Below are 136,421 nucleotides of genomic sequence, written 5' to 3' on the forward strand. Positions count from 1 at the left end.
GTGTTGGTGTAAAAGACCACTCTGATGCTTAGAAGTCCATACTCCCACCAACTAGTTTAAAACTGAATAATCCTTTCAGATGAGAGATGAAACGTCTTCAAGAACCAAGAAGAAGAAGAAGTTGCCCTTATTCAGACTCTTACCCACAAAGTGTCACCGTGAGGAGCCCCCTTTCCAATCAGTAAACCTTCTTCTAAAAAAGTAGCCCTGAACAGCTGCCTCCAGCTCCTCTGAGGGACACACCTGCTGAACTGGTCATTGACATTAAAATAAAAAGGCTGCAGACAGACCAAAGCTGCTGCTTTGGAGATGAACCCTCTGTGTAATGCTTCTCACAGTTCATGAAAGAATATTATAAAATAACAATGATTTTAACCATCTGTAATTATACTGGGGCAGCTGCTTATCTGAAGTGTTGCATATGTCACTGTGATCTATGTTATTAATGTCCAAAGACATGTGAGCTGTGTTTAGATTTAGCCAAAAGCTGAAGTGGAGAAGAAGATCTTGGAATAAAGAAAGAGGAAAGGATGATGCACAGTTTTTACAGTAATGAATGACACACAGTGGTTCTAACGGCGCCCTGGAGCTGTTCACATCTGGTCTTAACATGATCAGAAAAGTGAACTAAGTACATCTGTGAACACGTTCAACAACGATTCAGCAGCTCCTTTCTCCACCTCTCAGCCAAACTCAGTAGTTCTTGTGATGAGAGATTTCAACTCGTGTAACCTCTCCCAGGAACTGACGAGCTCCAAACAGCTGGTGACATGCGCCATGCAGGACAGCAACACACTGGACCACTTCTACTCCACCATAAAACCCTCATACCGCTCCATCCCCCACGCTGCCCTTGGACACTCCGACCACTGCATCATACAGATGGTCCCCACATACAGGCAGCAACTGAGAAGGGCCAAACCATCCAGGACTACAGTAAGGAGGTGGACTCCAGAGGCAAGGGACAGGCTTCAGGACTGCATGGAGTCTACTGACTGGGAGTCACTGAGGGGCCCTGAGGATGACAACGGCAGCTTTTCTGACACTGTATGTTCCTGCATCAGCTTCTGTGAGCAGGTCTGCCTCCCAACCAAAACCATCACAAGGCACAATAACCAAAAGCCCTGGTTCTCCAAGCAGCTCAGAGAGCTCAGGCGCCGGAAAGAGCAGGCGTACAGAGAGGGTGACATGGACACATTCAGACAGGGCCTCAAGAAGGCCATCAAAAATGCTAAAGAGGACTATAGAGCCAGACTGGAGAGTGATTCAGGCACCAACGACCCTGCAGTTGTTGGAGCCCCCTCAGAACCATCAGACACTACAAAGGTAGAAGCCCTGTGGTCGCCCCCTCCCCCGGACTAGCTGACGATCTCAACACCTTCTACATCAGGTTTGAGAGACCCCCTGCTGCTTTATTGTCTCCAACCCCCCCCCCCCCCCTTCTCTCTCTCTCTCACAGACACTGAGAGCTCACCGCCACCCATTTCTCATCCCCTTATCACATATGTGTATGATGAAATAGTTTTTAACGTATTCTGTGTGTAAATTCTCCCAGAAAGGTAGCATCATATGATATGGCAGGTTGTGTGTGTTTTTCTGTCACTTTACTCAAAGAAAGTTAAGGCCTTAGCATGCATGAGGTGTTCTTATTGTACCCCAACTCCTTTGAACACAGTAAACACCTCACCTATGAATACAATAAGAAACAGTGAAAATACAGTTCTTGATCAGCAAACCTAATGCATCTGATATATGTTAGATCAAGCTTTACTTTAATAGCACATATCAAATCAAACACGGGGGAAATCTTCCTCTTCCTAAGTGGCTCCATCCTCTTACCTATCCTTCTCTCCTCACTCTCCCTAATCTCAAAACTATCTCTCTCTCTCACTTAACTCCCCAAACTATCTCCAAATTACATTAACGCGATCCAAACTCGAGTATCCAAACTATCAAAACTCAAAAAGTGAACTGACCGCAACTCTCCATAAAAAAAAAACACATTTTAAATGGAGATTGAGGGGTTTCTATGCTTAATACTCGGGCATATAAATCTGACAAAATCTGAAGCATTTACGGAAGCAGTCACGTGGTTGGGACGGGTAGTGAGGTTGTGGACGTCATCATTTTCGGCTCCTCCCCTAAATTAAGTAAACCGTCTCCTCCATTACTCCAAACACGCTTCGAAATCTGGGCACATTTCAGAACATCACTACAGGAAGCTGCATGCAGGTGAGTCCGGAAAAGAATACATGTAGCGGTCAAACATTTGCAGAAATGTCTTCAAAGTGCTTTGTGTCATTGGTTTGATTCCTGCAGCTGGACACGGGCAGTCAGAACATGTACTAAAGAGTAAAAAAGTTCAAATAACCTGGCTGCTATACACAGTTAGCATGTCCTGCTAATGCTAATGCTAACGCTCTGCTAACCGTTGTATTCAAAGCAGAAACCAGAAACACAACATCGACTATAGATTTCAATAAGCCGGTCAGATGGACAAATAAAATGGAGCTTTATCCTTTTAGCTGTGTGTTAAACACATTTTCCACTAAAGCTGCAGTTTTCTAAACTTTTTTCTGTAGTTTTAAAAAATTTTAAAAAATTTGATAATCAATGTAAAATTTAGAGTTGTTCTTTCCGGGCTTATCTGGGTATCATTTGGCTTTTTGATAAAACTGTGAAGTGAAAACATGTGATATGATGTGTTTAATGTGTTTTAGTGTTTAAAATCTTAAAATGGGATTTAATTATGGTCGATATAAATGCTTCAATTACATTTAGAGTTTATGTTGTTTGAAGAGGAGTTATAGCATTATAATATAGATTTGTCAGTGATCCAGGAAAGTATCACAGGAGCAGTAGAAATATACAGTTCAGTATCAGTGTCTGATTTCTCAGATTTACACTCAGAAGCCCATTAAAAGACAGTCTGACTGTCCTCTTCAAAAGTGTCTCATGAAAGCTTCATTATTCAGTTTCCTTTACATATCCAATATTTTCTTTTATCCACGTATCAACAAGGACTGACCGCATGATAAAAAGGTTGTACATGTCTTTACTCATAAAGTCCACCTGCCAACATCTGGAGTTAAAATGGAGCTAAAATGATCTTTATTAGGAGGATCTGTGCAACTTTTAGGAGCTGATACTCTGATCTGACCACAACACAAGATCACTTTTTACTCTTCAACTGGACACATAAGTTTACCAGGTAAGATAATTTCAGAATCAAAATAAAGGAGATTGTAGGTTATTAAAACACTCCTTTATATTTAAATGATGGCCTCAAAATGGTCGACTTCATGTTGTTCTTCAGAGTGTCTCAGATCAGTCAGACAGCTCCTGCTGACGTGCTGTTAGCCACACAGAACTAGATCATTCCCCCACTGAAACATCACATCTTCTCAGTTTCAAGCCTCAGTCCAGACTGAAGCTCCCTGAGTGCTGAACCGTGGGCTTCAGAGTTTAACCTGTGACAAATCTGAGATTACTCTGTTACTTTCCTGGATCCATGACAGCTTCTGGAAATGAGAACAAATTTAGAAACGGAGAAAATCTGAACTTCAGGCTTTGGGATGATATTGGGACCCTTTCCTCAAACAGTATCATTGTCTTAATGTGGTAAAATGATTTAAGTTGATCATGTTACACTGACTCAGATGAGATTTATGGGCTATTGCACACAATGGGTGTCATTCTACAGAGTATATTATACATTTATTATAAAAAAATTTCTGAATTTGATCAAAAAGCTCCAAATATTTTGAACTGTGACCTTAGTGGGTCTTTAAAGAACCAGTTTAAAGTTCACAGGAATTTAAATTAAAACCACGGTAATAAGTTTAATTAAATGTGACTAGATGGTTAAAAACTGTCCACAAAGGTTTTCAAGAGAAGAAGAAAAGTAGGTGTGCTTTAACATGCTGCACGCCACAGCTGGATCTTATTGTATGTACTGACAGTTTCAGACAGAGTCCATCAGTCGGAGGACCAGGACCAGAATGGAGCAGCAGAACCAGGATCCAAACACCTCCACTAAGAACAGAGCCGGTTCATCCTCTGGTTCCACCGGGCTACAGGTCAGTGTGGAGGACATTAAAGACACGAGGACGAGTGTCGAGGCTCTGTGTATCGTCCGCTTGTTCTGCTTTTCCATGAAATGTTGAAAAGGTGTTAGCAAAGTATTTCCTGGTTTCATCTACCCTCTCTAATACAGATGTGCTTAGACTGAAAATATGCTGCAGGCTGAATGATCTGCTGGAAGAAACTCAGTGGCCAGATTGTTGTTGTGGAACATTTTCTGGCTCTCAGTCTTCAGATTTGAGAGGTTCAGGAGCTTATATTCATTGTTTGTGTTTAAAGTCTCTGGATTACATGAATTAAACCTGGTGGTGGTAATACTTCTGGGTCTTTAATGGTTAGATGACAGGTTTGTAGATCTCTCTACCTCAGGGTAAAGAGTTGTTTTAGAGAGAAACAAAGGTTGAGTTAAAACTGTTTCCCTGATAGCTGTTGAGCTCAATGGCTGCAGACCTCTGGGTTGTAAGCTGGAACAAAGGGATAGTGTAATGAATTTCATGTATTACCACCACTGTTACTTTTATTCGTTTAAACCAGTGATCATCAACCTTTTTCAGTCCAACCTCTACATGGTGTTTAACTGAACAACTTGGACAAGACTGTGCTTCATTCTATCATTTAGAAATATTGTAGCACAAGTTCCTTTTCAGAATTTCATCATGACAAAAAATAATTAGTGAAAGAGCAAAAAGCAAGAGTTTACTGCTTAAAAACCTGAACGTGTGTAGAACACACCAGAGCACAGTGCTGACAGCTGAGGGCACTTATAAACACACTCTCAGCATTCATGTTTGATCTGAGATATTGAGACCTGTGGCTCGGTCTATACACGTCCAGTTAGAATATGTTGGTTAGCTTAGAGAAATCTTTTGTGTGAACTTCAAAAGGATCTAATCCTTCTTCCTCTCTGTCATTGCAGAAACATATAGCCCAAGAGAGCTACAGATGTCACTCTTGTAAACACTGTGGGAAAGTTTTCAAAAGCTCATCACATCTGAGGTGTCATCGGAGGCTTCACACTGGAAAGAAACCATATAGCTGTGGTCAGTGTGGGGCAGGTTTTGCTCGATTATCCAGTCTAAAGACACACCAACATATTCACACAGGAGAGAAACCTTACAACTGTGGTCAGTGTGGGGCAGCTTTCACTACATCGTCCTATTTTAAGACTCACCAACGTATTCACACAGGAGAGAAACCTTACAACTGTGGTCAGTGTGGAGCAGCTTTCACTAATTCTTCCGATCTTAAGACACACCAACGTATTCACACAGGAGAGAAACCATACAGCTGTGGTCAGTGTGGAGCAGCTTTCACTAAATTATATGGTCTAAAGACACACCAACGTATTCACACGGGAGAGAAACCATACAGCTGTAGTCAGTGTGGAGCAGCATTCACAACATCTTCCTATCTTAAGATACACCAACGTATTCACACAGGAGAGAAACCTTACAGCTGTAGTCAGTGTGGAGCAGCATTCACTGCATCTGCCTATCTTAAGATACACCAACGTATTCACACAGGAGAGAAACCTTACAGCTGTGGTCAGTGTGGAGCAGGTTTTGCTCGATTATCCAGTCTAAAGACACATCAACGTACTCACACAGGAGAGAAACCCTATAGCTGTGGTCAGTGTGGAACAGCTTTCACTCAATTATCTCACCTAAAGACTCACCAACGTATTCACACTGCGGATAAATTATTGGTTTAAATCAACAATATATTTTACGGCAGATAAGAAAACATTCACCTGGGAGCAGCAACAGGAACTACCAATCAGAAGAATTTCCCTTGTTCAGATTAAAAATCTTCTTTTTGGATTACCACCTTCTCTTGTCAGGACTTTTGTTCTGAATGTTCTGTGGGTAGCACATGTTTGAAGAATCATTGAAAGTGCTTTATAATTTGTTGGGATAGTTTTAACTGTGGACAGATCTCCCACCGTTCAAGATAAATATGGCATCAGTTGTGAATTGATATACAGAACAATATCAGTGCCTTGAGATGACATTGTTTTAATTTGGCGCTATATGAATAAAACTGAATTGAATTGCAAATGCAATCTTTTTAAAAGTAGATACACATTTTATTCTATTATACTGAACATATATGTTTTGTTTAAAGTTAAAATTCACAAAGTAGCTGTGCACCAGCTGTGGGTATGTTTGTAAACATACAACATCTTTAGAAGCAATATATCATTTCAGTTTGATGTAAAGTCTAGCTTTACACTTGTTTGTATTTCATTGTTCTGCATTTTATTAAAGGTTAGATGTCAACATTTCTCATGAGTTTCATGTTCTTGCTACAGAGATATTTTTAAAAAATGTGTGTTTGGTTCTAATCTTTGTGCTAATCTTTCCCAAAGACTTAGAAATTTTTAACGCAGTCTGAAAAAGTTTTGGAGTTGTTCCCTGTACTTTCCAGACAGCTGTTTGATTGTCATGACTAAAGCTGAAAGTTAAGGCTGTTCCAACACTAAAAGGGCACGAGGCTCAACTTCAAGCTGTGAAACTATGTCAAATGTCTGTTGTGTTGGTGTCAAGAAAATTCTCTCAAAATGAGGCTCAGAGTCGCTGGAGACAATTAATACAAAACATTTATTCTCACAGCAAGGAGTCTGCATGACATATCAAGAAGCTGACACAGATTTGTCTGAGTTTTAAAAAAAAAACAATGATGCTATCGCTATTTAGTTTCCACTTTGTTTATTCTGTACATTTTTGTATATAGCTCAGTATATAACAGTGCTGAGCTTGAGTGAGATGGAGATTTCAATTTCCCAGAGGCAACCTCCCAAAGGGATTAATAAAGTCATCCATCCATCCTACGAGATCACTGGCCACACAAGGTTATGTGACATTCAGTCAAACAAGGATTAGACAGAAGTTGAAATAAGATAGATAAGAGGACTCTCAGCACACAGTGTCTCTTGACCCTGCAGCATCTCACACATGGTACTTCCTTTTTGTCATAATATAACTTCATGATTTTTTTTTAACATATCTCTCCTGTTTATAATAGAAAATAGGGTGTAAATTCACAGTAGAGTCATATATACACATGCATTTTTTTGTATATCTTCTACGTCATTGTCATTGTTAAACAGTTTGTTATGTTGACCTCTGTTTGTTCTTGGCTCTCAGTCTCCATGTTGCTGATCCTGGATCTGCTGAGATGTCCCAGGTACTTGTTGGCTTTGATCCTCATACATTTCTTTTTGTCCTGAGAAAGAAGAAGTTCCAAAAAGGGAAACAGGGACTGCTTTTGAATTTGACACAGCCTATATCATGTCAACGTTCATTTGGGTCTGCCGTTTTTCATTTAGTTTCAGACTTGTTATTGGATTCAAATGTTGATGAGTTTCTGTGACAGATAGGCTCCAGTCCCCCTGAAACCATGTAAAGCAAATGGAAGGATGGATAGTTTGTGGCACCTTTATTAATTAATTCCACTTCGGTATTGAAATATTTTTGTTCCATTCAATGTAAAGTTATCCTGAAGATAACAGGCAGGATTTGAACCAGCTCTTGCACCACTGGCAAGTTATCGGTCACCTTGAGACTCTCTCTCTAAAACCTTATAATCAGGTTAGAAATATAGGGGTAATATTGAACTCAGACCTGAACTTTAACAGCCACATTAAATCAATAACATCAGCAGCTTTTTACCATCTAAAAAACATCACCAGAATCAAAGGAATAGTGTCTAAACCAGACTTAGAAAGACTAATCCATGCATTTGTCTCCAGCAGGTTGGACTACTGTAACGGCCTGCTCACTGGGCTCTAAACAGGCTGTAAGACAGCTGCAGTACATCCAGAACTCTGCTACTCGAGTCCTGACTAGAACCAGGAAATACGACCATATTAGTCCGGTGCTCAGGTCTCTGCACTGGCTTCCTGTCGCTCAGAGAATAGACTTTAAAACAGTTCTGCTCATTTACAAGTCTCTTCAAGGTCTAGTGCCAAAGTACATCTCTGACATGTTAGAGCCATATGAACCAACTTGAACTCTGAGAACCTCAGGGAGGGGTTTCCTGCTGGTGCCCAGAGTCAGGACTAAACAAGGTGAGGCTGCGTTTCAGGTTTATGCTTCTAAAATCTGGAACAGTCTTCCAGGAGATGTGAGACAGGTCTCAACTCTGACAATGTTTAAATCCAGGCTGAAAACAGTTCTATTTAGCTGTGTATATGACTCTCTTCACTTTTCATTCAATTGATTAATGATTATTTTTTGTTTTATGGAATTATTTTATTTGCCTTCTTGTGATTTTATGTAGCTGTAAAGCACTTTAAATTGCCTTGTGTACAAATTGTGCTCTAAAAATAAACTTGCCTTGCCACATGAAACACAATCGATGTCATTTATTCACTTGCTACTGTACTGTTTGCTACCAACAATCAATAAAGTATAATTAATTTGATTTAAAGCATATTTGTGAGAGTGATCTTTTTTTTTCAATGCCATTTATGCTTTTTACAGAACAATTGATATATTTAAGGATGGTTGAAGGCTGGTTAAAAGTAGTTAAATATTTCTGAAGCCGATTCTGATCTGTTTACATGTCCAAAATGATGTAATATTGTTTTACATGCGCTTAGTTGGAGAAAGTTGGAGAGCAAACTCCAACAAAACAACATGAGGAAGGTGTGGAGTTTTTTCATCGGTGGCCATGAAAAAAAGAGTGGCCAGGGAATGGAAGGGGGCCACTGAGTTAAACTTGTTCTTTAACCCCTCTAACTCCTGATCCCTTACCATCTACCTCAACCTTATCTTACCTTATGTCTGCATCTGTGTTCCAAATCTTCAACAATCACAAAAACATTAAATTATAATACAGAACTCATGCTTCATGCTTATAGCAGCAGTTTTATTGAACAAAGTGCATGAAATTGGGAACTTTAAAATAAACTACAGTGTAATACAAAGTGTCATTAAACCTGGCTAAGAAGGAAAATTCAAACGTTTTATTATACTAAGCTGCTGACATCAAAGCACTACAATTTAAAACTTGATTCAAATCTTTGTGTATAAAATGTAAAACGATTTCAATCAACTGAAGTGAACCACAACACAGCAGTAAGTCAAATAGGATATTTTACACAGCAGTAAAGTTGTTTTGAACATGAAAAAAATCACATTTATAAAAATATAAAACTATTTACAATTACTATGTACATATCATTTCTATATGTACAGTGAGTTATTCCAGAATATTTACAGATTGTTAAGGCATATTTACATCTCAGTCTACAGCTGAGGTGAAGTCTTCATAGCATAAACTCTGTTGTTCAGACCTTTTGATGAGGACATCATCTTTACGGGGCAGAATGTCTTTCTCTTGTATCTTCTGTGTCCCTGTGTTAGTCGGTTGGTTGTTTTTAACTTCTTTAACAGATAAACTGTCGAAGTTGTTGGTAAAAACAATGTCCAAATTTCGCTCGCACCGTCTCTTCGCTTTCTCTGACATATGATTGGCTGCCTGCCTGGTGAGTCCGGCGAAGCTATTGGTAGTCTACGGTCAAAGGTCAGTGGGCCACCTGATTGTTCGGTGAACAGAGCAATTCAATTGGTTTTCTACGGTCGCTTTGCACGACCGTAGACGGAGCCCTGCGAACTCCCCAAATGTGGGAATCTCAGCTGCATAATTTCTGGTAGTGGGGGACTGCGTTCGCGCTCTCCTCTGATAAACTTGTTTAAAGAAAAATATCAATTCTGAGAGCTTAACGACTGGAGCAGGGAAAAGCTCCAGTGGAAACAGCATCCTGGGAAGAGATGAATTCACTGCAGAGATCAGTCAGTCCTCAGGTAACACAGAAGCTCCACTCTGCTTTGGGATTTTAGCTTTTAACTGCAGAACTGTTCATATACAAGCTGAACCAGAGGAAAGTGGAGTTGAAAGATGAGACTATTGTGCAAATTAGTTCTTCACGTGTGTTTTTAAAATGTGTTCAACTGTCGACAGCCGGCTTTATGACTTTATATTTATGCATTTAGCTTTTATCCAAAGCAACTTACTAATGAGGATATAATGATGCAGCTAACAATAAGCTACATAGAAGGAACACCATTAGCCAGGCTCTGTCAGAGGTGACAGTGTAGAAATGGAGTGCAGGCATAGAGGGAAGCACAGGTTAAGTGGCAGATTAAATTTATACACCTGAACAGGGACTTGAACCCTGGATCCTCAAATTAGACGTCTGATGCTCTGCCAACTGAGCTGAAGCAGGGGAGCAATAGCCTGTATTAGAGGCGGAAGAAGAGGGAAAAGGGGGAAGGAGAAAAATTAAGGAAAATAAGACATTTTGAGAAAATGAGTGGAAAAAATGGAAGGAACTTGTAGTTATTTGTGTTTCTGCTGTCCATTTCAAGTGAAAGCACACAGTCTGGTGTATTCATTTGAGAAATCTAAACTAACTTGACACTGCTGTAGAATAGTGCAGGAGGCTCTTGATCCAAAGCTCGCCGGTTCGATTCCATCATTGGACATGAGACAAACTTTTACCAAGTGTTATCAAATGTAACTAAATGTACTTTTATAGTATTTTTTACATTTATGAATTGAGTACTGCAACAATGTAGTCGTCTTCTATGAATGAGTTGAAAAAAACTGAAGACACTCACTGAAATGTAACAAATTTATTACTAATTTCACACACACAAACACTCAGAAACACGTGTGAAATTAAACCTGAAGCAATAAAAACAGGAATAAATTAAATTCAAAATAGAAAAAATAAAGATAAATAACAAATAAAGTAAAAGCAATAAATGAACAAATATAGAAAATAATTAAATTTAGGAAACATTACAACAAGAGCAACAAGAGTACAATAATAACAATAAAATAGAATGAATAAATAAATGATAAATACCAAAATAAAATACATACAATAAATAAACAAAAAATGGAAAATATTTAAAGTTATTAATTTCTTTCTTTATTAAGTCATTTAGAACAAGAAACAATATAAAATAGAATAAAAAGATAACTAAAACAAAACAAAATAAGTACAATAAATTAACAAAAGAAACTAATTAGAACAGTAAATTAAGACATTTTTTTTCTTTTAAAACTATTTACATGCATATTGACATGTAAAGAATGATCTGAAACACTTTTTTTTTCCTCCCTCTTTCTCCTGATCTCCTGCATCCATTCTTCCAGAGACATTCTGTTATTTTTGGGACAGAATATATTCCCATAATACTGCCCATGACCATTTTCTTTTATGCGCGGCAGGTGGCACTGACGGCATTAGTTTTTTTCCACTGTGCGGGTGCACTTACGCTCTCCGGGTTGGCGGAGGTGAGGGCAGGGGACCAGACGGCACAATCTGTTTGTTTCCAGTTGGGATGACAAACACAACTGGCACAATGAAGGGGCTTAAAAGTACAGGAGCTGGAGGTGGTGGCTGACTGAACACCTGCCTCTGAGCTGCTGACTTCTGCTTATCCACTGCCTGTCCAGCTGTACTCTGGGGAGTCAGGCAGGTTGACCTTCAAAAAGCCTCAGAATGCAACATTTTTACCTCAAATTTCAAGAGCTCTGCAGCACCCTCAAGGTTTTTTAAGATTTCTGACACATCTGAAAACATGATGTTGAAATGGAGTATTGTTTTAATTTCTATCAGTTTAGTATTTGACTGTGTTTATAGATTCAAGAGTTTTATTTGTCACATACATAATCATACATAGTACAATGTGCAGTGAAATTTTCTTTTTACCTGCTACCAAGAATTAAGGATAAGAATTTAAATATAAATATGTCGAATAAAAAAAAAACCTTGGCACAATAAGTCCACACAAAATAAGAAAATAAGAAAAATGCTTCAGTAAAAAAGTGTTGAGTGTAGGGTATTAAAATATAAGTGTAAAAATGTACAATATTAACAATATTATTGACGTTAGCATTAAGGTTTTTTATATTCTTCACTAAAGGGAAAACAGGACAGGGAGGAAAAGGCTGAGCCAAACCAAGCTCATCTTTGGGCCAAGCAGCAAGAAGAGGAGCAGTGATAGAGGGAGAGCAGGTACTATAAAAGGAAGAGACTATGCCAGACCTGTGTACGTTTTAAAAGTCAGATGTATAATGCACGATAATTGAAGTATCGTATAAGATTATAATAGAAATGTGTTCAAAAGCTGGTTTTCCTTAACAAGAGGAAAAAGATTCGACACTATCATCAACATGATAGTGTAATAGGGCTTGGGTATCTATTTTAAATACTGAAGGAAATTTGAAGCATTTGTATATATTATCCCTCTGTCCCAGGACAGTTGATTCCTTTTTATTCCTAATCCATGACTTGATGAAATTCATTCTCCAGTTTTACATTGTAACTCATTTGCAAATCATTTAGGATGAGGCTGATGTTCTCTGATAACAAACAAAACAAATAAACCTAAAAGTCATTCTGATGTTGTTTTTGTTCCTTTAGAACTCTGAAAATGGCCAGATTTAAATAATGGAATTAAATAAATTTTCAGGGGAGCCCCTGAACCCGACTAGAAGTTCTGACTCATGACCTCAGTATTTTTTGGGCCTCTGCATCTAAAACCTCACTCAGGCAAAAGAATCAAAGTGTCATCAGCAACATTTACTAACACTTCCACCAGTAAAAGTATTTATTCTGCAGAGCAGCTCTCAGCGTTTGCTGTTAGATATAAAGTTGCCTGTTTGACAGTTTAAAGTGGCTGCACGTGCACTTTTTCTATCTGGCCTCAGTAAATCTCTGTAATTTATTCATTTGTGTTTGTAAAACATTGGAAACTTTATTTCTGAGCCCACATCAGTGGGTTCTGGTTGTTAACACATAGATGAGGAGACAGTTCAGTGTGTGAGGATAAAAGAAGAGGAGAACCTGGGACATCTGAGCAGATCTGGGATCAGCACCTTGGATATCAGCAGGGATTCTTAGGAAGGAAGGAAATGGGATGAACCTGCAGACTGCAGGAAGATCTGTTAACAGTCTGCAGACTAATGTGAGACAATAATATCTGTGTGTGTTTGGTATCCAGAAGAATTCAGACAGATGAAGTCACTGTGAGCTGAGCAGTGCTGGAAGATGATATGACAGAATGACCTAAATGAGGTTTATGTGTGCGCTCATTTCCAGTCTTTGACAAAGATTGAAAAGTGAATTTATTTGAGTGATTTCCTTCCTGATGTGAAGTATGTCATGAAGCTGTCCGTGTTGAGTGAGCAGCAGCGCCTCCTGCAGGTGTAAAAAGCTTACAGCACCTGGTATTCCCAGTCGGTCTCCTATCCAAGTACTAACCAGGCCCGACCCTGCTTAGCTTCCGAGATCGGGCGTGTTCAGGGTGGTATGGCCGTAAGCGAGAGAATCAGTGACAAATCAGCTTTATATAGATGCTGAAACAACATCTATCACTGTGTTCTGACTTCTAAAATATAATGTAACTGTTTAAAAATGAGCAATTTGTGATGATTTCATCTAACTAAGCAGCCTCAGTCTCTCTGTGTGACGCTGAACACAAAACTACACACAGGGAACAGAAGAGGTCGACAGACACTAAGTTATCTGAGAGTCTCACTTTCAGCTGCAGAGAACCAACACGAGAGAGAAGAACATGTGCACGATCAGCATCAGCCTCTCAAGCCAATTAGGTGAAAAACTAAAAGAAACATATGGTTCAAGCAGCTATATAATAGATATTTGTTACGGTGACTTTTGCTTACGGCCACACCACCCTGAACATCCCGATCTCGAAAGCTAAGCAGGGGGCCTGGTTAGTATTTGGATGGGAGACCGGCTGGGAATAACAGGTGCTGTAAGCTTTTTCTCTTCTCTCTACAACCTGCAGGGGGCGCTGAAACACTTCACATCCACAATCAAATCAATTCACCAGAAAGCTTCTTTTTTTAAACAAATTCTCTAGAAACTGGAAGTGATCATTGCTGGATCATCACTGGAATCACACAGTCTTAAAGTGGTGCTTCTTCTTCTTATGTTTCTATGCAGCTGAACACTCACATCATGATGATGACTGACGTGTGTAGAAATCCTGCTCTTCAGCACATTTCATTTCTCATCCAACGATGTTTAAAGTTCCCATTTTTCAGCTTTGATGCTGCTTCCACATCTCTTATTGTCTGTAATGCAGCTTCAGCTGTTATTTGATGTCTTTTGTTGAAACATGTGATCACCTCATGACACATCAGGAAGTTGATCAGCTTCAGCTGCTGCTGATTTGTTGGCAGACGCCTCAGTTTCTCTTTGGCTCTCAGTTTGCTGGTTCCTGGATTTCCTGGATCTGTTGACATGTCCCAGGTACTTGTTGTGTTTGATCCTCATACATTTAACTTTGTCCTTAGAAAGGATGAGTTCCAAAAAGGGAAACAGGGACTGCTTTTGCATTTGACACAGCCTATATCATGCCAATGTTCATTTGGGGCTGCAGTTTTTGCTTTAGTTTCAGACTTGTTATTAGACTGGAATGTTGAGGAGTTTCTGTGACAGATAGGCTCCACTCCCCCTGAAACCATGAATTAAAGAAAGTGGAAGGATGGAAAGTTTTGGGGACATTTATTCATTCATTCCACTTCAGCATTTCTGTTTCAGGGAAGATTCCAACTTTAATGACATTTTTTTTTTAAATCAGATTTAATGTGAAGTTATCCTGAAGAAAATGAATATGACCACTTACAAAACAATAATGGACTTTTAAATCAGTTTTTCAAAGAGGTAAGTTATGGTTGAAATTTCTTATGGGTTTGATTTAGATTCAATTTGATGGTCAGTTCACCCCCAGACGATGCAACTTACCCCCTGACCCGGATCAGCTTAGCCCTAACCTGGGGCAAAGAGGAAGCCTTTAGCTTATAATTCACTTAAAAAAGCTGATTATGAACTTCTTTCAATTTGATTAGTGTTGATTTTGAGTCAGGTGACAGTGGTGTAGATCCTTTACAAGCACTGATGCCACACTGAGAAATATTCAACTCCCAGTAAAAGTTCTGAATCTAAAACCTCACTCAGGCAAAAGAATCAAAGTGTCATCAGCAACATTTACTAACACTTCCACCAGTAAAAGTATTTATTCTGCAGAGCAGCTCTCAGTGTTTGCTGTTAGATATAAAGTTGCCTGTTTGACAGTTTAAAGTGGCTGCACGTGCACTTTTTCTAGCTGGCCTCAGTAAATCTCTGTAATTTATTCATTTGTGTTTGGAAAACAATGGAAACTTTATTTCTGAGCCCACATCAGTGGGTTCTGGTTGTTAACACATAGATGAGGAGACAGTTCAGTGTGTGAGGATAAAAGCAGAGGAGAACCTGGGACATCTGAGCAGATCTGGGATCAGCACCTTGGATATCAGCAGGGTTTCTTAGGAAGGAAGGAAATGGGATGAATCTGCAGACTGTGCAGCTCAGGCTTTCTGAGAGACCACACTGAAAATGCTCAGATTGTAAATGTTCTCTCAGAGAAACAGACCTGAACAATGTTCATCTCCTAAAGCTGCTGCTGATTCTTCACACTGACTCCATATTTATGAAACCTGGTGGTGGAAAATCTACCCGGTAACATGATGGAAACATTGTTTTATTTTACCGCAGAAAGACCAGTTTCTTTTTACAGGTGAAGCAGAGATTCTTTGATCTTTGGGTAAACTTGAGAAAGTTCTGCTGTTCAGCATCTTATTGGCAGCTTTAAATACTTCTGACTGTGTCTCTGTGGGCTCCTCTCAGGAACTGCACCAACTCCTGAAGCTGTGGACAGGTTGGAGTATACCTCCCCAGCACCTGTATGCAGGAGTTCCTCCTGAAATGACCACGCCTGTAGCCTCAGCCTGCAGGACCTGCTGAAACTGCCTCTGAAGAGCCAAAGCTAGCAGACATTCAGAGAAAAGCTCCAAGCGTCTGTTAGAAGTACAGACTTTGGCTTTGGAATGATCTGATGTGAATAATGTGAGAAACTGAGCGTCTTTAAGTTGAACATTTCAAAGTTGTAGCAGTTAGTCTGTTCCTCTGTTTCATGCTGCTCATTGAAGGCTGTGGAGCAGTGAGCCATGTTAAGGCTTTACCTCATTAACTGGAAGTGTGTGAGGTTGGGAACAGTTCAGGAGAACTGAGAACAAACATTTCAGTCTGAAGTTTTATTTACAAATGTTAAAGTTTGGTTAATAAAGACGATTGAACATGAAGTGTTTGGTGCACTTTTCCATCCAGCAGTGTGTGAACGTTGGTGAACTCGTCCAGTTCTGCTGTGGCTGCATCAGCTGCTGTGGTGCGGCTGCATAGATGTGGAGTGCATCCATGAAGGGAACATCGGGGTCAGGTGACCTGGCCATGTTCTCGCTCAGGTGTCCTTCAAGCTGCACTTGGGCTCCTTCAACTCGGTCCGTTTCACCTCCGAGGTCATCAGAGCCGTGTGGTCCATCCCAGTCAGTCCCACAGTCTGCCTCCACCTGAACACAAATAAAACACCATCACAGCTTTAAGCTTATTCAATATTTTGCAGGTTTTCTTGAGACTTAAACAAAAGCTTTGGCATCTTCAGATGTTTCACTGAAACATTTTTAGTCCCCTCACCGCCGTTGTTAACTCACCATTAACCGCAACCAGGGTTTCAAAAAAATTATGGTTGTGCCAAGCAAACTTAGAAAATCGGTTCTGCGCAAAAGCACAAAGTAACAGTTCTCTACTGGTAGCAGAAATTGTTAGAACCCCGGCATGGTGAACTGCAGAGCAATGTGTTCCCTCGATGCAGATCTTTAAATAATGAATGAAGACGGATGGAAGAGTATAAATGTAGCTTAAGTGTGTTCTTCATCTGATTCATGACATCCAACCATCTTCACACTGTCACATCACTCATTGATCAAAGTGAACAGATGATAGATCAATAACTGCAGCTGGATTGTGTTTGTTCTCTCCATCAGATTCCTGTCAACTCACAATCGACACAAACACAGTGAACAGAAAACTGGAACTGTCTGACAACAGCAGGAAGGTGACACATGTGGAGGAGGTTCAGTCATATCCTGATCATCCAGACAGGTTTTATTACAAGTGTCCTCAGCTTCTGTGGAGAAATGTTCTGACTGGTCGCTGTTACTGGGAGGTCGAGTGGAGAGGAGGAGTTTATATAGCAGTGAGTTACAGAGGAATCAGCAGGAGAGGAGGCAGAGATAACTGTGCGTTTGGAAGGAATGATCAATCCTGGAGACTGAGGTGCTCTGTTGGAGGTTACTCTGTCTGGCACAATGAGAGAGAAACATATTCTTCCTCCTCCTCCTCCATCTCCTCCTCCTCCTCCTCCTCCTCTGTCTCTCACAGAGCAGCAGTGTATGTGGACCGTCCTGCTGGCACTCTGTCCTTCTACAGAGTCTCCTCTGACACACTGATCCACCTCCACACCTTCAACACCACATTCACTGAAGAACCTCTGCATCCTGGATTTGGGTTCTGGTCCAGGCCACCTGGTTCCTCAGTGTCTCTGTGTTGAGTATAAAGAGTTTCCTCCCGAGAATCACTGTTGAAAAGATAGTTCAGTCTGTACATGTCTGTCTCTTTCACTCAGAAACACCTTTTCAGATTCATGGATTCAGTCAGTATCTATTTAAAACTCTTCTAAATGATTCCTTGGAAACTTCTTCCTCTTCCAGTCCTTTAAAGATGGAAGCTGCCATTCTTCCAGGATGTTGTTTTTCTGTGTGTTTCCAGTCAAAGCTTCACACTGAATATCAGTATGTTGTGTTTCTCTGAAGCTCACTTCAACTGAGACCATTCAGTTGATGTCAGCTGCAGTTAGTTTGCTGCACATGTGACAAACTGTGATATCAGAGAGGAATCACTGAGCTGCAATCAGCCAAGATGAATTTCCAACCTGCTGACAGATCTTCACTGATTCTGCTCCAATGAGCAGAAGTTCGGTGAGCAGCCAGGGTTCATCCTGATGTTTCTCCGATTCACTTCCTGTGAGATGATGAAAGGACAACTGGACTGGAACTAGATTCTGATGGCAGAAAGTTGCTAAATGTTGTTGTTGAACGCTCACAAAGAGGACTGAAATGATCCTTTATACACAATATTTGGACTTTAACAGTTGAAAATATTTAAGATAAAATCAATTAAATAAAAAATTCTAACATTTTATCACCACAATAATAATTGATGTAAAATGAAGTCAAACATGTTTGTATTTGAGGTGAAAACCTTCAGAATTTAATGCTTTATTTTTTGCTCTTTTGATATTATTGATGTTTTTATTCCTTTATCTTGTACTGGAGAATCATCTAAATAATGGACTGAAACTTTTGAAAGATGATGCGCATGTGTGGAGGGACACAACTCTCAGTGAATCAAACATTTTGATCGTCAGAACAAGAATTGTGTATCAAAAGCAAAATAAATGGGTCAAAAACTGACTTTAACTGTTACATGTACATGTATGTTCCTCATTGAGAAGCTGGTGTGATCTTTGTCTTTTTAGGGGCTGTATTTTCAATATTCTGCACCCACTTCTCTCAGGACAAGTTTAATTTACACAAGAAATGTGTGTTTTAGTGTGTTGTGCATTTATTATTTTCAGTTTGATGGGAAGGTCAGAAAATGTCCAGAAATTCAACAAATCACATTCAGCGCTCAGATCTGTGCAGTTTGAGAGCAGAAGCTTGTTAATGAGGCGGTTCCTGCAGAACAAATCACATATTGTTTTAATCTCAACACTCACACCTGATATATTTGTGAATATATTAATATTTCCATCACGTTGTGAAGCAGCTTCAGCAGTATTTGTTCAGTTTTTCTATGTGTTCTAATCCACATTTCTTACTGACAACATCTGGATTCAGACATCAAAGTTCAGGATCAGGTACGACATCCTTTTCTGGTTGGGTGAGGTCCCCATCTTCTAAGTTCTTCACCCTCTGGTCCTGAAAGTCCCTGTCTGCAGAGTGTCATATTTTTATCTGACACATACAGATGTCCAGTTTGGAGGCTCAGCAGTTCACCTCCATCTTAAGGTGAAGGGACACTCTTTTGAGGACAGTAACGTCCACATTCTGGACAAAGAAAACAGATGGTTTGGACTGAGGTGTGTCAGTGTGACCGTACAGACCTGCCAAGTGTGAATAGTCTCTAAGCTGCTGATCAGCTGACAGTCACCAACTAGTTAAAGCTGAAGACATCTTTCAGATGAGAAGTGAAATATCCAGAAAGTCCAGTTGCTCATTATTACAGTTATAAGAGCTAAAGTATTCAGTCGTTTAAAAACACTCCCAATCTGACATGATGCTATTTATATTTTCACCGCCAGAGGGCGACATATTCCCATCAATAAAGACTCCACTTCCTCACAGTTAAAGGAGATTTTATTGACATTAAAGACTGAACATGTTTCAACAATCAATAATTACCCAAGGTCGGGTCGCCTAGGCAACAGGTCCAGGAGTGAAGACTCCAAAGAGTCTGCGTTGAATTTCTCATGTCTGTGCATTATTAACTGCTCACTGATATAGAATATTAAACATGAAGCCATTTTAAAAGATACAGCACAGTCCACAACAGAGTACAAATATACAACAGATTGCTGTATGTGTGTATTGAACATCATGTGTGATTACAATGAAAACCTGTTCATCTGCACCTGTATTTGATCCGTTACAGCTTTAACGTTTCACAGAAATATTCCTTCTCTGTTCATGATGTCACATGTGTCTGCGTGCTGTCTGTGTTCCTGAGAGGAAGTCACACACCACAGAAACCAGGAGAAACAGCTTTAACACTCTGCTATATACTATATCCAAGTAGTATTTATAAAAGAAGTAAACTAATATTAAGGAATAACTTGTGCTTGTAAATGTATGATCTCATTCATTCTGGGGACTAAACTATATGGGGTCCATCATTTAATCTATTAAAATATTTCTTAAAGCCACCTTCTGTGCATGAGCAGCAAACTTTAAAGACACAGCAAGTGAATCTATATGTCTTTGAATTGACTGTTTCTCAACCTCTTTTTAGTTGATGAAAGTAGACTTTAAATATAATATGAGACTTTATGCAGTAACTCCAGTACAAGACATGTTGACCGATCTGTTTGAGGGAAGTTACTTAATATCACTAAAGTTTCCTGAATTTATCAGGAAAAGATCAGTTTTCTTGGTATTATTTCGATAGAATACTTTTTATACATTTTTTAACTTCTCAGAATTCAGACAGATGAAGTCATTGTGAGCTGAGCACTGCTGGAAACTGTTAGAACAGATTGACTTAAATGAGATGCCATGATTTGTGTGTGCTCTCATTCACAGTCTTTGGAGAAAAATGGGAAAGTTGTTGAGATAATTTCCAACTTAATATGAAGTTCAATGGGACAGCAGCTTCCTCTTTGGTTTTTGTAGAGAAGCAAAAGAGCTTTCAGCACCTGTTGTTCCCAGGCAGTCTCCCATCTAAGTGACCAGGCCCAATCCTGGTTAGATTCTGAGCTCAAATGAGGTCAGGTGTGTTCAGGGCAGTACGGCCATAAGCGAGAGAAGTGATCACTTATCTCTCTTAACTCACTTAGGAGTGAGTGTGAGCGTGCATGGTTGTTTGTCTCGTTTGCCTCTATGTGGCCCTATCCAGGTGACTGCTGGGATAGGCCCCAGCCCACCCGCTACCCAATTGACAGTATAGAAAATGGATGGATGGATGTCTCTCTGTGTGACGATGAACACAAAACTACACACAGGGAACAGAAGAGGTCGACAGACACTAAGTTATCTGAAAGTCTCATTTTCAGCTGAAGACAACCAACACGACAGAGAAGAACAAGCCACCCATCAACATCAGCCTCTCAAATAAACTTAGAGAAAATAGAGAAAACATGGTTCCAGCACCTATATAATACATATTTGCTTACAGCCACACCTGATCTTGGAAGCCAAGCAGGGTCCAGCCTGGTCCTCTGGGCAGTCAGAACCACCCAGAGCTGAACCCGCTCAACACTGTGGAGATGACAGTGGACTTTCGGAGGAAACCCCTCACTCTTCCCTTCTCACCATCCTCAACAATACAGAGAATTGAGAAGGTGAGAGAATAAAATTTGTGTTTGTTTTCCAGAAGAATTCAGACAGATGAAGTCTGTGAGCTGAGCAGTGCTGGAAGCTGTTAGAACAGACTGACTTAAATGAGGTGCCACGAATACAGCAGCTGGTATTCAAGGCGGTCTCTACGGTGGCCCTGAAGTGTCAAAGAATACAAAAGCAACACAACAAGCCACGACTCAATTGGGCAGTTTTCAGGTTTTAATGGATAAAGAGAGGGAAATTAGGAAAGGTTTGAGAAGGAAGTGAGACACTGATGCTGGATAATGTTTATTAACTGTGCTGTTATCACTGTTTTATCAGTGAGATGAGTATTAGTTTCTCAACTTTACACAGCAAATTACCATCATGTGTAAGCTAAAAGTCCTTTCCCCTTTGTATTTTACCAGATGATGTTTTGTCCATTTTGTGGAATAAATCTTCAGCCTGTCCTGTCACACTGTGGCTCATGCTGCAGAAATCTTCAATAGGAAGTTATATTTTGATCATCTTCTTAAAGATTATGGATTTCTTCATTGTACCGTGAATTATCACTGAGATTACCACCCAGGTATGGCTGAAACTCAAAACATGCAAACTATGTTAAATGCAACAGATGAAGAATAATACATTCAGAAAAACAGAGTGGCACCCTCAAAATAAAATGTCAAATTCCACTACTTCGGGTGACATTTTGCAAGGTTTCCAACTCTACTGCGTTTTAGTCACTGGGATGAACACTAAATGTATGAGAATCTAAGTGAATGGTTAACAATATTCAGTTTCTTACTTTCTTAATCAATAATTGTTTAAAACTTGACACCAAAGAGTATAAATGCAGTGGATCTACTTTTTCTCATGTGGTGTTTTCATATATTCATCCATCAGGTCCTGAAGCAGCCGTGGTGGATGAACTTATCCACAAGTATTTCACTGAGGACCCTGCCTCTGAAATCATGCTGGACTTACTGGCAGCCAAGCACAACATTTCAGTGAGTGTCAGCACTTTCAAAAGAAGACTACAAAATGCAGACCTGACCGAGAGGACGAACTACGCTCCAGTTGCTGCTGTGCAGGCAGCTTTTTCTGAGGAACCTCAGGGATCAGGCAGCTTTTAGGTTACAGAGCGATGTGGCAGCCTCTGAAACAAAAGTACTCTTTTACAGTCAGAAGATGTGATGTGATGAACACAATAAGAGAACCTGACACATCTGGAATAGAGTATTGTTCAGTGTGGCATGTTGGTGGGAACGACAAACTGAAACCTTTTGGGATTGCCTGAAGTGGCCGTATCGATGGCTTCTCAACAAAAATGATGTGGCTCACATGTGGAAAGTCCAACAATGATCCTGGTGTCGGTGCTCAAAATGACATCGAGTGTGTCGCTGAGCTTTGAGTTTTTCCAATGCGGCGCCGCACAGACTGTGGCAGAAAATGGACTGATGGCAGCACTTCATCGTTCCTTAAGATCAGCGCACAGAGATGCATTTGCAGGAGCCAGAAGTCACATGTATGGCACTTCAGCATCTGAGCAGTGAACTGAAAGCTGGCGGTCCTGCTTTGGCAAACAAAGGTTTTTATCTCGTATTCATTCTTCACTGATTATCTACTTCACATCACACTTTGGATTTACTGTAGATGACTGTGCTGATGAAGGCAATGCTCGCTTTTACTTGGTGTTTTTTTAAATGTTGAAACAATTCAGTTCCTGCTTAAGATTTTAAATGTCTTCTACATAATAAACTACTTAAAACACAACAGGCAGCAATTCAGCTGTATTTTACAGGAGGAAGGTGATATATTTCCTTAGAATAAAATGTGTGTTTGCATACTCACGCACACTTTTGGATGGATCTGTTTGGTGACTTGAGGGAGAAGCATCTGTTCAAAAGCAGCTACGAACACACAAGGCTGCTGCGATACAGCCGTCTGGGAGCACCACAGAAAGAACTGGACGAATACAAACACCACTGGAACGCTCACGTTATCCGTGCTGTTCGGCAGTCTAACTGAACATCTGGATGAGCAGAGGTGATGTATCATTTGTCTCACAGGTGAACACTGCAAACCATGTTAAAGCAAAAACAACAGGATGAACTTTTATTACATCTACATGAAGCATTCACAGGAAAATCATGGTTACATGAGTTTAACCTGAGGTTGAACTGAGGCTGTAAAAGCTCAGAAAACAGTATATGTACCAGAGAGCTTTTTTTAAATTATATATATATATAAAAAGAAAATAGTTTCTTCCTTGAAGCTGTCACTTTAAAATCAGTCATTATATGTGAGAATTTAACACTCATGCTTCAGTCAGCATCACTTTAGTTCTAATATTTATTTGATGGTGTATTTGAGCTTTTATCATGTCGTCTTGTGGTGTCTCTGCATACGAGTCTTGTTAACTAAATCTGGCCAATCACTGGCAGGGAACGCCAACAACATTTAAACTTGGAGTTTGAGAGAAAACAAAGTAAATCGTGTTGTTTTTCTGTATTTTCTTCCCAGATTCAATGGGATGAACTGTGGATTCTCAGCATCTTCACAGACCCTGAGCAGCACCACCACTTACTGTTGGGGACGATGACCTGCATCCCTTTGAAGAACCACAGAGACAAAGTGGTCTGACACCATCTCTTCAGTGGCAGTCTGCTGTAGAGAACTACATCACTCTGAACAACATGGCTGAACTTTATCTTCATTTCACATTTAGACGAATAAACTGGGATGGCAAAACATTTTATTCTTATGCATTACCCTCCGGCACAGAGGAACACCGGCACCTTGTAGATTTTAAAAAGAGAAGACAGAACAGAGGTTTAAACAGGAGTTTAAAGCTGAGTGTTTAACATCTCCAACCTGAACAAAACCTTTTTCTTTTGGGACATTTCAGGTGTTCATAGTTCAGTGTGTTTAAAAGCATCCAAAGCAGGAATTCTTAATTCCAAAGTTCATGTTGGCTTTAAAGCTGTTGCAGTTATCAGAGACAGGCGGCTTTAATGTGTCGGCACATGTATTTGCCATGGGGTAGTTTGAACTGGTGAGGAGCTGAAGGGACGCTCCAGGATCCGTGCCAGCAGGAGGTTTGCCTGCTACACCTGTGGCAAGCATGAAGATCTCCTCCAGGGTCACTGAAGTGTCTCCTTCTAAAAGTAGAAAGCATTTGGACTAATTTACTGAAAATGTCAATCTAAAACAAGACTTGGGATGATATTTTATGTTGATAAAGATTAAAGTGACTAACCTTCGCAGTCAGAAGGCAGTCTGCCCACAAACTTCTTGTTTTCCTCTTGTTACTTCAGGCAGGACTAAGCTGGGGTTGGAATAAGTTTTCCGTGTCTGTGGCAGATAACTTTTCACTTGAGTGACAGAACAGGGGTCAGGACTGTAGGATACTGCTGCAGTGCTGTGACAAACTGCAAGCTGCCAAGTCCATCTTTGAAGCTATAATGCAATAATACAGAGGATTTTAACTAACAGTCAGTCACATGTTTAACTCTGTCTGGGCAAGAGTAATAAAATAAACTACCTTTCAACTGCTGTGTAGTTCTTATCAATTAAATACCACTGAAGGTAATCATTGATAACTGAATGCTTTTCCTCCATTGACCCAACACGTTTAAAACACCCTGCAGTCTGCAGCATGGTGCTGCTGTGTACGATCAGGTCCTGCAGGCTCTCCAATGACCAAGCATTCTCAATCTAAAAATGGGACCTCTGGAATTCTAAATAGAAATGGTATCAGAAAGCTGTCATGACACAAAGTTTGAAGTGGACCAAATTGCTGGCTTTCCCAACCTTTCACCTTTGCCAAAGTGGAACATTTTCAGAGGTGTTTTATTCTTTTGGAAGTGTGATTGCCTCTGCTTCTCTTTTAAACTCCCAGAGTTGTGTAATGACTCCACTGCACATCTTACTGTGCTTCCTGATTCACAGTGTAATCAGATTTCATTAAGAGAGTCAGTGGATCAATGATAATCTTGTTGTTCAGAGATCATGTATTCAGATGAATGTGTAGTTATACTGTGAAGTCCAATTTAAAATGTCTTTTAAACATAGCCTTCAGTTGTCTTATCAGGACTCAATAATCTGATGTCCTTGCCACATGAACTGATTCAAGGCTGAATCCACAAGAAGGACAAAACATTATCCTATGGAATAAAACAAATAAAGTATTATTAAGCAGTTGGCCAGAACAGTTGACCTTTAAAAGAGATGTGTATTTAATGGGTTAAAGCTGTTAAACATGATCTAGCATCAGTGTTTCACTTACTTCTCACATATCTCCCAATTCTATATGTGCTGGAACCACATGTTTCCTCTATTTTACCACAGAATTGCCTTGAGAGGCTGATGTTGATCCCGACCATGTTTCCATGGAGCATGGAGGTGCTGGGGTGACGCATGCACGTCCAACCTCACCTGCACACGTGACCAATCATGTCACTGATTGACCCCTATTTTGGGGATATTCGTTTGACGTTTGCAGATTTCCATTTATGGAATGTTCTGTGAGTTCTTTTTTTCCATATATGGTAAAAACCGGGGCAACAGTGACGGTGTCTACTGGTCATGTGATCATATTTCGAACGTAGAAATCATATAAATAGGGCCAGTAGGACCACTGAAAGTTTAATCCTACAGTTCCCTCGAGGAGCCGTGAAGGGTCGCCTCTCTATCAGACTCCTTCCAGGGTCTCTGCAGTGGGCTTTGCCCCTCCTGCAGTGATACAGGTGGTAGTTATGGAGTCTGATAGACTGTCCTGGCCTGGAGCGTGCTGGGTGGGACATCGGCCGGCTCTTCGGTCCAGGACCGACGCCGAAGCCTCCCTGGGCGGCTTCCGTCGGTCCTGGATCGAGGCGGCTGGCCGGTGTCTCGCTCCTCTCCTCTGGGTGAAGTGGCCGGTAGGATGCCCTGACAGATGGGGAAGACATTAAGCCACCACCTGGAGTCCAGAGCTTACAGCTTTGGGACTCCATTTTTTAATCTTACAACAGCCCCGAGGCTCGGGGTGCATTAACTTTGAGCAGGTGTTCCTCCTGGGCTCCACAAAAATCTCTACAGTACAGCAACTTATATCACTGATGTGATGTCCAATGTTCATACAAGCAGACACATCTGTGCTTTTGTGGGCATCTGTTGCGTCCCTTTGAATGCCTTTGAACTCATCTGTTAACCAACTGACTTTGTGTCAAGTGAGACCAACTCTGCTTCAAAATTCTTTAAGAACATATCAACACTTTCCTTTAACACCTTTTTATCAATTCATACTTGGATTTAGGCAAAAAAAATCACCTGGTCAGAGTCACAAAACAAATGCAGTATAGCCTAAAACGCATGTTTAAATAACGCGACTCTCCCCCGCACGGACGCCATTTTGTTGGTTGCCATGGTTACACGTAAACAAACAAGTTCACTTCAAACATTGTCCCTTTCCGGTTGGTTTTAGAAAATAGCTTCACTAGGTTAAATGATTAGTTATACGAAAAAACTATTATTATAAAACAAGCGTGGTTACGAATAAAAAAATAATAAGTAGTTATGTCATGGCCAGCATTTTTCTTTTAACGTGCAGTTATTCTAACAACCACTAGATGTCGCAAATTTTTTAACCTCAGTATGGGCTGCATCTGTGTCTCTGCCTGTCATGAACACCCCATGGACACGTTATGTGAAGAGGCAAAGTATCTTCAAAGCGACGCTTGTGTTTCTGAATGAAAGAGGCAGGTATGTGCAGAGTGAACTTTCTGCTCAACAGTGAGTGTTTCTCAGACAGAAAGACACTTTCTATAAAGATACAGAGGAATGAACTGAGCAGAGTGCAGGATGCAGAGGTTCTTCAGTGAATGTGGTGCTGAAGGTGTGGAGGTGGATCAATGTGTCAGAGGAGTTTATCTTCATGGGATCAGGCAGGAGGAGAAGACCTTGTCATCAGTGAGTTAAACTGCAGTTTAACTCTGCTGTGAACAGCCTGAACAACACTGCTGCAGCTGTAGTTTGTTCAGTGAGTTAAGGGCTCGTAGCTGTGAACCAGTTGATGATTTTAGCTCAGAAAGGCAGTTCATACAGGTCAGTGGATCCACTGCTGGGAAAGACTGCCAGACCTGTTAGGCCCAAGTGCATTGTGGGAATGTTTGGCAGCGATGTCTGTCCATGAGATCTACATGAAATCACGTCTGTCTTAGTGTGGAATTCTAACCTGAGCGACCTTAAGACTCCCCGGGTGGAGTTCCTGGGGTTTAGGGCGGACATGTTGTTCTGACTGAGTGACGCAGAGCTGGATGCCGTCTTTGCAGAAATCCAACTAAGTCCCCCAAACACAGGACACAGAATGATGAAATCATTCCTTCATGCCAGGGGACTGCTGCTGCAAAGTGAGTCTGATATAAAGTGGATCCTTATGTGAAAGTCCTCTGTAAGCTGCATCAGTGCAGTCTCTCTGCTTTGTGTCAAAGAAGCTGTGAATGAACCTTCTTCACATTTAGATCTGATGCATTATATCTTCTTTTTCTTTGTCCTTCACGCTGGAATAGATGCTTCAGCCGTTTAACTGTTCATCTGTCTGCTGCAACAAACAATGGAGCATCTCCAGTGCTGGAGAGCTTCCTTGGTGCCATCAACACGTCTGGTTTGCCATCACCTGTGCGCTCTGACAGGCTGCTGAGAATACTGAGGTCGCCCATTTCATGGTGGAACAGCGAGGAGAGAACCCAGACTCGCACGTTACCGGAAGGAGTGTCCGTAACCAACGGTGAGGTTTCCATAGCGATGTATTATGAGAAAAGCTCTGCAGGAGAGCACATAACGAGTGTTATTATTCCCCAACGTTCATCCTGCTGTTCCTCTGCAGGACTCTCACTGGCCTCATTCACAAACTCTGCTTTGTCCTCCATTACTGACAGAAAACACTGAACAAAGCATGAATGACATCTGTCATCTGCTTCAGAGCCTGTTGTTTTTTCATATTTCCTAAATGTAAAGTATATTTGAGGGGGAAAGATCTTCAGACATGTTTTCCTTCTTCTTATTTCTTGTGTTGGAACTGTTTGTATTTGCAGCAGCATCAAACATTTTCAGACTTAGTTTTTCAGGCGAGTGCTCCACCAAGACCAGATTAGGCTGGACACACATTTCTAAAGCCATCACTGAACTTATGAGCATCAGTTTCCTCATTGTAGAGTCATAACATCCAGCAGCTAGAAGTTCTAATTCAGAGCAGAAACATCTTCTCTTCCTGCTTGGAATGTTTCTCTGAATCATGTCTCTTGTTCTTCCAGGATAGAACGCTGATGGACAGATGTTTCCATTCCAGTCCTTGACCCATTCCATACTCTGTTTCTCAGCCTGGAGAGAGAAGGGCTTTTGACCCCTGATGATGAGTCATCTCTTTGCTCTCCACTGGGCTTTTCTGCCTCAGCTGCAGAGGCAACTTGCCTTCTTCATGGATGCTTGGAAGCATCACGGCCTGAGAGCAGCAGGCAGCCAGTCTCCCCACCAGCTTTGGACATCATTCAGACACCTTCAGGATCCTGATCAGGTGTGTTAAAACAGCTGAGTGCATCATATCAGGAGCCATTATTTAAATGATACATTTAAAAGGCCTAAAATGATTTGGCGAGATTACAGAACTTAATATTTATACTGAGGAGAACTGATTTCATAGCTTCAGTTTAAAACTGCAACTGAAAATGTTTCAGTGAAACATCTGAAGATGCCAAAGCTTTTGTTTAAGTCTCCAGAAAACCTACAAACTATTGAATAAGCTTAAAACTGTGATGGTGTTTTATTTGTGTTCAGGTGGAGGCAGACTGTGGGACTGACTGGGATGGACCACACGGCTCTGATGACCTCGGAGGTGAAACGGACCGAGTTGAAGGAGCCCAAGTGCAGCTTGAAGGACACCTGAGCGAGAACATGGCCAGGTCACCTGACCCCGATGTTCCCTTCATGGATGCACTCCACATCTATGCAGCCACAGCAGAACTGGACGAGTTCACCAACGTTCACACACTGCTGGATGGAAAAGTGCACCAAACACTTCATGTTCAATCGTCTTTATTAACCAAACTTTAACATTTGTAACTAAAACTTCAGACTGAAATGTTTGTTCTCAGTTCTCCTGAACTGTTACCAACCTCACACACTTCCAGTTAATGAGGTAAAGCCTTAACATGGCTCACTGCTCCACAGCCTTCAATGAGCAGCATGAAACAGAGGAACAGACTAACTGCTACAACTTTGAAATGTTCATCTTAAAGACGCTCAGTTTCTCACATTATTCACATCAGATCATTCCAAAGCCAAAGTCTGTACTTCTAACAGACGCTTGGAGCTTTTCTCTGAATGTCTGCTAGCTTTGGCTCTTCAGAGGCAGTTTCAGCAGGTCCTGCAGGCTGAGGCTACAGGCGTGGTCATTTCAGGAGGAACTCCTGCATACAGGTGCTGGGGAGGTATACTCCAACCTGTCCACAGCTTCAGGAGTTGGTGCAGTTCCTGAGAGGAGCCCACAGAGACACAGTCAGAAGTATTTAAAGCTGCCAATAAGATGCTGAACAGCAGAACTTTCTCAAGTTTACCCAAAGATCAAATAATCTCTGCTTCACCTGGAAAAAGAAACTGGTCTTTCTGCGGTAAAATAAAACAATGTTTCCATCATGTTACCGGGTAGATTTTCCACCACCAGGTTTCAGAAATATGGAGTCAGTGTGAAGAATCAGCAGCAGCTTTAGGAGATGAACATTGTTCAGGTCTGTTTCTCAGAGAGAACATTTACAATCTGAGCATTTTCAGTGTGGTCTCTCAGAAAGCCTGAGCTGCACGTCTCCTCCAGGCTGCTGTGCTCATCCTCACTATCTGGCATCGGCCTCATGATCCTTTTCAGGATGCTCTGAGAAGTAAAAACAGCCTCAGAGGCTGTAAACTGAAAGGGTTTATTAACAGAACAGAGCAGCACTTTTATAAAAGCACAGGCAGAAAAAGCAGGGGGAGAGAGGAGGAAACAAGCAGCAAAGTGCTGCTTTAAGTTAAATTAAGCTGTCGATAAAGCAGCATTCAAAAGCTACAGCACAAAAATGTCTGTGACAGTCTGTAGGAAACACGTGTCGCTGCATTATCTGACAGAGCAGCAAACAAGTTACTGACTGGAGAAACAATCCACAGCTGTGACAGAGAGCAGCAACAGAAGCTCTACAGGGGTTGTAGGCTGTACTTCTATCACATCGGATGTACTGTAGATTTCTTGGGACGATCCATCTGAGTTCAGCTGAGGCGAGTTGGACCCACGAGGGATGTTCCTGACCAACAATTTGCTCGACGATTAGTCTAAAATGTAAATTTAGACAAAGTAAAAATATGTCTCAAGATTTAGTCGAGGCCTCAGGACACAGATGCAGGGTCGAGTTCAAAGTCAAGACTGTTTATTCATATAAACAACAGGTTGATGATCTGCTCACAGAGCAAAGAAAGGAGCTGTGAAACTCCTGAGCACTCTCCTCAATAACTATGGAGGAGGAGAGTGCAGCTGTGAAAATGATCAAACCAAAAGCCTCTCCACTCCAGGAGGAAAACAAAGAGCTATTAAAGATAAGAAACTCGCAGCTCTCCTAACGAAGCGGACTTAAACAAAAGAAGCTCTCTCAGAAACAGAGGCACTATGAAACCTTAACAGTTATCTATCAGCACACCTATAACGGCGGCGCAAAGATCCTCCAAGAGCAAAACACAAAATCACTCCACTAACGGAGGGCTATGAAACTAAAACAATTAACCAACGCAAAAGCTCCGCTAACAGAGATGATTAAAAGATTACAACAAAGATCACTCCAAAAAAAACAGAGGAACAAAACCAGGCTGTGAAACTGAGCGTAATAAAACTAAAGCTATGGATAAAGAATAAATTACAACAAAGGATACGCTCGACCGCAGGCTGAAGGAAGCTGTGGCTGTGGAACAAAGAGGCGAGGGTGAGGCTCATGGTGGAAACAACACACTGGCACAAGACAAGGGAGACACAGACTATTAGAGCACAAGAGGAGCCAAGGAGAACAGCTGGAAACACTTTGGAATCAGGGCAGACAATCAGACGCAGACACAGGAGGAAGGGCAAGGTACCTGAAAGGAGAGGGACGTTAGTGATTTCAAAATAAAACAGGAAATGACGAAACAAGACATGAATCAAAACTTAAATCGTCACAGATTTCTTTTTAAAAAAAATCAGAGGTTTAAAAATACTTTTGACAATAAAATTGCACATTGGAAAACAACTTAGACCCCAAAAAGTGACCAAAGTCCGACTGTGTTTGAAGTACTTGAGGGAACTGAAAAAATTACATTAACATTAACTATCATGGCACAAGAAGCTCTGACAATGAACACATTTTCTTAAAGTCCATGTGTGTGAAATGTTGGGATAATCTGTGTTTATATTTGAGTCACCTTCAAATGAAGAGAAGTTACAACATGAACAAGGGAACCCAGAGAAGGATGCAAGATTTGGATAGCAAGCATTTCCCAGCTGGTTGGCTGTTGTCGTGCTTCCTGAGCGATTTACACAAGTCAAACAAATTCCCAACATCTGACACTGAAACACATGTTTGGTCCTACAGTAAACCTGGAGATTCAGAGGGGTTTCCCCTTTTTTATCCTTTCAAAATAAAGAATGAGCAGATTTCTCACTCATTTTGGTCACAGGCCCATTATACGTGACTTACAGTTTATCATAGAGGGAGAAGGACAAGGAGAGGAGCCGTTCATCCCTGCACTCTGTGGGGCTACAGACCGGTGCGCAGCCGCAGCTTCTGGGCTTCGGACGTCATCATTTTCGGCTCCTCCCCTAAATGAAGTAAGCCGTCTCCTCCATTACTCCACACACGCTTCGAAATCTGGGCACATTTTGGAACATCACTACAGGAAGCTGCATGCAGGTGAGTCCAGAAAAGAATACATGTAGCGGTCAAACATTTGCAGAAATGTCTTCAAAGTGCTTTGTATCATTGGTTTGATTCCTGCACCTGGACACGAGCAGTCAGAACATGTACTAAAGAGTAAAAAAGTTCAAATAACCTGGCTGCTATTCACAGTTAGCATGTCCTGCTAATGCTAATGCTAATGGTCTGCTAACCGTTGTACTCAAAGCAGAAACCAGAAACACATCAACTATAGATTTCAATAAGCCGGCCAGATGGACAAATAAAATGGAGCTTTATCCTTTTAGCTGTGTGTTACACATACTTCTGGGCCCTTTTGTTACTCTTTTCTAACCTTTTTGAACAGTTTTTGACACATTTTCCACTAAAGCTGCAGTTTGCTAAACTTCTTTCTGTAGTTTTGCTGAAATCTTTTGTCATTTAAAAAACTTGATGATCAATGTAAAATTTAGAATTGTTCGTTCCTGCCTTATCTGGGTATCATTGGGCTTTTTGATAAAAATGTGGAGAAAGAACATGTGATTTGATGTGTTTAATGTACACATTATGCCATAGTTCATGATTATATTTTTAAATGGGATTTAATTATGATCACTATAAATACTTTAATTACATTAAGAGTTTATGTTGTTTGAAGAGGAGTCATAGCATTATAATATAGATTTGTCAGTGATCCAGGAAAGTATCACAGGAGCAGTAGAAATATACAGTTCAGTATCAGTGTCTGATTTCTCAGATTTACACTCAGAAGCCCATTAAAAGACAGTCTGACTGTCCTCTTCAGAAGTGTCTCATGGAAGCTTCATTTTTCAGTTTCCTTTACAAATCCATCATTTTCTTTTATCCACGAATCAACGAGGAATGACCACATGATAAAAAGGTTGTACATGTCTTTACTCATAAAGTCCACCTACCCACATCTGGAGTTAAAATGGAGCTAAAATTATCTTTATTAGGAGGATCTGTGTAACTTTTAGGAGCTGATACTCTGATCTGACCACAACACAAGATCACTTTTTACTGATTGACACACAAGTTTACCAGTTAAGATAATTTCAGAATCAAATAAAGGAGACTGTAGGTTATTTGGTTTGAAAAACATTTCAGAGTTTTAAGGGTCTGAGAGTTTCCTTCATCTCAAACTTTAAGTTTCACTAAAGCAGCTTTCAGGAATGAATCACTGGTCGAGCACTTCTGATGCCAGAAAAACACTCCTTTATATTTAAATGATGGCCTCAGAATGGTCCACTTCATGTTGTTCTTCAGAGTGTCTCAGATCAGTCAGACAGCTCCTGCTGACGTGTTGTTAGCCACACAGAACTAGATCATTCCCCCACTGAAACATCACATCTTCTCAGTTTCAAGCCTCAGTCCAGACTGAAGCTCCCTGAGGGCTGAACCGTGGGCTTCAGAGTTTAACCTGTGACAAATCTGAGATTACTCTGTTACTTTTCTGGATCCATGAGAGTTTCTGGAAATGAGAACAAATTTAGAAATAGAGAAAATCTGAACTTCAGTCTTTGGGATGATATTGGGACCCTTTCCTCAAACAGTATAATTGTCTTAATGTAGTAAAAGGATTTAAGTTGATCATGTTACACTGACTCAGATGAGATTCATGGGATATTGCACACAGTGGGTGTCATTCTACAGAGTATATTATTAAATTTTTTCTGAATTTGATCAAAAAGCTCCAAATATTTTGAACTGTGACCTTAGTGGGTCTTTTAAGAACCATTTTAAAGTTCTCAGGGATTTAAATAAAAACCACAGTAATAAGTTTAATGAAATGTGACTAGATTGTTAAAAACTGTCCAGAAAGGTTATCAAGAGAAGAAGAAAAGTGGGTGTGCTTTAACATGCCACAGCTGGATCTTATTGTATGTACTGACAGTTGCAGACAGAGTCCATCAGTCGGAGGACCAGGACCAGAATGGAGCGGCAGAACCAGGATCCAAACCCCTCCTCCAAGAACAGAGCTGGTTCATCCTCTGGTTCCACCGGGCTACAGGTCAGTGTGGAGGACATTAAAGACACGAGGACGAGTGTCGAGGCTCCGCGTATCGTCCGCTTGTTCTGCTTTTCCATGAAATGTTGAAAAGGTGTTAGCAAAGTGTTTCCTGGTTGCATCTCCTCTCACTGATACAAATGTGCTTAGACCAGGGGTGGGAAATTCATTTTTACAAGGGGCCACATGAGAAATTGTGTCAGATGGCCACACCAACAATAACTTGAACTTGATTCTGCTCAACTTTCTCCCACTGTAAAATGTGCAAAATTATATTATTTGAATAGCTAGTACCACTTCAAATGTGGAAATAGTGTTTCTTGGTTTCATCTCCTCTCTCTGATACAGATGTGCTTAGACTGAAAATGTGCTGCAGGCTGAATGATCTGCTGGAAGAAACTCAGTGGCCAGATTGTTGTTGTGGGACATTTTCTGGCTCTCAGTCTTCAGATTTGAGAGGTTCAGGAGCTAATCTTCATTATTTGTGTTTAAAGTCTCTGGATTACATGAATTAAACCTGGTGGTGGTAATCCTTCTGGGTCTTTAATGGTTAGATGACAGGTTTGTAGCTCTCTCTACCTCAGGGTAAAGAGTTGTTTTAGAGAGAAACGAAGGTTGAGTTAAAACTGTTTCCCTGACAGCTGTTGAGCTGAATGGCTGCAGACCTCTGGGTTGTAAGCTGGAACAAAGGGTTAGTGTCAAGAATGTCATGTATTACCACCACTGTTACTTTCATTAATTTAAACCAGTGGTCAACCTTTTTCAGTCCAACCTCTACAAGTTGTTTAATTGAACAACTTGGACAAGACTGTGCTTCCTTCTATCATTTAGAAATATTGTAGCAAGAGTTCCTTTTCAGAATTTCATCATGACAAAAAATAATTAGTGAAAGATCAAAAAGCAAGAGTTTACTACTCAAAAACCTGAACGTGTGCAGAACACATCAGAGCACAGTGCTGACAGCTGAGGGCACTTATAAACACACTCAGCATTCATGTTTGATCTGAGATATTGAGACCTGTGGCTCGGTCTATACACATCCAGTTAGAATATGTTGGTTAGCTTAGAGAAATCTTTTGTGTGAACTTCAAAAGGATCTAATCCTTCTTCCTTTCTGTGATTGCAGAAACATATAGCCCAAGAGGGATCCAGATGTCATTCCTGTAAACACTGTGGGAAAGTTTTCAAAAGATCATCACATCGGAGGTATCATCAGAGGCTTCACACTGGAAAGAAACCATATAGCTGTGGTCAGTGTGGGGCAGCTTTCACTACATCTTCCCATTTTAAGAAACACCAACGTATTCACACAGGAGAGAAACCATACAGCTGTCGTCAGTGTGGAGCAGCTTTCAGTCAATCATCCAGTCTAAAGAGACACCAACGTATTCACACAGGAGAGAAACCTTACAGCTGTAGTCAGTGTGGAGCAGCGTTCACTACATCTTCTGGTTTTAAGACACACCAACGTATTCACAATGGAGAGAAACCATACAGCTGTGGTCAGTGTGGCGCAGCTTTCACTCAATCATCTAGTTTAAAGACACACCAACGTACTCACACTGCGGATAAATTATTGTTTTAAATCAACAATATATTTTACGGCAGATAAGAAAACATTCCCCTGGGAGCAGCAACAGGAACTACCAATCAGAAGAATTTCCCCTGTTTAGATTAAAAATCTTCTTTCTGGATTACCACCTTCTCTTGTCAGGACTTTTGTTCTGAATGTTCTGTGGGTAGCACATGTTTGAAGAATCATTGAATATGCTTTATAATTTGTTGGGATAGTTGGGAACTATGGACAGATCTCCCACCGTTCAAGATAAATATAGCATCAGTTCTGAGTTGATAGACAGAACAATATCAGTGCCTTGAGATGACATTGTTTTAATTTGGCGCTATATGAATAAAACTGAATTGAATTGAATATGCAATCTGTTTGAAAGTATATACATGTTTTATTCTATTATACTGAACATATATGTTTTGTTTAAAGTTAAAATTCACAAAGTAGCTGTGCACCAGCTGTGGGTATGTTTGTAAACATACATCTTTCGAAGCAATATATCATTTCAGTTTGATGTAAAGTCTAGCTTTACACTTGTTTGTATTTCATTGTTCTGCATTTTATTAAAGGTTAGATGTCAACATTTCTCATGGGTTTCATGTTCTTGCTACAGAGATATTTTAAAAAAATGTGTGTTTGGTTCTAATCTTTGTGCTAATATTTCCCAAAGACATAAACATTTTTAACGCAGTCTGAAAAAGGTTTGGAGTGGTTCCCTGTACTTTCCAGACAGCGGTTTGATTGTCATGACTAAAGCTGAAAGTTAAGGCTGTTCCAACACTAAAAGGGCATGAGGCTCAACTTCAAGCTGTGAAACTATGTCAAATGTTTGTTGTGTTGGTGTCAAGAAATTTCTCTCAAAATGAGGCTCAGAGTCGCTGGAGACAATTAATACCAAACATTTATTCTCACAGCAAGGAGTCTGCATGACATATCAAGAAGCTGACACAGATTTGTCTGAGTTAAAAAAAACAAACATTGATACTATCGTTATTTAGTTTCCACTTTGTTTATTCTGTACATTTCTGTATATAACAGTGCTGAGCCTGAGTGAGATGGAGATTTCAATTTCCCAGAAGCAACCTCCCAAAGGGATTAATGAAGTCATCCATCCATCCTATGAGATCACTGGCCACACAGGGTTATGCGACATTCAGTCAAACAAGGATTAGACTGAAGTTAAAATAAGATAGATAGGAGGACTCTCAGTACACAGTGTCTCTTGACCCTGCAGCATCTCACACATGGTACTTGCTTTTTGTCATAGTATAACTTCATGACATTTCCCTCCTGTTTATAATAGAAAAGAGGGTGTAAATTCACAGTAGATTCATATATACACATGCATTTATTTGTATATCTTCTACATCATTGTCATTGTTAAACAGTTTGTTATGTTGACCTCTGTTTGTTCTTGGCTTTCAGTCTCCATGTTGCTGATCCTGGATCTGCTGAGATGTCCCAGGTCATTGTTGGCTTTGATCCTCATACATTTATCTTTGTCCTGAGAAAGAAGTTCCAAACAGGGACTGCTTTTGGATTTGACATAGCCTATATCATGTCAACATTCATTTGGGTCTGCCGTTTTTCATTTAGTTTCAGACTTGTTATTGGATTAAAATGTTGATGAGTTTCTGTGACAGATAGGCTCCAGTCCCCCTGAAACCATGTAAAACAAATGGAAGGATGGATAGTTTGTGGGACATTTATTCATTTATTCATTCCACTTTGGTATTGAAATATTTTTGTTCCATTCAATGTAAAGTTATCCTGAAGATAACAGGCAGAATTTGAACCAGCTGTTGCACCACTGGCAAGTTATGGTCTCTGTTAAACTCACCAAGCCACCTTCCCACTTGAAGATGTTTTTGGAGTGCTTTTCAATTTGTATTTTTAGTGTTGGAGCTGAAACTTCACTGACTCATAAGTTTTGATCCCAGAACATCTGACGTTTAAAACATTCACCAAACAGTCTGAGCTATTCCACTGAACCCTTTGCTCTGACTGTTGCACAGGCAGCAGTTTCATAATGAATCAGTCGGGTGTTTGAAGGAATGTTTCCATGACATCGAACTCAAGAGCCGTCTCCATTAACCTCAACAGTAAATATCATCTTCCCCCGTCCACACAAGCTCTGTGAAGAATGTTTGCTGCAATTCTTCATTCACCATCCTGTCTCCTGTGTTACTAAGAACAGTAGTACTCTGAAAGTAGTTCTCTGAAAAGTAGATCATACACCAAATGAAGTTTGATTTATTCAAGCCTGCTCTTTAAAGTACAGAGCGATGTCACCTCCCAAACCCAACCCTGTCCCTGGTTCTGAAGGAGAGGAGGATGTTAGCTTAGAGTCCTGCTTCAGTAAACTACAGCAACCAAGTAAACCTGCGACACTTCTGCTGGGATCAAATTGATCTATGAGTGCTTGAAGATTCAATAAAGAAAAACATTCAGCTATTTCCAGCTCTATTAGCATGAAGAGAATCCCCTTTTCTCCCAAAAAGATCCCAGGTGTTGCTCTTGAGGTGTTTTTGTAAGTTTATCACACCAGGTGGTGAAATGATATGAGTCACTCTACAGTTGTTGTAGATTTCAGCTGAGATTCAAACTAAAAGACACATTTTGTGTCTGAAACAGTGAGAGACTATTCAAGTCGGACTGAAAGCAGATTCAGAGGGTTGTGATGTATGTTTTCTCCACCCAAATGAACTGTCAGACATGCAGCAGTGCTGTGAAATCCACTTTAGAAGCTACAGTTATTGGACACAGTGAAAGCTGACCATCTTTGTGGCTGAGATGGAGGTGATCTTTGTGATGGTGGATGGTCGTCTTGTTGCCTTCATGTTGACAAGCCGCTCTTGGTGTTGGATGAAGTCCCGCACGGTCTTGACGTTTATTTTAGGTAGGGGAATGCCAGCTTTGCAGAGAACAGGGTCATCCACTAAAATTGGGTGCTGGACCCGCTCGTATGCCTCCAGGATGGTCGTCTTCTCCAGACTGGTGCGTGACCCATGAGGACAATGCAGCCACAAAAGTTTCACCAGTGTGTACATTAGCCTGTTGTGCTGAGCACTTATGTTTTGTTGTGCTGGTGCGTAGCGTTTGGCCATCTTTACTTTCTGTATCACAGCAGCATCAACAAGGTTGTCTCTTTTAGTGCGGCAGTACAGAGTGTTGCCCCAGTGCGTCCTGTACACCTGATTGAACTGCTGAGGCTGCTTGTCGTGCTCCTCCACGGCATTCCAGGCTTCCAGGATATTGTTCCTCTGCTCGGTGGTGAGTGACAGCTTGTCCTCTGTCAGGCCAATGTCCAACAGAAGAGAGCAGAACTTTTCCAGCTGCTGAAAGCCAGGAAGAGGAGTTGGACTGCAGACATCCTCCTGTGCAAAGAGTGACACACAAATGTTATGCCTGTTGCAGGTGTGATTTATCTAGTCTTATTTGCTCTTCATCTGCTTCTGTCTCTTGTGACTGCAAGTTTTTTAGATTTTGTAACGTTATGTTGACTTTGCACACTACCACATTCACTTGTTAAGCTTTTTCCTCAGTGATTGTTTCCTTCTTCTGCACAAGCTTTAAATACTTTAATACTGTTTTCACTGTTGTTTTAATGTCTAATTTAACTCCTGGCAAAGTGGCAATATTTGAAAACTCGTCTAACACTGGCTCATACGTAGCAGTTGAATGGCTTTAACTCCTGGAATAAAATGTACATCCACATCAACAAACAAACAGCTACTCACAAAGACTGGAAGGTGAGCACTAGCAATTTCATTGCTGGAGAGCCGGATGTGGGGCAGCTCAGCACTCAGCGCATTGTCACATCGTTCACGATGTCTGCGAGAGAAAAAGGGCCCGATTCTCCTGTACTCTGACTAAACAGGTATTCCAACCCGAGCAGCTCATTAGAGGGGACATCAGTGGGAGCCTGGAAGTTTCCCTCCACAGTCTCTCCGAACAGCTGCAGACAGCGGGTGTTGAGGCGGTCGATAAGTGGTGCAGAGTAGATTCTGTGGTGCCGTCCTTTTCCCCCAAACACTGCATCAGAGCGGCGGTCAGAATTCCACCTGATAGGACCTGAACATCCCAATAAAACACATGAGATGACTCAGAGTGACACGTGTGACATTTTATAAATATCCACACTACACCTGTGTACCTGGGAGCATGTTGGGCAAAGTTTTGTGGAATCCTTCCAGGCTGTTGTTGCCACGCAGACATTTGTAGTAGGGCACATCCACTTTGTTGATGGTCGCTGTACGCGCCACCCTATACATGTAGATGTCTGGAGGATCCTGGATGCACTCCAGGTGTCGCCGCTGCGCCGCCCACATCTCATCAATGGCAGCTGCAAATACAAATGACGTACAGACACACAAACCGATTGTTGTGTAGACTTTTTTATGCCACACAACTAGTATTAATGTTGTAACTTTGAGTGTCAGGTCTTTATACCAGGTGTCTTGAAGAGGCTGACTCCACTCTCATCCAGCCCCGCGGGACCTTTCAGTTCCTCAATGGCCAGGTTGATGAGCCTAAACGTTTCCTGCGCCCCTTGTGTGACCCGTCGCACGTCATGTTTCAGCTGCTCCCTGGAAATAAAAAGGCGAATGACGTCCTCATCTGTCACAGCCTTCAGAGCTGTCGGGTCCTTGGCTCTGACAGCCTTGATGAGTAGCTCCATGTCTGCTCGGCTGTACGCCAGCACCGCCCCAGCAAGAGCAGACTTGAACACTGCGTACTTGGAGTGAGACTCTGTGCGGACGGCTGCATCGAAACGGTGAATCCAGTGAAAGATGTACAGACGCACAACCATTCCACTGTCCACCCAAGACTGGAACAAAGTCTCCACAGCTGTTGGGCCCTGTACACGGCAACAGCCACGGTCCAACCTGGCCAACCAACCTGTCCGCTGGGGACAGGTTGGTTGGCCAGCCGAAACCTCTCCATTACTCCACGGCACATAGGTCCCAGCTTCTCTGTGGACTCCTCACAGGTCAGCACAAAAGTCACTATCTGGGAGTATTCATTTCCAATGCTGGTGAACCTGAGCCGTGACCCTCACCAGACAGCTTCTTCACTACCTAAAAAACATTTGGAGTTTGCATCCCAACTTAGTTGCTTGTTCTTCTATAATTTAACAGTGCATGACAATATGTTTATAATAGGAAATGTGTTCTGTATGCCACAATCTATGATTGCGTTTTGATTTACATACTTTCTTGGTGGAATCCATCTTTAGCACAGTGCCAAAAGTGGAGAGGATCTGGCTCCTGTCGTCCTGCACGTTGTCGGCCTCTGCCAGCAGGAAGGCGTGGCGCAGGAGCCGTGCAGACCAGAGATCTCTTGGAGGAGGCGGAGCCTGAAATGTGTGACCTACTGCAGAAACAATCCCTCCAGGTTTCACTAAGCTCATAAGGAGTGTGGTGTACAGGTCTTTGCACTGAAGGTGCTTCTCTGTGTGGTTTTCCTGTATCTGACGCCACACCTGGACCATAGTGTTCCCTTCGGTTCGGTCCCTCAGAAGACGCACAGCATTCTTGTCCACACCACGCCTGTTAGTGGAGAAAAAATTGGTAACTTTAGGTCGGTTCGAATAACTTCTTTAAAGACTGACACGTGCACACACGATGCTGAGTGAACTCAGGCAGGGAACACAGCTTGATGTGCCTCGCTCAGTTGTGTTATAATAACGGGATCCCATGCAAGCCACCGACCTATTGTGCCACCTTCTCCACCCCTGGCTGACTTTGTGCAAGGCCCACAGCACAGGACCTCCGTCAGCATCGTGTACCAGTTGGATACGTCACAAATGTGACATACCTGGAGTACAGATCAGCGAACAAAATTGTTGGTACCCCTCAGTTAAAGAAGGAAAAACCCACAATTCTCACTGAAAGCACTTGAAACCTACAAAAGTAACAATAAATAAAAATTCATTGAAAATTGAATAATCAAAATCAGCCATTACTTTTGAAATGTTGATTAACATAATTATTTAAAAAAAAAAACTAATGAAATAGGGCTGGACAAAAATTATGGTACCTCTATAAAAGATTGAAAACTATTTGACCAGAGTGACATGATTAACTCAGGTGTGTCCTTTAACTGACATCACAGGTGTTTCCAAACTCATAATCAGTCAGTCTGCCTATTTAAAGGGAGACAAGTAGTCACTCTGCTGTTTGGTGAAAAGGTGTGTACCACACTGAACATGGACAACAGAAAGCGGAGGAGAGAATTGTCCCAGGACATCTGAAAAAAATTTATAGACAAACATCTTAAAGGTGCAGACTATAAGACCATCTCTAAACAGCTTGAAGTTCCTGTGACAACAGTGGCTCATATTATTCAGAAGTTCAAGACCCACGGGACAGTAGCCAACCTCCCTGGACGTGGCCGCAAGAGGAAAATTGATGACAGATTGAAGAGACAGATCGTTCGAATTGTATCCAAAGAGCCCAGGACAACCTCCAAAGAAATTAAAGGTGAACTCCAAGGCCAAGGTACATCAGTGTCAGATCGCACCATTCGACGTTGTTTGAACCAAAGTGGACTTCATGGGAGACGACCAAGGAGGACACCACTGCTGAAAAAAATCATGTTGACAAGCCACAAAGCTTCTGGGAGACTGTCCTTTGGACAGATGAGAGCAAACTGGAGCTTTTTGGTAAGGCACATCAACTCCATGTTCATAGACTCAAAAACCAAGCATACGAAGAAAAGAACACTGTCCCTACGGTGAAACATGGAGGAGGCTCAGCAATGTTTTGGGGATGCTTTGCTGCATCTGGCACAGGGTGTCTTGAATGTGTGCAAGGTAAAATGAAATCTGACGACTATCAAGGCATTCTGGAGAGAAATGTGCTGCCTAGTGTCAGAAAGCTTGGTCTCAGCCGCAGGTCATGGGTCTTCCAACAGGACAACGATCCAAAACACACAGCCAAAAACACCCAAGAATGGCTGAGAGAAAAGCGTTGGACTATTCTAAAGTGGCCTTCCATGAGCCCAGATCTGAATCCCATTGAACATCTGTGGAAGGAGCTGAAACATGCCATTTGGAGAAGACACCCATCAAACCCGAGACAACTGGAGCAGTTTGCTCATGAGGAGTGGGCCAAAATACCTGTTGATAGCTGCAGAACGCTCTTTGACAAATACAGAAATCGTTTAATTGCAGTGATTGCCTCAAAAGGTTGTGCAACAAAATATTAAGTTATGGGTACCATCATTTTTGTCCAGCCCTATTTCATTATTTTTTTTTTAATAATTATGTTAATCAACAATTCAAAAGTAATGGCTGATTTTGATTATTTAATTTAATTTTCAATAAATTTTCATTTATTGTTACTTTTGTAGGTTTCAAGTGCTTTCAGTGAGAATTGTGGGTTTTTCCTTCTTTAACTGAGGGGTACCAACAATTTTGTCCACGTGTGTATATAATAACAATAATGATAATAACATATAACAATATATCATCAAATCCAGATGATTTTCAAGGAACTTTTCCTTTTACATGTTTAGATACAATGTAATCATTATTCAGCCATGATGCTTTTACTCTAACACAGCTGAATTGAGTTATACCCGGTGGTGGTAGCCAGACTTGTACAGGTACACATTACGACCCTTTCCAACACACTCATCGCCACAAGGACACTTCAGGGAACATCTCCAGACTCCTACAGGGCGCCACGCAAAGACACGGCTGTGGAAAAACAGGTGTGGTACAGGCAGAGCACCTCCGATGAAGCCTGGAGGTTCTGGAGCCATGAGATGTCAGCTGCTGGAATGCCATTTGGGTTTTCCCAAAGACGTACCCAGCCCTCTAACTCCACCTGTAACACGCACAACACGTACAAAGCAAAGTTGTTTTTATTATTTGCAACATGCAATGATACACATGGAGCACAGTTTAAAGAAGCGTCTCACACTTATGTTTGCATTCACTGTAAATGTTACTTACAGGTGAGTCACTTAGAGGTGGTTTCAGTGGATAATCCTGGCCTTGGGATGCGGACGGGGCTTCAGTTGGCTGTGCAGCAGATTCCGGCTGATTGGGCGGGATCCTGGATATGCGCTTCTTGTGTGGCAGCTTGGGTGGTGCGGTGGACTCAGGCAGCTTGGGTGGTGCGGTGGACTCAGGCAGCTTGGGTGGTGCGGTGGACTCTGGCTGCTTGAATGGTGCGGTGGACTCAGGCAGCTTGAATGGTGCGGTGGACTCAGGCAGCTTGGGTGGTGCGGTGGACTCAGGCAGCTTGGGTGGTGCGGTGGACTCTGGCTGCTTGAGTGGTGCGGTGGACTCAGGCAGCTTGGGTGGTGCGGTGGACTCTGGCAGCTTGGGCAGTGAAGAGGGGTGAAAAAGCCTTTGGAAAACACTGGAGTCTGGCAGCTTTACCTTGTCTCTGGAACCAGAATCTTGAGTCTTAGACTCCTGGGACTGGGTAGAGTCTAAAAATGTATCAAATTTTTCTTATTTTCTTATATTATGACTTATTTACATAAAACGACTTCATATAAATTGACTGATGTGTCTTACTTACGTTCCACAGCCTCGCATGCAGCTACCATCTCAGCTTCATCACCGGGCCATAATGAAGGACTATACTTAGAGGTGCTTTCCTGCAGTTGCTGGACAATAAGGCAGTGTAACAATCAGAATGTATGATATACCACGTTTCACTTACCAAAGACAAACAAGCATACTTACAACACTAAACACTCAACACTTAGTTGATGAAATACCACCTATTTGAGTATTTGTTATTTTCTGTGTAATTCTAACCTTTCTCTTTCTGAACACTTACTTTCTCCTTCTCATAAATATACTTTCTGAACCTCTTCATCGTCACACTTGTGATGTGGGTCACCGGTGTGTTCAACCACCTCCTCACTGAGCTGTAGGCCTTCTGTGCTCTGTCTCTCTCGCTGTCAGTGAACTGCTCTGGCTTCTTCTTTAATCTTCCATGCTGACTGTAGAGCTCCCACATCTCCTGAAAGCTGCTGTCCTCGAAGCCTTTCTGACCATAGATGCACCTGTCGATGTTTGCCTCAAGGACAATGGAGACTTGTGGGAAGCTCTCTGCATACTCAGCGAGGAAGTCTTTCACCCACTGGTTCACTGCCTCTCCTCTCTTTTGTGTGCTTGACTTCTCTACCCTGTGCTTGTCAATTATGCTGGAATGATATATATTACCTTAATTCAAACAAGCATCATTTATATCATCAGACTGTGACAAACAGATTAGTAATTGAACCAAGAATGAAACAGATGTGTAAACATGCCACCAAATTTGTCTTAAATCTAAAATGCTTACTACTTCATGTAGCCCACATCGTTTGCCACAAGCCAGTGGAACGGTGCATTTTTGTATTGACCAAACGGCACTGGCAGCTTTCCCAGGCACTGCTGACGGGATGGAGCAGTGATAGCCTCCGCTTGAAGGAGCTTTTCTGCGTGGGCCAGGGCAGTGGCTTGGTTCAGCAGCTCCGGGGGAGGCGAAGGGAAGACCAGCCTTTTATCCCGATAAAGACGGGCCTCTTTGCTCGCCATCAGAATGGCCTGTTGCCGATTTTCAGGAGCATCTGGGTTGGCAATGCAGATTGTGGGGTTTGCCATCTAGATAGTTAAACAATGTTATTCTCCAAAGGGAAATTTATTGGGGCAGCAATTCATATTAGCAGTAAAGTGGCATTACATCTTGGTATTAAATGTCTGTATGCCTATCGAGATAAGAACTTTATTAATCTATTAATTTATCAGCGCTATTGAGAGGTTGTATTGCACCAGATAATGAATGTAATTGTACAAGGTAGTAATAATAATGATAACACTGAATAGTGAAAATAATGAAAAGTGAAATAATATTGCACATACAGTTAAAATATTGCACATCGTACATTGCACATGATATTGAATGTCTATATATCTGTTATACACACACATGTATAGCTGATATGTGGGCTATATATAGATATATGTATATTCCTGTATAAATATATGGAGAGGGAGATGTGTATGCACACACGTGCGTACAAAAACATACATGCATACAAGCATACATACAATACATATATGTGTTTTGGTTGACCCATTTAACGCGATACAACGACTATAAACGGACTTTTCGGTAATATGAGTGTAAGAAAGAAAATGTTTATGTTTAAAAAGAGTCTTCAGTTAAAATTTACGACGACTTTTTACCGAGTGGGAGAAGCTTCTTATACTTACCTTTCAATGAAAAGATTATCACAGAAAAACACTACGGTTAACTCCGTCAAATTTGTAGCAAATTATCTTTCTGTTTTTAACTTCTTTAACAGATAAACTGTCAAAGTCATTGGCAAAAACAATGTCCAAATTTCGCTCGCACCGTCTCTTCGCTTTCTCTGACATGTGATTAGCTGCCTGGTGAGTCCGGCGAAGCTATTGGTAGTCTACGGTCAAAGGTCAGTGAGCCACCTGATTGGTCAGTGAACAGAGCGATTCAATTGGTTTTCTGTGGTAGCTTTGCACGACCGTGGAAATGTGGGAATCTCGACTGCATAATTTGTGGTAGTGGGGGACTGCGTTCGCACTGTCCCATGATCAACTTGTTCAAAGAAAAATATCAATCCTGAGAGTTTAATGTAGTAACAGTTACATGGAACAGTTTTTCACATCAGTTTACATCAAATCGATCTTGATTCTTAACTTTTTTCTCTCTCTCTCTCTCTCATATATATATATATATATGTATATATATATTATGGCATGCCGTTCAGGAAATTAATCTTTGAATATATGGAATGAAACTTTGAATATATTGAATGAAACTCTGAATATATTGAATGAACCTTGAATATATTGAATGCAACTCTGAATATATTGAATGAAACTCTGAATATATTGAATGAACCTTGAATATATTGAATGAAACTCTGAATATATTGAATGAACCTTGAATATATTGAATGAAACTCTGAATATATTGAATAAACCTTGAATATATGGAATGAAACTTTGAATATATTGAATTGAATTCAATTCAATTCAATTTTATTTATATAGCGCCAGATTACAACAATTGTCATCTCAAGGCACTTAAGTAATATAGTCCAATTCAAGCCAATTGGAATTCAATTCATTGTAATCATAATCCAATTAATTCATATAGAGCTAATTCAAAAAATTAATATCCTAGCTAAGGAAACCAACAGATTGCACCGAAATGTGTCTTCAGTCCAATCTCCCGTCCTGAGCGTGCCTGTGGCAACTGTGGAAAGGAACGACTCCCTTTTAACAGGAAGAAACCTCTGGCAGAACCAGACTCAGGAAGGGTGGCCATCCGCTTCGACCAGCTGGGGTTTGAGAAGACAGAAAAGAGGGAAAAGAGGGGGGAAAAACACCATAACGCCATTCAAAGGATATCTGTTGGAACAGGGAAACATAGGTTAATAACCACAATAATGTCACATGTACATAAAATCAATTTTGAAATTAAACAGGGGAAAAAAGAGAGCAAAGTGAGGAAAGGTGTGACAGATGAGGTCCCCCAGCAGTCTAAGCCTATAGCAGCTTAACTATGGGATGTTTCAGGATTACCTGAGCCATCCCTAACTATAAGCTTTATCGAAAAGAAAAGTTTTAAGCCTAATCTTAAAAGTGGAAAGGGTGTCTGCTTCCCGGACATTTACTGGCAGCTTATTCCACAAGAGAGGGGCCTGATAACTGAAGGCTCTACCTCCCATTCTACTTTTAGAAACTCTGGGAACAACAAGTAAACCTGCAGTTTGGGAGCGAAGTGCTCTGTTAGGAAAATATCTTACAATTAAATCTTTAAGATATGATGGAGCTCGGTCATTAAGAACTTTATATGTGAGAAGAAGAATCTTAAATTCTATTCTGAATTTAACAGGGAGCCAATGAAGAGAAGCTAAAACTGGAGAAACATGATCTCTCCTGTTAGTTCTCATCAGAACTCTGGCTGCAGCATTTTGGATCAGCTGGAGGCTTTTCAGAGAATATGTGGGACAGCCCAATAATAAGGAATTACAGTAGTCCAATCTTGAAGTAACAAATGCATGAACTAGTTTCTCTGCATCACCTTGAGACAGGATGTTCCTGATTTTTAGCAATATTACGAAGGTGAAAGAAGGCAGTCCTAGAAACCAGTTTTATATGTGCGTCAAATGATAAATTCTGGTCAAAAATAACTCCAAGGTTCCCCACTGTAGAACCAGAAGCCAAGGAAATACCATCCAGAGCAACTATATAACTAGACAATTTCTCCCTGAAGCGCTCAGGTCCAAAGAGAACAACCTCAGTTTTGAATGAATGAAACTCTGAATATATTGAATGAAACTTGACTGACGTCAGACTTCACGGAAGTGCCTGCAGCCATCTTGTCTAAGGTGTGGATACTGTGGCGAAAAGCGAATGACAATTTGTCAGTCCGCTCGTAATTTGCAGGATGAATATTAAAGTATGAGGACATCATTAACACACTGGCGAATGCATGTACGGGCCAAAATTCTCCCGATAACCCTGCCCGTTCTTCTAACGAAGAAGTCGTGGCAGACTTATATATCCTGAGCGTGCCTGAGGCGACTGTGGAAAGGAACGACTCCCATTTAACAGGAAGGAACCAGACTCAGGAAGGGTGGCCATCTGCCTCGACCAAGTGTTTTTTGTTTTTACCCCCAAAAAAACCCCACTTTGCTTTAAACCTTTATATTGTCAAGCATTTAGATGACTAAGAGCATAGTTTGCCTGTGGAAGGGGTTCCATGGTGTGAAGGTCAGCACTCTGGACTTTGAATCCAGTGATCCGAGTTCAAATCTCGGTGGAACCTTCAGTTGTGCGCTGTCATGGTTGTGTTCTGGAAAGAAAATGAGTGGATGAGGTTAGTCAGTTGTCAAGTCACACCAGAGTGTGTTATTGACCAATTCCAAAGAGAGGGCTTAAATTGGTTAATGTTGAAAAAGTGAAACATTCAGCTGAGAGGGTCTGTGCTATTTACCTTCTCACCTCTGTGTCACTAATTGAATCTATTTGATTTCTTCTTCCATATCAATTTGTAATGCATATATTTTTCCATGCTCTCCATTTGGAATTTGGACACAGAAGCCAAAGGAGAAGGAAACAGGAAAAACAATCCCATGGTATCAATCAGCGACAAGGAGAACTACTCAAAAGCCTGCACAATTAACCCGGTGCCCAACCATGGGCCAACCAATCATCCAATCAAGCAGCAGCAATTTCTGCCTGCCGGGATCTGAGCGTCAACTCCATGCGGTGCGCACAAGTTGGTGCTGATTTAGGAAAAAGAGGATTGTACAATTTTACTCCTTGGTATGGATACTCTTTCAAAAAAGTCCAAAAAATGAAATATGTGGTTGATAAAACTGTGTGACTCAGTCCTTCAACACAAAAGGCAGGCAAAGGAAAATCAGCTGTCCTCTCCATCTAATCATGGGAGGATGGCCTGACTACGATCAGGGACCTGAGCAGCAAAGAATAGATAGACATGATAAATAGTTATATATATGTACACACTAGTCTCCAATACTACTATGATAAAAAGAGATCCAATGCACAGGTCCAAGTTGTACAGGAATGTGTTGTAGAAATTTGTTCTATATTTTTGTTGTAAATCCACAACAGGTTTCATCATCTGCTAATCCTGGAGGAGACACTAGTTGTAAAGGAATTTATCAATACATAAAGATGCTTATATTATAAGACTGAAACACCCTTGAACAGCAGATCACTGTAAAGACATACATATAATATTGTGATTATGTCAGTGGAAATGTAAAGTCAACAATATTGTTGACTTTACATTTCTTTTAACATCTTGTAAAAATATAACAATGTAAACATAAAAACAGCAACCTCAAAACAAAACATAGCATGTTACCTGGATGGAAAACCATGCGTCTCTACAGTCTGAAGGAAGAAATCTTGGGCTGTTGATGCCTTGTTGTTATTGGCAGCGTGTCGGTACATGATCTTTGTGAGCATTTGGAAAACATAAAAACCACATAAAAAACACATTAAACATTAACTACAATACTATAAGAATAATAAATGAATGAAATATTGTTCCATGTGTGATGTTAGACTTAAAGCTATACTTACCTTTCTGGCATGTAGCACAGCACTTCGTAAAAATTTAAACATGAACAACTCCCCCTCCCTCCAAAGTCTCCCCCTCTTCCCCCTGCCTGACCTGTGACGCTCCCCTCCTCCCTGACGTGTGAGGTGAGAAAGTGATGGTGCGTTCCATCTCCCCCGGATGTCGGAGCGGAGAATGTTGTCAAGTTATCAGCGGTCCAGTTACCACGTCCATCAAGGCTATTCTTGTGCTTGCCGTGTCCGAATATAAACAACTTGTGATCTACCAGGCTAATGTTAGCACGGCCTGCGTTGTAGTTCGCGTGTAGTTTCAACACCTGGTGGCTTGCTTTTACATTTTAGTGCGCCATAAGCTTATTAGGAGCATTTTAAGATTACAAAAGGAAAGTGTAGAATTGCCAGAAAGAAAAGTATAGCTTTAACAAAATTAAGTTGAATATTATATCACACACTATAATCTCCATGGCGACACTGACCTTTCTTAAAGAAACATCTATTCCAAACATTACCACACCATATCTGTGAAATAAAAATGTATCAATTGTTTAATGCAGCTACATCGTGGTCCATTACACCAGATTCCAGAAATCTGCAGAATGTATGCCATAGACCATTTTTTAAATTAATATATAAATATATAATGTCCATGTGATGTCCTTTGCTGTCAGCTTACCTGATCAACTTGTGGTTGGTATCTATATGTACGAGTGACAGAGGATCATTGTAGGTCCTTCTCACAACACATCCGAGGCTTGTCATTCTCTGTAGTATTCTTAGACTATCAACCCGGTGCATCGAATCCCACACTCTGTCCACTGAACTCTGTGGCCTAAAGCCCTAAGACGACCTTTTACCATTCTGTGACCTGTAGAAAAAGAAGTGAAAACCACTTTTATTTAAGATATATTGATTGATAATCATGTGAACAAACAATTTAGGCATTTCACTTTTTCTCAGGTATACATGCTATGATGACCGTTGTTATGATAATGTCCAGGACTCTCCACTAAGGCACAGACTAGAAAATTGAAAAAATAATATTGATAGCCTTTAGGCTATAAAAATAGCAGTCATTAAAGTAGCCGGCCCTCAGCTAGACTTAGTTGTGGAGGCTATATGGCCGGCAGCCGGTGCCTGTGGAAAGCCCTGTCATTTCAAATGTTACTATTATGACACAAATCTTTTTATAATGCTATGGACAAGTGCATGATATAATTCAAAGAAAAACTTTCTGTAAAAAGCACCAACCAAAATTCTGGGAGTCTTGCTTGATGGCAGAGACCAAGCTGTCAAGTTCATCATCTGTCATTTTACTGTAGCCTTCCCTTTTTGAGAGGCCCCACTGTCGCATTCTGCGTTTCAGTGTTCTCACTGATACACCAGCAGTGTGGAAATACAGGGGACAGAGAGGTCAATTTCAATCAAATGCTGGACGTGGTCTTTGGAAAAAAACATATGCCGGCTTGTTCACAGATACGAGACTTGTGTTCTTTTCACTGATTTTTACTGTGGTCTTCATCGTCGGCTTTCACCACAAGTACACCGTAGAACTGATAAAACACAAATGATGTACAAATATTACATTACACAAGTCTCAACTAAAAGAAAATACATTATTTACAAACATAAACTTACATACCACTTCGGCCTGCAAGTGGACAAACCGGTAAACTTAAAACCGCTTATGGTCTTCGTTGATTGCTTTCTTAATTGGATCCATATCAATGATACCAGTTTACCGGACCGCTTTTTAAAACCGGAAGTGACATCACGGTCACCTTAAACTAAACTTATCAAGTTTTAACTTTTACCTAACACCAAATGTTATTAACTATATCCTTTAAACATTGCTAAACAATAAATATAAACATCAAAACACTTAAAACAAACGTGTTATACGGACTTCCTCTATGGCCATAAAATCATAGCTGCATCTAGTGGAGAAACATAAATATAACTGCCGTTAAATTGCCTATTTGACAGTTTAAAGTGGCTGCACGTGCACTTTTTCTATCTGGCCTCAATACATTTCTGAAATGTATTCATTTGTGTTTGGAAAACATTGGAAAGTTTATTTCTGAGCCCACATCAGTGGGTTCTGGTTGTTAACACATAGATGAGGAGACAGTTCAGTGTGTGAGGATAAAAGAAGAGGAGAACCTGGGACATCTGAGCAGATCTGGGATCAGCACCTTGGATATCAGCAGGGATTCTTAGGAAGGAAGGAAATGGGATGAATCTGCAGACTGCAGGAAGATCTGTTAACAGTCTGCAGACTAACGTGAGACAATAATATTTGTGTGTGTTTGGTATCCAGAAGAATTCCGACAGATGAAGTCACTGTGAGCTGAGCAGTGCTGGAAGATGATATGAATGAGTGACCTAAATGAGGTTTATGTGTGCGCTCATTTCCAGTGTTTGACAAAGATTGAAAAGTGAATTTATTTGACTGATTCCTTCCCAATGTGATGTATGTCAAGAAGCTGTCTGTGTTGAGTGAGCAGCAGCGCCTCCTGCAGGTGTAAAAATCTTACAGCACCTCGTATTCCCAGGCGGTCTCCCATCCAAGTACTGTCCCGGTTCGACCCTGCTTAGCTTCCAAGATCGGACGAGATCAGGCGTGTTCAGGGTGGTATGGCCGTAAGCGAGATAATCAGTCTGAAATCAGCTTTTTATAGATGCTGAAACAACATCTATTACTGTGTTCTGACTTCTAAAATATAATGTAACTGTTTAAAAATGAGCAATTTGTGATGATTTCATCTAACTAAGCAGCCTCGGTCTCTCTGTGTGACGCTGAACACAAAACTACACACAGGGAACAGAAGAGGTCGACAGACACAAAGTTATCTGAGAGTCTCACTTTCAGCTGCAGAGAACCAACACAAGAGAAGAACATGTGCAGGATCAACATCAGCCTCGCAAGCCAATTATGTGAAAAACTAGAAGAAACATATGGTTCCAGCAGCTATATAATAGATATTTGTCACGGTGACTTTTGCTTACAGCCAAACCACCCTGAACACGTCCGATCTTGGACACATGAGGAAATTGGTCATCTTCAGCTTCTGCTGCTTTGTTGGCAGACATGAAGTGATCTGAGAGTCTCAGTTTCAACTGCAGGTAATAATCACATCAGGGATGAAGATGGGCCCACTACATATCAGCCTTTCTCAGCAATTATCTGGTTACATAGAGGAACTGTATGATTCCAGTACCTATATAATGCACATTTGTCACAGACATTGTTGCTTACGGCCACACCACCCTGGAAATACCCGACCTCGTCTGATCTCGGAAGCCAAGCAGGGTTGGGCCTGGTTAGTACTTGGATGGGAGACTGCTTGGGAATACCAGGTGCTGTAAGCTTTTTCTCTTCTCTCTACCCCCTGCATGTCTTTTGTTGCAACGTCTGATCACCCTGTGACACATGAGGAAGTTGGTCATCTTCAGCTGCTGCTGCTTTGTTGGCAGACACGAAGTGATCTGAGAGTCTCAGTTTCAACTACAGATAATAATCACGACAGGGAAGAAGATGTGCCCACTACGCATCAGCCTTTCTCGGCAATTATCTGGTTACATAGAGGAACTGTATGATTCTAGTACCTATATAATGCACATTTGTCACAGACATTGTTGCTTACGGCCACACCACCCTGAACATCCCTGACCTCGTCTGATCTAGGAATCCAAGCAGGGTTGGGCCTGGTTAGTACTTGGATGGGAGACCGCTTGGGAAAACCAGGTGCTGTAAGCTTTTTCTCTTCTCTCTACCACCTGCATGTCTTTTGTTGCAACGTCTGATCACCCTGTGACACATGAGGAAGTTGGTCATCTTCAGCTTCTGCTGCTTTGTTGGCAGACACGAAGTGATCTGAGAGTCTCAGTTTCCGCTGGAGAGAATAATCACGACAGGGAAGAAGATGTGCCCAATACGCATCAGCCTTTCTCGGCAATTATCTGGTTACATAGAGGAACTGTATGATTCTAGTAGCTATATAATGCACATTTGTGACAGACATTGTTACTTACGGCCACACCACCCTGAATATGCCAGACCTCGTCTGATATTGGAAGCCAAGCAGGGTTGGGCCTGGTTAGTACTTGGATGGGAGACTGCTTGGGAATACCAGGTGCTGTAAGATTTTTCTCTTCTCTCTACCACCTGCATGTCTCTTGTTGCAACGTCTGATCACCCTGTGACACATGAGGAAGTTGGTCATCTTCAGCTGCTGCTGCTTTGTTGGCAGACACGAAGTGATCTGAGAGTCTCAGTTTCAACTGCAGTTAATAATCACATCAGGGATGAAGATGTGCCCACTACATATCAGCCTTTCTCGGCAATTATCTGGTTACAAAGAATAACCGTATGATTCGAGTACCTATATAATGCACATTGGTGACAGCCATTGTTGCTTACGGCCACACCACCCTGAATATGCCCGACCTCGTCTGATCTAGGAAGCCAAGCAGGGTTGGGCCTGGTTAGTACTTGGATGGGAGACCGCTTAGGAATACCAGGTGCTGTAAGCTTTTTCTCTTCTCTCTACCACCTGCATGTCTTTTGTTGCAACGTCTGATCACCCTGTGACACATGAGGAAGTTGGTCATCTTCAGCTGCTGCTGCTTTGTTGGCAGACACGAAGTGATCTGAGAGTCTCAGTTTCAACTGCAGTTCATAATCACATCAGGGATGAAGATGTGCCCACTACATATCAGCCTTTCTCGGCAATTATCTGGTTACAAAGAATAACCGTATGATTCCAGTACCTATATAATGCACATTGTTCACAGATATTGTTGCTTACGGCCACACCACACTGAATATACCCGACCTCGTCTGATCCCTGTAAGCCAAGCAGGGTTGGACCTGATTAGTACTTGGATGGGAGACTGCTTGGGAATACCAGGTGCTGTAAGCTTTTTCTCTTCTCTCTACCACCTGCATGTCTTTTGTTGCAACATCTGATCACCCTGTGACACATGAGGAAGTTGGTCATCTTCAGCTGCTGCTGCTTTGTTGGCAGACACGAAGTGATCTGAGAGTCTCAGTTTCAACTGCAGGTAATAATCACATCAGGGATTAAGATGTGCCCACTACATATCAGCCTTTCTCGGCAATTATCTGGTTACAAAGAGTAACCGTATGATTCCAGTACCTATATAATGCACATTGTTCACAGATATTGTTGCTTACGGCCACACCAGCCTGAATATACCCGACCTCATCTGATCCCAGAAGCCAAGCAGGGTTGGGCCTGGTTAGTACTTGGGTGGGAGACTGCTTGGGAATACCAGGTGCTGTAAGCTTTTTCTCTTCTCTCTACCACCTGCATGTCTTTTGTTGCAACGTCTGATCACCCTGTGACACATGAGGAAGTTGGTCATCTTCAGCTGCTGCTGCTTTGTTGGCAGACACGAAGTGATCTGAGAGTCTCAGTTTCAACTGCAGGTAATAATCACATCAGGGATGAAGATGTGCCCACTACATATCAGCCTTTCTCGGCAATTATCTGGTTACAAAGAGTAACCGTATGATTCCAGTACCTATATAATGCACATTGGTGACAGCCATTGTTGCTTACGGCCACACCACCCTGAATATGCCTGACCACGTCTGATCTCGGAAGCCAAGCAGGGTTGGGCCTGGTTAGTACTTGGATGGGAGACAGCTTGGGAATACCAGGTCCTGTAAGCTTTTTCTCTTCTCTCTACCACTTGCATGTCTTTTGTTGCAACGTCTGATCACCCTGTGACACATGAGGAAGTTGGTCATCTTCAGCTGCTGCTGCTTTGTTGGCAGACACGAAGTGATCTGAGAGTCTCAGTTTCCACTGGAGAGAATAATCACGACAGGGAAGAAGATGTGCCCAATAACTATCAGCCTTTCTTGGCAATTATCTGGTTACATAGAGTAACCGTATGATTCCAGTACCTATATAATGCACATTTGTGACAGACATTGTTGCTTACGGCCACACCACCCTGAATATGCCTGACCTTGTCTGATCTAGGAAGCCAAGCAGGTTTGGGCCTGGTTAGTACTTGGATGGGAGACCGCTTGCGAATACCAGGTGCTGTAAGCTTTTTCTCTTCTCTCTACCACCTGCAAGTCTTTTGTTGCAACGTCTGATCACCCTGTGACACATGAGGAAGTTGGTCATCTTCAGCTGCTGCTGCTTTGTTGGCAGACACGAAGTGATCTGAGAGTCTCAGTTTCAACTGCAGGTAATAATCACATCAGGGATGAAGATGTGCCCACTACATATCAGCCTTTCTCGGCAATTATCTGGTTACAAAGAATAACCGTATGATTCCAGTACCTATATAATGCACATTGTTCACAGATATTGTTGCTTACGGCCACACCACCCTGAATATACCTGACCTCGTCTGATCCCTGTAAGCCAAGCAGGCTTGGACCTGGTTATTACTTGGATGGGAGACTGCTTGGGAATACCAGGTGTTGTAAGCTTTTTCTCTTCTCACTACCCCCTGCATGTTTTTTGTTGCAACGTCTGATCACCCTGTGACACATGAGGAAGTTGGTCATCTTCAGCTGCTGCTGCTTTGTTGGCAGACACGAAGTGATCTGAGAGTCTCAGTTTCCGCTGGAGAGAATAATCACGACAGGGAAGAAGATGTGCCCAATACGCATCAGCCTTTCTCGGCAATTATCTGGTTACATAGAGGAACTGTATGATTCCAGTACCTATATAATGCACATTGGTGACAGCCATTGTTGCTTACGGCCACACCACCCTGAATATGCCTGACCTCGTCTGATCTCGGAAGCCAAGCAGGGTTGGGCCTGGTTAGTACTTGGATGGGAAACTGCTTGCAAATACCAGGTGCTGTAAGCTTTTTCTCTTCTCTCTACCATCTGCATGTCTTTTGTTGCAACGTCTGATCACCCTGTGACACATGAGGAAGTTGGTCATCTTCAGCTGCTGCTGCTTTGTTGGCAGACACGAAGTGATCTGAGAGTCTCAGTTTCAACTGCAGGTAATAATCACATCAAGGATGAAGATATAATCACTACATATCAGCCTTTCTTTGCAATTATCTGGTTACATAGAGGAACTGTATGATTCCAGTACCTATATAATGCACATTTGTCACAGACATTGTCGCTTACGGCCACACCACCCTGAATATGCCCGACCTCGTCTGATCTCGGAAACCAAGCAGGGTTGGGACTGGTTAGTACTTGGATGGGAGACTGTTTGGGAATACCAGGTGCTGTAAGCTTTTTCTCTTCTCTCTAGCACCTGCATGTCTTTTGTTGCAACGTCTGATGACCCTGTGACACATGACGAAGTTGGTCATCTTCAGCTGCTGCTGCTTTGTTGGCAGACACGAAGTGATCTGAGAGTCTCAGTTTCAACTACAGATAATAATCACATCAGGGATGAAGATGTGCCCACTACAATTTAGCCTTTCTCGGCAATTATCTGGTTACATCGAGGAACTCTATGATTCCAGTACCTATATAATGCACATTTGTCAAAGACATTGTTGCTTACGGCCACACCACCCTGAAAATACCCGACCTCATCTGATCTCGGAATCCAAGCAGAGTTGGGCCTGGTTAGTACTTGGATGGGAGACTGCTTGGGAATACCAGGTGCTGTAAGCTTTTTCTCTTCTCTCTACCACCTGCATGTCTTTTGTTGCAACGTCTGATCACCCTGTGACACATGAGGAAGTTGGTCATCTTCAGCTGCTGCTGCTTTGTTGGCAGACACGAAGTGATCTGAGAGTCTCAGTTTCAACTGCAGGTAATAATCACATCAAGGATGAAGATATAATCACTACATATCAGCCTTTCTTTGCAATTATCTGGTTACATAGAGTAACCGTATGATTCCAGTACCTATATAATGCACATTTGTCACAGACATTGTTGCTTACGGCCACACCACCCTGAATATGCCCGACCTCGTCTGATCTCGGAAGCCAAGCAGGGTTGGGCCTGGGTAGTACTTGGATGGGAGACTGCTTGGGAATGCCAGGTGCTGTAAGCTTTTTCTCTTCTCACTACCCCCTGCATGTTTTTTGTTGCAACGTCTGATCACCCTGTGACACATGAGGAAGTTGGTCATCTTCAGCTGCTGCTGCTTTGTTGGCAGACACGAAGTGATCTGAGAGTCTCAGTTTCAACTGCAGGTAATAATCACATCAGGGATGAAGATGTGCCCACTACATATCAGCCTTTCTCGGCAATTATCTGGTTACAAAGAATAACCGTATGATTCGAGTACCTATATAATGCACATTGGTGACAGCCATTGTTGCTTACGGCCACACCACCCTGAATATGCCCGACCTCGTCTGATCTCGGAAGCCAAGCAGGGTTGGCCCTGATTAGTACTTGGATGGGAGACTGCTTGGGAATACCAGGTGCTGTAAGCTTTTTCTCTTCTCTCTACCACCTGCATGTCTTTTGTTGCAACGTCTGATCACCCTGTGACACATGAGGAAGTTGGTCATCTTCAGCTGCTGCTGCTTTGTTGGCAGACACGAAGTGATCTGAGAGTCTCAGTTTCAACTGCAGGTAATAATCACATCAGGGATGAAGATGTGCCCACTACATATCAGCCTTTCTTTGCAATTATCTGGTTACATAGAGTAACCGTATGATTCCAGTACCTATATAATGCACATTTGTGACAGACATTATCGCTTACGGCCACACCACCCTGAATATGCCCGACCTCGTCTGATCTCGGAAGCCAAGCAGGATTGGGCCTGGTTAGTACTTGGATGGGAGACTACTTGGGAATACCAGGTGCTGTAAGCTTTTTCTCTTCTCTCTACCACCTGCATGTCTTTTGTTGCAACGTCTGATCACCCTGTGACACATGAGGAAGTTGGTCATCTTCAGCTGCTGCTGCTTTGTTGGCAGACACGAAGTGATCTGAGAGTCTCAGTTTCCGCTGGAGAGAATAATGACCACAGGGAAGAAGATGTGCCCAATACGCATCAGCCTTTCTCGGCAATTATCTGGTTACATAGAGGAACTGTATGATTCCAGTACCTATATAATGCACATTTGTGACAGACATTGTTGCTTACAGCCACACCACCCTGAATATGCCCGACCTCGTCTGATCTCGGAAGCCAAGCAGGGTTGGGCCTGGTTAGTACTTGGATGGGAGACCACTTGGGAATACCAGGTGCTTTAAGCTTTTTCTCTTCTCTCTACCACATGCATGTCTTTTGTTGCAACGTCTGATCACCCTGTGACACATGAGGAAGTTGGTCATCTTCAGCTGCTGCTGCTTTGTTGGCAGACACGAAGTGATCTGAGAGTCTCAGTTTCAACTGCAGGTAATAATCACATCAGGGATGAAGATGTGCCCACTACAAGTTAGCCTTTCTCGGCAATTATCTGGTTACATAGAGGAACTGTATGATACCAGTGCCGATATAATGCACATTTGTCACAGACATTGTTGCTTACGGCCACACCACCCTGAACATGCCCGACCTCGTCTGATCTCGGAGGCCAAGCAGGGTTGTGCCTGGTTAGTACTTGGATGGGAGACCGCTTGGGAATACCAGGTGCTGTAAGCTTTTTCTCTTCTCTCTACCACGTGCATGTCTTTTGTTGCAACGTCTGATCACCCTGTGACACATGAGGAAGTTGGTCATCTTCAGCTGCTGCTGCTTTGTTGGCAGACACGAAGTGATCTGAGAGTCTCAGTTTCAACTGCAGGTAATAATCACATCAGGGATTAAGATGTGCCCACTACATATCATTCTTTCTCTGCAATTATCTGGTTACATAGAGTAACCATATGATTCCAGTACCTATATAATACACATTGTTCACAGATGTTGTTGCTTACGGCCACACCACCCTGAATATGCCCGACCTCGTCTGATCTCGGAAGCCAAGCAGGGTTGGCCCTGATTAGTACTTGGATGGGAGACTGCTTGGGAATACCAGGTGCTGTAAGCTTTTTCTCTTCTCTCTACCACCTGCATGTCTTTTGTTGCAACGTCTGATCACCCTGTGACACATGAGGAAGTTGGTCATCTTCAGCTGCTGCTGCTTTGTTGGCAGACACGAAGTGATCTGAGAGTCTCAGTTTCAACTGCAGGTAATAATCACATCAGGGATGAAGATGTGCCCACTACATATCAGCCTTTCTTTGCAATTATCTGGTTACATAGAGTAACCGTATGATTCCAGTACCTATATAATGCACATTTGTGACAGACATTATCGCTTACAGCCACACCACCCTGAATATGCCCGACCTCGTCTGATCTCGGAAGCCAAGCAGGATTGGGCCTGGTTAGTACTTGGATGGGAGACTACTTGGGAATACCAGGTGCTGTAAGCTTTTTCTCTTCTCTCTACCACCTGCATGTCTTTTGTTGCAACGTCTGATCACCCTGTGACACATGAGGAAGTTGGTCATCTTCAGCTGCTGCTGCTTTGTTGGCAGACACGAAGTGATCTGAGAGTCTCAGTTTCCGCTGGAGAGAATAATGACCACAGGGAAGAAGATGTGCCCAATACGCATCAGCCTTTCTCGGCAATTATCTGGTTACATAGAGGAACTGTATGATTCCAGTACCTATATAATGCACATTTGTGACAGACATTGTTGCTTACAGCCACACCACCCTGAATATGCCCGACCTCGTCTGATCTCGGAAGCCAAGCAGGGTTGGGCCTGGTTAGTACTTGGATGGGAGACCACTTGGGAATACCAGGTGCTTTAAGCTTTTTCTCTTCTCTCTACCACATGCATGTCTTTTGTTGCAACGTCTGATCACCCTGTGACACATGAGGAAGTTGGTCATCTTCAGCTGCTGCTGCTTTGTTGGCAGACACGAAGTGATCTGAGAGTCTCAGTTTCAACTGCAGGTAATAATCACATCAGGGATGAAGATGTGCCCACTACATATCAGCCTTTCTCGGCAATTATCTGGTTACAAAGAATAACCGTATGATTCCAGTACCTATATAATGCACATTGTTCACAGATATTGTTGCTTACGGCCACACCACCCTGAATATACCCGACCTCGTCTGATCCCTGTAAGCCAAGCAGGCTTGGACCTGGTTATTACTTGGATGGGAGACTGCTTGGGAATACCAGGTGTTGTAAGCTTTTTCTCTTCTCACTACCCCCTGCATGTTTTTTGTTGCAACGTCTGATCACCCTGTGACACATGAGGAAGTTGGTCATCTTCAGCTGCTGCTGCTTTGTTGGCAGACACGAAGTGATCTGAGAGTCTCAGTTTCCGCTGGAGAGAATAATCACGACAGGGAAGAAGATGTGCCCAATACGCATCAGCCTTTCTCGGCAATTATCTGGTTACATAGAGGAACTGTATGATTCCAGTACCTATATAATGCACATTGGTGACAGCCATTGTTGCTTACGGCCACACCACCCTGAATATGCCTGACCTCGTCTGATCTCGGAAGCCAAGCAGGGTTGGGCCTGGTTAGTACTTGGATGGGAAACTGCTTGCAAATACCAGGTGCTGTAAGCTTTTTCTCTTCTCTCTACCATCTGCATGTCTTTTGTTGCAACGTCTGATCACCCTGTGACACATGAGGAAGTTGGTCATCTTCAGCTGCTGCTGCTTTGTTGGCAGACACGAAGTGATCTGAGAGTCTCAGTTTCAACTGCAGGTAATAATCACATCAAGGATGAAGATATAATCACTACATATCAGCCTTTCTTTGCAATTATCTGGTTACATAGAGGAACTGTATGATTCCAGTACCTATATAATGCACATTTGTCACAGACATTGTCGCTTACGGCCACACCACCCTGAATATGCCCGACCTCGTCTGATCTCGGAAACCAAGCAGGGTTGGGACTGGTTAGTACTTGGATGGGAGACTGTTTGGGAATACCAGGTGCTGTAAGCTTTTTCTCTTCTCTCTAGCACCTGCATGTCTTTTGTTGCAACGTCTGATGACCCTGTGACACATGACGAAGTTGGTCATCTTCAGCTGCTGCTGCTTTGTTGGCAGACACGAAGTGATCTGAGAGTCTCAGTTTCAACTACAGATAATAATCACATCAGGGATGAAGATGTGCCCACTACAATTTAGCCTTTCTCGGCAATTATCTGGTTACATCGAGGAACTCTATGATTCCAGTACCTATATAATGCACATTTGTCAAAGACATTGTTGCTTACGGCCACACCACCCTGAAAATACCCGACCTCATCTGATCTCGGAAGCCAAGCAGAGTTGGGCCTGGTTAGTACTTGGATGGGAGACTGCTTGGGAATACCAGGTGCTGTAAGCTTTTTCTCTTCTCTCTACCACCTGCATGTCTTTTGTTGCAACGTCTGATCACCCTGTGACACATGAGGAAGTTGGTCATCTTCAGCTGCTGCTGCTTTGTTGGCAGACACGAAGTGATCTGAGAGTCTCAGTTTCAACTGCAGGTAATAATCACATCAAGGATGAAGATATAATCACTACATATCAGCCTTTCTTTGCAATTATCTGGTTACATAGAGTAACCGTATGATTCCAGTACCTATATAATGCACATTTGTCACAGACATTGTTGCTTACGGCCACACCACCCTGAATATGCCCGACCTCGTCTGATCTCGGAAGCCAAGCAGGGTTGGGCCTGGGTAGTACTTGGATGGGAGACTGCTTGGGAATGCCAGGTGCTGTAAGCTTTTTCTCTTCTCACTACCCCCTGCATGTTTTTTGTTGCAACGTCTGATCACCCTGTGACACATGAGGAAGTTGGTCATCTTCAGCTGCTGCTGCTTTGTTGGCAGACACGAAGTGATCTGAGAGTCTCAGTTTCAACTGCAGGTAATAATCACATCAGGGATGAAGATGTGCCCACTACATATCAGCCTTTCTCGGCAATTATCTGGTTACAAAGAATAACCGTATGATTCGAGTACCTATATAATGCACATTGGTGACAGCCATTGTTGCTTACGGCCACACCACCCTGAATATGCCCGACCTCGTCTGATCTCGGAAGCCAAGCAGGGTTGGCCCTGATTAGTACTTGGATGGGAGACTGCTTGGGAATACCAGGTGCTGTAAGCTTTTTCTCTTCTCTCTACCACCTGCATGTCTTTTGTTGCAACGTCTGATCACCCTGTGACACATGAGGAAGTTGGTCATCTTCAGCTGCTGCTGCTTTGTTGGCAGACACGAAGTGATCTGAGAGTCTCAGTTTCAACTAAAGGTAATAATCACATCAGGGATGAAGATGTGCCCACTACATATCAGCCTTTCTTTGCAATTATCTGGTTACATAGAGTAACCGTATGATTCCAGTACCTATATAATGCACATTTGTGACAGACATTATCGCTTACGGCCACACCACCCTGAATATGCCCGACCTCGTCTGATCTCGGAAGCCAAGCAGGATTGGGCCTGGTTAGTACTTGGATGGGAGACTACTTGGGAATACCAGGTGCTGTAAGCTTTTTCTCTTCTCTCTACCACCTGCATGTCTTTTGTTGCAACGTCTGATCACCCTGTGACACATGAGGAAGTTGGTCATCTTCAGCTGCTGCTGCTTTGTTGGCAGACACGAAGTGATCTGAGAGTCTCAGTTTCCGCTGGAGAGAATAATGACCACAGGGAAGAAGATGTGCCCAATACGCATCAGCCTTTCTCGGCAATTATCTGGTTACATAGAGGAACTGTATGATTCCAGTACCTATATAATGCACATTTGTGACAGACATTGTTGCTTACAGCCACACCACCCTGAATATGCCCGACCTCGTCTGATCTCGGAAGCCAAGCAGGGTTGGGCCTGGTTAGTACTTGGATGGGAGACCACTTGGGAATACCAGGTGCTTTAAGCTTTTTCTCTTCTCTCTACCACATGCATGTCTTTTGTTGCAACGTCTGATCACCCTGTGACACATGAGGAAGTTGGTCATCTTCAGCTGCTGCTGCTTTGTTGGCAGACACGAAGTGATCTGAGAGTCTCAGTTTCAACTGCAGGTAATAATCACATCAGGGATGAAGATGTGCCCACTACAAGTTAGCCTTTCTCGGCAATTATCTGGTTACATAGAGGAACTGTATGATACCAGTGCCGATATAATGCACATTTGTCACAGACATTGTTGCTTACGGCCACACCACCCTGAACATGCCCGACCTCGTCTGATCTCGGAGGCCAAGCAGGGTTGTGCCTGGTTAGTACTTGGATGGGAGACCGCTTGGGAATACCAGGTGCTGTAAGCTTTTTCTCTTCTCTCTACCACGTGCATGTCTTTTGTTGCAACGTCTGATCACCCTGTGACACATGAGGAAGTTGGTCATCTTCAGCTGCTGCTGCTTTGTTGGCAGACACGAAGTGATCTGAGAGTCTCAGTTTCAACTGCAGGTAATAATCACATCAGGGATTAAGATGTGCCCACTACATATCATTCTTTCTCTGCAATTATCTGGTTACATAGAGTAACCATATGATTCCAGTACCTATATAATACACATTGTTCACAGATGTTGTTGCTTACGGCCACACCACCCTGAATATGCCCGACCTCGTCTGATCTCGGAAGCCAAGCAGGGTTGGCCCTGATTAGTACTTGGATGGGAGACTGCTTGGGAATACCAGGTGCTGTAAGCTTTTTCTCTTCTCTCTACCACCTGCATGTCTTTTGTTGCAACGTCTGATCACCCTGTGACACATGAGGAAGTTGGTCATCTTCAGCTGCTGCTGCTTTGTTGGCAGACACGAAGTGATCTGAGAGTCTCAGTTTCAACTGCAGGTAATAATCACATCAGGGATGAAGATGTGCCCACTACATATCAGCCTTTCTTTGCAATTATCTGGTTACATAGAGTAACCGTATGATTCCAGTACCTATATAATGCACATTTGTGACAGACATTATCGCTTACAGCCACACCACCCTGAATATGCCCGACCTCGTCTGATCTCGGAAGCCAAGCAGGATTGGGCCTGGTTAGTACTTGGATGAGAGACTACTTGGGAATACCAGGTGCTGTAAGCTTTTTCTCTTCTCTCTACCACCTGCATGTCTTTTGTTGCAACGTCTGATCACCCTGTGACACATGAGGAAGTTGGTCATCTTCAGCTGCTGCTGCTTTGTTGGCAGACACGAAGTGATCTGAGAGTCTCAGTTTCCGCTGGAGAGAATAATGACCACAGGGAAGAAGATGTGCCCAATACGCATCAGCCTTTCTCGGCAATTATCTGGTTACATAGAGGAACTGTATGATTCCAGTACCTATATAATGCACATTTGTGACAGACATTGTTGCTTACAGCCACACCACCCTGAATATGCCCGACCTCGTCTGATCTCGGAAGCCAAGCAGGGTTGGGCCTGGTTAGTACTTGGATGGGAGACCACTTGGGAATACCAGGTGCTTTAAGCTTTTTCTCTTCTCTCTACCACATGCATGTCTTTTGTTGCAACGTCTGATCACCCTGTGACACATGAGGAAGTTGGTCATCTTCAGCTGCTGCTGCTTTGTTGGCAGACACGAAGTGATCTGAGAGTCTCAGTTTCAACTGCAGGTAATAATCACATCAGGGATGAAGATGTGCCCACTACAAGTTAGCCTTTCTCGGCAATTATCTGGTTACATAGAGGAACTGTATGATACCAGTGCCGATATAATGCACATTTGTCACAGACATTGTTGCTTACGGCCACACCACCCTGAACATGCCCGACCTCGTCTGATCTCGGAGGCCAAGCAGGGTTGTGCCTGGTTAGTACTTGGATGGGAGACCGCTTGGGAATACCAGGTGCTGTAAGCTTTTTCTCTTCTCTCTACCACGTGCATGTCTTTTGTTGCAACGTCTGATCACCCTGTGACACATGAGGAAGTTGGTCATCTTCAGCTGCTGCTGCTTTGTTGGCAGACACGAAGTGATCTGAGAGTCTCAGTTTCAACTGCAGGTAATAATCACATCAGGGATTAAGATGTGCCCACTACATATCATTCTTTCTCTGCAATTATCTGGTTACATAGAGTAACCATATGATTCCAGTACCTATATAATACACATTGTTCACAGATGTTGTTGCTTACGGCCACACCACCCTGAATATGCCCGACCTCGTCTGATCTCGGAAGCCAAGCAGGGTTGGGCCTGATTAGTACTTCAATGGGAGACTGCTTGGGAATACCAGGTGCTGTAAGCTTTTTCTCTTCTCTCTACCACCTGCATGTCTTTTGTTGCAACGTCTGATCACCCTGTGACACATGAGGAAGTTGGTCATCTTCAGCTGCTGCTGCTTTGTTGGCAGACACGAAGTGATCTGAGAGTCTCAGTTTCAACTACAGGTAGTAATCACATCAAGGATGAAGATATGCCCACTACATATCAGCCTTTCTTGGCAATTATCTGGTTACATAGAGGAACTGTATGATTCCAGTACCGATATAATGCACCTTTGTCACAGACATTGTTGCTTACGGCCACACCACCCTGAATTTACCCGACCTCGTCTGATCTCGGAAGCCAAGCAGGGTTGGCCCTGGTTAGTACTTGGATGGGAGACTGATTGGGAATACCAGGTGCTGTAAGCTTTTTCTCGTCTCTCTACCACCTGCATGTCTTTTATTGCAACGTCTGATCACCCTGTGACACATGAGGAAGTTGGTCATCTTCAGCTGCTGCTGCTTTGTTGGCAGACACGAAGTGATCTGAGAGTCTCAGTTTCAACTGCAGGTAATAATCACATCAGGGATGAAGATGTGCCCACTACATATCAGCCTTTCTCGGCAATTATCTGGTTACATAGAGTAACCGTATGATTCCAGTACCTATATAATGCACATTTGTGACAGACATTGTTGCTTACAGCCACACCACCCTGAATATGCCCGACCTCGTCTGATCTCGGAAGCCAAGCAGGGTTGGGCCTGGTTAGTACTTGGATGGGAGACTGCTTGGGAATACCAGGTGCTGTAAGCTTTTCCTCTTCTCTCTACCACCTGCATGTCTTTTGTTGCAACGTCTGATCACCCTGTGACACATGAGGAAGTTGGTCATCTTCAGCTGCTGCTGCTTTGTTGGCAGACACGAAGTGATCTGAGAGTCTCAGTTTCAACTATAGGTAGTAATCACATCAAAGATGAAGATATGCCCACTACATATCAGCCTTTCTTTGCAATTATCTGGTTACATAGAAGGACTGTATGATTCCAGTACCTATATAATTCACATTTGTGACAGACATTGTCGCTTACGGCCACACCACCCTGAACATGACTGACCTCGTCTGATCTCGGAAGCCAAGCAAGATTGGGCCTGGTTAGTACTTGGATGGGAGACTACTTGGGAATACCAGGTGCTGTAAGCTTTTTCTCTTCTCTCTAGCACCTGCATGTCTTTTGTTGCAACGTCTGATGACCCTGTGACACATGAGGAAGTTGGTCATCTTCAGCTGCTGCTGCTTTGTTGGCAGACACGAAGTGATCTGAGAGTCTCAGTTTCCGCTGGAGAGAATAATGACCACAGGGAAGAAGATGTGCCCAATACGCATCAGCCTTTCTCGGCAATTATCTGGTTACATAGAGGAACCGTATGATTCCAGTACCTATATAATGCACATTGTTCACAGATAGATTTGCTTACGGCCACACCACCCTGAACATGCCCGACCTCGTCTGATCTCGGAAGCCAAGCAGGGTTGGGCCTGGTTAGTACTTGGATGGGAGACTACTTGGGAATACCAGGTGCTGTAAGCTTTTTCTCTTCTCTCTGCCACCTGCATGTCTTTTGTTGCAATGTCTGATCACCCTGTGACACATGAGGAAGTTGGTCATCTTCAGCTGCTGTTGCTTTGTAGGCAGACACGAAGTGATCTGAGAGTCTCAGTTTCAACTGCAGGTAATAATCACATCAGGGATGAAGATGTGCCCACTACATATCAGCCTTTCTCGGCAATTATCTGGTTACATAGAGTAACCGTATGATTCCAGTACCTATATAATGCACATTTGTGACAGACATTGTTGCTTACAGCCACACCACCCTGAATATGCCCGACCTCGTCTGATCTCGGAAGCCAAGCCGGGTTGGGCCTGGTTAGTACTTGGATGGGAGACCACTTGGAAATACCAGGTGCTTTAAGCTTTTTCTCTTCTCTCTACCACATGCATGTCTTTTGTTGCAACGTCTGATCACCCTGTGACACATGAGGAAGTTGGTCATCTTCAGCTGCTGCTGCTTTGTTGGCAGACACGAAGTGATCTGAGAGTCTCAGTTTCAACTGCAGGTAATAATCACATCAGGGATGAAGATGTGCCCACTACATATCAGCCTTTCTCGGCAATTATCTGGTTACATAGAGGAACTGTATGATTCCAGTACCGATATAATGCACCTTTGTCACAGACATTGTTGCTTACGGCCACACCACCCTGAACATGCCCGACCTCGTCTGATCTCGGAGGCCAAGCAGGGTTGGGCCTGGTTAGTACTTGGATGGGAGACCGCTTGGGAATACCAGGTGCTGTAAGCTTTTTCTCTTCTCTCTACCACGTGCATGTCTTTTGTTGCAACGTCTGATCACCCTGTGACACATGAGGAAGTTGGTCATCTTCAGCTGCTGCTGCTTTGTTGGCAGACACGAAGTGATCTGAGAGTCTCAGTTTCAACTGCAGGTAATAATCACATCAGGGATTAAGATGTGCCCACTACATATCATTCTTTCTCTGCAATTATCTGGTTACATAGAGTAACCATATGATTCCAGTACCTATATAATGCACATTTGTGACAGACATTGTTGCTTACAGCCACACCACCCTGAACATGCCTGACCTCGTCTGATCTCGGAAGCCAAGCAGGGTTGGGCCTGGTTAGTACTTGGATGGGAGACTGCTTGGGAATACCAGGTGCTGTAAGCTTTTTCTCTTCTCTCTACCACCTGCATGTCTTTTGTTGCAACGTCTGATCACCCTGTGACACATGAGGAAGTTGGTCATCTTCAGCTGCTGTTGCTTTGTAGGCAGACACGAAGTGATCTGAGACTCTCAGTTTCAACTGCAGGTAATAATCACATCAGGGATGAAGATGTGCCCACTACATATCAGCCTTTCTCGGCAATTATCTGGTTACATAGAGTAACCGTATGATTCCAGTACCTATATAATGCACATTTGTGACAGACATTGTTGCTTACAGCCACACCACCCTGAATATGCCCGACCTCGTCTGATCTCGGAAGCCAAGCAGGGTTGGGCCTGGTTAGTACTTGGATGGGAGACTGCTTGGGAATACCAGGTGCTGTAAGCTTTTCCTCTTCTCTCTACCACCTGCATGTCTTTTGTTGCAACGTCTGATCACCCTGTGACACATGAGGAAGTTGGTCATCTTCAGCTGCTGCTGCTTTGTTGGCAGACACGAAGTGATCTGAGAGTCTCAGTTTCAACTATAGGTAGTAATCACATCAAAGATGAAGATATGCCCACTACATATCAGCCTTTCTTTGCAATTATCTGGTTACATAGAAGGACTGTATGATTCCAGTACCTATATAATTCACATTTGTGACAGACATTGTCGCTTACGGCCACACCACCCTGAACATGACTGACCTCGTCTGATCTCGGAAGCCAAGCAAGATTGGGCCTGGTTAGTACTTGGATGGGAGACTACTTGGGAATACCAGGTGCTGTAAGCTTTTTCTCTTCTCTCTAGCACCTGCATGTCTTTTGTTGCAACGTCTGATGACCCTGTGACACATGAGGAAGTTGGTCATCTTCAGCTGCTGCTGCTTTGTTGGCAGACACGAAGTGATCTGAGAGTCTCAGTTTCCGCTGGAGAGAATAATGACCACAGGGAAGAAGATGTGCCCAATACGCATCAGCCTTTCTCGGCAATTATCTGGTTACATAGAGGAACCGTATGATTCCAGTACCTATATAATGCACATTGTTCACAGATAGATTTGCTTACGGCCACACCACCCTGAACATGCCCGACCTCGTCTGATCTCGGAAGCCAAGCAGGGTTGGGCCTGGTTAGTACTTGGATGGGAGACTACTTGGGAATACCAGGTGCTGTAAGCTTTTTCTCTTCTCTCTGCCACCTGCATGTCTTTTGTTGCAATGTCTGATCACCCTGTGACACATGAGGAAGTTGGTCATCTTCAGCTGCTGTTGCTTTGTAGGCAGACACGAAGTGATCTGAGACTCTCAGTTTCAACTGCAGGTAATAATCACATCAGGGATGAAGATGTGCCCACTACATATCAGCCTTTCTCGGCAATTATCTGGTTACATAGAGTAACCGTATGATTCCAGTACCTATATAATGCACATTTGTGACAGACATTGTTGCTTACAGCCACACCACCCTGAATATGCCCGACCTCGTCTGATCTCGGAAGCCAAGCCGGGTTGGGCCTGGTTAGTACTTGGATGGGAGACCACTTGGAAATACCAGGTGCTTTAAGCTTTTTCTCTTCTCTCTACCACATGCATGTCTTTTGTTGCAACGTCTGGTCACCCTGTGACACATGAGGAAGTTGGTCATCTTCAGCTGCTGCTGCTTTGTTGGCAGACACGAAGTGATCTGAGAGTCTCAGTTTCAACTGCAGGTAATAATCACATCAGGGATGAAGATGTGCCCACTACATATCAGCCTTTCTCGGCAATTATCTGGTTACATAGAGGAACTGTATGATTCCAGTACCGATATAATGCACCTTTGTCACAGACATTGTTGCTTACGGCCACACCACCCTGAACATGCCCGACCTCGTCTGATCTCGGAGGCCAAGCAGGGTTGGGCCTGGTTAGTACTTGGATGGGAGACCGCTTGGGAATACCAGGTGCTGTAAGCTTTTTCTCTTCTCTCTACCACGTGCATGTCTTTTGTTGCAACGTCTGATCACCCTGTGACACATGAGGAAGTTGGTCATCTTCAGCTGCTGCTGCTTTGTTGGCAGACACGAAGTGATCTGAGAGTCTCAGTTTCAACTGCAGGTAATAATCACATCAGGGATTAAGATGTGCCCACTACATATCATTCTTTCTCTGCAATTATCTGGTTACATAGAGTAACCATATGATTCCAGTACCTATATAATGCACATTTGTGACAGACATTGTTGCTTACAGCCACACCACCCTGAACATGCCCGACCTCGTCTGATCTCGGAAGCCAAGCAGGGTTGGGCCTGGTTAGTACTTGGATGGGAGACTGCTTGGGAATACCAGGTGCTGTAAGCTTTTTCTCTTCTCTCTACCACCTGCATGTCTTTTGTTGCAACGTCTGATCACCCTGTGACACATGAGGAAGTTGGTCATCTTCAGCTGCTGTTGCTTTGTAGGCAGACACGAAGTGATCTGAGACTCTCAGTTTCAACTGCAGGTAATAATCACATCAGGGATGAAGATGTGCCCACTACATATCAGCCTTTCTCGGCAATTATCTGGTTACATAGACTAACCGTATGATTCCAGTACCTATATAATGCACATTTGTGACAAACATTGTTGCTTACAGCCACACCACCCTGAATATGCCCGACCTCGTCTGATCTCGGAAGCCAAGCAGGGTTGGGCCTGGTTAGTACTTGGATGGGAGACCACTTGGGAATACCAGGTGCTTTAAGCTTTTTCTCTTCTCTCTACCACATGCATGTCTTTTGTTGCAACGTCTGATCACCCTGTGACACATGAGGAAGTTGGTCATCTTCAGCTGCTGCTGCTTTGTTGGCAGACACGAAGTGATCTGAGAGTCTCAGTTTCAACTGCAGGTAATAATCACATCAGGGATGAAGATGTGCCCACTACAAGTTAGCCTTTCTCGGCAATTATCTGGTTACATAGAGGAACTGTATGATTCCAGTGCCGATATAATGCACATTTTTCACAGACATTGTTGCTTACGGCCACACCACCCTGAACATGCCCGACCTCGTCTGATCTCGGAGGCCAAGCAGGGTTGTGCCTGGTTATTACTTGGATGGGAGACCGCTTGGGAATACCAGGTGCTGTAAGCTTTTTCTCTTCTCTCTACCACCTGCATGTCTTTTGTTGCAACGTCTGATCACCCTGTGACACATGAGGAAGTTGGTCATCTTCAGCTGCTGCTGCTTTGTTGGCAGACACGAAGTGATCTGAGAGTCTCAGTTTCAACTGCAGGTAATAATCACATCAGGGATGAAGATGTGCCCACTACATATCAGCCTTTCTCGGCAATTATCTGGTTACATAGAGTAACCGTATGATTCCAGTACCTATATAATGCACATTTGTGACAGACATTGTTACTTACAGCCACACCACCCTGAATATGCCCGACCTCGTCTGATCTCGGAAGCCAAGCAAGGTTGGGCCTGGTTAGTACTTGGATGGGAGACCGCTTGGGAATACCAGGTGCTGTAAGCTTTTTCTCTTCTCTCTACCACATGCATGTCTTTTGTTGCAACGTCTGATCACCCTTTGACACATGAGGAAGTTGGTCATCTTCAGCTGCTGCTGCTTTGTTGGCAGACACGAAGTGATCTGAGAGTCTCAGTTTCAACTGCAGGTAATAATCACATCAGGGATGAAGATGTGCCCACTACAAGTTAGCCTTTCTCGGCAATTATCTGGTTACATAGAGTAACCATATGATTCCAGTACCTATATAATGCACATTGTTCACAGATATTGTTGCTTACGGCCACACCACCCTGAATATACCCGACCTCGTCTGATCTCGGAAGCCAAGCAGGGTTGGCCCTGATTAGTACTTGGATGGGAGACTGCTTGGGAATACCAGGTGCTGTAAGCTTTTTCTCTTCTCTCTACCACCTACATGTCTTTTGTTGCAACGTCTGATCACCCTGTGACACATGAGGAAGTTGGTCATCTTCAGCTGCTGCTGCTTTGTTGGCAGACACGAAGTGATCTGAGAGTCTCAGTTTCAACTGCAGGTAATAATCACATCAGGGATGAAGATGTGCCCACTACATATCAGCCTTTCTTGGCAATTATCTGGTTACATAGAGTAACCGTATGATTCCAGTACCTATATAATGCACATTTGTGACAGACATTGTTGCTTACAGCCACACCACCCTGAATATGCCCGACCTCGTCTGATCTCGGAAGCCAAGCAGGGTTGGGCCTGGTTAGTACTTGGATGGGAGACTGCTTGGGATTACCAGGTGCTGTAAGGTTTTCCTCTTCTCTCTACCACCTGCATGTCTTTTGTTGCAACGTCTGATCACCCTGTGACACATGAGGAAGTTGGTCATCTTCAGCTGCTGCTGCTTTGTTGGCAGACACGAAGTGATCTGAGAGTCTCAGTTTCAACTATAGGTAGTAATCACATCAAAGATGAAGATATGCCCACTACATATCAGCCTTTCTTTGCAATTATCTGGTTACATAGAAGAACTGTATGATTCCAGTACCTATATAATTCACATTTGTGACAGACATTGTCGCTTACGGCCACACCACCCTGAACATGACTGACCTCGTCTGATCTCGGAAGCCAAGCAGGTTTGGGCCTGGTTAGTACTTGGATGGGAGACTACTTGGGAATACCAGGTGCTGTAAGCTTTTTCTCTTCTCTCTGCCACCTGCATGTCTTTTGTTGCAATGTCTGATCACCCTGTGACACATGAGGAAGTTGGTCATCTTCAGCTGCTGTTGCTTTGTAGGCAGATACGAAGTGATCTGAGACTCTCAGTTTCAACTGCAGGTAATAATCACATCAGGGATGAAGATGTGCCCACTACATATCAGCCTTTCTCGGCAATTATCTGGTTACATAGAGTAACCGTATGATTCCAGTACCTATATAATGCACATTTGTGACAGACATTGTTGCTTACAGCCACACCACCCTGAATATGCCCGACCTCGTCTGATCTCGGAAGCCAAGCCGGGTTGGGCCTGGTTAGTACTTGGATGGGAGACCACTTGGAAATACCAGGTGCTTTAAGCTTTTTCTCTTCTCTCTACCACATGCATGTCTTTTGTTGTAACGTCTGATCACCCTGTGACACATGAGGAAGTTGGTCATCTTCAGCTGCTGCTGCTTTGTTGGCAGACACGAAGTGATCTGAGAGTCTCAGTTTCAACTGCAGGTAATAATCACATCAGGGATGAAGATGTGCCCACTACATATCAGCCTTTCTCGGCAATTATCTGGTTACATAGAGGAACTGTATGATTCCAGTACCGATATAATGCACCTTTGTCACAGACATTGTTGCTTACGGCCACACCACCCTGAACATGCCCGACCTCGTCTGATCTCGGAGGCCAAGCAGGGTTGGGCCTGGTTAGTACTTGGATGGGAGACCGCTTGGGAATACCAGGTGCTGTAAGCTTTTTCTCTTCTCTCTACCACGTGCATGTCTTTTGTTGCAACGTCTGATCACCCTGTGACACATGAGGAAGTTGGTCATCTTCAGCTGCTGCTGCTTTGTTGGCAGACACAAAGTGATCTGAGAGTCTCAGTTTCAACTGCAGGTAATAATCACATCAGGGATGAAGATGTGCCCACTACATATCAGCCTTTCTCGGCAATTATCTGGTTACATAGAGGAACCGTATGATTCCAGTACCTATATAATGCACATTTGTGACAGACATTGTTGCTTACAGCCACACCACCCTGAATATGCCCGACCTCGTCTGATCTCGGAAGCCAAGCAGGGTTGGGCCTGGTTAGTACTTGGATGAGACACTGTTTGGGAATACCAGGTGCTGTAAGCTTTTTCTCTTCTCTCGACCACCTGCATGTCTTTTGTTGCAACGTCTGATCACCCTGTGACACATGAGGAAGTTGGTCATCTTCAGCTGCTGCTGCTTTGTTGGCAGACACGAAGTGATCTGAGAGTCTCAGTTTCAACTGCAGGTAATAATCAAATCAGGGATGAAGATGTGCCCACTACATATCAGCCTTTCTCGGCAATTATCTGGTTACATAGAGTAACCGTATGATTCCAGTACCTATATAATGCACATTTGTGACAGACATTGTTGCTTACAGCCACACCACCCTGAATATGCCCGACCTCGTCTGATCTCGGAAGCCAAGCAGGGTTGGGCCTGGTTAGTACTTGGATGGGAGACTGCTTGGGATTACCAGGTGCTGTAAGGTTTTCCTCTTCTCTCTACCACCTGCATGTCTTTTGTTGCAACGTCTGATCACCCTGTGACACATGAGGAAGTTGGTCATCTTCAGCTGCTGCTGCTTTGTTGGCAGACACGAAGTGATCTGAGAGTCTCAGTTTCAACTATAGGTAGTAATCACATCAAAGATGAAGATATGCCCACTACATATCAGCCTTTCTTTGCAATTATCTGGTTACATAGAAGAACTGTATGATTCCAGTACCTATATAATTCACATTTGTGACAGACATTGTCGCTTACGGCCACACCACCCTGAACATGACTGACCTCGTCTGATCTCGGAAGCCAAGCAGGTTTGGGCCTGGTTAGTACTTGGATGGGAGACTACTTGGGAATACCAGGTGCTGTAAGCTTTTTCTCTTCTCTCTGCCACCTGCATGTCTTTTGTTGCAATGTCTGATCACCCTGTGACACATGAGGAAGTTGGTCATCTTCAGCTGCTGTTGCTTTGTAGGCAGATACGAAGTGATCTGAGACTCTCAGTTTCAACTGCAGGTAATAATCACATCAGGGATGAAGATGTGCCCACTACATATCAGCCTTTCTCGGCAATTATCTGGTTACATAGAGTAACCGTATGATTCCAGTACCTATATAATGCACATTTGTGACAGACATTGTTGCTTACAGCCACACCACCCTGAATATGCCCGACCTCGTCTGATCTCGGAAGCCAAGCCGGGTTGGGCCTGGTTAGTACTTGGATGGGAGACCACTTGGAAATACCAGGTGCTTTAAGCTTTTTCTCTTCTCTCTACCACATGCATGTCTTTTGTTGCAACGTCTGATCACCCTGTGACACATGAGGAAGTTGGTCATCTTCAGCTGCTGCTGCTTTGTTGGCAGACACGAAGTGATCTGAGAGTCTCAGTTTCAACTGCAGGTAATAATCACATCAGGGATGAAGATGTGCCCACTACATATCAGCCTTTCTCGGCAATTATCTGGTTACATAGAGGAACTGTATGATTCCAGTACCGATATAATGCACCTTTGTCACAGACATTGTTGCTTACGGCCACACCACCCTGAACATGCCCGACCTCGTCTGATCTCGGAGGCCAAGCAGGGTTGGGCCTGGTTAGTACTTGGATGGGAGACCGCTTGGGAATACCAGGTGCTGTAAGCTTTTTCTCTTCTCTCTACCACGTGCATGTCTTTTGTTGCAACGTCTGATCACCCTGTGACACATGAGGAAGTTGGTCATCTTCAGCTGCTGCTGCTTTGTTGGCAGACACAAAGTGATCTGAGAGGCTCAGTTTCAACTGCAGGTAATAATCACATAAGGGATGAAGATGTGCCCACTACATATCAGCCTTTCTCGGCAATTATCTGGTTACATAGAGGAACCGTATGATTCCAGTACCTATATAATGCACATTTGTGACAGACATTGTTGCTTACAGCCACACCACCCTGAATATGCCCGACCTCGTCTGATCTCGGAAGCCAAGCAGGGTTGGGCCTGGTTAGTACTTGGATGAGACACTGTTTGGGAATACCAGGTGCTGTAAGCTTTTTCTCTTCTCTCGACCACCTGCATGTCTTTTGTTGCAACGTCTGATCACCCTTTGACACATGAGGAAGTTGGTCATCTTCAGCTGCTGCTGCTTTGTTGGCAGACACGAAGTGATCTGAGAGTCTCAGTTTCAACTGCAGGTAATAATCACATCAGGGATTAAGATGTGCCCACTACATATCAGCTTTTCTCTGCAATTATCTGGTTACATAGAGTAACCGTATGATTCCAGTACCTATATAATGCATATTGTTCACAGATATTGTTGCTTACGGCCACACCACCCTGAATATGCCCGACCTCGTCTGATCTCGGAAGCCAAGCAGGGTTGGGCCTGGTTAGTACTTGGATGGGAGACCGCTTGGGAATACCAGGTGCTGTAAGCTTTTTCTCTTCTCTCTACCACCTGCATGTCTTTTGTTGCAACGTCTGATCACCCTGTGACACATGAGGAAGTATGTCATCTTCAGCTGCTGCTGCTTTGTTGGCAGACACGAAGTGATCTGAGATTCTCAGTTTCAACTGCAGATAATAATCACGACAGGGAAGAAGATGTGCCCACTACAAGTTAGCCTTTCTCGGCAATTATCTGGTTACATAGAGTAACCGTATGATTCCAGTACCTATATAATGCACATTTGTGACAGACATTGTTGCTTACGGCCACACCACCCTGAATATACCCGACCTCATCTGATCTAGGAAGCCAAGCAGGGCTGGGCCTGGTTAGTAGTTGGATGGGAGACCGCTTGGGAATACAAGGTAATGTTAACTTTTTCTCTTCTCTCTACCACCTGCATGTCTTTTGTTGCAACGTCTGATCACCCTGTGACACATGAGGAAGTTTGTCATCTTCAGCTGCTGCTGCTTTGTTGGCAGACACAAAGTGATCTGAGAGTCTCAGTTTCCGCTGGAGAGAATAATCACCACAGGGAAGAAGATGTGCCCAATACGCATCAGCCTTTCTGGGCAATTATCTGATTACATAGAGGAACTGTATGATTCCCGTACCTATATAATGCACATTTGTTACAGCCATTGCTGCTTACGGCCACACCACCCTGAATATACCCGTCCTCGTCTGATCTCGGAAGCCAAGCAGGGTTGGGCCTGGTTAGTACTTGGATGGGAGATCGCTTGGGAATACCAGGTGCTCCAAGCTTTTTCTCTTCTCTCTACCACTTGCATGTCTTTTGTTGCAACGTCTGATCACCCTGTGACACATGAGGAAGTTGGTCATCTTCAGCTGCTGCTGCTTTGTTGGCAGACACGAAGTGATCTGAGAGTCTCAGTTTCAACTGCAGGTAATAATCACATCAGGGATTAAGATGTGCCCACTACATATCAGCCTTTCTCTGCAATTATCTGGTTACATAGAGTAACCGTATGATTCCAGTACCTATATAATGCACATTGTTCACATATATTGTTGCTTACGGCCACACCACCCTGAATATGCCCGACCTCGTCTGATCTCGGAAGCCAAGCAGGGTTGGATCTGGTTAGTACTTGGATGGGAGACCGCTTGGGAATACCAGGTGCTGTAAGCTTTTTCTCTTCTCTCTACCACCTGCATGTCTTTTGTTGCAACGTCTGATAACCCTGTGACACATGAGGAAGTTGGTCATCTTCAGCTGCTGCTGCTTTCTTGGCAGACACGAAGTGATCTGAGATTCTCAGTTTCAACTGCAGATAATAATCACGACAGGGAAGAAGATTATGCCCACTACAAGTTAGCCTTTCTCGGCAATTATCTGGTTACATAGAGTAACCGTATGATTCCAGTACCTATATAATGCACATTTGTGACAGACATTGTTCCTTACGGCCACACCACCCTGAACATACCCGACCTCATCTGATCTCGGAAGCCAAGCAGGGTTGGGCCTGGTTAGTACTTGGATGGGAGACTGCTTGGGAATACCAGGTGCTGTAAAATTTTTCTCTTCTCTCTACCACCTGCATGTCTTTTGTTGCAACGTCTGATCACCCTGTGACACACGAGGAAGTTGGTTATCTTCAGCTGCTGCTGCTTTGTTGGCAGACACGAAGTGATCTGAGAGTCTCAGTTTCAACTGCAGGTAATAATGACATCAGGGATTAAGATGTGCCCACTACATATCAGCCTTTCTCTGCAATTATCTGGTTACATAGAGTAACCGTATGATTCCAGTACCTATATAATGCACATTGTTCACAGATGTTGTTGCTTACGGCCACAACACCCTGAATATGCCCGACGTCGTCTGATCTCGGAAGCCAAGCAGGGTTGGGCCTAGTTAGTACTTGGATGGGAGACTGCTTAGGAATACCAGGTGCTGTAAGCTTTTTCTCTTCTCTCTACCACCTGCATGTCTTTTGTTGCAACGTCTGATCACCCTGTGACACATGAGGAAGTTGGTCATCTTCAGCTGCTGCTGCTTTGTTGGCAGACACGAAGTGATCTGAGATTCTCAGTTTCAACTGCAGATAATAATCATGACAGGGAAGAAGATGTGCCCACTACAAGTTAGCCTTTCTCGGCAATTATCTGGTTACATAGAGGAACTGTATGATTCCAGTACCTATATAATGCACATTTGTGACAGACATTGTTGCTTACGGCCACACCACCCTGAACATGCCTGACCTCATCTGATCTAAGAAGCCAAGCAGGGTTGGGCCTGGTTAGTACTTGGATGGGAGACTGCTTGGGAATACCAGGTGCTGTAAGCTTTTTCTCTTCTCTCTACCACTTGCATGTCTTTTGTTGCAACGTCTGATCACCCTGTGACACATGAGGAAGTTGGTCATCTTCAGCTGCTGCTGCTTTGTTGGCAGACACGAAGTGATCTGAGAGTCTCAGTTTCAACTGCAGGTAATAATCACATCAGGGATTAAGATGTGCCCACTACATATCAGCCGTTCTCTGCAATTATCTGGTTACATAGAGTAACCGTATGATTCCAGTACCTATATAATGCACATTGTTCACAGATATTGATGCTTACGTCCACACCACCCTGAATATGCCCGACCTCGTCTGATCTCGGAAGCCAAGCAGGATTGGGCCTGGTTAGTACTTGGATGGGAGACCGCTTGGGAATACCATGTGCTGTAAGCTTTTTCTCTTCTCTCTACCACTTGCATGTCTTTTGTTGCAACGTCTGATCACCCTGTGACACATGAGTAAGTTGGTCATCTTCAGCTGCTGCTGCTTTGTTGGCAGACACGAAGTGATCTGAAAGTCTCAGTTTCAACTGCAGGTAATAATCACATCAGGGATGAAGATGTGCCCACTACATATCAGCCTTTCTCGGCAATTATCTGGTTACATAGTGTAACCGTATGATTCCAGTAGCTATATAATGCACATTTGTGACAGACATTGTTGCTTACGGCCACACCACCCTGAACATACCCGACCTCATCTGATCTAGGAAGCCAAGCAGGGTTGGGCCTGGTTAGTAGTTGGATGGGAGACTGCGTGGGAATACAAGGTGCTGTAAACTTTTTCTCTTCTCTCTACCACCTGCATGTCTTTTGTTGCAACGTCTGATCACCCTGTGACACATGAGGAAGTTGGTCATCTTCGGCTGCTGCTGCTTTGTTGGCAGACACGAAGTGATCTGAGATTCTAAGTTTCAACTGCAGGTAATAATCACATCAGGGAAGAAGATGTGCCCACTACAAGTTAGCCTTTCTCGGCAATTATCTGGTTACATAGAGGAACTGTATGATTCCAGTACCGATATAATTCACATTTGTAACAGACATTTTTTCTTACGGCCACACCACCCTGAACATGCCCGACCTCGTCTGATCTCGGAAGCCAAGCAGGGTTGGGCCTGGTTAGTACTTGGATGGGAGACCGCTTGGGAATACCAGGTGCTGTAAGCTTTTTCTCTTCTCTCTACCACCTGCATGTCTTTTGTTGCAACGTCTGATCACCCTGTGACACATGAGGAAGTTGGTCATCTTCAGCTGCTCCTGCTTTGTTGGCAGACACGAAGTGATCTGAGAGTCTCAGTTTCAACTAAAGGTAATAATCACATCAGGGATTAAGATGTGCCCACTACATATCAGCCTTTCTCTGCAATTATCTGGTTACATAGAGTAACCGTATGATTCCAGTACCTATATAATGCACATTTGTGACAGAGATTGTTGCTTACAGCCACACCACCCTGAATATGCCCGACCTAGTCTGATCTCGGAAGCCAAGCAGGGTTGTGCCTGGTTAGTACTTGGATGGGAGACCGCTTGGGAATACCAGGTGCTGTAAGCTTTTTCTCTTCTCTCTACTACATGCATGTCTTTTGTTGCAACGTCTGATCACCCTGTGACACATGAGGAAGTTGGTCATCTTCAGCTGCTGCTGCTTTGTTGGCAGACACGAAGTGATCTGAGAGTCTCAGTTTCAACTGCAGGTAATAATCACATCAGGGATTAAGATGTGCCCACTACATATTAGCCTTTCTCGGCAATTATCTGGTTACATAGTGTAACCTTATGATTCCAGTAGCTATATAATGCACATTGTTCACAGATATTGTTGCTTACGGCCACACCACCCTGAATATACCCGACGTCGTCTGATCTCGGAAGCTAAGCAGGGATGGGCCTGCTTAGTACTTTGATGGGAGACTGCTTGGGAATACCAGGTTCTGTAAGCTTTTTCTCTTCTCTCTACCACCTGCATGTCTTTTGTTGCAACGTCTGATCACCCTGTGACACATGAGGAAGTTGGTCATCTTCGGCTGCTGCTGCTTTGTTGGCAGACACGAAGTGATCTGAGATTCTAAGTTTCAACTGCAGGTAATAATCACATCAGGGAAGAAGATGTGCCCACTACATATCAGCCTTTCTCGGCAATTATCTGGTTACATAGAGGAACTGTATGATTCCAGTACCGATATAATTCACATTTGTAACAGACATTTTTTCTTACGGCCACACCACCCTGAACATGCCCGACCTCGTCTGATCTCGGAAGCCAAGCAGGGTTGGGCCTGGTTAGTACTTGGATGGGAGACCGCTTGGGAATACCAGGTGCTGTAAGCTTTTTCTCTTCTCTCTACCACCTGCATGTCTTTTGTTGCAACGTCTGATCACCCTGTGACACATGAGGAAGTTGGTCATCTTCAGCTGCTCCTGCTTTGTTGGCAGACACGAAGTGATCTGAGAGTCTCAGTTTCAACTAAAGGTAATAATCACATCAGGGATTAAGATGTGCCCACTACATATCAGCCTTTCTCTGCAATTATCTGGTTACATAGAGTAACCGTATGATTCCAGTACCTATATAATGCACATTTGTGACAGAGATTGTTGCTTACAGCCACACCACCCTGAATATGCCCGACCTAGTCTGATCTCGGAAGCCAAGCAGGGTTGTGCCTGGTTAGTACTTGGATGGGAGACCGCTTGGGAATACCAGGTGCTGTAAGCTTTTTCTCTTCTCTCTACTACATGCATGTCTTTTGTTGCAACGTCTGATCACCCTGTGACACATGAGGAAGTTGGTCATCTTCAGCTGCTGCTGCTTTGTTGGCAGACACGAAGTGATCTGAGAGTCTCAGTTTCAACTGCAGGTAATAATCACATCAGGGATTAAGATGTGCCCACTACATATTAGCCTTTCTCGGCAATTATCTGGTTACATAGTGTAACCTTATGATTCCAGTAGCTATATAATGCACATTGTTCACAGATATTGTTGCTTACGGCCACACCACCCTGAATATACCCGACGTCGTCTGATCTCGGAAGCTAAGCAGGGATGGGCCTGCTTAGTACTTTGATGGGAGACTGCTTGGGAATACCAGGTTCTGTAAGCTTTTTCTCTTCTCTCTACCACCTGCATGTCTTTTGTTGCAACGTCTGATCACCCTGTGACACACGAGGAAGTTGGTCATCTTCAGCTGCTGCTGCTTGGTTGGCAGACACGAAGTGATCTGAGAGTCTCAGTTTCAACTACAGGTAGTAATCACATCAAGGATGAAGATATGCCCACTACATATCAGCCTTTCTTGGCAATTATCTGGTTACATAGAGTAACCGTATGATTCCCGTACCTATATAATGCACTTTTGTGACAGACATTGTTACTTACAGCCGCACCACCCTGAATATGCCCGACCTCGTCTGATCTCGGAAGCCAAGCCGGGTTGGGCCTGGTTAGTACTTGGATGGGAGACTGCTTGGGAATACCAGGTGCTGTAAAATTTTTCTCTTCTCTCTACCACCTGCATGTCTTTTGTTGCAACGTCTGATCACCCTGTGACACACGAGGAAGTTGGTTATCTTCAGCTGCTGCTGCTTTGTTGGCAGGCACGAAGTGATCTGAGAGTCTCAGTTTCAACTGCAGGTAATAATCACATCAGGGATTAAGATGTGCCCACTACATATCAGCCTTTCTCTGCAATTATCTGGTTACATAGAGTAACCGTATGATTCCAGTACCTATATAATGCACATTGTTCACAGATATTGTTGCTTACAGCCACACCACCCTGAATATGCCCGACCTCGTCTGATCTCGGAAGCCAAGCAGGGTTGGGCCTGGTTAGTACTTGGATGGGAGACTGCTTAGGAATACCAGGTGCTGTAAGCCTTTTCTCATCTCTCTACCACCTGCATGTCTTTTGTTGAAACGTCTGATCACCCTGTGACACACGAGGAAGTTGGTCATCTTCAGCTGCTGCTGCTTTGTTGGGAGACACGAAGTGATCTGACATTCTCAGTTTCAACTGCAGATAATAATCACGACAGGGAAGAAGATGTGCCCACTACAAGTTAGCCTTTCTCGGCATTTATCTGGTTACATAGAGGAACTGTATGATTCCAGTACCTATATAATGCACATTTGTCACAGACATTGTCGATTACGGCCAAACCACCCTGAATATACCCAACCTCGTCTGATCTTGGAAGCCAAGCAGGGTTGGGCCTGGTTAGTACTTGGATGGGAGACCGCTTGGGAATACCAGGTGCTGTAAGCTTTTTCTCTTCTCTCTACCATCTGCATGTCTTTTGTTGCAACGTCTGATCACCCTGTGACACATGAGTAAGTTGGTCATCTTCAGCTGCTGCTGCTTTGTTGGCAGAAACGAAGTGATCTGAGAATCTCAGTTTCCGCTGGAGAGAATAATCACGACAGGGAAGAAGATGTGCCTAATACGCATCAGCCTTTCTCAGCAATTATCTGGTTACATCGAGGAAGTGTATGATTCCAGTACCTATATAATGCACAAATGTCACAGACATTGTTGCTTACGGCCACACCACCCTGAAAATACCCGACCTCGTCTGATCTCAGAAGCCAAGTAGGGTTGGGCCTGGTTAGTACTTGGATGTGAGACTGCTTGAGATTACCAGGTGCTGTAAGCTTTTTCTCTTCTCTCTACCACCTGCATGTCTTTTGTTGCAACGTCTGATCACCCTGTGACACATGAGGAAGTTGGTCATCTTCAGCTGCTGCTGCTTTGTTGGCAGACACGAAGTGATCTGAGAGTCTCAGTTTCAACTGCAGGTAATAATCACATCAGGGATGAAGATGTGCCCACTACATATCAGCCTTTCTTGGCAATTATCTGGTTACATAGAGGAACTGTATGATTCCAGTACCTATATAATGCACATTTGTTACAAACATTGTTGCTTACAGCCACACCACCCTGAACATGCCCGACCTCGTCTGATCTCGGAAGCCAAGCGGGGTTTGGCCTGGTTAGTACTTGGATGGGAGACTGCTTGGGAATACCAGGTTCTGTAAGCTTTTTCTCTTCTCTCTACCACCTGCATGTCTTTTGTTGCAACGTCTGATCACCCTGTGACACATGAGGAAGTTGGTCATCTTCAGCTGCTGCTGCTTTGTTGGCAGACACGAAGTGATCTGAGAGTCTCAGTTTCAACTGCAGGTAATAATCACATCAGGGATTAAGATGTGCCCACTACATATAGGCCTTTCTCGGCAATTATCTGGTTACATAGAGGAACTGTATGATTCCAGTACCTATATAATGCACTTTTGTGACAGACATTGTTGCTTACAGCCACACCACCCTGAATATGCCCGACCTCGTCTGATCTCGGAAGCCAAGCAGGGTTGTCCCTGATTAGTACATGGATGGGAGACTGCTTGGGAATACCAGGAGCTGTAAGCTTTTTCTCTTCTCTCTACCACATGCATGTCTTTTGTTGCAACGTCTGATCACCCTGTGACATATGAGGAAGTTGGTCATCTTCAGCTGCTGCTGCTTTGTTGGAAGACACGAAGTAATCTCAGATTATAAGTTTCAACTGCAGATAATAATCACGTCAGGGAAGAAGATGTGCCCACTACAAGTTAGCCTTTCTCGGCAATTATCTGGTTACATAGAGGAACTGTATGATTCCAGTACCGATATAATGCACATTTGTCACAGACATTGTTGCTAATGGCCACACCACCCTGAACATGCCCGACCTCGTCTGATCTCGGAAGCCAAGCAGGGTTGGGCCTGGTTAGTACTTGGATGGGAGACCGCTTGGGAATACCAGGTGCTGTAAGCTTTTTCTCTTCTCTCTACCACCTGCATGTCTTTTGTTGCAACGTCTGATCACCCTGTGACACATGAGGAAGTTGGTCATCTTCAGCTGCTGCTGCTTTGTTGGCAGACACGAAGTGATCTGAGAGTCTCAGTTTCAACTACAGATAATAATCACATCAGGGATGAAGATGTGCCCACTAAAATTTAGCCTTTCTCAGCAATTATCTGGTTACATCGAGGAACTGTATGATTCCAGTACCGATATAATGCACATTTGTCACAGACATTGTTGCTTACGGCCACACCACCCTCGACGTGCCCGACCTCGTCTGATCTCGGAAGCCAAGCAGGGTTGGGCCTGGTTAGTACATGGATGGGAGACCGCTTGGGAATACCAGGTGCTGTAAGCTTTTTCTCTTCTCTCTACCACCTGCATGTCTTTTGTTGCAACGTCTGATCACTCTGTGACACCTCATGAGGAAGTTGGTCATCTTCAGCTGCTGCTGCTTTGTTGGCAGACACGAAGTGATCTGAGATTCTCAGTTTCAACTGCAGATAATAATCACGTCAGGGAAGAAGATGTGCCCACTACAAGTTAGCCTTTCTCGGCAATTATCTGGTTACATAGAGGAACTGTATGATTCCAGTACCGATATAATGCACATTTGTCACAGACATTGTTGCTTACGGCCACACCACCCTGAACATGCCCGACCTCCTCTGATCTCGGAAGCCAAGCAGGGTTGGGCCTGGTTAGTACTTGAATGGGAGACTGCTTGGGAATACCAGGTGCTGTAAGCTTTTTCTCTTCTCTCGACCACCTGCATGTCTTTTGTTGCAACATCTGATCACCCTGTGACACATGAGGAAGTTGGTCATCTTCAGCTGCTGCTGCTTTGTTGGCAGACACGAAGTGATCTGAGAGTCTCAGTTTCAACTACAGATAATAATCACATCAGGGATGAAGATGTGCCCACTACAAGTTAGCCTTTCTCGGCAATTATCTGGTTACATCGAGGAAGTGTATGATTCCAGTACCTATATAATGCACAAATGTCACAGACATTGTTGCTTACAGCCACACCACCCTGAACATGCCCGACCTCCTCTGATCTCGGAAGCCAAGCAGGGTTGGGCCTGGTTAGTACTTGGATGTGAGACTGCTTGGGAATACCAGGTGCTGTAAGCTCTTTCTCTTCTCTCTACCACCTGCATGTCTTTTGTTGCAACGTCTGATCACCCTGTGACACATGAGGAAGTTGGTCATCTTCAGCTGCTGCTGCTTTGTTGGCAGACACGAAGTGATCTGAGAGTCTCAGTTTCCGCTGGAGAGAGTAATCACGACAGGGAAGAAGATGTGCCCACTACGCATCAGCCTTTCTCGGCATTTATCTGGTTACATAGACGAACTGTATGATTCCAGTACCTATATAATGCACATTTGTCACAGACATTGTTGCTTACGGCCACACCACCCTGAACATGCCCGACCTCCTCTGATCTCGGAAGCCAAGCAGGGTTGGGCCTGGTTAGTACTTGAATGGGAGACTGCTTGGGAATACCAGGTGCTGTAAGCTTTTTCTCTTCTCTCGACCACCTGCATGTCTTTTGTTGCAACATCTGATCACCCTGTGACACATGAGGAAGTTGGTCATCTTCAGCTGCTGCTGCTTTGTTGGCAGACACGAAGTGATCTGAGAGTCTCAGTTTCAACTACAGATAATAATCACATCAGGGATGAAGATGTGCCCACTACAAGTTAGCCTTTCTCGGCAATTATCTGGTTACATCGAGGAAGTGTATGATTCCAGTACCTATATAATGCACAAATGTCACAGACATTGTTGCTTACAGCCACACCACCCTGAACATGCCCGACCTCCTCTGATCTCGGAAGCCAAGCAGGGTTGGGCCTGGTTAGTACTTGGATGTGAGACTGCTTGGGAATACCAGGTGCTGTAAGCTCTTTCTCTTCTCTCTACCACCTGCATGTCTTTTGTTGCAACGTCTGATCACCCTGTGACACATGAGGAAGTTGGTCATCTTCAGCTGCTGCTGCTTTGTTGGCAGACACAAAGTGATCTGAGAGTCTCAGTTTCAACTACAGATAATAATCACATCAGGGATGAAGATGTGCCCACTACAAGTTAGCCTTTCTCAGCAATTATCTGGTTACATCGAGGAAGTGTATGATTCCAGTACCTATATAGTGCACATTTGTCACAGATATTGTTGCTTACGGCCACAATTCAATTCAATTCAATTCAATTTTATTTATATAGCGCCAGATTACAACAATTGTCATCTCAAGGCACTTAAGTAATATAGTCCAATTCAAGCCAATTGGAATTCAATTCATTGTAATCATAATCCAATTAATTCATATAGAGCTAATTAAAAAAATTAATATCCTAGCTAAGGAAACCAACAGATTGCACCGAAATGTGTCTTCAGTCCAATCTCCCGTCCTGAGCGTGCCTGTGGCAACTGTGGAAAGGAACGACTCCCTTTTAACAGGAAGAAACCTCTGGCAGAACCAGACTCAGGAAGGGTGGCCATCCGCCTCGACCAGCTGGGGTTTGAGAAGACAGAAAAGAGGGAAAAGAGGGGGGAAAAACACCATAACGCCATTCAAAGGATATCTGTTGGAACAGGGAAACATAGGTTAATAACCACAATAATGTCACATGTACATAAAATCAATTTTGAAATTAAACAGGGGGAAAAAGAGAGCAAAGTGAGGAAAGGTGTGACAGATGAGGTCCCCCAGCAGTCTAAGCCTATAGCAGCTTAACTATGGGATGTTTCAGGATTACCTGAGCCATCCCTAACTATAAGCTTTATCGAAAAGAAAAGTTTTAAGCCTAATCTTAAAAGTGGAAAGGGTGTCTGCTTCCCGGACATTTACTGGCAGCTTATTCCACAAGAGAGGGGCCTGATAACTGAAGGCTCTACCTCCCATTCTACTTTTAGAAACTCTGGGAACAACAAGTAAACCTGCAGTTTGGGAGCGAAGTGCTCTGTTAGGAAAATATTGTACAATGAGATCTTTAAGATATGATGGAGTTCGGTCAGTAAGAGCTTTATATGTGAGGAGAAGAATCTTAAATTCTATTCTGAATTTAACAGGGAGCCAATGAAGAGAAGCTAAAACTGGAGAAACATGATCTCTCCTGTTAGTTCTCATCAGAACTCTGGCTGCAGCATTTTGGATCAGCTGGAGGCTTTTCAGAGAATATGTGGGACAGCCCAATAATAAGGAATTACAGTAGTCCAATCTTGAAGTAACAAATGCATGAACTAGTTTCTCTGCATCACCTTGAGACAGGATGTTCCTGATTTTGGCAATATTACGAAGGTGAAAGAAGGCAGTCCTAGAAACCAGTTTTATATGTGCGTCAAATGATAAATTCTGGTCAAAAATAACTCCAAGGTTCCTCACTGTAGAACTAGAAGCCAAGGAAATACCATCTAGAGTAACTATATAACTAGACAATTTCTCCCTGAAGCGCTCAGGTCCAAAGAGAACAACTTCAGTTTTGTCTGAATTTAAAAGCAGACAGTTCTGAGTCATCCAGGTCTTTATGTCTTTAAGACAGGCTTGTAGCCTGACCAACCTGTAGGTTTCATCTGGTTTCATAGATAAGTACAGCTGAGTATCATCAGCATAACAATGGAAATTTATGCCATGCTGTCTGATAATGTTACCTAATGGAAGCATGTATAAAGTAAAAAGAATCGGTCCAAGCACAGAACCCTGAGGAACTCCATGACTTACTCCAACGTGTGAGGAAGATTCCTCATTTACAAGAACAAACTGGAATCTATCAGATAAATATGACTTAAACCAGCCTAATGCAGTTCCTTTAATCCCAATAACATGTTCAAGTCTCTGTAACAGAATGCTGTGATCGATCGTATCAAATGCAGCACTGAGATCCAACAGGACAAGCACAGAAACAAGTCCGCTATCAGAAGCTAACAGGAGATCATTGGTAACTTTCACCAGTGCCGTTTCTGTGCTATGATGCACTCTGAATCCTGACTGAAACTCTTCAAACAGATTATTTCTATGTAAATGATCACAAAGTTGAACTGCAACTATTTTTTCAAGAACTTTGGACAAAAAAGGGAGATTGGATATAGGTCGATAATTAGCCAACACTTCTGAATCAAGAGTAGGTTTTTTAAGTAAAGGTTTAATTACAGCAACCTTAAAAGTCTGAGGTACATATCCTATCAACAAAGACCGATTGATCAAATCCAATATGGAAGTGTCAATTAAGGGGAAAACCTCCTTGAACAGTCTGGTTGGGATTGGGTCTAACATACAAGTTGATGGTTTAGAAGAGACTATTGCTGTTGTTAGCTCAGAAAGATCAACTGGACAGAAGCTGTCTAAATACAATTCAGGTTCGAAAGATACTTCTAAAGCTGCTCTACTTGATGATACATCAGTGATAATAATGGGAAGGATTCCATTAATCTTCTCTCTGATAGAAACAATTTTATTGATGAAGAATCTCATGAAATCATCACTGCTGAGAGTTAAAGGAATACATGGCTCAACAGAGCTCGGAGTCTTTGTCAGTCTGGCAACAGTGCTGAAAAGAAACCTGGGATTATTCTTATTCTCTTCTATCAATAATGAATAATACGCAGTTCTAGCTTTACGAAGTGCTTTCTTATACGTTATTAAACTATCTTTCCAGACTAATTGAGACTCTTCTAAATTAGAGGAACGCCACTGTCTCTCCAGCTTTCTTGCAGTCTGCTTTAACGCACGCAGCTGTGAATTATACCAAGGAGCCAACCTCTTCTGACTGATTACCTTCCTTTTCAGAGGGGCAACATTGTCCAGTGTTGTACGCATTGAAGCTGTAGTGCTGTCAACAAGAGAGTCAAGTTCTACTGGAGTAAAATTTAGGTAGCCATCCTGTGTCATATCAGCACATGGCAGTGAAGAAAAGGATGATGAAATCAACTCTTTAAATCTGGTTACAGCATTCTCTGACAGACACCTTCTATATGTAGAATTCTTCTCAGAAACCGTGTAGTCAAGTAATGTAAATTCAAAAGTTATTAAAAAATGGTCAGACAAGACAGGGTTATGAGGGAACACTGTTAACTGTTCACTCTCAATGCCATAAGTCAGCACAAGGTCAAGGGTATGATTAAGGCAGTGAGTAGGTCTGTGAACACTTTGAGAAAATCCAATAGAGTCTAATATAGAATTAAAGTTAATATTTAGGCTGTCATTTTCAACATCTACATGAATATTAAAGTCACCCACTACAATGACTTTATCTGTACTCAGCACTAACTGGGATAAAAACTCTGAGAATTCAGACAGAAACTCAGAATAAGGGCCAGGTGGACGATACACAACAACAAACACAAGAGGTTTTTGTGATTTCCACTTTGGGTGGGAAAAACTGAGAATCAGAGATTCAAAAGAGCTAAAACTAATCTTGGGTCTAGGACTGATTAGTAACCCTGATCTGAAGATAGCTGCCACTCCTCCTCCTCTACCTGTGGTTCTAGGAACATGAACATTTAAATAGTCAGAGGGAGTTGATTCATTAATGCTAACATGATCCTCCTGCTGCAGCCAGGTTTCTGTAAGACAAAATATATCAATATGATGATCACAAATCAAATCATTCACTAACAGAGACTTCAAAGGGAGAGATCTAATATTCAGCAAACCACATTTAATAGTTTGATGTTTTTGTTCAGTTAAAGTTTTTGTTTTAAATTTTTTTTGCACAAGAGGATTTGCTCCTTTTGTGTTTTTTGATTGAGGGGGGGGCAGCATCAGGTGGGAAGCCGCAGAGAAGTGTGTAAGACTACAACTCTGCATCCTGGTCTCAACCCTGGGATGTCATGTTTTTGGATGACTAATAAATTCGTCCATATTTCTAGAAATGAGAGCCGCTCCTTCCAAAGTGGGATGGATGCCGTCTCTCCTCATCAGACCAGGTTTTCTCCAGAAAGATTGCCAATTATCTATGTAGCCCACGTTGTTTGCTGGACACCATCTAGACAACCAGCGATTGAATGAGGACATGCGGCTAAACATGTCATCACTGGTCAGATTTGGCAGGGGTCCAGAGAAAACTACGGAGTCCGACATTGTTTTGGCAAAATTACACACCGATGCAACATTAATTTTAGTGACCTCCGATTGGCGTAACCGGGTGTCATTACCGCCGACGTGAATAACTATTTTACCGTATTTACGTTTATCCTTAGCCAGCAGTTTTAAATAGGATTCTATGTCGCCCGCTCTGGCCCCTGGAATGCATTTGACTATGGTCGCTGGTGTCTCTAATGCCACGTTTCTGACTATAGAGCTGCCAATTACCAGGGTTTTCTCCTCAGCGGGTGTGTCGCTGAGTGGGGAAAATCTATTAGAAACGTGGACAGGTTGATGGTGAACCACGGGCTTGACTTTAGGACTATGACTCCTCTTCCTGACAGTCACCCAGCCACTCTTAAGTCCCGGCTGCTCGGGATCTGCTCGGGGACGACTAACAGAGCAAGCTACGCTAGGTGGCTCCGCACTGACTAAAGGAGCCTGGCTCGCTATCGGGTGGTTTTCAACAGTGCAGAGCCGAGTTTCCAATTCAGAAAGCCTTGCCTCCAAAACTACAAAAAGACTACATTTGTTACATGTACCATTACCACTAAAGGAGGCAGAGGAGTAACTAAACATCTGACACACGGAGCAGGTGAAAGCAGGAGATAGAGGAAGAGAACTGGTAGCCATGCTAAGCTAGAGAACCAGATACACCGCTAAAAAGTGAAAAATAAAGACTAAAGATCTGTAAGAGTGAGCGTTAGAATATAACAAGTATGGGATAGAGTTAACTATGCAAGATGTGTAAATTATAGGGAGAAATAAGGTGATTATTAGTAGTTCAAGGAGAGCGAGAACTGTCACAGTGCACACACAAAGCAACGGGAAGTGATGCAATACGTCTTACCGCAAAGCAAAGCCGTCAGACCCAGGATGCCTCAACGCCCTCTTTCACACCACCCTGAAAATACCCGACCTCGTCTGATCTTGGAAGCCAAGCAGGGTTGGGCCTGGTTAGTACTTGGATGGGAGACTGCTTGGGAATACCAGGTGCTGTAAGCTTTTTCTCTTCTCTCTACCACCTGCATGTCTTTTGTTGCAACGTCTGATCACCCTGTGACACATGAGGAAGTTGGTCATCTTCAGCTGCTGCTGCTTTGTTGGCAGACACAAAGTGATCTGAGAGTCTCAGTTTCAGCTGGAGAGAATGATCACATCAGGGAAAAGATGTGCCCACTACAAGTCAGCCTTTCTCGGCAATTATCTGGTTGCATTGATGAACCGTATGATTCCAGTACCTATATAATGCACATTTGTCACAGATATTGTTACTTAAGGCCACACCACCCTGAATATGCCCAACCTCGTCTGATCTCAGAAGCCAAGCAGGGTTGGGCCTGGTTAGTACTTGGATGGCAGACGGCTTGGGAATACCAGGTGCTGTAAGCTTTTTCTCTTATCTGCCCCACCTGTCTTTTTTTGCAATTTCTGATCACCCTGTGAAGTTAAGCAGGGTCGGGCCTGGTTAGTACTCGTTTAAATCCGGTTTTTCTACTGTACTTCTCTACAAAAACCAAAGAGGAAGCTGCTGTCCCATCAAAATTCAACGTCTTCAAGATCAAAAAAGAAGTCCAGTTGCTCTTATGAATACTCTCCATCATTTCAGTTTATTTCTGACATTCAGCTTTTCATAGCACATGATGACTGTGTTGAAAATATGTGCAACAATGTAAACCACCAAGATATTCTGAATAATAATTGTATTTATTTTCACTGAGGCTTGTGTAAACCACAGACTGTATTTAGTGTAAACTGTGTTTTCATTCCTGAGCTGATCTCATTCACCTGATGACACTCCTTAACTGTCACTGTTGAAAAATTCCTCCAATTATTTATAGTTTAGATAGAAATTGTTAGAAACGTTTGTTTTTAATGTCCCTCATCAGGATGTAGAGGCATTACTGTGGTGAAGGAGTTTGTCCAAGTTTGGGGTTGAGTTAACGTCTGAAATCATGGGGGATGGATGGTAACATCACCGTCCTTTCAGTTGTTTTATTTTTCTTAAATCATTCCTGTTCCACACATGCTTAGCTAACTGGCTAACGACACGTTTACTGTTAGCGAGTCAAGAGAGACCGCACACAGGCCGAGTTCAGTCTGAATGAACAGAGCAGGAGCTTAAACCTCCTCTACATCCCTGTGAGCAGGATGAAGGCGTCCTCTTGTGTTAGTTTTCAGATTTCAGCTGTGAACCTGCAGGACGACATGAGAAAAGAGAGATTTAAACATCTGTAATATCACACTGTGTCAGTTTGTTCACAGGACTCACAACCTGTAACACTGATGCTGCTTTCAGGGAACTTCTTCCTGTTATTGTTTCTTTTTTTGTGAACTTTAACTTTATCAATAAGTGGCAGACCAAACAGCGCAGTCACCTCTCCATCTGTGGTCTCCAAACCCGACTGAAACTGAGGAGTCTGCTGGAAACTCCACTTTACTCTGACCCGCTCCACCCAAACTCGTACCTGTGACGATCCAAAAACAATACATGGAACAGAACAATGAGAGTTAAACAGTTCTCAGCCCCACCACAAAACCTTTTCATTCATTTGGATGACATGATCCTTTCTTCATCATATTCTCATTAATGATCAGAGCTGAGTCAGATTTCTTTGAAAAGTCCATCGCTGACAGCAGCAGAAAGTGACTAAATATACTGAACATAATTACAATGTTTTCAGTATTTTTAGCTTGTGCTACTTTCTATTTGTACTCCACCTCATTCAGAGACTCTGTTGTACCTTTTAGTCCACTACATTCATCTGATAACTTCAGCAGATTCAGACTAATACTAAAAAACATCAGAAAGAACAGAATCAGATCATAGAATATGATGTAAGATCACACACATCACCTTTAATCATTCCATAACACGTTATTCCAAAGTGTGCCATTCTGCCTCATTTATTCTATTTTTTACATTCAAATATGTTTTCATATGATTTTTTTTTGTAGTTTGAGTAAAATCAAAAGTAAATCTACAGTTTTTACCTGAAACAAAATCTCTGTGGTTCTGATTCTGTAACTTATGTCCAAGAATTCTTCTTCCACTTCTTGTCTCTGAGAACAAATGACATCTCCTGTAATGACTGACATCATATAATATTGTTACATTTAGCTTTGATTTGAATCACTTTGAGGTTTCATGTCGTTCTTTTTGTTTTCTGAGTTTCTTCCAACATCTCAGAACACGTTCAGAAACAAGTTTGAAGCGTTTGTGAGCAAACAGGTGAAACCCAGAATATGATCCTGAACCAAAGCAACTCTTCCAGCCACAGATGGCTTTCAACAAATATCTCTGAAACAAAGCAGTTACTTGTTGCAGCCGTGTGTTGCCACCATGAGGGATGCTGGTGGTGTGACAGCCTCACTCCCATTTTCACAGAAACACAATTCATGATCAGGAGGAATCCACAATTTATTATTTCCAGAAAAACATCCAGAATCAGAACATTTAGTTTCTGGGTTACCAAGTAGATCATTACTGAGAGTTTTCAAAGCAGCAGCAACATTTGATCTCTGAAACAGATCAAAGTAAGTTTAACTGCAGAATTATTTTCACATTTACAAAGTGATGAGATGTGAAAAGAATCTGTGATAAAGGAAGGTCTGCTGATTTCTCTGTTTGGCTCCATGAAGTGGAAGAGAAACAACAACATACAAACACATCAACACAAGGATTCAACTAACATTCAGAGCTCAGAGAAGTTTAGATTTTCATGTGGAGAAATCTTTCTGTGAATAAAACTCAGCATTAGCAGCGATATCCTCCATGGCTGCACAAACAGGAAAAAGCAGCAAATAAACAACAGAACAGCAGCGCAGAGACATCACAGCAATGAAGTCTCAGCAACAAACTGACTGAATACCTTTATTTCACTTCACACAGCTCAGCTGTGGCTCCAGTCCATCCAATCCTAACTCCAGCATAGAGCGGCTGAGTGAATGTGGTCTGGACTCTGTGGAGGAGAGTCATGGCTTCAGAGACGCTGTAGAAGGACAGAATACCTGCTCTGTGATCCAGGTACACTCCTACTCTGGAGGACTGAGGACCTGAGATGGAGGCTTTCATCTTGTTGGACCAAAATTCAAAACTGTTTTGGTAACATTTTAATGCCCAAGATTTGTCATTACGTCCAAATCCACATTCATTCCCTGTTCTGCTGATGTTCTTGTATGCGACTGCTACATCAGCTCCTCCCCCTCTCCTCTCCACCTCCCAGTAACAGCGTCCAGTCAGACTCTCTCTGCTCAGGACCTGACACCATTCTGTGAATCTGTCTGGATGAGCAGAATAAGACTGAGGTTGTCTCATTACTGTCACTTTTCTGTTCCCCTCTGACACTAACAGATATGTGTTTGCTGTGTTTGGATCCAGTGTGATGTCACATGAATATTTTAAGAAGGCAGCTCTGCTCTTTGGCTCTGGTTCTGGTTCTGGCAGTAAAACATCCACTTCAGTGACTGTCAGTGAGCTGTTTGTCCATTTCTCTCTCAGAATGTCCTGTAGTTTCTCTCTGAGCTCTGACGCAGCTGCTGTCACATCCTCAAAGTACCTCAGAGGACGGATATTGATGCTGGATGAGTGTGTGGACTCACTGAGTGCTGACACTGAGGGGTAGTTGTGAAGAAACTGGTTGTGATCCTCTGTGTGTGAGAGTTGCTTCAGCTCAGCATCTTTCCTCTTCAGCTCAGTGATCTCCTGCTCCAGCTTCTCCTGAAGCTCTTTGACTCGACTCACTTCAGTTTGCTGCTGGGATCTGAGCTGCTGCTTCACATCAGAGCTTCTTTTGTGGATGAGACGGATCAGCTCGGTGAAGATGTTCTCACTGTCCTCCACTGTTTTATCAGCAGACTGATTGATGGCCTCCACCTCCTGTTGAAGCAGCTTCACATCTTTCTCTCTGTCCTGGATTCTCTGCTGGATTTGTTGTCGACTCCCCTCCAGCTCTCTCTGCCTCTCAGTCCTTTCTGCTGCAGCTGACACTGTGTCGTGGCCTTTATGATCATCCACAGGGCAGAGATAACAGATAGACTTCTGATCAGTACGGCAGAACATCTTCATCACCTCATCATGACGACAGCAGATGTTCTCCTGGAGGCTCTTGGAGGGCTCCACCAGCTTGTGTTTCTTGAATGGAGTCACATCATAATGAGGCTGAAGGTGTTTCTCACAGTAAGAGGCCAGACAGAATAAACAGGACTTGATGGCTTTCAGTTTTCTTCCAGAGCAGAAATCACAGGCCACAGCTTCAGGTCCAGCATGGCAGAGATCAGCAGGAGCAGCTTGGAGTCCAGTCTTCTTCAGCTGCTCCACTAAATCAGCTAACATGGTGCTTTTCTCCAGGACAGGCCTCGGTGTGAAAGTTTTCCTGCAATGAGGGCATCTGGGAATTCCCTTCTTATTCTTTCCATTCCAGTAGCCTTTAATACAGTTCATGCAGTAGCTGTGTCCACAGGGAATAGTCACCGGATCCTTCAGTAGATCCAGACAGATCGAACAAGAGAAGGTTTCCAGGTCCAGTTTAACCCTTTTCTGAGCCATTTCCTCCATTTGGCAGAGCAGTGTGTGACTCTCAGAGCAGAAACACCGTCTGTGCTGTGATACCAAACTAGTTCCACCTCCTTTTGTTGCAGCTGATCAGCTGATCTTCACTTAAGAGCTCCTCTACTATCACACAATGGTTTCACACATCCTCCCAGCTTTAGATCAGTTTGGGGAGGGAACAAGGGAACAGTGCTGGTTTCACCTCAATCCAGGCAGGACTGTTCAAGGGGTTGTTGACAAGAAATGTAAATGTTGCTGTTTCATAGTATTTTCATGCTTTTCATTTATATTTATAGAATCAGCCCTGCTCTGCAGCAGCTTGAAATTCATAAATCATGATCTTCTGCTGAAATGCTCACCTGAATCTTCAGACTGATGCATTCAAGTGTGTGACATGAAACATGAGCTCTCATACGGCTGTTGGACTTCAGAAGAGGTAAAAACCTGCAGAGTTCAGCTGCCTGAAAACTAAAGCTGACCCCTAACCTGCAAACTTTCTGTACTCCTGGCTGGCTGGACCAGAGTCCAGAGAAGAGTCCAATATTAGCTCTTAACTCACATGTAGATATTACAGATTAAAGGTTTCTTAAGACTGCATCAGACATGTTTGATCATAATCTTTCTATCGAGCTCTGTATGCTGACTGGCATCTTCAGGCTGAGCCTGATAGAAACCCTCTTTGTCTCTTTGTCTCTGTGAAGAAAAGAAGCTGCATCTTAAGATGGAGTTCCTGTGGTGTTTTGTCCACTCTTGTCCACACTGAAAACACAAACAGCATAAAACAGCAGAATGACTTCTTTTCCAGCCTTTTTCAGTTGGCAGGAAACAACAAAACGCTTCACAGCAAACATCTGTTCAGAAGTGAGAAAACCCAGCTGAGCAGATTAGTGTGATCAGAGATTTCTGTGTTGCTCAGATAACACTTCATGTACTTTATGTTTCTGCGTCACGTCGACAGTATTGGGTGTGACGCCATCATTGAGCATTCAAAGTTCTGCATTGAGGGACCGTGTTTCTCTGCAATTCACCATGCTGCTAGGGGTGTGTGGCTGTGTTTGTGTGGTTTCAGGGGTTATAGCCGAATCCTTGCTTTTTCTTCCGGTCACAGTTAACAACAGTAAACTACGGCAATAGAGGTGGAGCAGCTGTATTTGTAGTTGGAGCTCATCAATACTGAAGAACAAATGCTTATATTGCAAATGTTGAAGCGCAGGCGACAGAAAAGACGTTTGCGGAGGTGGTCTGTACGACCACTAAACTGGTCAAGGCTGGGAACGAGTGAATTTACAACACTGGTTCACCCACTGAGGGACCTGAACAAGTGCACTTTTGATACTTTTGAATATCAACGGGCCGATTTGACGAGCTTCTTCGCCGTGTACGAAGATCCCCTCCCCTCTGCAAAAATTGTGTAATCCTCTCAAGGTGCTAACTGTCTCCATTGTATTGTGATTAGCCACTCCACCCCCCACTGAGGTTGCTGTGAGGTTAATGACAAAGGCCAAACTGCTGTTTGAATGAACTCTGATCAGCCCAACATACGGTGTGTTGAGTTATGTCTGTTGTACACAGACTGTACAAAGACAGACCCTTTTTCATATTTATATTTTATTTAGCCAACTAACAGATGTTCACATTCACCTTATTTTGTGAGATGATTTCTATTTGTCATAACACTTGTTTTAATAATGGTCTGTTATTTTAGGAAGGGACATACTAAATCATTCATGAACGGTAATTTGGTTGTAGGTAAACCTCAATTTCAATGACAATTTACTCTGCCAAGCTCACAATGTGAGAGGAAAGAGGACTGGAATTAGTGCCCCAAAAAACACAATTTCAGCTTGGAAAAACTACAAACAGACGATATAACTTCAGGAAGAATAAATGTTTATTTCACACTAAGAAAAGTAGGCTCACTACATATGAAGGCTATACAAAGCACAGAAATGTAGCATACAGTTGTCCCATCTAGCAGTTTCCACATTCCCATGGTGAGTCTTTCCTACATTTGCCACAGGTGTATCTGCGGCAGCGTACACAAAGTTCGGTGCTTCTGTTATTATTGCAGAGTATGTGCACCTGGCACTGTGTCTTTTTCTTCTGAGAAACTCATCTCGCGAAGCTGCTGTTTGCGTTCTTCCCCTTGTGCCTTTTCCTGCAAAAGCCTGTTTTGAAGTTCCTCTGCAAGCTCCAGCATGAACAGTTGGCGACTTTCTTTGGATCCTGTACATGCTGTGTACAAGACCTGTGCATTTGTGACAGCCATGTCAAGCAGATTGTAAAACACAGCCATGGGCCATCTCTGTGTTCCTGCACGCACCGAGTGGTTGCGTGATTTCTGGCCCATGATATCAACGCCTTTGAAATGGGTGTAATCAACAAAAGTGTTTGTTTTTTGTTTTTGGGTGTCCACAATTTCCACTTTCTGATGCATGGTGCTCAAAAGACAAACAGATTTTTTTTGTTGCAAACACCGTCAGCAAAGCACTTCCAGATGTGAACACCTGTGTGGAGTACAACTGGCGCCCCAAGGTTTCCTTTGCAGTTGCTGGTAACTCCCAACGATTTTTGTTGATGGTGCCAAGCAGAGTTGTTTTTCGTTGAAGAAGCCTGTTAGCCAAAGACAGAGAGGTAAAGAAATTGTCCATAGTTACAGTCCTTCCCTGGTCCATAAATGGTTCCATCAATTTCAAAACAACATTCTCTGACAGCCTCTCTCCCGTCGGACGAGTGGGATCTTTCCCTAAGTAAGGGATGGCATTACACTTGTATTTTGTGTCCAGATCTATTACAATCCAAAACTTGAATCCAAACTTGTCAGGCTTTGATGCAGTGTACTGCAGAAAGGGACAACGAACCTTTGAAGGAAATAACTGCTCATCCACGGTAACATGCTGCCCTGGACCGTAGGACGACACACATTTCTGAACAAACCGCTGCCAGATGTCTGAAATTGCTGCACATTTGTCCGTTTGTATGCGCTCCTTTCGGGTGTCCTTGTTGTCGAAGCGAAGGTACCGCTTTATTTCAAGAAAGCGGTTACGGGGCATTATGGCTTTGACATCTGGGTTTCTGAATCTACTGGACCACATGAGTCGCATGGCACCAATGTAGCCCTTGGCAGCCCTGTGAAAAAGGATTGCGAGGAACGCCATCAGCTCGAAGACACTCATCTGCCAGCTGGGATTTGTTCTAGGGCCCTCCTGGATTGTGCAGTCTCTGATGGTCAACAACATGCTGATATCCAACAAACACAGGAAGCTTTGAAGGCGACTCGTGATTTTGTTTGTTGCAAACTCTGTTGGCCCTCCAGATCCATCAAATGCCATCTGTGAAGTTTCATGAGCAGAAAAGTCTCCAACTTTGCGGTGGAACCACATAGTGCCATCTTTCGCCTTTTCTGTGGATCCAGGTGTTATGCCCACATCTGCAACTTTTTGTTTTTTATTACAAGGGGGATTTACATGCCACGTGTCTTCCTCCTCATCTGACATGGCCTCTGTGTCTGAACTGTCCTGCTCAATCACATAATTGACCACCCGTCTCTTGCACCAATAAATCCTCCCCTCTTTGGAGGATTTATTGGTGCAAGAGAAGTCGCATCCTCATCACTTGACGAATCTGTGACAACGTTTTCATTCTGAAATGCAAAGTCCACATCTCCACCATTAGATTCACAGTCCGACGTGCTCTGTAGAATTGCTAAAGCCTCCTGAGCACTGATCCCTCTTGGTTGCCTTGGTTGTGACATCGTGAAGTCTGGGTCTGTGTGCCAGGCATTCCCTATTTATGATTGTTTCTCGCCCACAACATTCACACCTTTTACGACACTCCCTTCCTCTCCCTTCCTTCATCGAATCTAAATTGTATGAAGCCCATTGAGTCTTACAAAAGGGCACATCAACTATAATCAAACCCACATAGTCAACTTGAAAGAGGCTATTTCTCAGATAACACAATTTGTCTTATGCCTTTGTCAAATGCCAGCACAGATTTTGTTACAAATGTTATTGTGGAAAAATAGCAAATGTGCCTTTTATGGCCAGTGATTCTTACAGAAGGGCACATCAGAGTTGCTGGCCTGCAGAATTTCCTTTGTGTGGGGGTGGGGTGCTGGCAGGGACACAGCTCAAAAATTAGGCTTCTTTACACAACAATGGGAGGCAGATAGTGGTAAGTTAGACTTTTTTTGGGGGGGTTCATACTTTGGGTACACTTTTGTAAACTTAAGAATGTTCAAGTTTAGTCTGAAGAAGTATTGAGTCAGTATACTTTCTAGTTCACTACAAGTACATGGTCCATAGTATACTTGCTATACTTATACTAATAACATACTTAATTAAATAAACTTCAGCTATACTACATTTTGCAAAGGGATGTCTTTAAGGTACATAAATGTAATGCAATTGAGCACACATATAATTTACTGTAAACTTTTAAACTCCAGTACTATATGATTAGTATTCTGCTAAATTAAAAGTAAGCATGAGCCAATGACTTGACATTATTCCATACTTGGATCAAGATAAACTAACTATTAGTACTTTGTGGCAGAAAGAAGTAGAATGTATGCTAAGATACAAGTATAAGCTTTAGTATTAAGATATAAGTGTAAGTCTTAGTATTAATGTAATGACAATGTTAATACCTTCATTTTCCTATAGTTGCAAGTATCATTTACTCATAAAATGCACTTAGTAAGGAAAAGTATGAAATTAAACAAAAGAATGGAAGAGGAAACAAGGAAACCACAGCTGCTCTTGAAAGTGATGAAAAAGAGGTAAGCTGAATATTATGCAACAGTTGTTCTAAGTGCCTGATTGTTTCAGCTCTCATATGAATAGGCTATTTCATTCCTCATTCATGTGGTCGGTAGTTCTAGACGACCAACAGGATGGTCTATGTGTCAGTGATACAACTGGGACAATGACTGTTATAATATCTACTGTATGAATGTTAAAAACAACAGCTTCTAAGCCTTGAACGCCCCACGTGTGGATTTAGCATTTGAACAGCTCATTCAGAAGAAAGCTGAAATATCTTCCAAAAGCAAGTAGTCAATTACTTTCTATTCAAGCACCCAAGATTGCAATGACTGAGGACAGAATACACCGTAACCGGGTACAATGAGTGTTCACACAAAGACAGTAAAGTATCTCATCTCATATAATGAAAAACAACAGCACATCGTCAGGATGCCGGCTTCATGTAACTTGTCTTTCTGTGAGAAGCAAAAAATATTGGAACTCATGAAGTAGATAGTTGCTTATGCATCACTGCAGTTTTATCCATGGATGTATATATGGAGCCACATGTGAAGAAATGTACACTTAAGTTGTTTGCAAAGGGTATTTAATTAAAAGTTTGATCTACTTTAAAATTGCGATTATCATTGTCAGACATCACTTTAGGATCCATTCAGTCGTGTTATGTTTGTGGTTTTACAATCTTTTTAAAAATGTAGAGATGGATGTGGATGTGACACTGATGTTTTCCAGTCAGGGAAAGTGGAATAATGTTTAATGTCCTGTATTTGTGTCACTTACAGGATAGTGATGAGTCAGTCTACGGGGATGACAAAGTATTTATTAGTGGTCATATGTAAAGTATATTGCAGCGCTGGACTCGGAGTGACAGAGCTCTCGCAGGAAATCCATCAGGCCGAGCCCCGATATCAAGAAGCATTCCATATTTATATTCAGCTTTATCTCACAGAGGTTGTACTGTCCTCCTCGTGTTCTTTGGATGTGATAAATAATGTGTGTTAGTGCTGTTTTAGGCGTGTATCTAATGTACCAGACCTATCTACTCCAATAGAGATGTTTTGTCTGACCGAGTTGTTTCGTCTTGCTGTCATCCTAATGTCTTGGACTATCTAAGGTCATCGATTGTGTAGTATGAGCAGAGTGTAAAAGTACCAGCTAGGAACACGTTATTTAGTAAAATACAGAATATGAATACATAATGTCTAAGAACAAAGGCAATTATAACAATACCCAATACTAGGATTTGCTATAGATGTGTACATAGAGGGTATCCTAGGATCTGTTACAGATTAGATCTTCCCGTATATCCCCGGAAACATTTTGGATATGTGGCAGATGTGTAAACTTGTGTACTGTTGGATCTCTCTGGATATTAGGTGTTTTAGAGCAGAGTTAAGTAACAGGCAGTCACATGTTTTACCCTTAACTCTCTCGAGGCAAAAGCAATACAATACACTACTTTCAACTGCTGTGTGGTTCCTATCAATTAAATACCACTGAAGGTAATCATTCATAACTGAATGCTTTTCCTCCATTGACCCAACACGTTTAAAACACCCTGCAGTCTGCAGCATGGTGCTGCTGTGTACGATCAGGTCCTGCAGGCTCTCCAATGACAAAGCATTCTCAATCTAAAAATGGGATCTGTTACTCATTTCAAGTAGAAAAAGGAATTATAAATAGAAATGGTATCAGAAAGCTGTCATGACAGAAAGTTTGAAGTGGACCAAATTGTGGACCTTTCACATTTTCAGAGGGGTTTTATTATTTTGAAAGTGGGATTGCCTCTCCTTCTCTTTTAAACTCCCAAACTTGTATAATGACTCCACTGCACATCTTACTATAACTCCTGAATCAAAGTATAATCAGATTTCGTCAGTCAGTGGATCAATGATGTTATAACTGGCTTTATTATTAGACATTATGTATTCATATTCTGTATTTTTCTAAATAAGCCATGTTCCCATTTTGTACTTTTCCACTCTGCTCATACTACGTAATGTATGTCCTTGAAAAGGCCAAGACTTTAAGAGTGCATAACGGAACTAAATAACTGGGTCAGATAAAGCTTCTCTATCGTGTCAGATAGGTCTTGTACATTAGGTAAATGCCTAAAAATACACTCACACACACACTCGTTGTTTATATCATCCAAAGAACATGACAAAGATGGTGGTTGGCCTGCTCATGTCACCAATAACTGGCCAATTCTACTTGGTCGCGTGTAAATCAAACCTCTGTGAGATAAATGTGAAGAAGATAAATATGAAATATTTCTGGATATCGCGGCTCAGGATTTCCTGCGAGTGCTCTGTCACTCTGAGTCCAGCGCTGCTATACTTTACCTGTGATCACTAACAATTTAAGATTTCTCCAGCTTGTTCTCGGGCTTCTAATGAAAGAATCAGGCTAACACTGTGAATGACCACACACACAAATCGTGGCACCTAATTTAGGTCACTCTGTTATATCACTTTCCAGCAGTGCTCTGCTCACAATGACATCATCAGTCGGAATTCTTCTGGATAACAAACACACAAATATTATTCTCTCACATTAGTCTGCAGACTGTCAGCAGATCTTCCTGCAGTCTCCAGATTCATCTGATCTTCTTCTTTCACTGCTGATGTTCAAGGTGCTGACCGTGGATCTGTATGGCAAGCCATTTTAATGTTTAACAGGCAGACTGAATATGTGCTAAGGGAGACTGAGAGTCCATTTTATTTCTTGTTTTATTGAGGATATTTAAACGTTCTTAAAAATTACAATGGTGTAAAACACAGAAATAAAAGTTTATTTTAATTTAAACTGTGTGCATTATTATGATATACAGTATATGTTGACAATAATATCGTTTAATCGGCAATAATTTGTGGGACAATATATCGTCAAGCAAAACTTGTTATCGTCCCAGGCATATCCAAAACTACATTTATTTTTAGGACAAACGTCACTTTTGCCATTCATGTGTATGGGGTTTGTCATTACAGATATCTACAATTCAGTTGCAGATATCCGCTATGTGAACTACGGATATCTGTAAGTGAATTAGGACAAGTCATAATTCCAGTTACAGATATCTTCCAGTTTCTACAAAGATAGCTCATATACACAGTTCTGTGGAATGTTTCTGTACAGTCATCATGGACATTCATGTCATTTCCATTTAGTCATTTAGCAGATGCTTTGATCCAAAGTGACTCACAGGTGAGGAAACAACATCCCAGTGCAGTCAGGCATACCTCTCATTTCCCTGTATTTGTGTCCATCCTCCAGACTCCTGTGGATCCTTTTTACCTCACGCTAAAAAAGCCAATATCACAGACAGAGAAAAGTTAGATCATGAGAGAGAAAAAAACTCTTGAAACTTTCTGTGAACAAAGCAAGGAGGTCAATAAATAAGTCTACACCTCATTACAGTGGTTAATATTTCTGTCTGAATAAGTTTTTGTTTGCATCTGTGTGGTTGTGGACATATTTGATCTAAGGGAACTTCAGATTGAAACCTCGCCAGTGAAGAACTGAATAATACTTTCAGATGAGAGATGAAACGTCTTCAAGAACCAAGAAGAAGAAGAAGTTGCCCTTATTCAGGCTCTTACCCACAAAGTGTCACCGTGAGGAACCCCCTTTCCAATCAGTAAACCTTCTTCTAAAAAAGTAGCCCTGAACAGTTGCCTCCAGCTCCTCTGAGGGACACACCTGCTGAACTGGTCATTGACATTAAAATAAAAAGGCTGCAGACAGACCAAAACTCCTGCTTTGGAGATGAACCCTCTGTGTAATGCTTCTCACAGTTCATGAAAGAATATTATAAAATAACAATGATTTTAACCATCTGTAATTATACTGGGGCAGCTGCTTATCTGAAGTGTTGCATATGTCACTGTGATCTGTGTTATTAATGTCCAAAGACATGTGAGCTGTGTTTAGATTTAGCCAAAAGCTGAAGTGGAGAAGAAGATCTTAGAATAAAGAAAGAGGAAAGGATGATGCACAGTTTTTACAGTAATGAATGACACACAGTGGTTCCAATGGTGCCCTGGAGCTGTTCACATCTGGTCTTAACGTGATCAGAAAAGTGAACTAAGTACATCTGTGAACACGTTCAACAACGATTCAGCTGCTCCTTTCTCCACCTCTCAGCCAAACTCGATAGTTCTTGTGATGAGAGATTTCAACTTGTGTAACCTCTCCCAGGAACTGACGAGCTCCAAACAGCTGGTGACATGCGCCATGCAGGACAGCAACACACTGGACCACTTCTACTCCACCATAAAACCCTCATACCGCTCCATCCCCCACGCTGCCCTTGGACACTCCGACCACTGCATCATACAGATGGTCCCCACATACAGGCAGCAACTGAGAAGGGCCAAACCATCCAGGACTACAGTAAGGAGGTGGACTCCAGAGGCAAGGGACAGGCTTCAGGACTGCATGGAGTCTACTGACTGGGAGTCACTGAGGGGCCCTGAGGATGACAACGGCAGCTTTTCTGACACTGTATGTTCCTGCATCAGCTTCTGTGAGCAGGTCTGCCTCCCAACCAAAACCATCACAAGGTACAATAACCAAAAGCCCTGGTTCTCCAAGCAGCTCAGAGAGCTCAGGCGCCGGAAAGAGCAGGCGTACAGAGAGGGTGACATGGACACATTCAGACAGGGCCTCAAGAAGGGCATCAAAAATGCTAAAGAGGACTATAGAGCCAGACTGGAGAGTGATTCAGGCACCAACGACCCTGGTTGGTAGAAGCCCTGGGGTCGCCCCCTCCCCCGGACTAGCTGACGATCTCAACACCTTCTTCACCAGGTTTGAGAGACCCCCTGCTGCTTTATTGTCTCCAACCCCCCCCTTCTCTCTCTCTCTCACAGGCACTGAGAGCTCACCGCCACCCACTTCTCATCCCCTTATCACATATGTGTATGATGAAATAGTTTTTAAAGTATTCTGTGTGTAAATTCTCCCAGAAAGGTAGTATCATATGATATGGCAGGTTGTGTGTGTTTTTCTGTCACTTTACTCAAAGAAAGTTAAGGCCTTAGCATGCATGAGGTGTTCTTATTGTACCCCAACTCCTTTGAACACAGTAAACACCTCACCTATGAATACATTAAGAAACAGTGAAAATACAGTTCTTGATCAGCAAACCTAATGCATCTGAAATATGTTAGATTAAGATTTACCTTAATAGCACATATCAAATCAAACACGGGGGAAATCTTCCTCTTCCTAAGTGGCTCCATCCTCTTACCTATCCTTCTCTCCTCACTCTCCCTAATCTCAAAACTATCTCTCTCTCTCACTTAACTCCCCAAACTATCTCCAAATTACATTAACGCTATCCAAACTCGAGTATCCAAACTATCAAAACTCAAAGAGTGAACTGACGAAAAAAAAAAAACACATTTTAAATGGAGACTGAGGGGTTTCTATGCTTAATACTCGGGCATATAAATCTGACAAAATCTGAAGCATTTACGGAAGCAGTCATGTGGTTGGGACGGGTAGTGAGGTTGCAGACAGCATCATTTTCGGCTCCTCCCCTAAATGAAGTAAACCGTCTCCTCCATTACTCCAAACACGCTTCGAAATCTGGGCACATTTCAGAACATCACTACAGGAAGCTGCATGCAGGTGAGTCCAGAAAAGAATACATGTAGCGGTCAAACATCTGCAGAAATGTCTTCAAAGTGCTTTGTGTCATTGGTTTGATTCCTGCACCTGGACACGGGCAGTCAGAACATGTACTAAAGAGTAAAAAAGTTCAAATAACCTGGCTGCTATTCACATTTAGCATGTCCTGCTAATGCTAATGCTAATGCTAATCCGCAAACCGTTGTATTCAAAGCAGAAAGCAGAAACACAACATCAACTATAGATTTCAATAAGCCGGTCAGATGGACAAATAAAATGGAGCTTTATCCTTTTAGCTGTGTGTTAAACACATTTTCCACTAAAGCTGCAGTTTTCTAAACTTTTTTCTGTAGTTTTAAAAAATTTTAAAAAATTTGATGATCAATGTAAACTTTAGAATTGTTCTTTCCGGGCTTATCTGGGTATCATTTGGCTTTTTGATAAAACTGTGAAGTGAAAACATGTGATATGATGTGTTTAATGTGTTTTAGTGTTTAAAATCTTAAAATGGGATTTAATTATGGTCTATATAAATGCTTCAATTACATTAAGAGTTTATGTTGTTTGAAGAGGAGTCATAGCATTATAATATAGATTTGTCAGTGATCCAGGAAAGTATCACAGGAGCAGTAGAAATATACAGTTCAGTATCAGTGTCTGATTTCTCAGATTTACACTCAGAAGCCCATTAAAAGACAGTCTGACTGTCCTCTTCAGAAGTGTCTCATGAAAGCTTCTTTATTCAGTATCCTTTACATATCCAATATTTTCTTTTATCCACATATCAAAAAGGACTGACCGCATGATAAAAAGGTTGTACATGTCTTTACTCATAAAGTCCACCTGCCCACATCTGGAGTTAAAATGGAGCTAAAATGATCTTTATTAGGAGGATCTGTGCAACTTTTAGGAGCTGATACTCTGATCTGACCACAACACAAGATCACTTTTTACTCTTCAACTGGACATGTAAGTTTACCAGGTAAGATAATTTCAGAATCAAAATAAAGGAGATTGTAGGTTATTAAAACACTCCTTTATATTTAAATGATGGCCTCAAAATGGTCCACTTCATGTTCTTCAGAGTGTCTCAGATCAGTCAGACAGCTCCTGCTGACGTGCTGTTCGCCACACAGAACTAGATCATTCCCCCACTGAAACATCACATCTTCTCAGTTTCAAGCCTCAGTCCAGACTGAAGCTCCCTGAGTGCTGAACCGTGGGCTTCAGAGTTTAACCTGTGACAAATCTGAGATTACTCTGTTACTTTCCTGGATCCCTGGCAGCTTCTGGAAATGAGAACAAATTTAGAAACGGAGAAAATCTGAACTTCAGGCTTTGGGATGATATTGGGACCCTTTCCTCAAACAGTATCATTGTCTTAATGTAGTAAAATGATTTAAGTTGATCATGTTACACTGACTCAGATGAGATTTATGGGCTATTGCACACAATGGGTGTCATTCTACAGAGTATATTATACATTTATTATAAAAAAAATTTCTGAATTTGATCAAAAAGCTCCAAATATTTTGAATTGTGACCTCAGTGGGTCTTTAAAGAACCAGTTTAAAGTTCACAGGAATTTAAATTAAAACCACGGTAATAAGTTTAATTAAATGTGACTAGATGGTTAAAAATTGTCCACAAAGGTTTTCAAGAGAAGAAGAAAAGTGGGTGTGCTTTAACATGCTGCATGCCACAGCTGGATCTTATTGTATGTACTGACAGTTTCAGACAGAGTCCATCAGTCGGAGGACCAGGACCAGAATGGAGCAGCAGAACCAGGATCCAAACACCTCCACTAAGAACAGAGCCAGTTCATCCTCTGGTTCCACCGGGCTACAGGTCAGTGTGGAGGACATTAAAGACACGAGGACGAGTGTCGAGGCTCCGTGTGTCCTCCGCTTGTTATGCTTTTCCATCAAATGTGGAAAAGTGTCAGCAAAGTATTTCCTGGTTTCATCTACCCTCTCTGATACAGATGTGCTTAGACTGAAAATATGCTGCAGGCTGAATGATCTGCTGGAAGAAAATCAGTGGCCAGATTGTTGTGGTGGGACATTTTCTGGCTCTCAGTCTTCAGATTTGAGAGGTTCAGGATCTTATATTCATTGTTTGTGTTTAAAGTCTCTGGATTACATGAATTAAACCTGGTGGTGGTAATACTTCTGGGTCTTTAATGGTTAGATGACAGGTTTGTAGATCTCTCTACCTCAGGGTAAAGAGTTGTTTTAGAAAGAAACAAAGGTTGAGTTAAAACGGTTTCCCTGATAGCTGTTGAGCTCAATGGCTGCAGACCTATGGGCTGTAAGCTGGAACAAAGGGATAGTGTAATGAATGTCATATATTACCACCACTGTTACTTTTATTCGTTTAAACCAGTGATCATCAACCTTTTTCAGTCCAACCTCTACATGGTGTTTAACTGAACAACTTGGACAAGACTGTGCTTCATTCTATCATTTAGAAATATTGTAGCACAAGTTCCTTTTCAGAATTTCATCATGACAAAAAATAATTAGTGAAAGAGCAAAAAGCAAGAGTTTACTGCTTAAAAACCTGAACGTGTGTAGAACACACCAGAGCACAGTGCTGACAGCTGAGGGCACTTATAAACACACTCTCAGCATTCATGTTTGATCTGAGATATTGAGACCTGTGGCTCGGTCTATACACGTCCAGTTAGAATATGTTGGTTAGCTTAGAGAAATCTTTTGTGTGAACTTCAAAAGGATCTAATCCTTCTTCCTCTCTGTCATTGCAGAAACATATAGCCCAAGAGAGCTACAGATGTCACTCTTGTAAACACCGTGGGAAAGTTTTCAAAAGCTCATCACATCTGAGGTGTCATCGGAGGCTTCACACTGGAAAGAAACCATATAGCTGTGGTCAGTGTGGGGCAGGTTTTGCTCGATTATCCAGTCTAAAGACACACCAACATATTCACACAGGAGAGAAACCTTACAACTGTGGTCAGTGTGGCGCAGCATTCACTACTTCTTCCGATCTTAAGACACACCAACGTATTCACACAGGAGAGAAACCATACAGCTGTGGTCAGTGTGGAGCAGCTTTCACTAAATTATCTGGTCTAAAGACACACCAACGTATTCACACGGGAAAGAAACCATACAGCTGTAGTCAGTGTGGAGCAGCATTCACAACATCTTCCTATCTTAAGATACACCAACGTATTCACACAGGACAGAAACCTTACAGCTGTAGTCAGTGTGGAGCAACATTCACTGCATCTTCCTATCTTAAGATACACCAACGTATTCACACAGGACAGAAACCATACAACTGTGGTCAGTGTGGAGCAGCTTTCACTACATCTTCCTATCTTAAGATACACCAACGTATTCACACAGGACAGAAACCTTACAGCTGTAGTCAGTGTGGAGCAACATTCACTGCATCTTCCTATCTTAAGATACACCAACGTATTCACACAGGAGAGAAACCTTACAGCTGTGGTCAGTGTGGAGCAGGTTTTGCTCGATTATCCAGTCTAAAAAGACACCTATGTATTCACACAGGAGAGAAACCTTACAACTGTAGTGAGTGTGGAGCAGCATTCACTGAATCATCTAATCTTAAGAAACACCAACGTATTCACACAGGAGAGAAACCTTACAGCTGTGGTCAGTGTGGGGCAGCCTTCAGTACATCTTCCCATCTTAAGACTCACCAACGTATTCACACTGCGGATAAATTATTGGTTTAAATCAACAATATATTTTACGGCAGATAAGAAAACATTCACCTGGGAGCAGCAACAGGAACTACCAATCAGAAGAATTTCCCTTGTTCAGATTAAAAATCTTCTTTTTGGATTACCACCTTCTCTTGTCAGGACTTTTGTTCTGAATGTTCTGTGGGTAGCACATGTTTGAAGAATCATTGAAAGTGCTTTATAATTTGTTGGGATAGTTGGGAACTATGGACCGATCTCCCACCGTTCAAGATAAATATGGCATCAGTTGTGAATTGATATACAGAACAATATCAGTGCCTTGAGATGACATTGTTTTAATTTGGCGCTATATGAATAAAACTGAATTGAATTGAAAATGCAATCTTTTTAAAAGTAGATACACATTTTATGCTATTATACTGAACATATATGTTTTGTTTAAAGTTAAAATTCACAAAGTAGCTGTGCACCAGCTGTGGGTATGTTTGTAAACATACATCTTTAGAAGCAATATATCATTTCAGTTTGATGTAAAGTCTAGCTTTACACTTGTTTGTATTTCATTTTTCTGCATTTTATTAAAGGTTAGATGTCAACATTTCTCATGCGTTTTCTCATGTTCTTGCTACAGAGATATTTTTAAAAAATTGTGTTTGGTTCTAATCTTTGTGCTAATCTTTGCCAAGGCTGTAGCTCAGGAGGAAGAGCAGTCACCCACCAATCGGAAGGTCGGTGGTTCGACTCTGGCTTCCCCGGGCTACATGTCGAAGCGTCCTTGGGCAAGACACTGAACCCCAGTGTATCATTGGGGGTCAATGAGGCTCAGAGTCGCTGGAGACAATACCAAACATTTATTCTCACAGCAAGGAGTCTGCATGACATATCAAGAAGCTGACACAGATTTGTCTGAGTTAAAAAAAAAAACAAACAATGATGCTGTCGCTATTTAGTTTCCACTTTGTTTATTCTGTACATTTTTGTATATAACTCAGTATATAACAGTGCTGAGCCTGAGTGAGATGGAGATTTCAATTTCCCAGAGGCAACCTCCCAAAGGGATTAATAAAGTCATCCATCCATCCAACGAGATCACTGGCCACACAAGGTTATGTGACATTCAGTCAAACAAGGATTAGACAGAAGTTGAAATAAGATAGATAAGAGGACTCTCAGTACACAGTGTCTCTTGACCCTGCAGCATCTCACACATGGTACTTCCTTTTTGTCATAATATAACTTCATGATTTTTTTTTAACATATCTCTCCTGTTTATAATAGAAAAGAAGGTGTAAATTCACAGGAGAGTCATATATACACATGCATTTTCTTGTATATCTTCTACGTCATTGTCATTGTTAAACAGTTTGTTATGTTGACCTCTGTTTGTTCTTGGCTCTCAGTCTCCATGTTGCTGATCCTGGATCTGCTGAGATGTCCCAGGTCATTGTTGGCTTTGATCCTCATACATTTAACTTTGTCCTGAGAAAGAAGAAGTTCCAAAAAGAGAAACAGGGCCTGCTTTTGAATTTGACATAGCCTATATCATGTCAACGTTCATTTGGGTCTGCCGTTTTTCATTTAGTTTCAGACTTGTTATTGGATTCAAATGTTGATCGAGTTTATGTGACAGATAGGCTCCAGTCCCCCTGAAACCATGTAAAGCAAATGGAAGGATGGATAGTTTGTGGCACCATTATTAATTTATTCCACGTCGGTATTGAAATCTTTTTGTTCCATTCATTGTAAAGTTATCCTGAAGATAACAGGCAGGATTTGAACCAGCTCTTGCACCACTGGCAAGTTATGGTCTCTGTGAGGGGGTGAGCTGGTTCTTTGCGCAATTACTGATGAATGTAATTGGCAGATTGTCTATGATCAATATTATGTGTAATTGTACCTTATTTATTGATTGTTTAACAGAAAATGGGTATTTTGAGTCTCACACTATAACAAATATGATAGCACCTCAATGAATTCTCTATAATGAATTAGTTTTCTAAAGAGTTTCATAAAAAATCATGAAAATATTGACTGTCTGTCCTTCCAGAAACTTACATTCCACAGCTTTGAATAAGGTATTTGATATGATACCTTTTTAATCCACCTGGGAATATGACAGTATCATAATTATGATTGTATGAGCACAGTGGTCGATCCTGTAACGCCTATTGTTCAATCTGTACATGCTCCCATCAGGCCAGCTAATACGCAGCTATAATATGTCCTACCACAACTATGCAGATGACACTCAGACCTACGTGTCACTGGTGGCAGAAGAACACGGGCCTGTAGATACATTGTGTCACTGCATCGAACAGATCAGTGTGTGGATGCAAAACAATTTTCTCCAGACAAAACTGAAATCATTGTCTGTGGCCCACAGAAACAAAGAGACAGTGTTTTCGGTCAACTTGAGACTCTAATAGCCACATTAAATCAATAACATCAGCAGCTTTTTACCATCTAAAAAACATCACCAGAATCAAAGGAATAGTGTCTAAACCAGACTTAGAAAGACTAATCCATGCATTTGTCTCCAGCAGGTTAGACTACTGTAACGGCCTGCTCACTGGGCCCTAAATAGGCTGTAAGACAGCTGTAGTACATCCAGAACACTGCTGCTCGAGTCCTGACTGGAACCAGGAAATACAACCACATTAGTCCAGTGCTCAGGTCTCTGCTCTGGCTTCCTGTCGCTCAGAGAATAGACTTTAAAACAGCTCTACTGCTGTACATCTCTGACATGTTAGAGCCATATGAACCAGCTGGGACTCCGAGAACCTCAGGGAGAGGTCTCCTGCTGGTGCCCAGAGTCAGGACTAAACAAGGTGAGGCTGTGTTTCAGGTTTATGCTCCTAAAATCTGGAACAGTCTTCCAGGAGATGTGAGACAGGTCTCAGCTCTGACTATGTTTAAATCCAGGCTGAAAACGGTTCTATTTAGCTGTGTATATGACTCTCTTCACTTTTCATTCAATTGATTAATGATTATTTTTTGTTTTATGGAATTATTTTATTTGCCTTCTTGTGATTTTATGTAGCTGTAAAGCACTTTAAATTGCCTTGTGTACGAATTGTGCTCTACAAATAAACTTGCCTTGCTACATGAAACACAATCGATGTCATTTATTCACTTGCTACTGTACTGTTTGCTACCAACAATCAATAAAGTATAATTAATTTGATTTAAAGCATATTTGTGAGAGTGATCTTTTTTTATCAATGCCATTTATGCTTTTTACAGAACAATTGATATATTTAAGGATGGTTGAAGGCTGGTTAAAAGTAGTTAAATATTTCTGAAGCCGATTCTGATCTGTTTACATGTCCAAAATGATGTAATATTGTTTTACATGCGCTTAGTTGGAGAAAGTTGGAGAGCAAACTCCAACAAAACAACATGAGGGAGGTGTGGAGTTTTTTCATCGGTGGCCATGAAAAAAAGAGTGGCCAGGGAATGGAAGGAGGCCACTGAGTTAAACTTGTTCTTTAACTCCTCTAACTCCTGATCCCTTACCATCTACCTCAGCCTTATCTTACCTTATGTCTGCATCTGTGTTCCAAATCTTCAACAATCACAAAAACACTGAATGATATTACAGAACTCCTGCTTCATGCTTATAGCAGCAGTTTTATTGAACAAAGTGCATGAAATTGGGAACTTTAAAATAAACTACAGGGTAATACAAAGTGTCATTAAACCTGGCTAAGAATGAAAATTCAAACGTTTTATTATACTAAGCTGCTGACATCAAAGCACTACAATTTAAAACTTGATTTAAATCTTTGTGTATAAAATTTAAAAACGATTTCAATCAACTGAAGTGAACCACAACACAGCAGTAAGTCAAATAGGATATTTTACACAGCAACATGAAAAAATCACGTTTATAAAAATATAAAACTATTTACAATTACTATGTACATTTCATTTCTATATGTACAGTGAGTTATTACAGAATATTTACAGATTGTTAAGGCATATTTACATCTAAGTCCTCCAACTTGTCTACAGCAGAGGTGAAGTCTTCATAGCATAAACTCTGTTGTTCAGACCTTTTGATGAGGACATCATCTTTACGGGGCAGAATGTCTTTCTCTTGTATCTTCTGTGTCCCTGTGTTGGTTGGGCACAGAGTGTACAGACTGGAATATTTTGCACCCTTGACAATTTGGTTCCAACTTCTAATGGATGCCCCTGGTGTTTGCGCTTGTAGTGCGTAGCTCTTGCCCAGGCTAAATGACCGCCAGTGCTGGGCAACGTGCCGGTGGTGTGTGTATCAGGCGGTGTGGACGCAGTTGGAGGAGCTGTTGCAGGCGTATCGGCCGGCATTGTGGTCTGTGTGGAGGGGCCTGCAATCGCAGAGGGAGCTGCTGATACAGAAGGGCAGGGCAAAGGGCTGGTGATAGCACAGGTGATGGGAAGGACTGATGTAGAGGGACCAGCTATCACAGGGGTCACCAGAATGGCAGGTGATATGGGTCGTAAAGAGGGCCCTGCAGTCTTAAGGGCTGCTGTAGATGCAGACAGGAACGGTACAGGCACAGCCTTCAGAGCTGTCGGGTCCTTGGCTCTGACAGCCTTGATGAGGAGCTTCATGTCTGCCCGGCTGTACGCCAGCACCGCCCCAGCAAGTGCAGACTTGAACACTGCGTACTTGGAGTGAGACTCTGTGCGGACGTCTGCATCGAAACGGTGAATCCAGTGAAAGATGTGCAGACGCACAACCATTCCACTGTCCACCCAAGACTGGAACAAAGTCTCCACAGCTGTTGGGCCCTGTGCACGGCAACAGCCACGGTCCACATTCAGGATGCTGGAGACAGGTTGGTTGGCCAGCCGAAACCTCTCCATTACTCCACGGCACATAGGTCCCAGCTTCTCTGTGGACTCCTCACAGGTCAGCACAAAGGTCACTATCTGGGAGAACTCATTTCCAATGCTGGTGAACCTGAGCCGTGACCCTCACCAGACAGCTTCTTCACTACCTTAAAAACATTTGGAGTTTGGATCCCAACTTAGTTGCTTGTTCTTCTATAATTTAACAGTGCATGACAATATGTTTATAATAGGAAATATGTTCTGTATGCCACAATCTATGATTGCGTTTTGATTTACATACTTTCTTGGTGAAGACGCACAGCATTCTTGTCCACGCCACGCCTGTTAGTGGAGGAAAAATTGGTAACTTTAGGTCGGTTCGAATAACTTCTTTAAAGACTGACACGTGCACACGATGCTGAGTGAACTCAGGCAGGGAAACAGCTTGATGTGCCTCGCTCAGTTGTGTTATAATAACGGGATCCCATGCAAGCCACCGACCTATTGTGCCACCTTCTCCACCCCTGGCTCTTTGTGCAAGGCCCACAGCACAGGACCTCCGTCAGCATCGTGTACCAGTTGGATACGTCACAAATGTGACGTACCTGGAGTACAGATCAGCGAACAAAATTGTTGGTACCCCTCAGTTAAAGAAGGAAAAACCCACAATTCTCACTGAAAGCACTTGAAACCTACAAAAGAAACAATAAGTAAAAATTAATTGAAAATTAAATAATCAAAATCAGCCATTACTTTTGAAATGTTGATTAACATAATTATTTAAAAAAAAACTAATGAAATAGGGCTGGACAAAAATGATGGTACCTCTATAAAAGATTGAAAACTATTTGACCAGAGTGACATGATTAACTCAGGTGTGTCCTTTAACTGACATCACAGGTGTTTCCAAACTCATAATCATAATCATAGTCTGCCTATTTAAAGGGAGACAAGGGGGGCTGTAGCTCAGGAGGAAGAGCAGTCGCCCACCAATCGGAAGGACGGTGGTTCGGCTCTGGCTTCCCAGAGTGTTGAAGTGTCCTTGGGCAAGACACTGAACCCCACGTTGCTCCCCCAGTGTATCATTGGGGGTATGAATGTGTGTGAATGACTTAGAAAGCACGTAGTTATGTGTATCTTAAGACGTGCTGTATGAATGTGTGTGAGTGGGGTGAATGTGGCATGTAGTGAAGCGCTTTGAGTGGTCAGTTAGACTAGAAAAGCACTATACAAGTACAACTATACAAGTCCATTTACTCTGCTGTTTGGTGAAACACACTGAACAGAAAGCAGAGGAGAGAATTGTCCCAGGACATCCAAAAAAAAATTATAGACAAACATCTTAAAGGTGCAGGCTATAAGACCATCTCTAAACAGCTTGAAGTTCCTGTGACAACAGTGGCTCATATTATTCAGAAGTTCAAGACCCACGGGACAGTAGCCAACCTCCCTGGATGTGGCCGCAAGAGGAAAATTGATGACAGATTGAAGAGACAGATCGTTCGAATTGTATCCAAAGAGCCCAGGACAACCTCCAAAGAAATTAAAGGTGAACTCCAAGGCCAAGGTACATCAGTGTCAGATCGCACCATTCGTCGTTGTTTGAGGCAAAGTGGACTTCATGGGAGACGACCAAGGAGGACACCACTGCTGAAAAAAAATCATGTTGACAAGCCACAAAGCTTCTGGGAGAATGTCCTTTGGACAGATGAGACCAAACTGGAGCTTTTTGGTAAGGCACATCAACTCTATGTTCATAGACTCAAAAACCAGGCATACGAAGAAAAGAACACTGTCCCTACGGTGAAACATGGAGGAGGCTCAGCAATGTTTTGGGGCTGCTTTGCTGCATCTGCTACAGGGTGTCTTGAATGTGTGCAAGGTAAAATGAAATCTGACGACTATCAAGGCATTCTGGAGTGAAATGTGCTGCCTAGTGTCAGAAAGCTTGGTCTCAGTCGCAGGTCATGGGTCTTCCAACAGGACAACGATCCAAAAACACACAGCCAAAAACACCCAAGAATGGCTGAGAGAAAAGCGTTGGACTATTCTAAAGTGGCCTTCCATGAGCCCAGATCTGAATCCCATTGAACATCTGTGGAAGGAGCTGAAACATGCCATTTGGAGAAGACACCCATCACACCTGAGACAACTGGAGCAGTTTGCTCATGAGGAGTGGGCCAAAATACCTGTTGACAGCTGCAGAACGCTCATTGATAAATACAGAAATCGTTTAATTGCAGTGATTGCAACAAAATATTAAGTTATGGGTACCATAATTTTTGTCCAGCCCTATTTCATTAGTTTTTTTTTAATAATTGTTAATCAACATTTCAAAAGTAATGGCTGATTTTGATTATTTAATTTCAATGAATTTTTATTGCTACTTTTGTAGGTTTCAAGTGAGAATTGTGGGTTTTTCCTTCTTTCACTGAGGGGTACCAACAATTTTGTCCACGTGTGTATATACTAGTTGGTAATAGTGTGTAAAAGTGTAAATATCTTTATTTCCCTGCGCTTCACTTTCCTGTTTTCACTTTAGCCAGAGCCTCCAGAAGCTGTGCTGTAGCTGATGTGACTGATGTCACAGATCATTTGCACTACAGCTCAGAAGTCTGGACACATCCACTCATTCAGGATGGATGGAACATTGTGTCCAAACTTCTGACTGGTGCTGTAAGAAGCTTTCTGGTTGCAGGTGAAAATGTTTGATAGAAATATCTTTCAGTGGGATTTACAGTTCAAGTATTGGACATTTTCTCCGTCTGTTCTTCCAAGGACACGGAGCCAGAGGAGGAGCAGACAGAGCGTCTCAGCGTGGGTATCCTCACTGTGTGGGAGGATGACGCTTCTTCGCCTGCAGCAGATGTCATGAATCTTCTGTTGCTGTGGCAGAGACCATCATCCTTCAGGACCTCCCTGACCTGCCGGCAGCTTTTGCCGACCTCCTCGGCCTGATCTACGCTTTAAACCTTCAGGACCCAAAAGATCTGAGCTACACGTTCGAAAGGGTTCGGCAGATTTTTCTGGGAATTGGAACAGATCTCTCTGCAGGGGGAAGATCCCTCAGAAACAGACTCCTTCTGTAAATCCAGCAAAGAAGCTGTGTTTCGATTTTCCTTCAACTGTTGGTTCTTTGCTTTGTTTTGGCTCTCTCTGTTTCTCTGTTTCACATTTCCTTAAATCTAAAGTTCTCTTGATTTTTTTACAGTGTAAACACGTTGATACAGAAGCAACAATTCTGTTATTTGTAGTGCAATACTTTACTGTAAACCTTAAAAGGCATATGCATGTTTAAAGTTAAAATAACATCCAAGTTCAGCATGGTTCCCTCTTCAAATGGCTTCCACCAAGTTAGCATTGTGGTTGGTGCTGCTCAGCCAGTTCTTCTGGGCCTGGGCCATTCAGCCTGTTACCATCTCAGGGTCCTGTAGTCGCCCTTTATTGTGTAGAAGCTGATGATGAGGCCAACAATGAGACAGTTTGCATTTGGAAATATCTGCCTTGTCCCCAGGTGGTTGGAGTTTTGGTATTTTCTTCTCCTCCTTGGTCCACGTGGTCGTCATGGCAAAGAAGGAACATAAGAGACATTTGTTGGTCGTTGTTGTGTTTTTGAGTCTTTTGTGACAATCTAACAGGGAACACATTCTGGTCTCCAATGTTCTTCCATCAGAGCAGAACAAAAGCTGTAATCAGCTTGTGTAACGGGGCGTATTTGGGCCTGTTGTCTGCTGTAATTCTGCTGGAACTGAGTTAAAACACTAAAACAGTCATGAACACATCGTACTTTTTCCCTTAGGAGAATTCTAAATGTTGCTCTGCAGTGTGTTGGTGGAACAACTCCAGGATTAGATCAGAAGAACAAGGTGAAAGGCAGAAAATGGAGGATTGATTATTAGTTACTTTTGGATGTTCTTGTATGTGTAGCACGTGTTGATCATTCATGCTCTACTTTTCTGTGCCTCCAGGTAGGATTTGCAATGAGCCGAGCTTTGATTTTTGATTCCCTCTGTCAGCCATCTACAGAGTGAGGACCGATCCATGTCCCAACACAGTCCAGTGTCGGTCCCACAGCCAGCAGAGGTCTTTGCTCATCACCATCATGCTGTCTGTGGCGCGTCTGTCAGGCCTGCTGACCCTGGTGCAGATGCTGAGTTCACTGTCCTCACATCCTGAAAGAGAGCTGCAGAGTCGTGGACTGTGTTTAAAGCATGTCTGACAGTGATGTTTGGTTTGGGGGGGGACTCCAGGCTGTCAGATGGTGTCACCTGTGAAGACAGAAGCAGAAAGCACAGATCAGAATGACGCCTGAGCTGAGGTCAACTTCTGAGGTGGAGCTCACTGAGCTGATGGGGATTCAGACGCTAAACTGTGATTAAAAAGCTGCCTTTCCTTCAAAGCTTTTACAAGAGAAGAAGAGATGCAGAGTTTTACTTTCAAAAACCAGTTGAAATGTTTCATTATTGCACAAATAAAGTTTAATGTGAAAAGACTCTGATATCATCACTGAAATGTTGGACTTTGTTGCATGACTCTGACCTCCTGACGAGATTCTGAGGCTACAGAAAGATCATTCAGAGACAGTATTTTCAATGGCTTTAAGGAATCATCAGCAGCTAAATCAGTGGGCTGACAACACCGACATAAAGCGCTGTACAAGTCTTTAGCCTCCCCTCATTTCTTATGTCTTTCTTCCATGTGGACGCAGTCTCTTGGAAGCTTTTCAGCTGGTCTTCAGTAATAGTTTCAGGCACCAAACTCAATGTATGAACCAGAGTTATGTCTGCACATAACAGACAACTGAACAACAGAAACTATTTCACTTTGCTACTAGCTGCCTGTCACAGAAACGCATCATCTGTTCCCATTTCTTTGGTTGCATCTATAAAATAACACAGTTTGATATGAAATAGCATTTTTGCAGCAACAAGGTGATTCCCAAAGAACTATTTGCTAAAAACTTGGTCTGAAGTTTGTCCAGAAAAGCAGCTGAACAGTATCTGAAGGTGATGTTCTTAAGAAAGAGGAAATAATCCAGCAAAGACCTGACACAGGACCTGAGAGATGCATCTGGACCTTCTGCTGTTCAATGAAGCCTCATCAGAAATGGTCTCCATGGAAGGGTGGCTGTCAAGAAGCCGTTCTTAAGGAAGGGAAACAGGGAGAAAAGGCTGAGCTATGCCAAATGACACAAGAAGTGGACTGAAAATCAGTGGCAACAGGTCTTATGGAGGCATGAATCCTCCCCAGAGCCTGGGGAGAGTTAGAATAAATGTATTAAATAATTAATCAAATAACTCATGGATTCTGTCCATTACATCAGATTTTACAGATCAAACATCTATTTTGTTCTACATTTGGATGCAAGAAGACAAGCCAGGTGTTGGAATATAATATATAATGTATTAATACTGGGCTGAATGCAACATCAACTGTTCCATCTATATGTGAGAGTCAGATGTCTTTCCTGATCGTCCCTGCAGCAAGGACTCTGCCTGTGGGGAATACTGCAAATAGTGGACCTATAATGAAGAGAACAACTTCTGTTTCAACACTTTAAGTCACTGACATTGTTAACCTGCAGGTTGCAGTTTAAATATTAACATGATAAAGTCTGGTCTTTGTTGGATTTTATGAAAGTAATTATGAGGACAGATGATGTGAACTACTGTAACAAATGTTAGTTTTCAGATTTAAAACAACCTGAGGATATAAATATTCTCATTTTCATATATAAATATGAAGCTCAGGTGTGACATTTTACAGCAAAAAAAGACTTTCTTCTAAACTTAGACACATGAATAAAAACACTATTCAAATAGACATATTTTCCCTTTTAAATGAGTTAAAAATGTAACTAACTTCACTGTATTTTCAGTACAGTTCCACCTCTCTGATGGCTGGTGAAGCCTCCACAGTAAAAAGAAAAGAAAACAGCAGCCTACAGACTATAAAGTGCTCAAATGTCACATTTCCCATGTTGGAAGTTTGAGTCACAGGGAGTCTGTGGGAGTCTTTGGTTGTTTTCACAAGGCAACGAGTTTTCAGGAGGAATGATGGAAATTGACAGAAATCAAGACAAATTTGAGAAACACTGACAGATTTGGACAAAATGATGGCACTAGGTGCTTTAAACATTTAACCTGCGTTATGTCCTGTTTAATCAGGTTCATCTGAAATAAATCTAACATCTCCTCCACATCACTTAATAAAAGAGCAGCTTTACATCATGTTTGTTGTGTTTCGTCAGTTGAAGTTTGATGTCATTTGTATGATGAGTTGTCTTGTTCTCCATGTTGTCTTGTCAGCCACTTCCTGTTTTATTTTACATTCACCTTTTTTCTTTTGATTTTTAGACTATGACTTCCTGCCTTTGTGTGATTGTCCTCCCTGCGCAGATTGTTTTCACCTGTGTTCCTCCTCATGTATAACAGTCCGTCTCCTTTGTCTTTCAAGTGAGTTCAAGCTGTCAAGCATTGTTAGAGCTTGATTTTTTTCCTTTGTGGTTTACGCTGTGGATTCTCCTCCCTGTATCTTTAGTTTTTTGGAATAAATCCTTTTTCTACAAACCTTCCTTGAGTTTTGCATTTTGAGGCCTCCTGAGTCAGAGGTCGTTAACGACGGCTGACTGATGTAAACGGTGATGTGTAAAGAAACAGAGTTAAGAAAAGGAATCAAAGTGAAACTGTAAATACAGTCAAACCTGCTTCTTCATTATTTGTTTATTGTAGGGTTTGTGTTTAAGTTATGGGGAAGTTTGAAATCTGAAAGTATAGATATTTCTCAGGTTTGTGAATATACCCACATCTGGCCGCCCATCTCCCCCTACACACTTCCAGATTATAAGAGTCTGGAGTCCAACTATATCTCGTTGGTACGGCTCCACCCTTACACACCGGCTCTGGCTCCTTCCTTGTTTGTGATGCCAGGAATCAGGCCAAGGCCCCTGCCTTCACTCACTGCCCACTTCATAATGCAAACTCCAACTCAATGTTTCTCCCTGCAGGTGGTGAGTCTTCCTCTGTGATCAGACAGGCTGCAGACACACAAAACAACACTCAGGAAGACACTGAAAGACTGACTCTGAAATTAAAGCTGAACATTTCTCCTATCACTGGATCTGTGTTTAAGGTCTGAGTTTATGAGTACACAACTCAGTTTGTGACTAATTTCATATTTTTATTTTCAACAGTCGTTACAGTGATTTCCTCTGACAGCTCTCTGCCTCCTTTAAGGAGATGTTCTTCAACTCTAAACCTAAATACTGATCAAGAGATGATAAATAATCCAAGTTCCCTTCTTTCAAAGGGAAGAAAACAAAATGAACACTAAATGCTGTTATTTTTTTGAGCTGAGGTAAATTCTGCATCTGTACACAAACATTAGATTACTCATTGTGTAGGGATAACTCTTTTGTAACCTAAGTTGTGTAATTTACATCCTCCACTCAATCTGATAGCTGTCAAATACTGTGTCTTCTGAGCTGGCTGGTTTGGTGGTTCAATATCAACTACAAAACAAATGTAATGAAGTTTTAAAAATGCAGCGAAAGAGTTGGGAATAAATGGAGATCTGTCATTATGAACTACAGGACAGTTAAGATTAGCTGTTTGCATGAAGATAAAACAGATTTTAAAGGTGTTGCATCTAACATTCAGAAACAGTTGGTGTAACTCTAGAGCACCAGAGCCTCTGACCAAAAGAAACGCTAAAATAAACCTATTTACTTGAACTTCACCAGTTTATAAGGCACTTTCTCTCGTGAATGGGTGACTCTGGTCTTATCTTGCTGTGTGCTAGAGGCCTTTTAGGCCAAAGGATGTGAGCTCTTAGGATAACTGTGACCTGGATTACTGAGAATCTTCATCAATATGCAGTGTGTACTGATGTTAACTGATGTAAAGATGTGAAGCTCAGACAGGACAAGCAGATCTTGTTGTATGAGGACAGAATGTGTGTCTTATATGGAGGTGGGAGCCTGGCTCAAATACAGAAATAATTTATTTGTATGTTTCTGATTTAAATGTGTCCTCTCAGGAGCTCTGAAGTACTGTCAGTAATAATGAGTGGGACTCTGCATTGATGGTGATTTGTCTCCCTCTGATGGCGAATATATGAACTGCAAGAGGTTCGTTTAATGAACACAGAAGCGTTCAACTATAGGAGGAAGTGAAACTCTTCCAGTGGTTCCTGCAGAATACTGACTTATTGGATGGTTCCAGCCACGAAGAAGCACCGTCTGCAGAAGACGAGCAGAACGGACACAGTGGACCTGATGCTGGAGATGTACTGAACACTACAGATGCAATGGTTGGGACAAAGATGGTTGGAGAGAAGACACAGAGGAGTGAAGGTTAGCTGTAGAAAGAGAAGCACCTCCAATTCTATCTGATACTAATATCAGTGAAAATGGTCTTCTTCCAGTTATACATCGCTCAGGTTCAGTCTTGATTGGGTTGGGTTTACTTTCTCTCACAGCCTGCTGTGTTTTTCACTAACTGATTTTATCTGAGTGTGTGTGTGTGTGTGTGTGTGTGTACTGTATTTAGTCGACGTAAAGGTGTCTTTAACAGAAGGCACGAGGCTGTTCTCCTCTTAAGATTTATCTCTGTGCTTCACCCCGGCAGAAGCAAACAGTGAGGGGGCGGGGCTTGTTCCAGACTCTCAGCTGCTCTCCCATTGGTTATTGCTGATGACGTCAGAGACGGACAAAGTTCCTACTGGCTCCTGAAGCCGGTGTAGTGAGTGTGTTTCTGGAGGAACGGCAGCAGTGACACTTGTAATGTTCACAGCTTCTGTTTGACACCTCAGAGTTTATAAAACTCATTCAACACTATCAGAACACATTGTCATTGTCATGGACCTTTATGAGCACACACACACACTCAGGACCTACATGATTACCGTGCTTAGTAATGAGTGTATAAGTGTACACACAATCCACAGCGACCCGAGAGGGCCAAGCGCCCCAGACATGCCCACAGGTGGGTGAAGCAGCGGGGAGAGACAATCCTATAAATGATGTGATCATGTGACCGGCACTAAAGACTAAAATACTTTATAAAGAATCATTTAAAATGTAGAATATTCAAGTTACACAAAGAGCAGAGAGACCTTGATAAAATGAAAACTGACTTTTCAACAACATTTCTTTGTCTTTTGTGGAGTCTTTTTTGTCCAAAGTTTTGGTCGACTTTCTTTAAAAAGTGATAAATCAGCTATATTCCTGAGGAGCCCTCTCCACATCTGCTGAATACAGAACGTTTGGACGTGTTTGTAGCTGCTGCTGCTGTCCCAGCCATGATGTGTCCACACTGTGTGTTCAGAATAAAGGATTAGAAATGAGTGGATCTGAAGTGGAGGCCAGAGGTAGCTGGGAACAACAAGACGCTCCTGGACACAATTCATGCATGTTATCAGAATCAGAAATACTTTATTAATCCCCGAGGGGAAATTATTTAGAAACAAGAGTTTAAAAAAAAAAGATAAGAATGCTCAGTGTGAGCAGCCAAACGACATCTTTTCACAGAGGAGAGATGAAGGTGTGGCTGCACACACTGATGAAGGATAAGAAGCTGTCTGGGTTAAACAAAAAGATTTAAAAGATATGATTTAAAAGCTGTCAGGGCAGCTTCTGAATAATTCATCATTGTTGAAGTGACATGAACGTTTTTCTTTTATCTTGGCGTAACTCTTTATTAATAATTTCAATAAGCACTGATCAGCTGACTTCCTTTACTTAAAGCCAAGCAGCTCCTTCATGATGGATCACATGACGTGTCAACATGAATCAGATGAAACTGAGCTGTGAGCCTCTGCTGGTAGATGAGGTGATGACAGAAATCTGACAACATTCCAGCTGACAGCAGCAGTTTACCTGCAACAATGTCAGGAAGCCTCATTGTTCAGGTGGGAGTCGCACAGACTCACACAGACTCTGATGAGTTTGTTCAAAGCTTCCACCTGTTGAAGTGACCCACAGTCAAAGCTCTGACAGGACTGCTGCAGAACAGATGTTCACACATCACTGAGCCTCTCTGTCTGTCTGTTTCTGTGTGTGACTTCAGCTGTTTTATCTTTCCTCCATCAGGAAACTCAACGTTCCAGAGAACTGAACCTTCAGGTTTACAGGTAAGGTGGAACAGAGAAGAGTCATCTTAAAGGAGGGCCGGGTGTGAGTCCGTCAGTGTTTCCAGCTCATCCTCCGTCTGTCAGCGCTCTGCAGCTCCAACCACCCAACTGCTCCATCTGTGAGGGAAACCAGAACTCTGCTGTGAGTCTCTTTCATGTTTCAGCTTCTTTTGTCTGTCAGAGTGTTGCTGCTTCAGCAGGAAACAGCTGATCAGAATGACTGCAGAAACTTTATTGATCCTGCAGGGAAACAGCTCTGTTACAGCACGCAGTTAAGAAAGGAGGAAGCAGGGGAGGGGAAATAAATCCCAGTCAGAATATGAAGAAGGCAGAAAGTGTGAAAACATGATGAGATGTGTTCAGACGTTAGGTTGTGCGCTGGATATTTGTTTTTAAATGTGTGAACACGGAGCGTCCCGGCCTCCACAGGAGTGAACGTCAGACTTCAGCTCAGAGTTACAGACTCATCCCACCTGTTTACTGCCGTCGGGTTTGTTCAGAAGCAGCTGGAGACAAATGCAGGAAGTTTTTAGACAAACAGCTGACAGTATGCAGCCAGTGGTTCTGTCCTCATCTGTCTGCAGCAGCAGCTGTTTGCACATGCTCAGATGTGTTGCTGTGGCTGCTCACACAGGGTGTGGTGTGTAGGAGGAGGACACTGTTCATCACGTCCAGTTCATTAAACACCTGCTGGCTTTATCAATGATCTCTGTGGACTGCAGTTTCAGTCAATATAGAGAAAGAAATACTTTAAGAATAATGTCAGTAAGATAAATGAATAAACCTCTGAAATAAATACTAAACATAAATATAAAGAAATGCTGTAGTTAAATAAACATATTTATTGATCTGAATGTCTGAATGTAGATCAATATTTCAAAGCTGTTTCTGTCTCCATGTTTTAATTCCTGATGAGGATTTCAAAGAAGAAAACAATGTGACTTTAAAAAATATAAAGTTTTCCACTGAAGATTGTTCATTCTAATATAAAATCATTTTTATTGTTCTTTATCAGTTCTATATATATATTTCTATTCTTTATTTATTGGATTTATTTCAAAGGTGTGTTTATCTTTTTAAGTATTACTTTCTTGAATATTGATTGAAACAACATCCCATAAATCTCCACCCTCTGGTTTTTGAATGTTTGTCAGACTCACTGATCTAAACTCTGACCTTCAGGCAGATTTGAGGAGACACTCACATATTATCATGAATTATTTTACTGTTTTATTTATTTCATATGTGACTGTATGTTAAAATATCTAAAGGAATGATTGTTGGTCTGCTTTCTGTGTGCTTCTGCTGTGTTTGTTGTGAATGAAACCAGCCAACAGAATATAAAGTGTTTCCATCAGCTCAGCCTTAAACTGAAGCAGCAACAGGACTACAAACATGTTTGTAAAACAGAATTACAGATGATTTGACAACATGTAGATCTGGTTTTATCTGATCATGTGGCCCTCTGCTGCCCCCTTCAGGAATGTTACAGTAACAGCAGGCAGGAACACTCTTCTTCTATTACACTGTATGATCATCTGTGTGAATAAATAACATAATAACACCTGAGTGAATACTTGGGACCTTGTCTGATGTTGGTCTGAACCAATCACCGATCCCCACCAACACCATTACAAACAGAAACAGTAAACATCAGTAAAATAGCAGCAATATATTCAATAATGCAAGTGAGGCTCTAAAAGCTGAAACAGCACAGAGGAATGGGTCAACAGAGTAACACAGCGGTTACTGATCCAATATCCCTCTGAGGAACTCTGTTCTGATTTTTACTGCCACTAACTGGCTGTTCAGCACCTTAGAGTTCATATCTGCAGAATGAATGCAACCAGAGAAAAAGTCTCTGAAGGTTTGTTGTACTTCAGGAACCAAAGGCTCTGATCTGAAATCCTCCAGAGACAGGACACAACTTCCTGTGTGTTTGTTTAGATGTTTTTTGGGGCAGAATCTTATTTCAGAAGGGTTTGAACATCTTTTGGCAGTGATTGTAACTCTGAGTGCTGCAGAGCGGAACTTCGATCAGCTGAGAAAGAAATGACTGAACTGTAACTCTCAGTCAGGAAATGTTCTCATGGATTAAGCAGTCATGACCATTATATGTGATCTGTGAGAACAGATTATCAAATGACTCCAGAGAACAGGAAGTGTGTCTGTGTGCTGCTGTGATGGTGTTCAACCTGCATCAACAGGCGACAATCGTGACCTTTGGACTGTTTCTCATGTTTGTTGAACCTGAGCCATGGACAGAACCTGACTGTAAATCAACATATTTTAAACCTTTTCTTTTCTCGTTGAGAAAGGTCCTACCTGTGCTGCCTCCATCACAGGTGGAGCTCTGACTCATTCCAGGAAGCAACTCACCTGTGTCTCAGTCTGTTGTGTTCACACGTCGAGTGGAGCGTCGTCTTCTTCAACACTTGGTTTGAACAAACTGTGAGTCTGAACTTTGTCTTCAGTAACTTTCCTGTTTGTTTCTGCTCTGTAATGTTTGGGGAACATGTTCACTTCTTATTTCAGATCCAGTTTGATCACTGTTGAGTTTGAAGATAAATCTGCATGATTATCATTTACATTGTTATTGATTAGAAACATATTATTTATTGTTTTATTCACAAAATAAATCACATTGTGTTTTAATTTGTGGGAATAACTGTGGTTTCATCCATTAAAGTCAGACACAGAAACTCACTGCTGTTTATCTTTGATTCCTTTAAAGACAAACAGTAACATCCTGGATGAAGGTGTGGTTTTATTGCTGTATAACAGGAGTCAGGCAGGTTTAAGTTTCATGACCTTGATCACAACCCTCCTCCATGTTCCTGTACAGTCAGAACATGTCAGACCAGTTTTTCCTTGTTTCTCACTGTTCAGTTTCTTGTCTTCACTGAATAAAAATGTCTCTTCATCCCACAAACAAATTTAAAATCCAGAATGTTTTAAATCTGCTTTATGGTGTCACTAAATTAGAGCTGAAAAAACATGTAATTTGTCTGGAGATTATCTGAAAATCAATGCATTATTGTTTTTATTTGTTCATTTTTCAAATGAAAAACATTACATTTTTCTAGTATCTATTATTTTCTAGTTTTGTTTTACACTTTTGTAACTAAATATTTCAGACTTAAAAATAAAAAAAAACTGTTTTTACTGGCGTCTCTAATACAAGTTTCTCTGTATGAACAGTGAAATTGCTGGAACTGGAGTTTTGAAAAGCTTCTTCTTTAAGTTTTACCTTTTATTGCATGTATTAATTTAAAATATCTGTTTTATTTTGCTGAGACTCCAGAAAAACAATTAGTAACAATAAGGATTCAACTCAGACTGATATGAAACAGAGAATCAAAACCAATCAGAGGAGCAGCTGATCTTTTTACAGCCCAAATGATGGAGAGGAGGATTTGAGTTGATGTGCAGAAGAATGATTTGTGTTTCCTCTGCAGATGAAGGTAGAAAGTGTGTGTGAGCTGATGTGAATTCAGCAGCATGGATCAGTGTGAGGACACTAAAACCACTCTGTGTGGGGAACATGAGAGCCAGAGCAAAGCTCAGAGGTGAGATGACCATCTCTAACTGTCCATGACCCTGCTCCATGTCAGAGCTCAGCACTCACATCACCAAACCACCTTTATTCACAGGAACCAACCTGAACCTGAACCTGAACCAGAACCCAGCTGTGTGTCCTTTAAGAGCGACCAGTCAAAGGATTGGTTTATTCATTTCCAACATGATGTTCCATCAGCCCAACAGTGAGTATCTGTCAGTATTCAGTGGAGGCTGCATCATGTTTCAGATGATAAGCAGTTTTCAGCTGAATTACTTGAGACTTGGATCAGTTCTTGATGTCTCTGATGAGACTAATTAGCTGCATCATGTGTGTAATGTGATATTTTAGTTCAGTCCTGCAGCTCTTTATCAAAACAAAGGGAGAATATTGCTGAATATCTGTCCACTGATGTGGCTTTTTCACAGGAGCTGATTATGTAGTGAACAGGGCGGCTGATGTAGAAATATTACGTTCTCACACGTTGTGTTTAATGACATCAGTTTAAAACGACCTTCTGAAGAAACAAGAACAAAATTACCAAATCAACCCAGTAACTGATCTGTTATTAATTCTCTCCTTATAAACCTACTCATGTTATCTGATGAAAAGATCAAATTGTTTTAATCTGACACTTTATATTCCAGAAAAATCAAATATTCAAAGTTGGTGTTTTCCAGTGTGGTGCAGCTGCAGTTTGTCTCTGAAAGAGCAGAATGAATCTGATCACACAAACAGTAAAGACTGAGTCAGGGAACCATACTGAAAGCTCAGAGCTTCAGTCTTCCTGTTTTCTCTCAGTAAAATTACATCCAGCTTCCAGTTTCACACACCTGCTGACGTCTGCCTGCAGAGTGGCAGAACTGCCACAAGGGGGAGCTGTAACATTGTTCCACAGCAGCCACACTGACTCTCTGACAGGCCGTCTCACTGCAGACTCAAACACTATCACTGAATACTTTAGTTTGAAGAAAACAAGTGTTTTTCTCTCAGGATCCATCAGAGACTCAGACCTGGACCTGGAACCAGCTGTGTGTCCATGAAGAGCGACGAGTCAATGAATCGTCCTATTTTATTCAAATCAGACCAACATCCATCCTTTAAGAGGTGAGCTGAGTGTAAATATTGTCTTTACAGAGTCAGTTTGAACAGTTTTTATTCCAACATGTGTTTAATGTGAGCTCAGCTCTGTTTCACATCCATTTCTATGTTCATATGTGAAGCGGTGTGTGTTGGATGTTTTCCACAAACACAGCAGTCAAAGAGGAAAGAATGGATGTTGGAGGAGGTGTTTCTGAGTGTCTGTAGGACACCAGCAGGTCCAGCAGGTGTCACTTTGTGCTTTGGCTCTAACACAGTGTAGGTAGGAACTTCCACTCAGGTGGCAGGTGTTGCTGGATGGAGGAGGACAGATATATTTATTTAGAATTAAAAACCTGTACGTCTGAACCACATCAAGCTGATGGAGGTGTGATGTGTTCCAGGATCAGAAGAGGAACAGTCAGCAGGGTGCTGGTTAGCTGCTTAAAGCTTTGAGAAGTTAAATGAAACTTGGTAAACCGACAGTAACTCTGCTTCTTCCAGTTAACTAAACAGAGCTTTTGGAAGCTGCAATGAAAGTTTGTCCCCTGTCTTTGGGAAATAATCATCAGATGATGTTGTACAGTCATCGTCTGAGGCCTTCACACTGGGAGCTGCCCAGTACAACCAGTCTGATCCAAGCACACACTGGCTCTGGCTGCCTTGCTCCAGGGCACTTCAGCAGGGAGGGAAAGCTTTCTGAAGGGGTTGCTGAGAGCTGTTGGGACCCAACCAAAGTGAGCTGAAAGCTCCAAGCAGCTGCAGACTGAGCCGTTGATTCTCAGTGGGATCAGCAGGACTAGTAAAGCTTTCCACTACAGGGAGTCCTCTGATTCACTGTTCACATCCACACATCACTTCATGGAGCTTTACCTTGTGTTTGTCTCTGTGTGGACAGACAGAATGTGAGCTCATTCTTCATGATTCCTCCACAGAGTGGACCAGCAGAGCTCAGAGGTTCCCAGTGGTCAGTCTGCCCAGCAGCATCAAACACAGCTGGACTCCATATTTATGGTCTGTACATGTACAACAACTACTTTTCCATCTATTCTGTTCACAGTCATCTCCATGCTGCACTTTGTAGACCAGTGGATTGTCAGTGTGTCCAACATGGATCTGATGTTTGGCTCCATGATTTCAGTCTGATTGGCTCATTCATATAGTATTCTGTTCCAGCTGCTGGAGGACAACATGGTCACTTTTGTGAAGGAGGAGCTGAAGAAGATCCAGAAGGTTCTGAGTCCAGATTACCCAGAATGCTTCGAGAGTCAGAGGGGGGAGGATGAGGATGAAGAGCAGAGGTGGAGCAGAGAGGCATTAGTGAAGATCACAGTTAACTTCCTGAGGAGAATGAAGCAGGAGGAGCTGGCTGACCGTCTGCAGAGCAGTAAGAGGATTTCTCTAAAGATTTAACCTGCTGGATAAATGACACATTTACTGATGTCTCAACACACAGAACAACACATGTTCAAATACTCATTCTTTACAGGGTTGAAATGTTTATTTACTGATGTTATTTGTTGTCTTCATTTAGAACTATTGGCTGCAATTTGTGGACGTAAACTTAAATCTGCTCTGAAGAAGAAGTTCCAGTGTGTGTTTGAGGGGATTCCTAAAGCAGGAAACCCAACCCCTCTGAATCAGATCTACACAGAGCTCTACATCACAGAGGGAGGGACTGGAGAGGTCAATGATGAACATGAGGTCAGACAGATTGAAACAGCATCCAGGAAAGCAGACAGAGCAGAAACAACCATCAGACAAGGAGACATCTTTAAACTCCCACCTGGAAGAGATGAACCAATCAGAACAGTGATGACAAAGGGAGTGGCTGGCATTGGGAAAACAGTCTTAACACAGAAGTTCACTCTGGACTGGGCTGAAGGCAAAGCCAACCAGGACATCCAGTTCACGTTTCCATTCACTTTCAGAGAGCTGAATGTGCTGAAAGAGAAAAAGTTCAGCTTGGTGGAACTTGTTCATCACTTCTTTACTGAAACCAAAGAAGCAGGAATCTGCAGCTTTGAAGAGTTCCAGGTTGTGTTCATCTTTGACGGTCTGGATGAGTGTCGACTTCCTCTGGACTTCCACAACAAGGAGCCCCTGACTGATGTTACAGAGTCCACCTCAGTGGATGTGCTGCTGACAAACCTCATCAGGGGGAAACTGCTTCCCTCTGCTCGCCTCTGGATAACCACACGACCTGCAGCAGCCAATCAGATCCCTCCTGACTGTGTTGACATGGTGACTGAGGTCAGAGGGTTCACTGACCCACAGAAGGAGAAATACTTCAGGAAGAGATTCAGAGATGAGGAGCAGGCCAGCAGGATCATCTCCCACATCAAGACATCACGAACCCTCCACATCATGTGCCATATCCCAGTCTTCTGCTGGATCACTGCTACAGTTCTGGAGGATGTGTTGAAAACCAGAGAGGGAGGAGAGCTGCCCAAGACCCTGACTGAGATGTACATCCACTTCCTGGTGGTTCAGGCCAAAGTGAAGAAGGTCAAGTATGATGGAGGAGCTGAGACAGATCCACACTGGAGTCCAGAGAGCAGGAAGATGATTGAGTCTCTGGGAAAACTGGCTTTTGAGCAGCTGCAGAAAGGAAACCTGATCTTCTATGAATCAGACCTGACAGAGTGTGGCATCGATATCTCAGCAGCCTCAGTGTACTCAGGAGTGTTCACACAGATCTTTAAAGAGGAGAGAGAGCTGTACCAGGAGAAGGTGTTCTGCTTCATCCATCTGAGTGTTCAGGAGTTTCTGGCTGCTCTTCATGTCCATCTGACCTTCATCAACTCTGGAGTTGACTTGCTGCAACAAGACAAAATAAGCTCTTGCTGGTACAAACTAAAAAAAGAAAAACTAAAACATCTCCATCAGAGTGCTGTGAACAAGGCCTTACAGAGTCCAAATGGACACCTGGACCTGTTCCTCCGCTTCCTCCTGGGTCTTTCACTGCAGACCAATCAGAGTCTCCTACGAGGCCTGCTGACACAGACAAGAAGTAGCTCACAGACCAATCAGAAAACAGTCCATTACATCAAGGCAAAGATCAGTGAGAATCTGTCTGCAGAGAGAAGCATCAATCTGTTCCACTGTCTGAATGAACTGAATGATCGTTCTCTAGTGGAGGAGATCCAACAGTCCCTGAGTTCAGGAAGTCTCTCCACAGATAAACTGTCTCCTGCTCAGTGGTCAGCTCTGGTCTTCATCTTACTGTCATCAGGAAAAGATCTGGATGTGTTTGACCTGAAGAAATACTCTGCTTCAGAGGAGGCTCTTCTGAGGCTGCTGCCAGTGGTCAAAGCCTCCAACAAAGCTCTGTTAGTACAGAGATAGACATATTTATTTTTAATTACATAGTTTGCTTATCAACTGGACAAAAACAGCAGAATCAGCGTTAAACTCATTTTCAAATTAACTTCAGTTTATCTATAAAGTGTCAGTTCACAACAAAATATCATCTTACAAGTGATGTGAGATGATACTTTGTTGGAAATAGAAACTCGGCAGTTCCTCTGAGGAAGAACTTGGTGACAGTTATTGATCTAATTTAGAGTTAATTTCTTTAATTAATGAATTCATTAATTAATCAGTTTATTTGCTCCCATCTCATTAGATAGTTATCTGGATTAACTAACTCTAACAATCAATGCAAATTAGACACATGTAGATATAGTTTTACTCTAAAAAACTGTGTTTAGCTTATTTTATTTTATTTCTATACTTTATTTCCATGGACAAATAAACAGAAACAAACAGGGAAACATAATTCTTCCACTAATCAAATATGAATGTAGTTTGATTGATTAATGGATCAAGTTATTTCCTTCCATCTCATTTCCTCCTCAGACTGAGTGGCTGTAACCTCTCAGAGAGAAGCTGTGCAGCTCTGTCCTCAGCTCTCAGCTCCCAGTCCTGCAATCTGACAGAACTGGGCCTGAGTAACAACAACCTGCAGGATTCAGGAGTGAAGCAGCTTTCTGCTGGACTGAAGAGTCCAAACTGCAGACTGGAAACACTGAGGTAAGGATTCATGAACTTTTCAGTTGAGAGCTGATATAATTCTGGATTAAATAGATGAACAAACAGCTTCCAGGTACCTTGATCAATGAAACAGGTTGATCTGTTCTGCATTTTGATCATCAGGCTTAAATAACTCTGATCATGAAGATAATGAAATATAACACACACAGTTTTAAGAAATGCCAAAGTGCTCTTTTACTTGAACTCCTTTCCATTCCCGTAGATTTGTCCTAAAACACAGATCCATCACATACCCAAAGTAAACTACTTTACAGAAATATGAGTTGTTTTTTCCTCTAAATGTGAGCATCAAACCTCCTTTAAATGTGGACACACTGCACTGGAACAAAGTGATGATATCTGTATGGTTATTGCTCTGAAACTTCTCTTTGATCCAATCTCCCTTCCTGAGCGTGCACGAGGAGATTGTGGAGAGAAAAAACTCCCTTTTAACAGGAAGAAACCTCCATCAGAACCAGAACCAGGAGGGGTGTTCATCTGCTTCGACCAGCTGGGGGTTGAGAGGAAAGGAAAGAGGGGACAACAAGCACCATAACACCAGGCCAGAGATATCTGCTGAGGAAGAGAAACACAAGATAATGACAACGATGTCATATGAACATGGAGAATAAAGAGAGCAGAGGGAGGAGAGGTGAATCATGGGAGCTCCCCCAGTAGTCTGGGCCTATAGCAGCATAACTATGGGATGTTTCAGGGTCACCTGAGCCATCCCTAACTATAAGCTTTATCAGAAAGGAAAGTTTTAAGCCTAATCTTAAAGGTAGAGAGGGTGTCTGCTTCCTGAAGCCAAACTGGCAGCTGGTTCCACAGAGAGGGGCCTGATACCTGAAGGCTCTGCCTTCCATTCTACTTTTAGAAACTCTGGGAACCACAAGTAAACCTGCAGTCTGAGAGCAAAGTGCTCTGTTGGGAAAATCTCCAACTATGAGATGTTTCTCACTCAGTCCACAGAGTTTCAGCGTCAGACAGACTTCAGCCAGTAACTGGATTCTGCTCCTCTGCATGTGAACAGTTACAAGGATGGTGTTCCAGTTAAATGGTCCAGTCAGGCTGTGAGCAAAGCTCCACTCAAATGTGCACGTAACTGTGCTGACTGATACAGCCAACAGCTGCAGAGTCAGCAGAATATCTGTGGAGATGACAGGACTCTGGGGTGTAGTGGAAGTCTGAGGTGTGCAGAGTGAAGAGAAACAGTGAGAGTACAGTGAAGAGTGAAATGTTGAAATATTCACAATAATCTAAAGTTTTTATTCTCAGAGGTTTTCTTTTCATTCAGGTTTTTCATTCACTGCTGCCATGTTTCCTCTTTGTTTGTCACCGAAGGTTGTTAATATTTTCTTCTCATTTTATCTGAAACTCTTTGTTATTGGAGCAAAATGATGAAAATCATCTTTAAAGTTATTTCAAACACATCTAATGAATCACATAAAATAGATAAAGAACATAAATCAGATCCTGTTTGCAGACTAAAGATTCAACCATTTTCCTCTGTGTGTGAAGTCACATGTTCAGCATGCAGCATGTTTTTATTCTTCCTTTAACATGAACACTTTTCAGCATGTTTGAATGTTATTAACATCTCCTGCAGTTTGAAATGTTGAAGCTGATCCACCAGTTTGGTTCAGACTGAAATGTCTCAACATCTCATAGATTGTGATGTCATTTGTTTCATGTCGTCCTCAAAGGGACCAGTTACAGTAGTTGATGATTCTCTGACTTTTATTCAGTTCCATCATCAGGTCAACATTTGGTGACATTCAGCTTCAGTTTCAGAGCACGCTCCCACAGAATCAGACCAGTTTCTGGTGGACCATCACTTTTTGGAACAACACCGGTCCTCAGCCCATCGCCCCGATGCTGTCCTTCTGCCACCTGATGTGTCGACTCGTTTCTGATCCCACCATTTCTTTTTTTATCTCTGCAGGGTCCTTTGCTCACACTTTACAGAGTTGATTCTTCTGTTTCTTTTTTCCATCCAGCAGCTTTTCTTCTGTTGGTGATTTCAGAACTAAGATCAGCAAATAAAACAGATTAAATTTTCTCTGCTTCACTGATGAGCGTCTCAGTTTCACATT

The 136,421-nt window shown here is 42.5% G+C and overlaps 2 protein-coding genes, 44 non-coding genes and 49 pseudogenes across 46 annotated transcripts in view; 92 read left to right on the top strand and 3 right to left on the bottom strand.

Annotated features, from left to right (window-relative positions):
- Positions 1 to 13,317: 13,317 nt before the first annotated feature.
- On the bottom strand, positions 13,318 to 13,426 carry LOC140297129 (5S ribosomal RNA; annotated as a pseudogene).
- A 34,952-nt stretch (positions 13,427 to 48,378) lies between these two features.
- Positions 48,379 to 48,450, top strand: trnaq-uug (transfer RNA glutamine (anticodon UUG)). The gene has a single exon. It is a non-coding gene; the product is annotated as a tRNA-Gln (tRNA).
- Positions 48,451 to 52,263: 3,813 nt separating this feature from the next.
- Positions 52,264 to 52,382, bottom strand: LOC140303712 (5S ribosomal RNA; annotated as a pseudogene).
- A 604-nt stretch (positions 52,383 to 52,986) lies between these two features.
- LOC140299105 (5S ribosomal RNA) lies at positions 52,987 to 53,105 on the top strand. The gene has a single exon (XR_011914686.1). It is a non-coding gene; the product is annotated as a 5S ribosomal RNA (ribosomal RNA).
- Positions 53,106 to 53,374: 269 nt separating this feature from the next.
- LOC140305417 (5S ribosomal RNA) lies at positions 53,375 to 53,493 on the top strand (annotated as a pseudogene).
- Positions 53,494 to 53,762: 269 nt separating this feature from the next.
- LOC140288958 (5S ribosomal RNA) lies at positions 53,763 to 53,881 on the top strand (annotated as a pseudogene).
- A 269-nt stretch (positions 53,882 to 54,150) lies between these two features.
- Positions 54,151 to 54,269, top strand: LOC140298905 (5S ribosomal RNA). Its single transcript, XR_011914502.1, has one exon. It is a non-coding gene; the product is annotated as a 5S ribosomal RNA (ribosomal RNA).
- Positions 54,270 to 54,538: 269 nt separating this feature from the next.
- Positions 54,539 to 54,658, top strand: LOC140294668 (5S ribosomal RNA; annotated as a pseudogene).
- A 269-nt stretch (positions 54,659 to 54,927) lies between these two features.
- LOC140268723 (5S ribosomal RNA) lies at positions 54,928 to 55,046 on the top strand (annotated as a pseudogene).
- A 269-nt stretch (positions 55,047 to 55,315) lies between these two features.
- Positions 55,316 to 55,434, top strand: LOC140270020 (5S ribosomal RNA; annotated as a pseudogene).
- A 269-nt stretch (positions 55,435 to 55,703) lies between these two features.
- LOC140290982 (5S ribosomal RNA) lies at positions 55,704 to 55,822 on the top strand (annotated as a pseudogene).
- Positions 55,823 to 56,091: 269 nt separating this feature from the next.
- LOC140296888 (5S ribosomal RNA) lies at positions 56,092 to 56,211 on the top strand (annotated as a pseudogene).
- A 269-nt stretch (positions 56,212 to 56,480) lies between these two features.
- On the top strand, positions 56,481 to 56,599 carry LOC140312284 (5S ribosomal RNA; annotated as a pseudogene).
- Positions 56,600 to 56,868: 269 nt separating this feature from the next.
- LOC140299710 (5S ribosomal RNA) lies at positions 56,869 to 56,987 on the top strand (annotated as a pseudogene).
- Positions 56,988 to 57,256: 269 nt separating this feature from the next.
- Positions 57,257 to 57,375, top strand: LOC140294530 (5S ribosomal RNA). The gene has a single exon (XR_011912792.1). It is a non-coding gene; the product is annotated as a 5S ribosomal RNA (ribosomal RNA).
- A 269-nt stretch (positions 57,376 to 57,644) lies between these two features.
- Positions 57,645 to 57,763, top strand: LOC140285999 (5S ribosomal RNA). The gene has a single exon (XR_011910926.1). It is a non-coding gene; the product is annotated as a 5S ribosomal RNA (ribosomal RNA).
- Positions 57,764 to 58,032: 269 nt separating this feature from the next.
- LOC140298708 (5S ribosomal RNA) lies at positions 58,033 to 58,151 on the top strand. The gene has a single exon (XR_011914330.1). It is a non-coding gene; the product is annotated as a 5S ribosomal RNA (ribosomal RNA).
- Positions 58,152 to 58,420: 269 nt separating this feature from the next.
- Positions 58,421 to 58,539, top strand: LOC140297837 (5S ribosomal RNA). The gene has a single exon (XR_011913538.1). It is a non-coding gene; the product is annotated as a 5S ribosomal RNA (ribosomal RNA).
- Positions 58,540 to 58,808: 269 nt separating this feature from the next.
- Positions 58,809 to 58,927, top strand: LOC140294970 (5S ribosomal RNA). The gene has a single exon (XR_011912826.1). It is a non-coding gene; the product is annotated as a 5S ribosomal RNA (ribosomal RNA).
- A 269-nt stretch (positions 58,928 to 59,196) lies between these two features.
- On the top strand, positions 59,197 to 59,315 carry LOC140299372 (5S ribosomal RNA; annotated as a pseudogene).
- A 269-nt stretch (positions 59,316 to 59,584) lies between these two features.
- On the top strand, positions 59,585 to 59,703 carry LOC140298709 (5S ribosomal RNA). Its single transcript, XR_011914331.1, has one exon. It is a non-coding gene; the product is annotated as a 5S ribosomal RNA (ribosomal RNA).
- A 269-nt stretch (positions 59,704 to 59,972) lies between these two features.
- LOC140298021 (5S ribosomal RNA) lies at positions 59,973 to 60,091 on the top strand. The gene has a single exon (XR_011913705.1). It is a non-coding gene; the product is annotated as a 5S ribosomal RNA (ribosomal RNA).
- Positions 60,092 to 60,360: 269 nt separating this feature from the next.
- On the top strand, positions 60,361 to 60,479 carry LOC140294982 (5S ribosomal RNA). The gene has a single exon (XR_011912827.1). It is a non-coding gene; the product is annotated as a 5S ribosomal RNA (ribosomal RNA).
- Positions 60,480 to 60,748: 269 nt separating this feature from the next.
- LOC140297165 (5S ribosomal RNA) lies at positions 60,749 to 60,868 on the top strand (annotated as a pseudogene).
- A 269-nt stretch (positions 60,869 to 61,137) lies between these two features.
- Positions 61,138 to 61,256, top strand: LOC140312291 (5S ribosomal RNA; annotated as a pseudogene).
- Positions 61,257 to 61,525: 269 nt separating this feature from the next.
- LOC140299711 (5S ribosomal RNA) lies at positions 61,526 to 61,644 on the top strand (annotated as a pseudogene).
- Positions 61,645 to 61,913: 269 nt separating this feature from the next.
- On the top strand, positions 61,914 to 62,032 carry LOC140306913 (5S ribosomal RNA). Its single transcript, XR_011915789.1, has one exon. It is a non-coding gene; the product is annotated as a 5S ribosomal RNA (ribosomal RNA).
- Positions 62,033 to 62,301: 269 nt separating this feature from the next.
- On the top strand, positions 62,302 to 62,420 carry LOC140286132 (5S ribosomal RNA). Its single transcript, XR_011911025.1, has one exon. It is a non-coding gene; the product is annotated as a 5S ribosomal RNA (ribosomal RNA).
- A 269-nt stretch (positions 62,421 to 62,689) lies between these two features.
- LOC140298710 (5S ribosomal RNA) lies at positions 62,690 to 62,808 on the top strand. The gene has a single exon (XR_011914332.1). It is a non-coding gene; the product is annotated as a 5S ribosomal RNA (ribosomal RNA).
- Positions 62,809 to 63,077: 269 nt separating this feature from the next.
- On the top strand, positions 63,078 to 63,196 carry LOC140297839 (5S ribosomal RNA). Its single transcript, XR_011913539.1, has one exon. It is a non-coding gene; the product is annotated as a 5S ribosomal RNA (ribosomal RNA).
- Positions 63,197 to 63,465: 269 nt separating this feature from the next.
- On the top strand, positions 63,466 to 63,584 carry LOC140294993 (5S ribosomal RNA). Its single transcript, XR_011912828.1, has one exon. It is a non-coding gene; the product is annotated as a 5S ribosomal RNA (ribosomal RNA).
- Positions 63,585 to 63,853: 269 nt separating this feature from the next.
- On the top strand, positions 63,854 to 63,972 carry LOC140299373 (5S ribosomal RNA; annotated as a pseudogene).
- Positions 63,973 to 64,241: 269 nt separating this feature from the next.
- On the top strand, positions 64,242 to 64,360 carry LOC140298713 (5S ribosomal RNA). The gene has a single exon (XR_011914334.1). It is a non-coding gene; the product is annotated as a 5S ribosomal RNA (ribosomal RNA).
- A 269-nt stretch (positions 64,361 to 64,629) lies between these two features.
- Positions 64,630 to 64,748, top strand: LOC140301505 (5S ribosomal RNA; annotated as a pseudogene).
- A 269-nt stretch (positions 64,749 to 65,017) lies between these two features.
- Positions 65,018 to 65,136, top strand: LOC140295005 (5S ribosomal RNA). The gene has a single exon (XR_011912829.1). It is a non-coding gene; the product is annotated as a 5S ribosomal RNA (ribosomal RNA).
- Positions 65,137 to 65,405: 269 nt separating this feature from the next.
- On the top strand, positions 65,406 to 65,524 carry LOC140299374 (5S ribosomal RNA; annotated as a pseudogene).
- Positions 65,525 to 65,793: 269 nt separating this feature from the next.
- On the top strand, positions 65,794 to 65,912 carry LOC140297804 (5S ribosomal RNA). The gene has a single exon (XR_011913507.1). It is a non-coding gene; the product is annotated as a 5S ribosomal RNA (ribosomal RNA).
- Positions 65,913 to 66,181: 269 nt separating this feature from the next.
- Positions 66,182 to 66,300, top strand: LOC140299821 (5S ribosomal RNA; annotated as a pseudogene).
- Positions 66,301 to 66,569: 269 nt separating this feature from the next.
- Positions 66,570 to 66,688, top strand: LOC140276753 (5S ribosomal RNA). Its single transcript, XR_011909052.1, has one exon. It is a non-coding gene; the product is annotated as a 5S ribosomal RNA (ribosomal RNA).
- Positions 66,689 to 66,957: 269 nt separating this feature from the next.
- Positions 66,958 to 67,076, top strand: LOC140283962 (5S ribosomal RNA; annotated as a pseudogene).
- A 269-nt stretch (positions 67,077 to 67,345) lies between these two features.
- LOC140309106 (5S ribosomal RNA) lies at positions 67,346 to 67,464 on the top strand. Its single transcript, XR_011916355.1, has one exon. It is a non-coding gene; the product is annotated as a 5S ribosomal RNA (ribosomal RNA).
- A 269-nt stretch (positions 67,465 to 67,733) lies between these two features.
- Positions 67,734 to 67,852, top strand: LOC140308377 (5S ribosomal RNA; annotated as a pseudogene).
- A 269-nt stretch (positions 67,853 to 68,121) lies between these two features.
- On the top strand, positions 68,122 to 68,240 carry LOC140288558 (5S ribosomal RNA). Its single transcript, XR_011912171.1, has one exon. It is a non-coding gene; the product is annotated as a 5S ribosomal RNA (ribosomal RNA).
- A 269-nt stretch (positions 68,241 to 68,509) lies between these two features.
- Positions 68,510 to 68,628, top strand: LOC140297548 (5S ribosomal RNA). The gene has a single exon (XR_011913274.1). It is a non-coding gene; the product is annotated as a 5S ribosomal RNA (ribosomal RNA).
- A 269-nt stretch (positions 68,629 to 68,897) lies between these two features.
- LOC140276818 (5S ribosomal RNA) lies at positions 68,898 to 69,016 on the top strand. Its single transcript, XR_011909055.1, has one exon. It is a non-coding gene; the product is annotated as a 5S ribosomal RNA (ribosomal RNA).
- A 269-nt stretch (positions 69,017 to 69,285) lies between these two features.
- On the top strand, positions 69,286 to 69,404 carry LOC140283973 (5S ribosomal RNA; annotated as a pseudogene).
- A 269-nt stretch (positions 69,405 to 69,673) lies between these two features.
- LOC140309184 (5S ribosomal RNA) lies at positions 69,674 to 69,792 on the top strand. The gene has a single exon (XR_011916358.1). It is a non-coding gene; the product is annotated as a 5S ribosomal RNA (ribosomal RNA).
- Positions 69,793 to 70,061: 269 nt separating this feature from the next.
- Positions 70,062 to 70,180, top strand: LOC140308388 (5S ribosomal RNA; annotated as a pseudogene).
- Positions 70,181 to 70,449: 269 nt separating this feature from the next.
- Positions 70,450 to 70,568, top strand: LOC140288569 (5S ribosomal RNA). The gene has a single exon (XR_011912172.1). It is a non-coding gene; the product is annotated as a 5S ribosomal RNA (ribosomal RNA).
- Positions 70,569 to 70,837: 269 nt separating this feature from the next.
- LOC140280721 (5S ribosomal RNA) lies at positions 70,838 to 70,956 on the top strand. Its single transcript, XR_011909657.1, has one exon. It is a non-coding gene; the product is annotated as a 5S ribosomal RNA (ribosomal RNA).
- Positions 70,957 to 71,225: 269 nt separating this feature from the next.
- LOC140295016 (5S ribosomal RNA) lies at positions 71,226 to 71,344 on the top strand. Its single transcript, XR_011912830.1, has one exon. It is a non-coding gene; the product is annotated as a 5S ribosomal RNA (ribosomal RNA).
- Positions 71,345 to 71,613: 269 nt separating this feature from the next.
- LOC140314007 (5S ribosomal RNA) lies at positions 71,614 to 71,732 on the top strand (annotated as a pseudogene).
- Positions 71,733 to 72,001: 269 nt separating this feature from the next.
- Positions 72,002 to 72,120, top strand: LOC140297836 (5S ribosomal RNA). The gene has a single exon (XR_011913537.1). It is a non-coding gene; the product is annotated as a 5S ribosomal RNA (ribosomal RNA).
- A 269-nt stretch (positions 72,121 to 72,389) lies between these two features.
- Positions 72,390 to 72,508, top strand: LOC140297855 (5S ribosomal RNA). Its single transcript, XR_011913554.1, has one exon. It is a non-coding gene; the product is annotated as a 5S ribosomal RNA (ribosomal RNA).
- A 269-nt stretch (positions 72,509 to 72,777) lies between these two features.
- Positions 72,778 to 72,896, top strand: LOC140305058 (5S ribosomal RNA; annotated as a pseudogene).
- Positions 72,897 to 73,165: 269 nt separating this feature from the next.
- Positions 73,166 to 73,284, top strand: LOC140315708 (5S ribosomal RNA; annotated as a pseudogene).
- Positions 73,285 to 73,553: 269 nt separating this feature from the next.
- Positions 73,554 to 73,672, top strand: LOC140308399 (5S ribosomal RNA; annotated as a pseudogene).
- Positions 73,673 to 73,941: 269 nt separating this feature from the next.
- LOC140288581 (5S ribosomal RNA) lies at positions 73,942 to 74,060 on the top strand. Its single transcript, XR_011912174.1, has one exon. It is a non-coding gene; the product is annotated as a 5S ribosomal RNA (ribosomal RNA).
- A 269-nt stretch (positions 74,061 to 74,329) lies between these two features.
- Positions 74,330 to 74,448, top strand: LOC140302310 (5S ribosomal RNA; annotated as a pseudogene).
- Positions 74,449 to 74,717: 269 nt separating this feature from the next.
- LOC140305065 (5S ribosomal RNA) lies at positions 74,718 to 74,836 on the top strand (annotated as a pseudogene).
- A 269-nt stretch (positions 74,837 to 75,105) lies between these two features.
- Positions 75,106 to 75,224, top strand: LOC140315714 (5S ribosomal RNA; annotated as a pseudogene).
- Positions 75,225 to 75,493: 269 nt separating this feature from the next.
- Positions 75,494 to 75,612, top strand: LOC140308410 (5S ribosomal RNA; annotated as a pseudogene).
- A 269-nt stretch (positions 75,613 to 75,881) lies between these two features.
- Positions 75,882 to 76,000, top strand: LOC140288593 (5S ribosomal RNA). Its single transcript, XR_011912175.1, has one exon. It is a non-coding gene; the product is annotated as a 5S ribosomal RNA (ribosomal RNA).
- Positions 76,001 to 76,269: 269 nt separating this feature from the next.
- Positions 76,270 to 76,388, top strand: LOC140302317 (5S ribosomal RNA; annotated as a pseudogene).
- A 269-nt stretch (positions 76,389 to 76,657) lies between these two features.
- LOC140294583 (5S ribosomal RNA) lies at positions 76,658 to 76,776 on the top strand. Its single transcript, XR_011912797.1, has one exon. It is a non-coding gene; the product is annotated as a 5S ribosomal RNA (ribosomal RNA).
- Positions 76,777 to 77,045: 269 nt separating this feature from the next.
- Positions 77,046 to 77,164, top strand: LOC140296052 (5S ribosomal RNA; annotated as a pseudogene).
- Positions 77,165 to 77,433: 269 nt separating this feature from the next.
- LOC140274067 (5S ribosomal RNA) lies at positions 77,434 to 77,552 on the top strand (annotated as a pseudogene).
- A 269-nt stretch (positions 77,553 to 77,821) lies between these two features.
- LOC140295854 (5S ribosomal RNA) lies at positions 77,822 to 77,940 on the top strand. Its single transcript, XR_011912908.1, has one exon. It is a non-coding gene; the product is annotated as a 5S ribosomal RNA (ribosomal RNA).
- A 270-nt stretch (positions 77,941 to 78,210) lies between these two features.
- On the top strand, positions 78,211 to 78,329 carry LOC140297933 (5S ribosomal RNA). The gene has a single exon (XR_011913624.1). It is a non-coding gene; the product is annotated as a 5S ribosomal RNA (ribosomal RNA).
- Positions 78,330 to 78,598: 269 nt separating this feature from the next.
- LOC140293100 (5S ribosomal RNA) lies at positions 78,599 to 78,717 on the top strand (annotated as a pseudogene).
- Positions 78,718 to 78,986: 269 nt separating this feature from the next.
- On the top strand, positions 78,987 to 79,105 carry LOC140299054 (5S ribosomal RNA). The gene has a single exon (XR_011914639.1). It is a non-coding gene; the product is annotated as a 5S ribosomal RNA (ribosomal RNA).
- Positions 79,106 to 79,374: 269 nt separating this feature from the next.
- LOC140308730 (5S ribosomal RNA) lies at positions 79,375 to 79,493 on the top strand (annotated as a pseudogene).
- A 269-nt stretch (positions 79,494 to 79,762) lies between these two features.
- Positions 79,763 to 79,881, top strand: LOC140289249 (5S ribosomal RNA; annotated as a pseudogene).
- A 269-nt stretch (positions 79,882 to 80,150) lies between these two features.
- LOC140305203 (5S ribosomal RNA) lies at positions 80,151 to 80,269 on the top strand. Its single transcript, XR_011915340.1, has one exon. It is a non-coding gene; the product is annotated as a 5S ribosomal RNA (ribosomal RNA).
- A 269-nt stretch (positions 80,270 to 80,538) lies between these two features.
- On the top strand, positions 80,539 to 80,657 carry LOC140300118 (5S ribosomal RNA; annotated as a pseudogene).
- Positions 80,658 to 80,926: 269 nt separating this feature from the next.
- Positions 80,927 to 81,045, top strand: LOC140283763 (5S ribosomal RNA; annotated as a pseudogene).
- A 269-nt stretch (positions 81,046 to 81,314) lies between these two features.
- LOC140305272 (5S ribosomal RNA) lies at positions 81,315 to 81,433 on the top strand. Its single transcript, XR_011915346.1, has one exon. It is a non-coding gene; the product is annotated as a 5S ribosomal RNA (ribosomal RNA).
- Positions 81,434 to 81,702: 269 nt separating this feature from the next.
- Positions 81,703 to 81,821, top strand: LOC140300119 (5S ribosomal RNA; annotated as a pseudogene).
- Positions 81,822 to 82,090: 269 nt separating this feature from the next.
- On the top strand, positions 82,091 to 82,209 carry LOC140283774 (5S ribosomal RNA; annotated as a pseudogene).
- Positions 82,210 to 82,478: 269 nt separating this feature from the next.
- LOC140280245 (5S ribosomal RNA) lies at positions 82,479 to 82,597 on the top strand (annotated as a pseudogene).
- Positions 82,598 to 82,866: 269 nt separating this feature from the next.
- LOC140294683 (5S ribosomal RNA) lies at positions 82,867 to 82,985 on the top strand. The gene has a single exon (XR_011912806.1). It is a non-coding gene; the product is annotated as a 5S ribosomal RNA (ribosomal RNA).
- Positions 82,986 to 83,254: 269 nt separating this feature from the next.
- LOC140278509 (5S ribosomal RNA) lies at positions 83,255 to 83,373 on the top strand. Its single transcript, XR_011909199.1, has one exon. It is a non-coding gene; the product is annotated as a 5S ribosomal RNA (ribosomal RNA).
- A 269-nt stretch (positions 83,374 to 83,642) lies between these two features.
- Positions 83,643 to 83,761, top strand: LOC140290886 (5S ribosomal RNA; annotated as a pseudogene).
- Positions 83,762 to 84,030: 269 nt separating this feature from the next.
- LOC140269055 (5S ribosomal RNA) lies at positions 84,031 to 84,149 on the top strand (annotated as a pseudogene).
- Positions 84,150 to 84,418: 269 nt separating this feature from the next.
- Positions 84,419 to 84,537, top strand: LOC140291489 (5S ribosomal RNA; annotated as a pseudogene).
- A 269-nt stretch (positions 84,538 to 84,806) lies between these two features.
- On the top strand, positions 84,807 to 84,925 carry LOC140290293 (5S ribosomal RNA). The gene has a single exon (XR_011912339.1). It is a non-coding gene; the product is annotated as a 5S ribosomal RNA (ribosomal RNA).
- A 269-nt stretch (positions 84,926 to 85,194) lies between these two features.
- On the top strand, positions 85,195 to 85,313 carry LOC140298164 (5S ribosomal RNA). The gene has a single exon (XR_011913836.1). It is a non-coding gene; the product is annotated as a 5S ribosomal RNA (ribosomal RNA).
- Positions 85,314 to 85,585: 272 nt separating this feature from the next.
- On the top strand, positions 85,586 to 85,704 carry LOC140298117 (5S ribosomal RNA). The gene has a single exon (XR_011913793.1). It is a non-coding gene; the product is annotated as a 5S ribosomal RNA (ribosomal RNA).
- Positions 85,705 to 85,973: 269 nt separating this feature from the next.
- On the top strand, positions 85,974 to 86,092 carry LOC140298512 (5S ribosomal RNA; annotated as a pseudogene).
- Positions 86,093 to 86,361: 269 nt separating this feature from the next.
- LOC140298118 (5S ribosomal RNA) lies at positions 86,362 to 86,480 on the top strand. The gene has a single exon (XR_011913794.1). It is a non-coding gene; the product is annotated as a 5S ribosomal RNA (ribosomal RNA).
- A 269-nt stretch (positions 86,481 to 86,749) lies between these two features.
- LOC140298523 (5S ribosomal RNA) lies at positions 86,750 to 86,868 on the top strand (annotated as a pseudogene).
- Positions 86,869 to 90,787: 3,919 nt separating this feature from the next.
- Positions 90,788 to 91,837, bottom strand: LOC140290733 (uncharacterized). Its single transcript, XM_072379368.1, has one exon. The coding sequence runs from the start codon at positions 91,673 to 91,675 to the stop codon at positions 90,788 to 90,790; it is 888 nt and encodes a 295-aa protein (XP_072235469.1). The 5' UTR covers positions 91,676 to 91,837.
- A 91-nt stretch (positions 91,838 to 91,928) lies between these two features.
- LOC140293612 (5S ribosomal RNA) lies at positions 91,929 to 92,047 on the top strand (annotated as a pseudogene).
- A 268-nt stretch (positions 92,048 to 92,315) lies between these two features.
- LOC140296405 (5S ribosomal RNA) lies at positions 92,316 to 92,434 on the top strand (annotated as a pseudogene).
- A 34,464-nt stretch (positions 92,435 to 126,898) lies between these two features.
- Positions 126,899 to 136,421, top strand: part of LOC140291556 (NLR family CARD domain-containing protein 3-like) — a 157,380-nt gene continuing 147,857 nt past the window's right edge. Inside the window, exons 1-4 of the mRNA XM_072379424.1 lie at positions 126,899 to 127,048; positions 129,110 to 129,220; positions 129,305 to 129,415; positions 130,204 to 130,317. Of these exons, the coding sequence (XP_072235525.1) occupies positions 129,153 to 129,220; positions 129,305 to 129,415; positions 130,204 to 130,317 (293 nt within the window). The 5' untranslated portion in view covers positions 126,899 to 127,048; positions 129,110 to 129,152. The remainder of the gene's footprint in view (positions 127,049 to 129,109; positions 129,221 to 129,304; positions 129,416 to 130,203; positions 130,318 to 136,421) is intronic.

This window comes from Leuresthes tenuis, unplaced genomic scaffold (assembly GCF_036924035.1).
Source record: "Leuresthes tenuis unplaced genomic scaffold, fLeuTen1.0.hap1 SCAF_1, whole genome shotgun sequence".
NCBI lineage: Eukaryota > Metazoa > Chordata > Actinopteri > Atheriniformes > Atherinopsidae > Leuresthes > Leuresthes tenuis.

What these genes read in the sequence shown, in the direction of transcription:
- LOC140290733 (XM_072379368.1), bottom strand. Translation starts at nt 91,675, where the DNA reads ATGGCTACCAGTTCTCTTCCTCTATCTCCTGCTTTCACCTGCTCCGTG.